This window comes from Vitis riparia, chromosome 4 (assembly GCF_004353265.1).
Source record: "Vitis riparia cultivar Riparia Gloire de Montpellier isolate 1030 chromosome 4, EGFV_Vit.rip_1.0, whole genome shotgun sequence".
NCBI classification, from domain to species: domain Eukaryota; kingdom Viridiplantae; phylum Streptophyta; class Magnoliopsida; order Vitales; family Vitaceae; genus Vitis; species Vitis riparia.
The window spans coordinates 7,249,099-7,393,277 of NC_048434.1; the positions used below are offsets into that span (position 1 = coordinate 7,249,099).

The window sequence follows — 144,179 nt, forward strand, 5'->3', positions numbered from 1 at the left end:
GACAAGTGTTTACAACAATTCATGAGTTTGGGCCACTCAATAGTAGTTGTAGTGTGTTGCTTCCCTAACTGGTGGGATGGCTTATCCTGGTCATTAAAGCTAGACTTTAAGGCATATGTACCAGTGTATATTGGTTTATACATTGAACAAAACCAATGGAGTGGTATGTCACAATTACATTCACATCGTTATGCCTTCTCTCCTAGTTACTATGTTGCATATGCTCTTAACCTTGAGAAGGTGTTGCACCGATATATGGGTTGATGGTTATTTTGAGTTTCATAAAAGTAAGATCCTAAAGCAATTATATATTCTTGGAACTTGGATAATCATTAATTCAACCGTTGGTAACAAACATCTTCAACAGAGGCACCATGATATTTCCTCAATGAGACCGTCATATCCCCTTGAATAACCATAAGGTGGATGATCATGTAAATCTATTGCCATAGTAATTCTATTTGATTAAATTTGATATTTATCCTAGTGGATATAGATATATCAATTGATCATCACAAAGGTGGATTTATAACTCAATGGAGTAAGAGGTAAACTAGTAAGTTGATGACACTTCCTTTATTGAGTTATGGATATCAGTTCATGGGAAACAACATGTAGTGGTATAGTAGGACCTGAACACATGCATCTTGCTTCTTTTTGTTATCATAGAATATAGAAGTGCAATTAATCTTCTTTAGTGGAATGAAGATTAATTATAAAACATTGAGATTCTATGGGAACCGATTATTCTATGGGTTCGGTGGTCCTCACCCAAGCAATCTTGGTATGTATGCACAATTTAAATGGTTTGATGGAAGACTAGGGTGTACCATAGTCTTGGGTGTACCTTGGAGCATGGGATTGGTTCGTTAAAGGCAAGGTGGTCCTTTTGCTTGCTAAGGGCATGGTGGACTTTTTGCTCTTAGGGTTAGACACCATATAAAGCAGTATAGGGCTGTATAATAAATAGAATTTGGAGAAGAAAAATCAAGGCCCCCTTGGTTGTGCCACCACTCCCTAGGATCTCACTATTGGTGTTTCCAAAAGCATAGAGATTGCCCACACATTTGTGCATACTTAGAGATTGTCATTGTGGTGAAAGATTGTTGATGATTTGGAAGCAAAAGGCCATCAAAGGGTTCTTCAAGGCTTGTGGACTGCCTATATAAGTATTTACCCTAGATTTCATTTTTAGAATTAAAAGTATCGGTTTCCACTGCATATTAGCATCTCCATGCAAACCAACACAATCGATGTTCATATTAGGGAACGAAGGAACAATACTCAAAACCTGAGCTAACACCACACTACCCCTCCCTTCCTGTGGGCAAAAACAAAAAAAACCTCTACTACGTGTATGCTAGGATTTTGCTTCTCTTGTAGGCTAATTTTGCACTTAAATATTACATGGTATTTTGATTAACAAGATAACATAGAGCTGCTTATCGGTATTGGTGTTCTACTCCTAACTGTCAAAACTGTTGTTAGAGGGGCTGTGTGACTGATGAAGCTAGAGCACCAAGTATAAATACACTCCATAGTTTGGGGCACTATTATTATGTACCTTGTATGTAACTATAGGCACATGTGTGAATTAGACAATCAATAAAAAGTCTAGGAAAACTTATATCGAGGTGGCAAACCACTAAGAGGAGATTGAAAGTATTGGTCAGACTGTATCTGCACAAGAATGTGGTATAATTCCCCACATCATTTGTTATACAAAAGGAAAAGAAAGGAATGTATTGTTGGAGTACATCTCTGTTTAACTTAAAAGACAAATTCAAACACGCCCAACTATAAGGTCTTCTTCATGTTTTCCTCAGACTTCAAGAAAGAATCTCTTTAAATATACACATCCAACCAATACAGTAAAAGCATTAATATAGTCCCATCTTATATGAAGAATTTTCAAAACACTTCATAAATTCAAGAAGAGTAATGCCTGTTTTCCTACAAGTATTCTCAAAAGTTGTCTAAGAGTAGCCTGTACTAATTCAGGTGACCACACTTAATTTAGGGCAATAAAATTCTTTAAGGAAGTCAGATGAACAATATTATGAGACCACCTCAACACCAAGCTCACTTAGTAAGGATTTCAGCCATGCATCAATGAAGGCGCAGTGGACCACTTCAGGCAACACCAACTAGTTGAACAAGCCAAAAAAATGCCATGTAGACTTTTTAGTTTGCATAAATTATTTGTTGGTACAACATAGTAGTCAGAAGAAAATATTTCTCCTTTTTTTCCCAATCATGCCCATTTCACCAATTCTCGGAAAAATTCCCAGTGAGAGTAGAAGTATGATAATATGAGATTGGATATTTTCTGACTTCTCTCAAATTCCATAGCAGTTGTCTCTATTTCAGCCTTCATGAAAACTCTAAAAAATATCACATATAAGCCAAGTAAGATACCTTATTCTATGATTCAGATGTATTATATGCATGAAAAATCTATTACAACTTTTGTCCTAATCAAAACTAAACTCTCTAAGTAGTGGAAAGGAGTCTTTCTTAACTCTGGGAGCACATGATGAAAACATCAGAACTATGTGCCCCAAATTACAGGAGCAAGGATCAGTGAAGAATGAGCTCACAAGAACTAAATATGTTTCATAGTAGGGGCATTGAGCTGGCAACTATTCTGTATCTCCCTGTGGCTGATCCTAACCATGCTAACCACAGCATGAAAAGGAAGTCCTAGAAATGTCCAGTGCTGGGGATGCTGATGCTCTGAAGATCATACAGCATGCCTTGTTATCTAGAAGCATGCAAGACTTGCAGTTTTCAAGAACAACTGCCTCTTTTTCTTGATATATCCTTGACTAGCTTAAGACAAGTTTGAGTTTTCAGAAAACTTAAACCTATTTCATTTATGAAAATCATATAGCTCAGTAAAGAAGTAAAATGGTAACCCTATGAATATTCGACAAAACTGTCAGCTATGTTATTAAATATTTGTTCAACTCCCATGGTTTATAACTATTACTACATGATATTTTAGGAAATTTATTTATGTTTTTAAAAGAAAATATGCTCCCATGGTGACTTAATCCTTAGAAGTCCCTTCCTTAGAGATTAGCAGAAGAAAATTCTAGAAAAATAAAGGAATGGCTACTTTAATGTTCAAAATTTTAGAATTTAAATTTAAAAGGAAGTTAGTTTCCATTGCTTTCTTGATACAAAAATTAGGAATTCTTTTTTACTTAAATTTTTTTTTCCCGATAGGCAAGCAAACAAAATGAATTAAGTGGTGCCTCACAAAAAGAGGGAGCACAATCCAAGTACATGATTCCTTTTTTACTTACAGTCTATGCTCAAGATATGTTTGTTTCTATATTTTCATCAACTTGCTATTTTTAGTCCAAATTTCATGTACACATGTTTACCTACCTCACTATATTCATGTGTACACATGTATATTTATGTGGGCTCAAAAGTTGGGAGCCGCTTAAAAGCATCAAGCAGACAAGCACTTCCCTGCCCCCACTTAGAACCTGGTTTTACTTTCTGCTTGAAAGGAAAAGATCAATGATCACTTACCAAGTGGCAAGCCTCTTAGTGAATTCTATGAGTTAACAAGCCAAGCTACATTGACACTTCAAACTTCTGTCAGACTCAACAATTTTTGTATGGCAATCCTAATTACCTTGTCTTTTTGGCAGATATATTAATTAGTGTACAACCCTCTTCAAGAAAATTTATAATAATAAGAATATGTCTTTTCTAGGCCAGGACGGATGATTTAGCCTATATGCAGCTGAATAGAACAATGTAGAGCAAGTTTTATAGTAGGTTAATGGATAGGGTTGTCATTGGATCCTTCACATTTGTGTCAAAAAATCAAGTCTACGAAGACCAAGAAAGAGGTTGAACATATCCAACTGATACACAGTCCAAATCCTAAACCTGCACCCACAACTGCATTCCTTAAATCAGTCCCTTCAAAAGAGAGGCTAGAGTTAAGCTACAAAAGAATTCGCCTAAGCACATAAACATTGCTCCCTCTTTTATATGTGCATACATGCAATGGATACTTCCACCTGGCATATACAGCTAAGTAACACAAGCAGCTCACCTCCAACAGATCAAGGATATGAAAACTGTAAAGTCTATAATGGCAACAACTAGTAGACTATCCAAAATTGGGCAAAGGCCAATTATTCTACAAGCTTAATCCACATCAACCAAAGCCCACATAAACTAAAAATTTATCTCAACAGATAAGAACAATTAAAACAGCAATAAATGAAGATACAACATCTATCTTTGTCACTCAGATATGCAATTTATGAAGTAAAATAAAAGCAGATGGATTTCATAGAAATATTGAAAGAAGGATTAGTGATATTTATAATCTATTCAAAAGATAAAAAAATCTATCAGTGAAATTAAACCTAGATAGTCAGATCATAAGGCGGCATGTATACATCCATTTGAAGATCCCCTTATAGTAACATTCAATGATTGAATAAAAAATCTGACAGAGAATTCAAAATGATAAAGTGTAATGTTACCGGCTAAAATGAAATAAGGCCTTCTGTGATACCCAACGATTGGGAGCACATCTGTGAGAAGACCCCAAAGAGGCTTGACAAGCCAAGGAATAGAAGTTATTCCTCCATAAATTTGTGCTTCAGAAGGTTGAACCTTCTGAACATCCTTCATATAATACTCTGTGCCCACACGAGCCAAAGCACCACCCAGTCCTTGGCTTATCCCATAAACTGCAACAACCCCAAATACAAAACTCCAATGCAGTTCCATGGCAAGCATTTTGAACCAATAGATTGGAGCACAGATGAAATCACAGAATCCTCCATTGGATTCATTTTCCTCCACAACCTCACTGGGTGTTGGAGGATTCTCCTCCTCCACTATCATTCACTTCTGCAGAAAGAAAAACCAGGTAACAAATCAGTGTTTCCTGAAACAGGTACCTTCAAATTCTTGCAAATACCCCAGAAAATTTTGAGCATCTAAACTACCTTGAAGACGACAACCACCCAGCTCAGAAATCACACTTTCTTGAACAGGGTACCTTGAAACTGATTGAAGTCTCTCAAAGAAATACTGACACTCCTGAACTTGGTTTCCTGAGAGACAAACAACAACCCAGTTCAATAATTGGTGTTTCCTGTACTGGGCAGCTTGAAACTGATTAAAATCCCTCAGGAAAAGAATGAATCTCTCACCTACTTTGTCTTTTTTCTGATTGATTTACATGAAACCCATACAGAAACTCCCAACAAAACTTGTATATTTTGACATGGTGTTGCTAATTTCCCTAAAATAAACTCCTAGAGACTCATTTGAGAGAAGAAAATAAAATGTTTTCAAAATTAAGACAAAAAGAGATCAAAAACCACCGCAGCTAAAGAGTCCCTCAGACACACCAGATTTGACTTGACCAGCCAACTGTTTTCAAATCTCATCAGCTTTCTTACAGAGAATTGTATATACAAACTTAGTAAACTTCCCCTCCTCTCCAATCAAATTCTGCCGGGTCAACATCCACTTTTCTTTCCGAATCACCACAATATACTAAACCCAATGAAATTCATACATAAATTAATAAATACAAAAATATATTCATACGAACACTTGAAATCCTACAAATATGATAATCAAAATCATTCAAAAATGGGACACTAAAAAGTTAAAATAATCTTTATTTCCAAAAAATAATTCTCATTTTTCCAAAAAAATTAAGAATAATAAATTTTTTGGACAAAAATATTTTCTTACAAAATTTGTTATACCCATTTCTTCCCACCAAAGTACTCTCTACATATTATTTAAGATTATATTTACTTAGAAAAAGAAAAGAAATGCAGAAACAGTACAGATTTAACTTACGTGGCAGGTTCTTATTGGTTCCATGCAAATTGGGGTATGTCCACATTAAGAGCGCTGATAAAGTCACAGGCTGTAACGCAAAGAAGGCTGTGGGAACGAATCAGAGGGAAGCGCGTGAGCAAGAAGTGAAGGTAGGGTAGGTAGGTAGGTGGATTAGGGACGAATGAGAATGGGGTGTTATTATTTATTTACTTCACAAAACCCCAAGACATTTAAATTCGCGTGAGGAGCACGTTCAATGTACTGAAATGGGATCTTTTAGTATAATTAATTAATACTCATCAGGTTAATTGTCTTTATTATGATTTTTTTAATGATTAATTATGAGAATTTTCTAAAAATTAATTAATACCCATGCAATTTTTATTTTTTATTTTTGTCCTTTTAGCTTTAGAATTTATAAAAATTAATTTATTGCAACCGGAAAAGAGTGGGTTTAGGAGTATGAGCAAAGGAAGAAGAATTTTAGGCCCATTTGGTAACAGTTTTTTTAATAAAATTTTAAAAAATTGTTTTATGATGTTTTGATAAACAAGATTTGAAATCTAAATTGTTTTTAATCTATTTTTAATATTTATAGATATGTTTTATAAATATTTTTTATGTCTAGCATTTTATTTTTAATCATTCTACATATATAATTATATTTTAAAACAGTCATCATAAAATAAATGAAAATAATTAAAAGACGTTTTCTAAAAATACTCTAAACTTATTTGGTAATTGTTTATGAAAATTATTTTAAAATACAATTTTTAAGAATAAATTTTTAAAACCATTTTATGATGTTTGATAAAACAAAAGTACATTTCAAAACCTAAAATATTTTTAATATTTTTAAATATAATTTAAAAATAATTTTTATATCTAACATTTTATTTTTAATAATTTTACATATTTATATAATCATTTTTTAAAACAATCATCATAAAATAAGTAAAAATAATAAAAAAATAACTAAAAGATGTTTTTCAAAACACATTGTTTTATGATATTAAGCATAAAAAATAAAAGACAATTTTTTATTTTCAAATGTTTGCATCTTTTTGCTACCGAGAACAAAAAACTATTTTAAAAAACAATTATCAAAATATCATTTTTCTCCTATTTTACCACTGTCCATTCAAAACCCTAATTAAAACCCTAAATTTTCTTTTTTCTACACGTTTTTTTTCCTTTGTTTTTTCCTTCCCTCCATCTTCTTCATGAAATTATTTAGACTGACTGACAATTATACTTGATGCAACACCCCCATCCAAAACCCTAACCCTAATAAAGGAAAAAGAAGGAAATAAATAAGAAAACGAAAGAAAAGGATAACTAGGGTTAGGCATTGATTGAAGGGAAAAACAAGTGGGGGTATTTTGTACATAAATTTTATTTAATAAAAAAAAAAAATTAACGCATTTAACGTTCGTGGTGTAAGAACTAAGAAGATGGAGCATTGAAAAGGGTGGAAGACAAATTACAGGAAGCTTCTTGGAAGATGCAGGCAACTTATATCAAATTTCTTTGGATGTCAAAATTACCATTTTACCACTGAGACACAGAAAGTGACAAAAATGTGAGATTATTTAATGGGTTCTCGGGATATGGAGAAGTTTGGAAATAATTCTTAATTTCTATTACTTTAAATTTTGGCATGGTGTTGGAAAAAGAATAAGGATCTTTTTATTTTTGAAAAAATAATAGGGATAATTGTGTTTTCGGTAAGGTGGCCCAAAAATTAACATTTGGTCCATATAACTTACATAATTAATAAAAAGGATATAAGATGTTAAGAGACCAATATATCCTTCAAATTTTCATATATTACCTTTTAAGGATATAAAATAGTGATAAACTAAAATGTCCAATAACATTTCACATAAGTTTTTTTAAAATTTGAATTTTAACAATTTTCACAATACTATTCACACAACCATAATAATTCTATTTTAACAATTTGGATTTTACATTGTTTTTAATTTTTTTTATAAGTAATTGAAAATCAACATTATTTTCTATTTTAAGTTATAAATAAATAAAAATTATGTTCAAAAACTATTTTAAAAAATACTTTCTAAAAAAATGGTAATATGATTTATATTTTGTATATTTTCTTTTTGAAAAAATATTTAATTAAAAAATGAAAACTATTTTTAAAAATAAAAATTGAAAACCTTAGTACTATTTTTTATATGAAAATAATAAAAAGAATTAAATTTTATTCATTGATCATCCATTTTTTTCCATTAGTTAATTTAATAATAAAAATATATATATAGTATGTTTACAATTAAACAAAAGAATTGGTCAATTATGTGTTTTTTGTGTGACTATCTTTTACATGAAAAATAATTAAATAACTAAATTATATATATTTATTACTCTTTTTAATTTTATTTTCTTTATTTATTTTTTGTCTAATATAAAATTTTAATATATCCATAATTAACAAAGTAATAGATTAATTGTGCACATTTTGATCTATTAAAATAAATTACTTTCTAATTTAAATAAATAAAATGAAATAAGTAAATAAATTTGGGGTTATTTCTATTTTTTAACATATCTTATATTAATATATTTTTATGGTTAAATAATTTTTTTATTATTTTTTTCTTTAATTCCAAAAATAAAATGAAATAAATAAATAGATTTTGTATTTTCTAACTGATCTTATATTCATATTTCTTATGGTTAAATAAATTTTTTATTCTTTTTTCTTTATTTCCAAAAATAAAAGGAAATAAATAAATAAATTTGGCTTAAATAATAAGTTTTAAGTAATTTCTTTGTCTTATTTTTAATTACTTTTTGCATTGAAAATAAAATAAAATAACGTTTTATTTGTTTTAATTATTTTAAATATCAAATTATCGGGAACATAGTTTACACACTTATCTGGATATAATTTATGCATAGATATGAAATTTATACCATTATACAAGGTTATTATACTAATTGTACAAGGGGTATACAAGACTACACATTTTGAACAATTTTTTTTTTTCTTGTCATCTAAGGATTATACACTCTTCTACCACAAATTCTTTTATTTCATATACTTTATTTAATTGGCATATAACAATTTAAATACTTACCTTAATAATCATGTTTAGGGAAAAAAAATTTGTTTTTACGTTTTATATCATTTTTTAAATCAAACCATTGGAAACATGGTTCACACATCATATGTGGCACATAATGTATGCATATGGATGAAATTTGCACTATTGTACAAGGGTGTTATACTAACCATACAAGGTAAATGTTCAATTAGACAAGGCAAATGTTCTAACTGTACAAGACAAATGTTCTATCTATACAAGGGGTATACAAGACTATCATTTGTGAAAGATTTCAATCAATTTTGGACAACTTTTTTTTTTTTGTCTTATCATCTAAGGATTGCACACTCTCAAGGTACACATTTATCTATCATACACTTATCTTATGCACTTTATTTAACTCGCATATAACAATTTAAATACTTATCCCACTAATGATGTTTGAGAGAAAATTTTGTCTTTCCATCTTCCACTATTTTTTGAACCAAACCAATGAAGACATGGTTAATCTACTTATGATTACACATTGAGTAGGGGGTATATGGAATTTGAGTCACTGTACAAGGTATTTACACTAAGTGTACATGATAAATATACTAACTGTACAAGGGTGTACAAGATTATTATTTGTGAATGATTTTAAGTGATTCTGAAAAACTTGTTTGTTTATTTTCCCTAACCAAGGATAGATGATATTCCTTACACACATTGGTTAAACATACATCCATCTCATGCACTTTATCTAACTTATATATGGTCATTTGAATAGGTATTTCATTTATGATGATTGTAAAACAAAATTGTACAACAATTTTTCTTCTTTTTTAAAACAAAACCAATGTAAAGATGGTTAACCGACTTATTGTTGGATATTCATGAGATAATGTATGAAATTTGAGTTATTGTACAAGGGTATTACATTAACTGTACAAGACAAATTTACTAATTGTACAAGAGTGTGCAAGACTACTTTTTGTTAATAATTTCAAGTGATTTTGAAAAACTTTATCATTTTTTTCCACTCAAGGATTTTTCCGCACTCAAATTCTCTCACTCAAGAATTGTTTCGAATTTTATTTTTAAATTTCATCATCAAAATTTTATAATTGCATATTTTGTTTTTGTAGTTTTAACAATGTTATTTCTTTCCACTATTTTTTTTTTTTTTTTTGTGAAATTTTATCCAAATGAATCTATACTTAAAATTATAATCATATTTATCAAATTTTTTACTAAAATTATCTTTAATTCTTTTAATATATTTATACTCATTTATTTAAAAAATGAAAAACTAATTTTTTTTGTAAACATGTTCTATTACCTTTCGAGTAAAAAATTAGATAAGTTTGAAAGTCAATAAAAAAAAAATTAAATACCACTTTCAATAATTTTTAGATGAAATTTTATATAATATGTTTTATTTGAAATTTAATTTTTAAAGTTTTACTAAAAAATTGTATTGACAATTTTCTTGTTGTGAGTCAAAATACTTTGCATTATTCTATCTAGATAAAAAAAATAATTAATATAATATTAGAATTTCATATCTTAGTTATTTTTTTAATAAATTTATCTTTTAAAAAATTTTAAAATAAAAACATTAAAAAGTAAAAAGCTAAAAGGATATATTTGTATAATAAGAGTGAAGTGATAGTCAAATTTTAAATTTTTTAAAATATGGTTAATGTAGAAAATATAAAAAAATAATTAAAAATAAGAGAAAAGTATAAATGAAAGGGTAATATAAATTTAAAATAAAAAATGAAAATTAAACTAAAAGATAAATACAAAAAGATAAAAAATATTTGAATGAAAAATTCCAATATTTTTATCCTTGCTTATAATAAGAGTAAAAAGATTCAATATCTTTAAAAATGAAAAAGAAAAAAAGAAAAATATTATTGCTTTTTATTTAACATAAAATAGAAATATAGATTGGAAGAAAAAGAAAAAAAAGTTAGAAATGAGTAATACTTAATAGGGAATAGAAAATGGAAAAAAAAAAAAAAAAACACAAGAAAATTGAAATTCACACTCACTATGTGCCTATGTAAGGGTTAATGGTATTTTAGGGATTGATGAAGGATAATATCATTCTTCTCGATTTTCAGACTTTCTTTGGGTGTTGAACTTAATTATGTAAGATATATGAACCATATCTTAATTTTTGGGCTCAGTTAGGCCCAAATCACAATTCTCCCAAAAGAATAAGGGTCTTTTTATTTTAGAAAAAAATAAATAAATTAAAATTATTTAATTTTATTCACATATTTTAAAAAATTACATTTAAAATATTTTCTCGAACAAAATATAATACTCATTCTTTAATTATCTCAACTCTATTCAATTGTGTTTTAATTTGTAAGTAAATGAAAATATGAAAAAAAAAAAATGACCATATTAAATTTAAATTATTTGGTAAGGATATAAATAATAAGATCAAGAGACAAAATAATGAGATTATCATTTAAAATAAGTTCAATTAATCGATTTTGACTATGTATTAAGTACATGTGACATGACCTAATTAATCGGGTTTTCACGATTTAACGAATTAATATTATAGTGGTTTATTAGAATGTACGTGCGGTTAGGGTTAGAGATGAAATGAGGGGCGAGTGGGAATCCTAGTTGTGGGTTGTTAGCTACTCACCTGCTCCCACCTTTGAAGTCAAATTATCTTATCCATAATGAGATAAAAAAAAAACCCAACTAATCTCCAATTAGTTTTTGCATTTGATCCCCTTAGAATTGATTATAAACAAAGTTGAATTAGTTTTGACCATTTCAATCTAATAAAAACAAATAGCTTCGATTGATTGAAATGAAATCTTACTACCCAATGTCTAATATGCATTTGCTTAAAGACACCCATGGTTTTAAAAACTCATCCAAACCAAATTTTAAAGTGATTGAAATTCTTCAAAAATTGGATGATAATAAAACCCTGGTTAATTTAATGTTTTTATTGTTCAAAAGGGTTTTCTAAAATCTATGGAGTGGTGCTTGTTGTTTTCCTTAACTTGATTTCAGTTTTAAAAAATCGAAAAATTTTCAAAATTCAAAAAGTGTAACGGTATAGGTTGATTATTTGATTGATGGATTCTATATTGGTATAAGAGCAACCTCGATTGATCAAGAATTAGTTGAGTTCTATCACAATTGGTTGAGTTAAATGTTTAGGTAGTAACTAATGATCAAGGGGTGGTTGAGGTTTCACCTCAATCAGTCAAAGATTTTATAACTTAATGGTCACCTACAATTATATTTTTCTAAAATAGCTGCATAGTCAACCAATTACACTAAAATTGTGTCTAATCGATAGATCGACCAATTATATTAGAATTGTGTCTAATGGTTAGTTTCACAAAAAATCTGTAATTTAAAGCTCACTTTAATCATTTATGGTTTCATCAACTCCTTAATCTAATGTAGCATTATTTATTGAGCATTACAAGAGTTAGTTAAGTACATCATTCTTTCTATTTGTTAATCCAAAATTAGAGCACCTTAATCATAGATTCCATTGTATTTGAGGGAAAACATGCAAACAAGGAAGCTTACTTTGTAAGGATTTGATCTTGTCAACTTTTGTGAGTTGTTTTCAAGTGTGAAGTGTAAAAGCCCATTGGAGCATTGATTCCAAGTGTAAAACTTTGATGGCTTAAGGAGGGTTATGGTGTTGGCTTTTGGAAGGCCAACAGAAAAAATGGGGAGATTTTTAAAAGCAAAGTTTGCTTCATTGTTGGGAATGAGAGGAGAATTTGACAAGTGGCTAAAAGAGTCTTTCCCACTTTATTTACCATTACCAACTCAAAAGAGTCATGGGCAGCAATATGTGGGAGCAAGATGGGGTTCTAGGCCATTAGAGTCTATTTCTCAAGAGAGTTCCATGGTTGAGAGTTATAGATGGTGGAGGCCTTCTTGCAGAAAATTCAAAAGCATTTTGTTTAGGCATGATGTAGAGTATAAAATGACTTGGTCAAATTCAAAGAATGGAAAGTTCTTTGTTAAAGATTTCTACTCTTTTCTAGCCTTAGGGGGTTCAAAAGCTTTCCCAACTAGAGTTGTTTAGAATCCAGGGTCCCAACAAGATAAACTTTTTTGCATGGGAAATAACTTAGACAGGATCCTAACATTAGATCATTTGAAAAGAAGGAGGATGTCTTTAGTAAATAAGCTCTATGTGTAAAAGGGAGGGGGAATCCATCATCCACATGCTTCTTCATTGTGTTAGAACTAGATTTTTGTGGCAATTGGTTTTTTTGTTACTTGGGGTGTAGTGGGTGATGTGTTCTTCAATTAGATTGATGTTGCTAGGCAAGAATGAAGTTCAATAGAAAAAGGCGGAAGAAAGCTTAGTTAGCTGCTCCATTGTGTCTTTCAAAACCATTTGTCGGTGAAAGAAATCAAAAGGCTTTTGAAGATGTGAAATCTTGGATCAATTGCTAAAATCCTCTTTCATATATTCCTTTTTGGATTAAGTTAGGCATCATATAGATTGTAATACTTTGTCTTTAATCGATCTTATTGATTGGTTAAAAGCCAAGTAATTGTAGGAACCAAATTCAAGTAATTGTAGGTAGGTGGTGTTTTTCCTTTGATTGCCCTCTCTTTTTTTGGTTCTTTTTTGGCTTGGTTCCCTTTGATGTTATTTGGCGAGTAAACTTTCCCATTTCTACCACCTATTTTCTCTATATATCATATTTTTGGTGTGCTTATAAAAAGAACATGTACAAAGGGACGACCCTTAAGCTTTTGAAAAACTCAACATCATATAATTTATGGTCAGAAAGCCAGAGTACAGGGCATGGAGGCCATGGATAATCCTAGTTTCGAAATGTATACAGCAGCCTTATCGGAAATATGAAAAGCCAAAGCTACAAATCTATATTAAGCATTATCAATAAGAATTATAACAATAACAGAATTTTGAGATATTGTTTAACAAAGTTTATTATCCACATCAATGACCTGCATACAAGGAGCCACCAACAGGAAAGCATTGAAGAGCTTGGGAACCCAAGCTGAACCCAATTCTGTAGTCCTTTCATTGATATTTGTGGCACCCCCATTTGTAAAGATTCCCTTTCATAATTATTCAATTGGGCATCTAAAGTTTCTCCAGTTTGAATCAGTAGATCTCAAGTTTGATGGCCTTGACAATGGCTGTGTCATGGCACCTTCTCTGCCAAAGCACCAAGATTCTGAAAGAACCATTTCAATGGTGATAACTCCCTCCTTCCACCACAGGATTCTTCAGTTGAAGAGTGCAGGAAAAGCCCAATTTGTGGTTGCTAACAGTGAGCCCATTCTGATTCAACAGGCTCCCAGAAGCAGCAAGAATGAGAGACTCAATCCTTTTAGCAACAACCGGCAATTGGAAGATAGGATTCTCCCCCAGGAGGGGACATGGGCAGGCAACTTAAATCTTCACTAGCTTTATAGTAAAACCCTTTCTGCACATAATACATCAAGTAGCATTGTGAAGCCCTCACCACCCCTTCATCAACTTCAGTAATCCAGGCATCGTCACATTTGTACCATCGATTTCTTACACGGACGTAAGTCACATAATGCCCAGATTCTAGCATCCCTGAATGAGTAACCACAGCAAAAACCTCAAATTCTGTACAAGTTTCCGATTCGTCTCCCTCAAAAGTAAAGATTCTGTTTCCAAACCTGTTCCTGACAATGGAGGAGGATAAGTATGGAGTCATGTCCAAGGAGAAGGGGAACTGCAGATATTGGTCAATTTTCCGTGACATTTTTCTGATTGTTGAGTGCTCAAATCGCTTTATATGTAGACATAGTACTATTGGGAGCCTTCTGATGGACATTTGCTTCAATGAGTTTCGCCTTTCTTTACAGTTTTGGCAGTACAATTTCTGGTCTGGACCCAACTTCTCTGGTCTTGTGAAGAGATCCAAGCAGCCCAAGAGAGTAGATATAATTGCATTCTCATTTGGCTTGGTGGTCTTGTTGGTCATGCCTGTTGAAGGGCAAAAGCTCATGTCCAAGTTAAGAGAAATGTCCACACATGGGTCATAGGTTGTTGAAGTAAATCCGCAGGTTGTACAAGTGACATCTGATCTCAACAGCCCAGAGAACGCTTTATGAGCAATACACTGGCAATCTCTGTTATCTGTGTAAAAAGAGAAAAAACATACTTTCTCATCAGTAAAACAGAACACTTGGCAATCTGACAAAATTCTCCAAAATTTTACGAAAATTCCTCAACAGATTTCTGCTTTTATCGATTTCCAATTTATTTGCCACAGCACACCACACCATTCATAAATCCCAAGTCAACCCGACATCAAATAATTACAAAGAATCGCAAATGTGTCACACTGCTACCAGGCATGAGGAACAGGATCTTGTACATCACATCTCAGCATGTGAGATGGAATACTTGTAATATTGAAATATCAATTGCCTAGGAAGCCAACAAAGCAGCAGACCTCACCATCCAATTACCTTTATCTTGGTTTCCTGATTTTCCTTCTTTCTCATGGATTTGATCAAGCATTGAAATGAAGAACTCATGAGCATCTTGCTGTTCATAACTAGCTAGATTTTCTGAATGCTGCCACCAACTGCAATCATAAAACAAATATTAACTTCCAATCAACTAATATAGTCGCAAAATAAGAAAAGATGGAAAAATAACACCATATTGGAATCATAAAAAAATGGGATCTTAAGAAAAGATAATAGTTCTTCCATCAGTAAAAGCCATTACTCACAAATTTCAATTAGAATTGTATTCATAATCCAGGATGTCAATGGTAGATTTTCGGATACCTTGCACAGAAAGATGAACAATTTGTACAAGGGCAATGCAATTAAAACACTATACAGACATTCAATGAGAATAATGGTATAACCAGAATCAATCTAATCCCCAATTATTTGATTGATATTAGGAGGCATAGAGTGAATTTTAACTAACAGTCTATAAATCAATCCTCAAAATTCATAAATTCAAAAATCAATAACGGCTAAATAAGGCTAAAAACCAAGTGCAAATAGGCCAAAAAGTGGGAAACCTGTAAAGAAACCGAGCAGGACTGTAAGGAGTCCGATCACCGGAAAACACGGCTGAGAAGATAACGTCAATGTCACAAGGCAAACAGAGGCGATCTGAGGACCTTCTCCGGCAAGATTGGCGGTTGTGGCGGTCACTTAGGAAGTAATTCCTAAGAGGTGGAGCATGAAACAATGCTTGCAACACAGAATTCATGAAGCAAGTATTTCCCAGATTGTTCAAACCCCTCAAACCCAATGGAAATATTGATTTCGCCCTCCGATCAGCCATCGAAATCAGCCTTTTCGACCTCTTCCACTCCAATTCTAACCCTAAACCCAATCTCCTCCTCTTATTCGACTCCTCCACAACACCCTCCACCCCATTTACATTGCTGGGCATATCCATGAAGTGTTTGCTCACCACAGCCCTATCAAAATCAGGATCATACACCTGATCACGGCACACACAGCAGTAAAGCTCGGCCCTTTCAACGTCCACAGCAATCTCATGGCCGTGGTGCGATTGGGAATGCTCATTTGCATGACTAGAACACGCGATTGAAGAACAAATCAAGCAGAAATAGAGTCTACCTTGATACCCAAAACACAAACTGCATCTGGGTGTCTCTGATTTGTGTTTGCTCACACTTGTTCTTCCATATGGGGTCGTTTTAAGGCAGTTTTGGAGGGTTTTGAAGCCATTCAAGCCATGTTTGAGCTTGTAATCTGCAAGGTGTTTGCAGGGTTTAGGGTTTGTGTATGCGGGGTTTTGTTTGGACATGTTGATGGGGATTGAAAGAAGCTCTGATTTTGTGATAAAACACAATGATTTATTAAATAAATGGGTGATAATCCCAATATATAATAATTAAATTATTGAAAAAGTAGATTAAAAGACAGGATTTTGAAATTGGAATCGAGGTTTTAAGGCACATAGAACAATGGGTTTGGATTAAATTTTTTGATGAACTTCTAGAGAGAGAGGGGGGGTGGGGGACTCAATGGTCTGGTTTAGGCCATGAGACTTAATGGAGAAGGGAGAAGAGGTGCCTTTGAGTTTTGATTAGCTGCACACAAGAGCATATTATTTACCTTTCCGGGGATCTCAACCGTTCATTTCTATTAATCAAGTGGGTTGTGAAAGGATAAGAAGGCATCATTTTTTCTTTTCCATCATACGGTCGGAATGATCTAACGGACGGCTAGGATTTGATGTTAGGTTGAGGAATGATGTGGAAGGGCCCAGAACAGTATGCAGTCAACGCTGGTTGTTGACCTGCCATGGTCGTGGGCCCTCCTTTTTTCTTTTGTGGTTTTCTTTTTGTCTTTTTATTTTTTATTATTTTCTTCAGTCAAAATGAATGGAAAAGATTTTTTTTTTTAAAAAAAGGAATGGAAAAAAGGGAATAAAAAATTATTTTGTAATAGGAAAAATGGAATGAGAATAAAATTCAATCATTTTCCAAATTTTACATGTTATAAAAAAAATATCTAATGCCTTTATTCATTTTATTTTAAAGTTTATTATTATAAACAAAAAAAAAATATTGAATAATTTTACATTTGATATATGATAAATGAGAAATAATGATGAAAATGCATGGATATTGTTTTAAACATGAAAATTATTTTGGATTTTCATTGATCCATTTTAAAGAGAAGTAAATTGTGTATGTATAATGAAAGTTTTAATCTATCTACAAAAAAATATATTTTATTTATTATAAAATTATTTTAAATAAAATATTATTAATTATTAATAGTTTTTTAGCAAAAAAAATCAATTATTAATATCGATAGGGAAAGTTGGGTTTTCATTCAATAATATGAAAATATATAGAAAAAAAAATCTTAAATTTTTTAAATCAATATTATCTTCATCTATTTAAAATGATTTGAAATATATATATTTTTAATGAGTAATCTAATTATTCCTTAAAATATTTTTTTTACTTATCATATTATCGATAATAATTAACAATTAGACTCTTCCACGTAAATGTTTTTCTTTCTTTTATATTTATTATTATTATTATTATTATTTGAGATTTTTTTTTTACTATTTCTAATATATCCACACTCTTCAAACTAACTCGTTAAAATTTTGCTATGAGATGTTTGTTCATAAAGAAAAAATAAGTCTCAATATATTTATTTTTAAAGGAAAAAATATTCAAATAATAATAATAATAAATTTAAAAATAAGAAAAAACATTTATTTGAAGGAGTCTGTTTGTCAATTGATGTTGATGATATAACAAGTAAAATAGGTATTTTAAGGAATAATTAGATGACTCGTTAAAAGTGTATATGTTTCAAATAATTTTTAAATAGTTGAAGATAATATTGGTTTAAAAAATTTAGGATATGTTTTTTCATATATTTTTATATTAGTGAGTCAAAACTCACTTTTCCCATTATCATATTCATTAATATAATTTTTTTAATAAAAATATGATATATGATTTTATTATAATATTAACATTCATATTTGAGTAAAATTTATTTATTTTTAAATTTATTTATAATTATTTTTTTTTTTACTTTTTTAAAAAACTTGAATTAAATTTAATTGATATTACATAAATTGCATTTACAACTTTAAAAAAAAATCAAAACATGATTTTTTTCATCAAGATATTTTTTTTAAGTTCTTTTTAAAAAAACAAAAACATCTTTCATCCATTAACTTAAAAATATTTTTTTTAAATAACAAAATTTTAAAAACAGGCAACCAGCAGTTAAAATTTAATTTTATGATTTTAATCATAAATAAAAACCATAATATAAGTATATTAGGAAGTATCTTTTCATATTTTCAAACAATTATATTTTTAAAAAATACATGGAGATTTATTTTTATTTTTATTTTTTAAAATATATGTAGGATCTGTTACCAAACAAAACTATGAAAAAAAATGATAAATTAAATTGAAATTACTAATCAATCTAATGGCAAATCAAAATTTTGATTTGGGTCATTAAATAAAAATTTTGATATGATAAAATTTAGAAAAATACAGTTGAATTCATAGAAGAAACAATAATTATTCTAGACCAATTTTGATCTATTATTTTCTAGCATTGATTCTATATCTTAATTTTACATTATTTTTAAACATTACATTAATAAATTCAACGCGCATTAAATCTCACTTGGTTTAACTTATAAAAGTGCAATTATGAGTAAAAGAGAAAAATACATCGTTTTCAAGTAGTTGTAATCCATGAATTTCTAATAATAATTCTGTTATTTTTCGAGTTTCAAAATATTTTGAAAAACTATTAAATTCATTCAATGAATGTCATAAATTAAAGTGATATTTGTTTCTTTTACTTAAGTTTAAATATAACTTAAAATTAAATAATGTTTAATAATATAAAATAATATAAAATATTATGTTATTTGTTTTTATAATATTTTATTTCTATTAAATATTAAAAAGTAAGAAAAAAATCAATATATTTTATTTTTTTCTATTCATAAAAAATTAAATATTTTGATTTTTTTTCATTCAATAAAAAATTTATAATAAATCATGAAAAAGTAAAAAAAAAAACAAATAACTTGAAGTCCAAAAATAAATTGTTTTCAACAAAAAACTAAAAAAAACAAACACCTTTTAAGTCTTTCTTAAATTTAAAGTTTTTTTTACTATTAATTTTTTTTTTAAATATAATAATATGTAAAGAATAAACTAATAAAATTATTCAAAATGAGTTTTGAATTATGACTTTTAATATTAATTAGATTAACTTTAAATTTTGTGACTTTTTATTATTAATTATGATGTATGAGTTTAAAATTATTTTAAAAAGAAAAGTAGGAAATCATATATATATATATATATATTGATTTGCAATCTATTGGATAATGAAAAAGTTAGAAAAGTCAAAAAAAAAAAAGAAAAAGAAAAAAAAAAGAGAAAGAGAGAGAGAGAGAGATCATCTTTAATGATTTTGAGCATTAGTTCATAAAAGAGAAGAAATTGTATTTTACTTTATTCTCTATTACATTTTATTTTTAAAAACTATTTTTCCAAAATAGTTATCTGTGATGAAATTTTAAAAACAGTTTTTTTAAAGAAAATTCTAAAAAATAAAAAACCGTATTTAAATCACACTGACAAAAGACCCAACAATTTTTTTAAAACATGTTTATTAGTTTTAAAAAAAAAAAGCATTTACACTTTGTACTCGTTCTAATTTGGATTAATTTCGTTTACCTCTCTCGAAGTTCTGACTAAATACATCTAACCTCCATAAGTCTAAAGTTTCATCAAATACCTCTTTTATCATTTTCTTTTCTTATTTTTACTCACCTCCCCTCTCGGTGAAAATAAGAGTGGTGCATAATGAAATTTCAAACTATGTATTTAGCCAAAACCTCGGGACCATTTTAGTTTTTATCCTCTTTGAGAATGTAGTGGACTCCAAGGTGGGTAACATTATAAGTCCCTGTTTTTTGGGTTCATCTTTTGCATTCTTTTTTACATAATTTTTACATTCTTGTGACACATGTGAGATTAATCATTTTTATAATTTTATCACCTATAAATATTTTTCTTAAACAACATCATTCCATAAGATGAAGACCAAAAAAAAAAACAAACAAACAAACAATCGGAGACCATACTCCATAATGAGCAAATAAGTAATCAAATTTCAATAAATTTCTTCATTGAGCTTCTGCAATATGATTAAACACCCTCTCTTAATAAATCAGATACAAAATCTTTTGATTGACACAATCACATACATGTATATTTAGGCATATATTAATTAATGACATTGTGGGCATTTGAGGCAAATGATGAAAAGAAAAAGAAAACATGTTTTCCACATTATGATTTAAAGAGAGAAAAGCATACCTTTTGTCTGAAGCAAGCAAGAAACGGTAGGGGCCATGGTGTTCATTTTCTACCTCCAGTACTGATTTGCCCTTTTTAGCTTTGTGGGCATTTTGCTTTGAAGGGCTTTATTGCACATGATTCATTCAACAAGCTTACTGGGACTATATGTACTCATTGCCATTCATCATCTCAGTTGCCACAAAAGAAAAGCTCTCAGGTCTCAACCACTCCCTTTTAACGAGAGACTCTGACCAGAGCTTTGTTTGATCACAAGATAAGGCTTGTTTTTATGGACGAATTGATGATAGCTAATGACAAGAAAGGGCATATAATGAAAGCTGAATAAATTCATGTGAAATAGAAGTAACAATAATAGGTTACAAGATGATTAAAGAGAAGAATGAGTTAAAATGGTAATGCACAAGCAACAACATTGAAGGGTAAAGATCTGGCTACCAAGGCTAAGTTCATTTATAACTTTGTTTCCACTTTACTGGAAAGTTTGCCACAAATATAAACCAGGCTAACCGGATTGCTACAGCAGAAGTGCAGAACAGTGAGTGAGGAGCAGTGTGGTCCCATACAAGAACAAAGGGTTAAAAAGGAAAAGGAAACAGAAAATAAAACAAGATAGTAAGAGAAGGGGAGAAGGGGAAGAGGGCAAAGAAAAGAGAAAAAAATGAACAAAAATCAGATTCCATGTGGGTTAAAAATATGCACTTACATCGAAATGAAAAAAATATCAACTCCAGACAGTTGCTACAAGGTTATGTGAAGAGGGATACATTATTCAGTGAGTAGTAAGCATTAAACCCTAGACCGAGGGGAACACCATAGATGCATTCACTAATTTGTTCGGTTATGACATGGCACATTTTTCCACACTCAACTAAGTTAGATTATCAAGTAGTAAGCCATGTGCTAGCATGTGGAGAATCCTGAAAATAGGCAAATGAATTAGCACATCCACATTTAGCCCTACATGATCTAAGAAACCACATAGTTGCAACATGCAACAACTAAGATTATGAGTAATGATGTATAAAGTTCCTTTTCTTTTTTAGTTTAAGTATATCAAATTGCATATCAACTAATGACTTTAGGCCATTTAACAAAGAAATTGTTGGAAATACATTAGAATAAAGTGATATAGCCATAAAATCTTATACTAGCATCATATAGTAGCTTTTCTAGGACATCATGAAGGGAAAATGATGCATCACCAATCTTGCATCATCAGTTAAAGAAGCATGTTTAAGTTGAAAGGAATGCATAACTTTCTGATATTAAGTAGAGATGTTCAACTGAAATCTATGGGAGAAAAAGCAATTAGTCATCATGCTGAATGCTAGCATATGGGCAAAATGAATTTCCCCAGTCTTTTTGACCAAACTTTTTGAGGGCCCAGTAAAAGACAGCAGAGATGACTACCATAAGTAGTATTATTCCTTTCCACCACTAAGAAAATTCATGCACGCACAGCTCATCCAATTAGCTAAATAAAACCAATATTAAGGGTAGCTCCATAAGAAATCTACTGGTTCCAAGCACAATAGTTCATGAGACTCCACATTCCTGCTAATCTTGATGGCAAAATGTTTCCAAATCAAATTAAAAGTAAGATATTATCAACAAAAATGTAGGGTTAGCTGTGGCCACAAATCTCGCGATAAGACACTGTGGATTCAAGCTTTAGGTTTGGTATTTCCCTTCTGTGATTATCACTGATGGCCATTTTTTTATTGACTATAGGGTGTACTTGGCCCCACTCCCCCTAGAGTTTGATTTACAGGGCTAGTCATTAAGTATCCAATTACACCCACAAACTGTGTGCCACATTATAAGTAAATCCAGACAGTGTCAAAACTAGGACCTCTGGTTCCAGAAAGACAATCCCTGCCAACTTAGCTATTCAGCTACTTGTTCAGGTTCTTTAGTAATTATGACCCCTAAGCAGGACTTGAACCAAGAATTTCCACTCTATGAAGATCACAAGTACCACAAATGCAATAAGCTTTCAGACCACAAGGTCCATAATAAAAAGTTTCATTGGAAAACCTATCTCTATTTTTTGCTTCCCCACATCCTCACTTATAAGACCCTATCAGGCACATATGCGAGGCTATCAGTGAGATTGGGTACATCAGCAGGCTATCATTGAGGTTTGGCATTTGACATGAGAAGATAAATATCCTTCCCTGCTTTGAGCCACTAAAGCATTCAGTCACTTGTTCACACTTTGATCATGCTGAAAGAAAAACTGGGAGATCAGAATGGTTATCTGTTTTCCTTTTTTGATAGGTAAAGATTGATTGCATTGAACAGCACCACAAATGGCACAAAAATATACATGTTGTATACAAGGATGCCAACCAGCCAAAAAACCAAAGCAAGGGGTACACAACAAACAACATTCACACATTATTTAGAGCCTAACCAGTTCACAAAGTCAAAACGAACAAAGAGCAGTCACCAATAGACACTCTCCCATCCCAACCAACTATACATGAAAGATTGTTTAATTGTTTAGTCAACTTTTTCAATCTTATAAAAAACTCACCTGTTTCTCTCCTTCCAAATAGTCCAAAGAAGGCACAATGGAGCAACTTTCTGAACTTTTTTTCTCTTCCTTCTGACAAAGGGCCCCTGCCAGCTCTGAAGTTCACTTTTTAATGAAGAATTAATCACCCAATGAACACCAACAAAGGCGTAAATCAACTGCCACAATAAGACTGCTTTCAGACTATGAAGAATGATATGATCAATTGTTTCTTCTTCTTCTTTGCACATGTAGCATCTATTAGGGATCTTTCAATCCTTCCTTTTAAGCTGATCCAAAGTTAGAATGCTACCCCATTTGGCTTCCCATGCAATGAAGAAAAGTCTTGATGGTACCCAAGAATTCCAAACTATACCAAAAGGCTTCACATCATTTCAAATAAAACATAATTTTTTTTTTACATTTTTATGTACCACATTACTCTTAAATCTAGGTCTAAATTCACAAGACCCAAGGTATCCACTAATGGTCCAAAGGCATCCAGGATAGAGTTGAAAACATCATAAATTCAGTGATACCAAATCCAACAAGTTAACCATATGCATAATTTGCTTTTGACCAAATGTATCCATTTCAGGAGTAAGGAGATATGTTTCTGAAAATTAAATTAAGAGAGCTGATGATTTTTCTAGGCTTTTTATGTGCCTAAACTGAGAATGTAGATTCGACTCAGGATCTTGAAAGCTCACACTAAAGTTAAAAATACAAGCACAAATAACTGCTTTGTTAATACAAATCATGTTAGAATCCTGTCATAAAATATATATATATATATATATATATATATATATATATATATATATATATCATGTTAGAATCCGGATCTTTAGAACTCACACCAAAATTAAAATAAGCACCTATAACATTTTATTAATGAAACTCATTAGAATCCAAATTTTAAGAATTCACAATTAACAATTAAAACATGAGCACTCGAGTTCTTTTACTGAAACCCAATGGCCTCAACAACCCAAAATTCTTCACTCAAAATGCCAATCCCAAACCTTACAATGAAGCATAAATTAAACAAAACTGACGAGATGCATCCAAAATCACCAGACTACGCCCGAACCCTTATGTCAATATTCGGAGTAGGATCTTAATTTACGCAGATGAATCTGCTTTTCCAGAAAAACAAACACCCACATAAAGAAACTATGACAAACAAAATTGCAGAAACTTGAGCCAAAACACACAAAAGAAAGCATAAAACCAAGATTAATAAAAGACCCATTTATTCACTTTGCACCACAAAGCCAAATACACAACCACCCTTCCGACCCAAGCCCCCAGAGCCTCAAAAGTGCTAACAGAACATTCGATATTCCATCAGAATTACAGGTACCCACAAGCAAACAACACCCAAAGAACCCAACTCAACAAAATATAACGCATGAGAAAGAGAGAGAGGAGAGAGATGAGACTAGATGACACGGCCGACAACAGGGTACTTAGCTTGGAACTTGTTTTCCCAGTCATTCAGGACGCCCATCTCCTTTTCAGAGAGGCCGTCGAGAGAAGGAGAGATGTCTTCCTCGTTCTTGCTCATCTTGGCGAGAGCTCGGCTGGCGTCTTTGCCGGCGAACATGCAGTAGGAGCCGCCGGGACCGTAGAAGGACTTGCCGGTGGTGACATCGAAGATGCGACCCTTGACCGCCACATATATGGGCTTGGATGGATCTGAGCCGTCGAATTGCTTCAGTTGTTCTGCTGTTACCTCCATTTCCTTCTCCTGCTTCCTCTCCCTTCAGCGCCTTCACTCGCTGTCGCTGTTCCCTTTATTCAGAGATAAGAATTTTTTTTCTATTTACTCCAATAATCCCATCACATGAGATTTAATGTAATTTCCATGCAACCATCCTCAAAATTTGACACTTTTACAAGATACACATTTTTTATATAACAAATATCTTCAAACAAAATATTTAATAATATTTTGGAAAAAATAATGGCAGTTCAACAGTGATTTAAAAAAGCTTTGATTGGATCAAATTGATTAGAAAAAAAAAAAATGTTCTCGTATGCTCATGAAAAAAAAAAAAAAAACTCATAAAATAAGAATTCAAATTTATAAAATATAAATTTTAAATCATTTTCTAAAAATAATTAACATTTCATACATTTTTTAGTCAATTGTATTACTTTGATAATTCAGGTAATACCTTTTAATAATACACGTACCATTTTTGATCATTCTCTACACTATATTTACTTGATAGGGTTGAATTATTTTTTAAAAATTCCTAAGAAAATTATTGAACCAATTAAGTTAATTTTCATAATTTTCAAATCATGTTAATAATAAATTAATAATTATTGAAAATTAAACCAATTTGATATTTGGATGAATTCTATCATTTTTTTTTATTTTCCCCTACGGATACCATAGTGTTGAAATGAGGATAATCTTTTAGTGGTGGTTGGAATGTTAGACTCTAATCATTATCATCCCATTTTTACTTGGGGCCCGTGTCTTTTGGGATGTCTCTATCATCATAATGATGTCCACCACAATATTTCTAAGAATCCAAAGAAATAAATATTAATTAATTCCAATTATATTTACTTTAACAAAATTATTTTAATGGATTTGAAAGACATTATGTTGATAAATAATCTTATGTCTATGTGTAATCATAGGAGATAAAAAAATAAAAAAAATAAAAATTAATAAATAAAAAATTGTTTTACTCTCCAATTTTGTTATTTTATAGAATGAAAATATAAAAAATAAAAATTGATGACAAATTTTCCTTACAAGTAAATATTATTTGACAATTATAAGGTGGATTTGCATTAAATTTGTTCCTTAGGACAGAAAAGATATAACCGACCAAAATTCCAAATTCTAATTTTAATCACATTAGAAATGAAAATCTTAAATGCATTAAATTTTATGAATCATTTTCAAAACTGTCATGGAATTGATAATTTATGGTTTACCCAATTTGGGGATTAGGCATTAAACCTACCCAAAATGAGTGTGCATTTAATGTAATATATGACAATATCAAGAAATTGACTCTATTCAATCTAATGTTGAGCAAATTTGACCTAGTTTTCTCAACTCACCTGGACCAGAAATTGAAATTCAAGCATTCCAATTTGACCTATACAACCGAGCAACTCGAATCTAACTCAGCAACCCTAGACCCAACCCAAACTCAATCTGAGCTTGAAAAAAATTGGGTTAGATTAAACTTAGAGCAAGAGCGTCAAGTTAAAAAGCCCAAGTTTGATTAGATTTTGAGTTGAGGTTTATTAATTCGGATTACACTGATCGACTATAACCCTAATCCGATTCACTCGAGCTGTAGCCATGATCATTCACATGTTCACTAAAACGATCAATCGGTGGGATCATTATAATTACTACAAATTTGGGTCATTCCTCGTGTCCACAAAATCACAAAATGAGATTACTATGTCCATGACAAGAAAATAATCAAACCACTGTTTTCTGGATTGCCCATGGTGGAGATACATGGAATAGCCATAGGGCAACATCCAAGTTCCCATTCCGCTACAGTCAAACTCCCTTCTACTTCACTGGTTCTTTGGGGATAGGGCTGACAAACAGGCATACTACCGCAGAGGAATTCCCCCACCTGAATACTCAACCTCCTGAAATTAAACAAAAAACTCGTTAGATTTTAGAAAGGATTTAGGATCAATGAACATGGTTTTTTTCTTTTCCTTTTTTGTCCCCGTTGGGGCTTAAACCCACGCCAACCCTTTATCACTTGAGCCAGGCGGGTCGTATAAAGTCAGAAATTTAAATAATGAGAAGACCACTGAAACAATGTATAGATGAACTTTCATTGGTGTGGTTTTAACATTTCAGGGATGGGCAGTAATTTCTAGACATGTTTATCAATACATTTTCTGCAGTGCCACCCGCTCCACTCATGTTTATTTGGATAAGCTCATGCTTTTACGTTTTTTCAGAAAATATGCAAAATGCATGTCTCCAAATCCATAAAAACAACTTTGAAGCAGAATCAGATAAGAGTTATATTTAGATAATCAGGGTGGTGGTTACTCTCTTCCCAGTACCATAACATAGAGGGGATACTGCCCTTGAGACGTGGCTCAAGTGGTGAAGGATTGGGAAGGGTTTATGGAAGGTTCCAAGTTCAAGACACAATGGAGACAAAAATTTACCAATAAATAAAATAGCATGGAAGGTATACTGCTGACATTTCCATGCCCATATTTAAAAGGCAAAATTGATAGGGCTAGATTCAGGGAAGAGTTATATATAGACAATCAATAGGCTAGATTCACTCCACTATTTCCAAGAGTAAGTAACTGCGACAACTCGCACTGCCCCAAAACACATATAAAGTCACATTTTTCATAATTGAGGCATACTTCCTGCATCCATTAATGTCCCTCACCAAATATTAGTCAACTAGCACATTTCACTTTAAAATTGTACAAAAAGCTATTCTCTTTATTTAAGAGGCAATATTTTTAGCTTCACCTGTCCATTAATGAAAACACAGAACAACCCTTTTTTTTTCTAATATAATTTTTTTTTATATGCAGATAAAGCTTATTAAAAACTCCCTAGAAGGTGGGCACTGGGCACAACAAATACACAGGATATATATAAGCCCAAACATGTGGAGAAAGTAAAAGCCCATAAAGCTCACAACTTTCCAAACAATCAATAAATCTAGAAAAGAAGAATTAGAAACTAGCCACACAATCCCAAGTATGCTAAAAAATGATTTGAGAGAAGACTCCTAACGATTGATTAGCCTCGCCAATTTTTCTAAGGCTCTACAACTGATATCTTTCCAAATGATCGAAAACAAACTTTAGCAGGGTTGTTCTCCACACCTTTTTACACTTCTTGTCCACAAAATTCCCATGGTATCCATGTAAGATCTCCTTCACCAGCCACATGGACACTCCAGAAAGACCAGAGGGACAAAAGAATGTTCCACAATATCCAGACCTTAATATAACTGATCAAAACGTGGTTACACTACTCATAAGTTGCACAAGCAACAATGTTAACCAAAGGCCAAACTCTCTTTATTAGTTGGTTTGTTTCAAAATTTTCTCCTCAACAACCTCCCAAGTGAAGAAATCCACTTCTCAATAAGCATATGAGCCCCACAACAGACTATCATCACAACTTCCTCTACACACAATCACTGGCTAAACATGCAGCAGGAACTATAGCCACCTCTCCAACTCCCAATTATCAAAAATCCTAACTGTAGTAGGATTGTAATGACCTCTCCAAACTTCCCATTCCCAACATTTTCCACCCCAGCTTCTTAACCAAATCACTCTAAACAAGGATGGAATGCATCTCTCAAGTCACTTCACCAGACATGTAATCAAAGCTTCATTTTGCTACCATCACCTGTAAACAATATAGTCCTAGAGAGAAATACCTCCCACTAATTCTACAACTGGGCAGGTTCGCAATAGTTAATCCAGGCTAACTCTAACTTAAAAAGTCCCAACCCCAAACTTGGTCAAATCTAACTTCTAAGTCAACGTGATCAACTCAAGCTCAATTTTTTGAACTTGAGTTGAGCTAGAGTTGTGTAGGTCAAAATAAGATTTACATTTGGTAGGGGTCCAGTTAGACCCACTTAAAATTAAACTCAAGTTGATATTAAATTAGACTCAACTTGATTGGAACAAAATGGGGATATATTTGAGTGGGGTCAAGTTGGACCCACTTACATCTCCCCCATTTTTATCAGCTTATAAACTTATAATTTTTTATAATATTAGTATATAAAACAATATAAAAATCAAAGAACATATTAAAACAGGATCATGTCACTCGTGGCAATGACTTGAATTCAACCCAAATTGAGTTTAGGTTGAACTTTTTCAACCCAAGCCCAACCTTATTAATAAAAATTGTTTGCCTAAACTTGCGTAAAGGTCAATTTAGGTTTAGCTTCAGTCAAGCCTATTCAACCAAGTTGCATGCCTACATTCCACCATTTTGGATGGTTTTACATAAACCAACCCTGTATCTCTCCTTCCTCTCCCTTGCACGCCATCCCTTGGGCTAACTCACCTCCATAAATTATCTTGCTCCCTAACAAATTTCCTTGATCATTCACCAAGAGAAACCTTATTTAAAATGGATAAGTTTCTAAACATCAGACTAACTTTGCTTTAATATAAACAAAAAACCAACCAATTTTATATGACTTCTTCTCACAAAGACCATAGATCTAGGGCTTCTAACACTATACCCCAAAAACACTACTCCCCAAATACCGGCTATTAATTCTCTTAATTCCAATAAGACAAATACTACCCATACTTATGATAGTTACAATGGAAGAGCAAATGTATCTCAGATCAACAGGAACAGAACAAAGAATCCAACACAAAATTTTATTTATTTAAGAGGGAGAGTTGAACCTGAGCAGGAGGTAAAGATGAAACCCAGTCTGATGCATGTGTTGGAAGAAGTCCCAACGTGTTAAGCTGCCAAAATTGAGAGCAGAAGGAAAATTTTATTAAGAACCAATATACTTGAGATGCTAAGATTTCTTATTCTTATTTTTTTTTTCAAAGGTTGTTATTGCATTTAGAATAGAAAAATTGCATCTTGCCTTTCACTCAAAAAATTCACAAAGGTTATGTTTGGTTCCCAAAAAATTTGAGGGAAAATGTGAGGGAAAGAAAATAAAGAGGAAAAGTAGAAGGAAAAAAATGGGTGAAGGATAACAAAAAATCGATTTGAAGTCAATAAATTATTTTTATATATTTTTTCAAACTCGTTTCATTTACTTTTTCTATTGTATAAAGATTAAATAATTTTAAATTACATAAATTTCTAACTAATTTTGATTATATTTATTTTTCTTTTGTATTTTCTATAATGAAATCAAATATGAGAAAACTATTTTTCTTAACATTTTTTTTCTTTCTTTAGTACTTTCTAGAAACCAAATATAGCTTAAAAGAAAAACAAAAAATCTCACCTTCCACACACCAAGAGCTAGACCTCCCAAATTAAGGGCAATGAAGAGTAGCTTAGGCCCAAGTAGATCTACTTTACTGTCCTTGTAAGGCTCAAAAACTGCAAAATCAAATCAAAATTTAGTGAAAATAAGTTTTAGGATTAAATGTCCTGCCCTCTGAGTAGAGCTTGCAAGGTAAATGCAGCTGCTGAAATTATTTGGAAATTGCAACCACAAAACGAGGCTGTTATGCCAGCTACCTAATTGTTTTCAAGCCAAACCACAGTGATTTGTGCAAAATAAGAATGCATATTAATCTGATAAATTGCTTTGTGCATACTAATGTACCAAGTTAGTTCTTCAAAAGGTGTTGTATTTGTTCCACGCAGAACAATTTTGTTCTTGGTTAACCTAGATGCCATAACATTCAGGAAGAAAATTAAACTGGCAACAGAATCTCACACCCCATTCCTTCACCGAGGAAAAATTTAGGAGAAAAAAATGAATGAAAGAAGGAAAGAAAGAGAGAAAAATAAAAAGCAGATGGATATGAAAAAGAATAGCCTTAAAAAAATAAATAAGTAGAAAAAAAAAAAAGAAAAGAAAAGAAAGAAGGGTGTCTGGTAAGGAAAAGGCATCCAAACCAGATACACCAAATTTTGGAGAGGAAAAAATTATCCCAGAGAGCTGATAAGGAAGTTTACTGGGGACCTAATAAGGGATCTAAAATAAACAAATACGTGGGAATAGCTGTGGAGCTTTCAAATGAATCAAATCAGAATCACTAGAAATGTGAATCACATAGTTTCTTTCAAGGATGTTCACCAATATGCACTGCTCAAGTATTATATGAGAAACAATACGATCATAGAAGCCAACAGAGGGGGCAATGACTAATAATAATTGCTATTACTGTAAGAGTGGGTATAACCTTAATAACCTAATACCATTACCAAAATTTCTCAAGATCCTCTATTAAATAAGATATATGGAGAGGATGGGGATATAATTAAAATACAAGACCACCAAGAATCGAGTTACCCTCAGGTAGGTAACAATTTTATAGAAACTGAACCAGTGTCCAAGCATAAAGCTGACCAGCCAGTCTTTCTCACCAGACTAGCAGCTTAAAGGTTGGACTAGAAGAAATAAAATTTCAAATTTTAGTCTATCATGTTTATTAACAAAGAGCTTGGATTATAAATATTCAATAAAAACTTGGCCAAACTCAAGCTTAGAATCTATTTGAAGTAAATTCAGTTTTAAAAAACAGTTTTTCTGGCCTTCTAATATGTTAGTAGTCATGCAACAAGCAAATAATAATAATAATAATAATAATAATAATAATAATAACAACAATATAAAATAAAAATATGCCATGTTACAAAAAGGTACCACTATAACACTTGGGGTGCGCCCCCCACTCTTTGATTGACATCTTTTATATATTCTTGTTTGCCTATCCAAAAGGTACCACTATGATGCCAATGGATGTTACATATTATTTGTTATTGGTTATTTAATACACAATTCATCTTAAAAACTAACTTAACTGGTTATTATGAGACCAGTAAAAATAGCTGATCCAATGGGTTGAATCAGTTTTCCTACCATTTTCACTGGTTTTAAAATAATTTGACTTATCAAGGGCAGGCCTGAGAGTGATCTGTTCATGTTAAACCACAGTTTTCATAGATTAAAGAAATCAACTTCGGTGTTCTGGCATACCTTTTCCAACCCCTTGAAGAGCACTTATGGGCTGCCAAAGAGCTGAAAATGTGATACCAATGCTAAACAGATGCACCGTACTTCCAGCCATCCACATCATGAAGCCCATCATTAGCAAATTCTTGAAAGGGGCTTGTGCCACTTCCCAAGCTTTCTACTCAAACATAGAGAGATTATGCATTAGAAGATTCTACTTTTAATCATTTAAGTAGAAACAACAGTTTTATAACTGGTCTACATCCCAAAAGAAAAACAGTGGGAGATGGGAACATGGGAGTATTAGTAATGTGATAATTGGTATCTATAAGAACAACTTTTAAAATTCACTTTCCCATCACAAACGATATAACCAGGCAGTGTATCTACAACATAAACTAAGACAGATGACAGTATTGCTAATTTTGTCTGCGTTAGATTCCAAAAGTATCTTACACAGAGCTGATTTAAATTCTTTATCACAAAATGTCGCCTTTTCTAAATCTTTATAACCCATTGAATTTGGGTGTTTATTCTGTTGACACAAACCTTGAATTCACCAACCCTTTCCACCATTAACCATTGAACCAATTTACTTAATTTCATGTATTGCACATATTGAGCTAACTTATTCTTAAAAGAATTAACTGTGCCATCTTTGATCACAAAAAATCTGACCCAACTTCAAACTCAACCTAATTCATATAGTTAACCCACTTTATATTTCATCAATCAACAAAACTTTGAATTAAAATTCATAATTTGCCTATTTAAAGCTCAAAATCTTCGGTTCCATTTTATTTTTCAGATGGTCAACGACCAAATTCGAATCAGATAGCCACCCAATTAAATCTGACATAAATCTGGAAAAGAACATGGAAAAATTATACAAACAATTAACACTTTTTAAAAACAACTTGACATTGATTTGAGGGAAAATTCGGACTATAATTGAGAAATATGGATCCAAACTGACTGAAATTTGGATCCAAACTGACTGAAATTGAGCAGATTAATTAAAAAAGAATACCACACGATTCAAAAAGGGTAAAGCACGATCACAGATACAGTAACATAGATCAAACAGGGTCAGCAGTTTGGTCAAAATAAAATTACCTGAGCTTTCCAATTAGCTTCAGCATCCTTCTTTTGTCGACTCAGTGTTGAATCATCCTGAACAAAATCAACCAGATGAATGAATATATAAAAATTATAATTAAAAAAAAAAGAAGAAGAAAAGCAGAAGAAGAAGAAGGAACCTGATCGAGAGAAGCACGAGAGAAACCAGGAGGATCGGGGATGTCGCGAGAAGAAGGAGTGGTCGAATAGTCAGTGAGATCAACAGCCCATCTTCTACCTCCCATCACACCTTTTCCCTTCTCCATTGCTTCACTCTTTTCCAATATCCGCCTCGCACGTTTTAGGTTTTGTTTCCGACTATTCGGACCTTGAATTTCTCCACTCCCGGGTTTGGGTTTGGGTTTCGGATTCGGATCTTTCACGAAATCGTGATCATCCTCGATTAGTTATTAATAGCTTGCCCCATGTCCCTAACTATCTAAGGCCCTTAGCATTAAAATTCAAGTAATGCTTTAATAAAACATCATTAAATGAAAAAAATTAAGCTAAAATACAATCAACCAAAATTAAAATAATGATAAAAAAAATTAATAATGGTCTCTTTTCTATTATTATTTTCAAAATAATTAAAATTCAAATTGAAAAATATTTTGACATGCCTTTTATTTTTAGAAATTAAATTAAAAAGAGGAAGAGAGTGAAAATAGGAATAACAACCGGATGAGTTGAAGATAGGGCACATTCCAATCTTATCCCCTTTATTCAAAATATTTTTTATCCATGTCCCATTAAAAAAAATTAAATGGGGTGGTACCCCTTTAACTTTTTTTTTTTTAATTTTTATTTGAAAAGTTATTTAAAATTTTTTTAATTACATTAAAATAAATATATTTTATAAATAATTAAAATATTATAATTTTTTATAACTTATTTTTAAATATTTTATATTATATATATATATATATATATATATATATATATATATATATAAATTAAATTTTATATATAATTGGGACAGATAGGAGATAGGACAAAACAATACTTAAACTTGTCTAACTCATCCCACGTTTTAAAAAAAATCCAAAATACATTTATTTAAATTTTAAATTCATCCCATTAGCAGCAGAATGAGATAGACACTTGAAAAAACCGTCTAATTACCATTATATATATATATATATTCATAAAACCCACAAGAAAATTACTATTTGGACAAAATTGAAATGTAGATATTCACATGAGGATGAAACTATTTGCGTCATCTTAATCTATTATATTTTATTTTTATAATCATTATTTCATTTTTATAATTTAAATAAAAGATTTTCAACATAAACAAAGCTTATATTTCATATTTTGTGAGTTGAACAACCGATAATCCTACCTTCTGGAACCAATGGAAGAATGGCCTCATTCGGATTACTGCACTACTTATATTCCATATTTTGTGAGTTAACATGGCGATACAACAAGAGTTAGGGGGTTCAACATTTTCCCATCACTGAGAATTTACACAATACAAAACATCGCTTCTATTTCATATCTGTTTCTGTTAACTTTTTGATACATGGGTTCAGTTAGAATACGAGCTTTCTGCCTTTGGTGAAAACTTATCTGAAAGGTTGGCTATAACAAATCCTGCAAAAACCTGAAATCAAATCGGAACTGGTTAACAAAGTTTCTAAAGGACGAAAAATATTTCATCTAAAATAATAAGAAAATACGAGCATACCTCGATGCATCCAAAGATGTAGACAGCAGAGTACCGACGTCCATGGATCATCATGTCAGCTATCATTGCCAGGGGTATTGTCAACGACATCCCCAGCGTTGCAACTAATGGAGTAGTCCAGACAACGGAAAGGGCCCTGTTTCATCAAGGTGTTTATGTTATTGAAGATACCGACTTGCAGTAACAGGGTGTTTGAGCACCACACAAGGACTAAAAAGATTCTCATCTCTCTCCTTTTTTCCTTTGTCTTTTTTGTTCTTTCCGGGGATGGAGGAAGGCATGAAAATTAAAGTAGATGAAATCAAGGCCACTGTATATACCAAAAATAATCTGAAAGAACACTGCCCACGAAGCCATTTAACAGCACGACTTCTCCAATGGATGTTGAATGCGGCAACTTGAACTGGGGTTCAATCCCCACAGCATTAAGTGGCCAAGCTGCATGGAACAACATGATGTTACTGTAAAAGATGCTACTCTAGAAAAGGAAAGGGATAGGAGGGCTATTTCATAAGCCTTTGAGTGCAGAGCCAGGCAAGTGCATTCATGTAAAGAACAAAGTGCAGAGACAGAGAGATATAATGTATAGATAGATGAGAGAGAATATCTCCGCCAACAAATGAAAGCAAAAGGCACAAGCAGCCAAAAGATGATAAGTACCAACCATGGAGACCTGCGGCTGAGCCAGCAAGTGGAGGTGGGGAGGGGTGGGGGTGATGGTGTGTGGGTGGCATGGGTGCAAAATACAAGAGATTTAGCCCAGGGGGAAGAAATCACCTAAGAACACAAAACTAGCCTCGTGGTTAGTGTATTACAAGAGTGAATGGGCTCAAACCCAGCTCTCATCATACTTGTCTTAAAATTTTCAAGGGGAACATTTGTCCCCCCTCGTCCTATGCTAGATCCGCCATTGATGGAGACAAAACATCCTGACTAAAGTCCTCCAAGGTCCTCATCTGTCCCTTTTGAAACATCCAATAAGATCCTGAGAAAGGAAATCAATGGAAGAATTGCCCCACCTTTGAGAATGGTGAAAAATCATTAGGACTGGGGGAAGAGAAGATTTCTTGCCTGAAAATCCATGACAATCAACTGAATTCCTACTATTCTAGTTCAAAATATTTCTCCCCTGAGCCATACAGATTAGCAACAATCCAAGGAAAAATATCATAAAGTTTGTCAGTCATCTTACCAAGCCACCAAAAGCCAAGAAGAGTGAAGAGACCAATATAACCAAAGAATTTTTGCACATCAGCCTTGTCTCCTTCTGATCCAGCAGATCTCTTGAGCAACACTACACCAAGAAGATCAATGGTTCAAAATGAAGCAGGTGTGACATTGGAAGAAAAATATATGAAATTGAACTTGATCCATTCATATATTTAATTCAAATTTAATATCATCAGACCTCCAGTTAAGATGTCCTAACTCATACCTGTAAATAAGCCATAAGATACAGCTGACAGAAGACCAAAAATGTCTCCTATGATGGAGTGCTTTCTACTCCTGTGAAGAACATGACAGGATATAAAATGAGGAAAAAACCAACAAAATACATTCTAATCAAGTTGCTGATGAAAGTAAATTTATATATCAGTATTAACAACAAATAAAATGCAAGTATTTCAGTATACTCAAGTATTTACATAACAAATAATGGCTAAAAGAAGAAAAGAGTAAAATCTACAATAGCCAAAAGATGAATTGTTATGCATACCATCCAAGAAGTATGTGAACCTACCAGATTTAACACCTTTTACATTGAAGTTTTAAGGAGAGAACAAGTCTAAAAAGGTGCATAAACTTAAAAGAAACTTGATACTGATAATCAAGAAATGCTATTTAACTTACTCAGAGGCGCTCAGCATTTCATCAGGTGCCCAAGTTTTTCCAACCGTGGTCATGGCAACACCAGCCATGCTAATAAAAACAGCAACAACCTTTGTGATATTTACGGTGTCCTGACCAAGAAGAGCTCCAAAGAAAAGTGTAAAGAGCCCTGATGTAGATGTCAAGACAGTGGTGCTTGCAACACTAGTATTTGCCAGGGCAGAGTTTGACGAGTACTGCATTACATCGAAGGAATAGCAGTAGTCATGTACATATATAACTCAAAGAAAAGGACATGGAAAACTCCTCAAACCAAGATAAAAAAGAAGGAAAATCCATTATAAAACCCATAACATGTCACTAGTTTTCTTGCTACACATCTTGCAACTTAGTTCTATCCTTGTGGAAATTACACATCATGGAAGGATTTTCTTTAAGAAAAATGAAAATGATGGAAAAAAAAGAAGAAGAAATGTGCGAAAATACTAGATTTCTCTGACAATGATAACAGAACTGTGATCCATAAAAGGAATGTAGGAACAAGGAATATTTAATCCTCTAAACATACCAGGCTATGTTGATTCCATAGCAATGTCGCAATTACTAGACAGCAGAATTTTAGTAGAATTGTCAAAGGATCTTTCAAATCATTATGGAACCAAGACTTGGATCCTAGGAACCTATATTGCAAATTATAATTAAATAATACTTTTTCCTAAACTACATGCCACTTCCCTAATATGTTCTCTCTGACTTCTACATAAATAGTTGTCCTGGTTTTTTCGGGTTGAAATAGTTGCCTTGGTTTTTTCAATAAAACATCCATGAGATTATATGGTTTCAAGCAAAAGCAGTTAAAAAAATTTCTTAGCTAAAATCACCATTTGACTTGTTATTGATACCAGTCTAATATCTCATAGGCCACCACACTCACAATTCCCCATTCATTATCAAATATGAAACCAATGATATATTTTTATTTTATAAAAACTACTCTTCTGTTACTTACGGACAAATGAGGTAATCCACACAAATGAACTATATATGCATGCAAATGTCACAATGCTTTCCACATGCAGCCAGTGAATGTCATCAAGATTGGGATATGGTAGATTTTCAGAATTGGACTAGTGAAACAGATTATAATTACAAGATTTCTTAAAACAGATGAAGTAATGAATAACATTATATTCATGTCCTAAAAGAGATGACAAAAAATGGAAAAATCTACAAATTAACAGACATAGATACAAAAAAAAAAAAAAAGGAAAGAAAAAAAAGGAGAATTTGTGGCATTTTGTTGCCCACAGGTTTTTTTTTTTGGGATGGAGTATTTTTTTAGCCTTCATGGATCAACCTTCCTTTTTTATTTTATTTTATTTTAAAACACTTTAGGGGCTCATTGGCACATCCTCCTCTTTTTGATACCGGGTAGACTCCATTACTCAACCCTGCCATTAAGGAAGGTTTCCATGGATAGAAATAGAAATTGAATCCAAAAGGGATCAAGGACTTCTTGCCTGGTCCCCTGAGAGAACAGGAAAAATTATCCAAACATTCCACCCACTGCTCATATAAGTGTGTGTTGTATGCACTGCTATTACCCTAGATTTCTCATCAAACTTCTCCACAGGTGCCAAAGAATCCACTAGAACAAAAGATTTCAGATTCTTACCTCTGTAATAAACCATATAGGAGCAAGATAAAAACCACACTTGGCAATTTCCCATGAGCTGAGTTCATGGTTCTTTTCAAGTAAGCCAACCTCATCCTCCATGTTTGTGATGATCAACCAACCATCTTCATTTTCACTAAGGTCCATGTCTGTATTTAAACTGCTTTCCGTATCTGTTTCTGAACTAGGGCATATTTCATTTATTCTAAGAGGAATAGCTAAACCAGCTGAAGACTTGGCAATGGTGCTGCCATTGCAAAGGTTCTTAAATGAATTTATGTCCAGTCTGCGGCAGATCCAGTCTTTAAGAACTGCTATAGGTAGATATACCACCATAAGTGACACCCCAAGATAAGTAAGTGCAAATGGCTGTTTATACTCTGAGAAGATTCTCTGCAAAACATCAGTAGAGCAAGTTTAAACATTGAGATCTTAATGATCATAAAATAAATTATTCTATTACATTGAAGTTTAAAACAAAGAGACCAAAAGCTTCAATAACAAAAAAGTAGAAAAGAACAGGGAGGAAGGCTTATAATAAGAAAAAGATGATTTGGTGCCATTGTACGAAAATACTTGAGAAGAAGCATAAAATGCCAATGGATGGTTATAGCAGAGACGATGATGTTACCAACACCATCCATCGTTTAAGGAGGCATATAAATACGCTTAGTTCTCATTTCTGGGAATAATATCCCCTAGAAAGCTTGATTAACGTCTTTGCCCTATCCTTCTCCCAGCTCTCCAATGCCTTCAGTTTAAGTATGCTCAGACTTTCCAGCCACAATATGCAAAATTCATAAACTAAAAAGACTAGCAACCATACAAAACCTAATAATAGGACCAATAAAAATGATAATTAGATTAAACTAGAGAATTCAAATACTTCTAAACCTGAAGGAAGCCAAAATGCTACTTTGTAGGAGTAAATTATGAGATACAGCTCATTTGGCATTTTGTAAGCATGTTACCAAAGTGGATTGAAGACAAAACACAATCAATAAAGGAAAGGTATAGGACACACCCCCCATCCCCGTTTTTAACTGCTCCAATACACACAAACAGAATACAGACAAATCCAAGCACCAACCCTAACTTTATAACACATAGACATGCAAACTCCTTATTATTGCAAAGAGCCCTAGCATACCATCATAAGAGAGTGCCTGATTCACGGAAAGAGATCAAAAGGGGCATATCTATCATTGATACCAAAGAAAAAAAAGAAAAAAAAAAAAACAGCAAGAAATTTCAATTTCCTGAACAGGGCTTCATTATACTTCCAATTCCCACCCAAACCCACAATTTTCTGGAGCTCTAAAAGCTCTTCTCCAATCAAATTCATCATTTGCAGGTTCATCAATCCCAGAAAACCAAAAGCAAACATAATCAATCGGGTAAAAATAGAAAGAAACCCTAAACCTGAGTAATCTCTGCAGAAGCGACCCATATGAAAACAACAGTTCCAATCAAGCCCAACCCAGCTTTGTACTTCCAACCCATCGTCGACAGCAGCACACAAACCCTAGAAACAGAAACGAAAGCTCAAAATATGAAATGGGTATCAAAAAATTCCTGCAAAACCTCCATGTTGGCAGACAGCTCTCCTCCCCTTGGCTGCAGCTAAAATATCCATATCGTTGGGACCTGAATAGCTAAGCTTAGCCCCTGTGCTGGGAGTCCTGGGAGAGTGACAGGTACCCTCGTTCAACAAAGTTGAACAGACGCTGGGTTTGTGACCATTCTAGATTTCATAGTACATCCACATGGATTTTGTCTCCTCCATGTCAGCTATATGATATAATAATAATAAGAAGTTTTTTTTGGGTTTTTTCACAAAGTGCTTTGGTAGATTATACGCGGTTACAACACGCGGAAGTAGTGGTGAAGACCGTCAAATGGAGAATGACTTTGAAAGGGAATATTCAAAGGAGAAAATAGTGGGAAGAAGAAAAACTTAAAGATATAAGACAAATGAAGGGAAAATAAATGGATTTTTTTTTCCTGGCATCATCACATCAGCCTGATCTATCAAAGAAGTGGTTAAAATGGGTTGATGAAAACAACTAAGGGTTATGAGTGACTTTGGCGGCAAGATGATTCGGTTTGGAGCCATTGAGATTGGCTTTTTGTGTTGGCTTGGCTAAAACCCTTTTACATTCAAATGGGCTATGCTTTTGAAGTCAAGAAATCCATCAAAAACTCTTTATATGTTTATCATTTATATATATACACGCATGAAATAACCAAAAGACCCTCTTAAACTCACCCATCCCTCTAAAATCTTAAGCTTTTTCTCTCCATTTTCTCATTATTTTTTCCATTTCCTTCTTTTCTCTACTGTTGGGGTAGGGGTTGCCTCCACGATTGATTTAGCTTCTTTTTATATAATTTTTATTTTAGGTAAAAAAAAAAAAAAAAATGAAACGAAGCCGAAAGGAAAGAGAAAAAGGAAAAAAAAAAAAAAGGAAAAGAGAAAAATGAATTTAGGGTTTGGGATGGATATTTGAAGGTTAAAGAAGAAGGTAATTTGATCCTTTTATATGTAAATTTTATTTAAAAATAAAAAAGACTAATGAATGTATAGAAATAAGAGGTTCATATGTTCGATAATGCTCTAATTTAAATTTAAGCTTGATGTGTTAATGTTGTCTCGGTTAATGTAAATATGTTAGTTCAAAAATATAAACATAAAATAATTACACACTATACATAAATTTTTAATATGGTTTGATTAACCATACTTACATTTATAAATGAGAGAGAATCATTCCATTATATTGTAAAACATATTACAGGTAAATACTAAATACAATTATTGGGTTTCAAAACATCTCATGTTTCCCCTTCCTTATATCTATACATTGAACCATGACTCTTCTTATATAAAGATATTTTCAATGTGATATATAAAAGGTTTTATTTTTATTTCAAAACACAAGACTTCAGTTATTTATGCATCCTTCAATCCTATGGCTTTGTTTGGATGATAAGATGCGTAAAGGAAAAAAAAAAAAAAATCAAAATCTATTTTTTAATTTATTATGACAAATAATAAATAAATTAAATATAATAAAAATTATTAGTAAATAAAATGGTGATCAAGGGCCAATGCCAATTTTGAGGTCCATAGGTATAGTCTCTACTCTATCTTTTTTTTTTTTTAATTATTTTTTTTATTTGTATTGGCAAAATGTGATCTTTATTATTTAGATTCAAGATATAGATATGTGGTAAATCTTGTACCATAGATGTGATTAATTTTGTATATTTGATATTCTGTTCAATTCACACAACCTTACATAATTCACACAATATATACATTATATTATATTAATGTTAATATAATCATTTTATAAATTAATTTTGTAAGGTTGAGTGAATTAAATTAGAATTTTAAATTTTATTTTTTTTGCATATTAATGTTAATAAAATCATAAAATTGGTTGTATAAGTTAAATCAAAATTTATTTTTATTTATTTTTTATTTTATTTTGTCTATTATTTCTTTGTATAAGAAGTTAGAAATTTATTTCATCAATCAATTTTGCAAAGTTTTGTAACTTAAATCAATTTTTGTTTTGTATGTTGATGGTGTTAATAAAATCAAAATTTAAATTTAAATTGAATTCTATAATATTAAACTCCAAATCAAAATTTTACTCTATATATTGACTTGAATAAAACTGACATTAAAAAAAAATCTGAATTTTGTCCTAAAATGGTAGTGAATCATCATACAAAGAAGAAATCTTTGTAAACCAATTGAAATTTTCAATGGAAATAAAAAATTCTATTTTTCTTATTTTAAATTTTATTTTAGAAAAAAATATGACTAAATTTCACATAAATACAAAAAGTATAATTAAAAAAAAATGAAATTAAAGAGAGACATAATATTTTACAATCCCACATGGGAAAATGACTAAACAATTTATGACTATATTAGAATCCATAACATTGAAATGGTTCGCTGAGCTTTGCAACGGGAGCTTGTAATCAAGTGGGGCATTAAGGTGATTGAACATAACCCCGTCCTACATGGTTGGGTAGCAACACCTGTACATTTGAACAACCAACCTTTTGCTTTATTATTATTCGATATTTTTTTTAATTTTTTTTTGTATTTTATAAATTAAAGAAATTATATATGAATTTCAAAAAATAGAAATTTGATCAAACTTAAATTTCATAAATGAAAAAAAGAAAAATCTAAAACCAAATATAAAAATGGAATTAGAGATAAAGATATCATTTTTTTGGTTGAGCTTAAGAAGAGAGTTCATCCAAATAACGCCTATCAAGCTTTAAAAGCCTCAACTCTTTTATTTTATTTTAATTTATTTTCCTTTTTACAAAAATAATAAGAAATAAGAAAATATGTTATGAAAAAAAAAAAAATACAAAAGATAATTTTGATGTTTGTTGCCAATAATGGTTGAATTTCAACTCAATGGCGGTTTAAATTAGCATACATCTTGGAATAGAAGGTATTCGATTCTTTGAAAATGTCTCTTCTAAAGATTAATCATATGTTATATAATTCCTTTGGCGAATTTTAGAACATTTATTATGTATTAATGCTTTTTTATTCTTAGAAAAAAAAAAGAAATAAAGAAAAACAAAACTTATTTGCAATTAGGGTTACAACTTGAGCGGGTTGGTTAGACTGATGATTAACTCAAACCCAATCCAAATTAAGAAATAATCAACTTAAAGTTAAGTCAATTTGGATTCTAACCCAAAGTATTTAATCCAAGCTCAACCTAACCTTATTTTTCAAAGTTCGGGTTAAGTTCGAGTTATTCAAGTTAGACTTAGGTTGATCGAGTTAGACTCGTGTTGGTCGTGTTACATAATTCAAAATCTATTTATGATATTATTTTAATTTATTTATATGAAAATTTAAATAATAAGTAGGACAAAATTTCAAGATAACAATAAAAGCATAAATATAAATTTATATATTTTTTCAAAATAATGAAAAACATATGATATAATATAATTTGATATTTTTCTTAAAATAAGAAAAAGGAAATAAATATTATTATATAGAATAAGATGTATTATAAATATTAAAAAAAATATTAAATCAAGTTTGGGTTAGGCTCAAGTTATCAAAACTTTAACTTGAACCCGATCCAAATTGAGTTCGGGTTGAAAAAACCTAACTTAAACTCAACCAGGGCATTGAAATTGATTACCCAAACCCACCCAACTTTAAGATGTAATATTAAGTTATTTTAGCAAACATGTTTAATCTACTTCATGAATTAAATTAAGTTATTAAGTCATGTTAAGTCTATAAGTTAATTTACTAAACATCCTCTTAATTGGGAAAATAAACATTTGAATAAACAATAATTTTTCCAAAAATTTAAATTTTTAGGATTGGGCCCACTATGAAATATAATTATATTAAAAAAAATTAATATAAAAATGTCAATTGGGATAATTAGAATTCTTATCAAACACAAATTGCATATTATACAAAGGAGCAATAATAATAATAATCAATTAACAATGTTTTTTTTTTCTTTCATATTTTCTTTATATCTTATTAGAAATAAGCTTTACAGATAAATTGATGAATAAAAAAATTACACTAAAATAAAAAGTTTTATTTTTTTTCAAAAAATTAATTCCAAATATTAATTGTATTTTTCTTGAATTTTTTATTTTATTTTTATTTTATTTTTTATGGTAAGGAAGTTAACAACTTATTCTTTTATGCATATTTTTATATTTTTATTGAAAATACAAGGAAAAAAAATCAACCGAAAATCATTTAGATTTGACAGAGTGTTTGCTCCTTTTTTGGTTTTTAAATATTTTTGAAGAAAAGTTTGTTTCCAATTGGTATATGGATGCTTATCCTCCTTGCAAATCAATGATATGAACAAAATCTTAAGTCTAAAATCAAGGTGTTAATTATGTTTTAAATAAATTTTTTATCTTTTTTTAAAATTCAATATTCTATTTTAAAAATTGATTTAAAGCCTCAGTTTTTAAATGTTTTATTTCAATCTTTAAATTATAAAGATTTTTTTTAATAATTAAGAAATCCATAGACGTGAGTTTTGACTCACTAATACGAAAATATATAAAAAAAAGTACTCACAAATTTTTAAATCAATATTATCTTCTTCTATTTAAAAATAATTTGAAATATATGCATTTTTTAATAAGTCATATAATTATTTCATAAAATACCCTTACAATTTGAGTTTTTGAAATTAACCTTAACTTGTCCTAATAAAAAAAATTTCTAAAGAGATCAAGGGAAAAACCATAAATTTATTCCCAACAAATTCAAACTCACCTACAATCCTTAAGATTTTACCTATTTCTAATGTCCACACTCTTGAAACTACCTTACTTTTTCTATAGAATGTTTATTTATGTTAAAAAAAAAAAAAGTCTCAACTCTTCCTACAAGGTGTTTGTTTTTGGAGCAAAAAATAATCTCAAATAATAAAATAATAATAATAATAAATATCTAAAAGGAAGGAAATAATTATGTGAGTGTAGTTGTCAACTGATATTGATGACATGACAAGTAAAAAAGACATTTAAATAAATAATTAGATGATTTATTAAGAAATGCATGTATTTCAATTTTTTTTGAAATAAATGAATATAATATCGATTTAAAAAATTTAGGTATTTTTTTTATATATTTTCATATTAGTGGATCAAAACCCACTTTTCCTTTTATAAAAATATTGCATGATTTTTATTTATTTTTATTTTCATTAAGATGAATCTTAACAAAATAAAAGCATATATATATATAGTGAAAATGTTTGCATTTGTTAATTTAATTGTAAATAATAAATTTAATATAATTCTCTATAAAATAATTTGGGAAATTGCAATCTCACTATGAAATAAAGTAGATTTGAAAAGAATGCTTCTAATTTTTAAGTCAATTAAAGGTTGATTTTGGTTTTTAATTCAAATTATATGGAATTTCGAACCAATTTTTGATTTCATATTGTTATATATATATTTTTAAAAGATCTTAAATTGAAAAGCATTTCATTGTTATAATTTGGTCCCATTATGATGCTATTTGTAGCTAGTTATAAAAGTTTTATTTTAGCTTATACAAAAAATTATTTATCGTATTTAATGAAAACTTTTATGATAATAATATTATTTTAAAAAATAACTACTTTTATTTTATTTTAAGCTTAAGCTTTTAAAAAACCTATTGGAAATCGGGTGATATCCTCCCTACCAAGTGATCAAAGGTGACAAATTTTAAGTTCAAAATTAGGAAGATGTCATATCACTTATTTCTTAAATAAAGTTTTCTATTATTCTTAATTTTAAATTAGAAAACTTGGGTCATGTTGTAATAGTATTAAAATTGTTGAAAAAATATAACTGAATTTTCACCTTTTTTAATATTAAAAGATTAAAAAATATTTTTATTTGGTGCATGCATACTAATTACTATGGGTTTAATATAATGACTAAGTCGCTCTTACCTTTAAGACTTTTTGAAATTTTACAATGTTAATAAAGAATTTTATTTAAAAAATAATTCAAGATATATTATTTTTATTTTTATTGGTTTTTTTTAAATTAAATATATTAACAATTTATTTATTTATTATATTATATGTTTTTTAAAAAAATAAAAGTTTAATATTCAAATGAAATTATATATATATATATATATATATATATATATATATATATATATATATATTAGTTTGGATAAATGAATTGTTGTCCTTACCATAAATGATGCATATTGCAATTTGGAAGATTAAACTCTTAACAAACACAAATAGCATAAATAAAAAATATATAATTTTAAAAATACCAAAAAGAAAATATTAAATAAAGAAGAAGATAAATAGATTATTTTGTAATACCACATCGAAAAATGACTAAACAATTTATGTCAGTATTAGAATCTATAACATTGAAATTGATTGTCGAGCTTTGTGACAGAAGTTTGTAACCAAATGGGGCATTAAGGTACTTGAACATAATTTGTAGAAAAACCCTTGTGTGCTTAGGTGAAAGGGCACCCGTCATGGGTAACAAATTTGATTTATAAAAAAAATAAAAAATAAAAATATGTATTAAGAAAATAATTAATAAAATTAAGCTAAAATTAAGTATCATAATTTGGTATTTGTATCAAAATTTAAATCGTAAACGGATAGAATTTCAATAATATTTTCCTTAAAAATATAAATAAAATAAATATTATTATATAGGATGATATATAAATATTATAAAAATATTCATGGGCTCGGGCTCATCTGAATTTAGGTGTAAGCCCAACTTAAATTGAGCTTGGGTTTAAAAATCTTAATCTAAGCCCTACCCATACCTCAAGTCCACCCAAAGATCCAATCAGACCATCTCGTCCAAGTTGCGCTCCTATCATAAGCAAGCATCAATTTCATTTTAAATGCACATAGAGAGATTGAAAGTCAATTTTGTTTCACGAACAACTTTTATTATGATGATTATTTATTTATTTTTAGAATTTTTTTTTTTAAAATTATTAATATAGTGATGGAATAAACTCGTAAAATGTTTTATGATATTATTAAAGTTATTCCGAATTCAACTCCACATAATCATCTACAAAGACTTTATTAATATCAAAGGTGTTGAAGGTTGGCGTTACCAGAACCACTGCAGTTGCCTGATGTACTCGCATCCTCAACTGAAGATGATACTTCCTTCATTTGACCTGCAAAAGATATCCGGATAGGGGGTCCAAACACACCTTCCGATGCTTTTGTTAGTTTTGTTCTCTAACATCTTGATATTTTTATGGAGCCCTTTCTCCTTAGGAATGCTTACCTTCTCTGATTGTGCGGGGACCTTTTATAGTGTCAGGAGCATTGTCCCTTGGAATAGTGGGAAGACTTTTTGGCTGTCATGATGGTGCTTGGAGGGTGGTAAAGTCATCATTACCCTGCAGACGGCTGTCAGAGATTGTTGGAGGGATGGTTTGCCGTCATCCTTGTCTTTTCACTCTGTAGGCGACGCATGGTAGGTTGTGGTAGGTCGCCTGAAGTGACCCAAGAAGGTCCTATCGAGCACGCTTTTGGCAAGATGAGTAATGATTGACCGCGAAACGCGATCAAGAATCTTGTTTGAGATGCTAGCCACTGGGTCTGGACTGGGTATCTGGATAGGCGACAAGTACCACATGTCAGTCCAAGTGATCGCTCGGATAAAGGGTTGGACGTGCCACGTGTCAGTCCAAGTGGACATCCGGATAGAGGGCTGGGTGTGCCACGTGTCTAATGGAGAAGTGTCTTGTGAGGCCGTCACGTGTACGCTTAGGGGTGGTCCCTACAAAAGGTAGAAAATAATTTTGATCTAATAAGTTCGAAAAATTCTTCAAAAAAAAAAAAATTAAAAAAAAAATTTACTATAAAAATAAAAAGTTCTTATTTTCTCAATTTGATTTTTTTTTTTCAAAAAATTGATTCCAAATATTAATTTTATTTTTCTTGGATTTTATTTTATTTTTAAAAGGTAAAGAAGTTAGCAACTTATCATTATTTTTATTAATATTTTTATGTTTTTATTCGAAATGCAAGATTTAAAAAATAAACTGAAAATTAAATAGATTTGAGGGAGAGTTTACTATTTTTTGTTTTTAAAATATTTTATTTCCAATTCCTACAAGGTTACTTATCAACAAAAATTTTTAAATGGTTAAAAAATATTAAACAAATTTTATTTGATATAAGTATATTAATTGCCATTGTCTTAATACAATGACTAAAAGACTTTTATGTTAGGACTTTTTAAAATTTTACAATGTTGATAAGAAATTTATTTTTCTCACTTTAAATTTTATTTCAAAAAAATTAATTCAAGATACATTATTTTTATTGGTTTTTTCAAATGAAATATATTAATAATTTATTTTTATATATTTTGTGTTTTTATTAAAAATAAAAGTTTTATTTTTTATATATTTTATTGGTTTTATTAATAATTTATTTTGTATTTTATATCATTATATATATATATTCTGCATCTTAATTTAAGATTAACATATCCTATGGAAAAGATATATAAAAAAGAAAATGGATAATATATTCCACCACTAATTTTATCCTGTGTTTGGTTAAACATACAATAGGATAAACGATGGAATAACTTATCATATCTCATTATTAACCAAACATAGGATAAGATATAATATTTTTACTCTTATTTTATCTCATATTATGTCCAAACAATCAAACACAGTCTAAGGTTGCATTTGATTGACAAGGTAGGATAAGATAAAATATATATACATATATATATATATATATATATATATATTCTAAGATATCATATAATAATAGGAAATGCATATACTAAGATATGATTTTCAATGAAATATGAAATTTTTGGATATTATATTTATTGGACATGATATCTTAAAAGTAATGTATCTAATTAGATATGTTATGTTTATATTTAGTTTGTGAAATGAATAAATTTTTTTACATGAAATATATATTATTTTTCAATGTTTAAAATAAAAATTATATTATATTATAATATTTTCCATTTAAAAAAATTAAAATTTCTCTTACTAACAATATTCATGATTAAAATATTTAAACTTTATAAATATTATTTTTATATTATGTTATTTAATATAATATAATATATATATATATATATTATTTTATAATGTATTTTTTAAATATTTTTAATTCTTTTTTAACCACAAATTTAATTATATAGTAAAAACTTTTTATTTTGCATTAAGTAATATAAAAAATAAAAAATAAATTTATGATTCATGATATATGCATTTCCTATTGAACATATTTTATATAAAAGGGATATAAAAGTTCAATATAGGATAAGTGATGGGAAAAATTATCATATCCTATCATCATCCAAACATTGGATTGGGCATAATATTCCCTCTTATCATATCTCATGCTATATCTTATTAACCCTAAAGAGTTTATCATGAGATTTTATATCTTGCCAACCCTCAAGAGTTTTATTGAGGCAGACAGAAGCTAGAAATACAAAATTTCTTTTATTCAGACATTGATAAAAGGCAGACAAACTACATGAATGTTGCCCAGTTATTCATTACAAGAGGGGAGTTGAGAAACAAAATTTGAATGGAAGGAGGGCTACACACAAAAGTCAAGTTGTACAAGAGTACTGGGCTACAAAACTTCTCTGCCTAACCAGCTCATGCAGATCATGAACTATCTTAAACACAGCATCTGGTCTTGCCAGCTTCAGTGCATTCTGTGACATGACTGCAAGCTCCTCTGCTTTTGGACCAAACCACTCCCCCACGATCTTTGCTATCTCCTTTGGCGACTTTGAAAATTTCCCACACCCATTTTCCACCACGTATGGCACATTTCCAACTTCCTGTAGTACAAAGAGAAAGAACTAGTGAACGATAGTGATGTAGATGTGCAGGCTTCGGTGTAGAGAACTACATCTTAAGGAAATGACATGCAGGCCTGTTGTATTAGGAAGTTGGCACAGGAGTTGTTGAAATGTGTGGGAACCACCTCTTTAGTGAACCCTTTAAGAGTTTATTGGACCTACTTGAGAAAGGGAATGATGGGTGTGTAGCATAAACCTAAACTGCTCATTCCAAATTACTTTTGAAACTAGATAAATCCTCATAACCTTGATCTATTCCCCCATTCATGGTACCCAACATCATTCATATCGTTAATTCATGTGTTTTTCAGTCTTTATTATTAAAAGGAAAAATCTTCACAAAAAGACTCGTGGAGCTTGGCTTCAAAGCACTGTTTCAGTTGTCACTATCATTCATTGGTAAATACATTTTTTTTATGTTCTTTTAAAGAGTTTTTGGACATTCCCAACCATCAAAAGCCTTGCTGGTAAGGAGTTTTCCTGGGAGGTCAGGACACAGTTGCAGATCTTGATCTCAGAGTTGGTCTGTTACAAGGTTTACTATGGTCAAGTTAGAGAAGAGTTGGTTAGCAGTTCACTATGTAAGGGAATTTTTCATAGTAGACCCAGACGAGGAACAGAAAAAGGATATTTTTAGAGAAATTAAACAAAGAATTTAACAGAGAAACCATGAGAAGTTTAAACCAAAAGTTACCTGTCCAGCAATATAATCATTGAGAATTATAGGAAGTCCTCGTATCATGGCTTCTGCAATAGTTCCTGGGCCCGCCTACAAAAGCCAGCTAATTACAAGACAGATCATAGTGGAATACAAAATGGTAATATCTCTGAAATAAGAGAATTACCTTTGTAATAATGCAATCACAGGCCCCCATGCATTCCTCCATCTTAGTGACAAACCCCTTCACCTATAAATTGAAAAGCAACATCCTCTGTAAGTGATGGCAACTGATGAGTATTTATGTATCTATTTGATCCAAAACAAAAATTCATCAAAATAATAAATTGAAGACACCAGAAGGATAAATAATCCTTGAAGGATAGACAACATAACCAGTAGAGATCAAGGAAGACAAAACCATAGTAACAAGGAAAAGCCCAACAACAGATCTAGACATTATATCACAAGGAGGCATGAAGTCCCCTAAAAACCCCTTTATGTGTCAAGAGCCTTGCTTAGCCAACTGATCCTCTGTCTGCTTATTCAGGTGAATAATCTAAGTGCAACAGCCCTCTGAACAGGGTAAAAGATTTGGCACAACCAAAGCTTCCAAGGCCCTTACATCTTGTGTGAGATAGATGATATAACTATGGCCAAGTCTCCTTCCAGCATGAGAAAATTGAGCCCTGTAGACCCTGCCTGAAGCAAGTCTTCCAACAAGACTAGAATCTTTGCCTCTTAAGTCTAGCTCACCCGGGCAGGCTTGGAGAGGGCTCTAACTAATCTTCTGCATAACGGAAGCTTTAATGTGGCTCATCATTTTAAAAGACCACAACTAAAAGTATACATGTATGTGGTCCTTTATTGATTTTAACCCAAAGGCACCATTAGGCCACAAAATGAAATCTTGATCATGGAAACAAATATGAGATTTAGGGATTGTCTTGCACCAAGAATAATTTGACTGAAACATTCAGAATAATTAGGAACTACATCCAAAAATTAACTTCCAAATTATATCAAATGATACAGGAATAATTTTAAATGTCCATTATATATGTGAACAATTTGCAAAATACTGAATAATACACATTAAATATTGTTTGTGCATTGAGAATGCTTAATGCAAAAGGTGAATACAGTAATAGAATATGCCAAAATCTAAGAATATCTAATCCAATGACTATCCGGCCAAAGAAGAATATCTAGTCTACATAATTCTCTCCATGGTATTACAAAACAGCTTGTAGATTAAATAAATCACATAAATAAAAGGAGAACCAGTAGAAGAGAACTGGTTCCTAATAAACACTGCCCAATTAAACTTTCTGACAGACATAATATGACAGTCACCTAATAGGGCCAATTGTGACCAAAGCTTGGTTAGATATTGGAAGTTGAGTTAATACCTGGACAGGAATTTTCCAAGGAATTGAGCGTAATTTGTCAGCTAGCTTTTTATTGCGGCCACATATCACAAGGACCTGACCTATTGGCTCCCCAAGATCTTCATTGTATAATGCATTTCCAAGGGCACGAGCAGTAGCCTCAATGGGGCCCATCCCTTCTCCTCCTCCCATAAGTAATACTGCAGGAAGATCCTCATCCATTCCAAGTTCCTTTCTCAATTCATCCTAGTAATTGAAAATAATAGGTTAAAGGTAATTGATATCATCTGCTGCAATGAAGATAAGTACCACAGGAAATAAGCAATTCATCGATCCAAACAAAGATCGACTCTGGTCGCTTATAAGATGAGAACATCTGTCATCACATAAACATGAAATTTCCAACTCCCAAAAAATTTGCAATAATCCAACATAAATTTCACCCTTTTTTTGGTTAATTGATTTTTCCCAAAGGATAACTTATGATTTTGAAATAATTAGCAAGATATAAAATCCAATATAGCATATGCGCCTGACATGCTTACTGTTATAAATGTCACCAACTTCTGTGTCAAAATGAAGGAGGAGAACCTGTTTCTAATTCACCGTAAGGTTTTGTTAGATAGTACCATGATCTTTCTTGTTGCATGAATGCATCACTATTACTTGAGTTCTTTTCCTACCCAAGAGCATGTGCTGCTTTTCTATTAAAGTGGAATAACAATTACCAAACAAGCACCACCTTATGAAAGCATAATGCAGCCAAAAACCAAAAAAAAAAAAAAAAAAAAAAAAAAAGAAAGAAAGAAAAGCAGCATGCAAATCAGGGGCAGTGAAGTCCAAAGCCATTTTAGTTAGAAAGATAGCCAACCTTAGGTCGGACAGGCTTAACAAAGGATGGTCGGACGGGAAGGCCATAAACCTTAATCTGTGAAGACTGGAGCCCAGCTTTCAATGCCCTTTTTGCAACATCAGTTGTTGGGCAATAGCATCTTGTTACAAGCTTGTGAAACCTAAACATGAGTAGAGAAATGTAAGATTATAACAACACTGAAAATATAGTATCAAAGGAAAGATTATGGGTAGAACCTACCATGTAGGATGGCAAGTGCTTAAATCTGTAACTACTGTTGTGAAGACAATCTTTTTCAAAAGGCCCTTTGCCCTCAAAATACGGAGTGGAACATGTTGCATCAGAGGATGTACGCTAATAATAATGTCGGGTTGGTATTTCATAAGTCCTTTGGCAACCTCTCTGTAGAAATTGGAAATAAGAGAATCAGATAACAACAAAAAAGAATGATGAAATGGAAGTTATTTGGGAAAAATACTACTCTCACATGAATGCAGTTAACTTAAAAAAGAAAGAATAATTTCAAGGAATTAGATCTATTTCACAGAATCCGAAAAATGGAGAAAATTCGTATTTGATACAGATTTGGTTGCGGTTTTAATGCAACCCAAGATCAAATCAGCAGACTGAGAGCAAAAAAATAAAAGTAACCTGCTCTTAACTCAAATTAATTCAAAGTCCAAAACTACTTCAGTATGTAAATTATTTCCTTTTATGGAGAAATTAAAAACCTAAACGTAAAAGACTCCTAAAATCCAATGTACTAAAATTAAAATGTCCAGCCATAATGTTCATGTTGCCGCCTAGTCACATCATACTTCCATTTAAACAAAACAAGAAAAAAAAAGGGGGCAAAAAAAAAAAGGCACCTCTTTGGGCATTTCCATTACAGGTTCCATATGTGACTTCATCTCTTACACATGTTGCATGTGCAAGAGCAGCAGCATCTTGTGTTCATTTTGATTGTCACCTGCTTCAGCTTGATCTTGATTTTTTTTTTTTTCACTATGGTGAAAGCAGAGTTGGAAATAACATAAGTAGGTGACAGAAACTGAACAACATTAAACAACCAAAATCTTGCTCTCTCCCTTGATTCATGGATTTTTTGTTACATTTAATTCTAACCCAAGTTTGTACACCATCTTAAATGAGACAAAATTTCCACAACTCCATGTAGCAACAACTGTATTGCAAATTTTACTAATCAATGCACAGGAGTTTGAAAAATATTTGTATGATAACTGACCAGAATATCTTTTATTAATTATCTTCTTTCTCATCAATTTTCATCTACTGTAACATCCAAAAGTAGCATGTCAGAATTTGATTTTGGACATTCATAATGCTTATTATCTCCAACAATCTTAAAGCAAGTGACCTTCATATTTCCATGTTTTGGCTTTGGATCAACCTTCAAAGCTAGCCAATTATGCTTTTCCTCACTCTTTAATGCCATCGAATTTACATCCTCCACTAACCCAATGCATATAAGAAAAATCTCATCTTGAATTGCTTCCTTAAAACCCTTGATGTATAAGGCAATAGTGTGATCTGTTTCTTTTAGAGAAATCTCTAAAAGGTAATAGAATAATCTGTGTTGAACAACAAATTTATTCTCCAAATGATGCATGTGGAAATATTGGGACAAGGTTTTCGTATAAACAGATGGTAGAAAAGCTCCCTAATTGTTCTTTTATTTTTTTTCCCACCAATAACTTCAGCTTCCCTTATCTAATGGCTTTGGTCACATCAACTAAGGAACATGAATCAACAATCCATAATCACCATCAAAACCTTGACCTTGAGTGCTTCTACTAGAGGGATAACTTCACCTAAAGGATCCCTCATACCCTGCTATCAATTAATGCAATACAGAATCACTCCAGAAAAATTGCAGGGAAAATAAAGAAAATGAAAACTACTTTCCTAATCAAATTAATTCCAATTTGAAAACCATGTCACTATATAAACCATCACTTTCATTATGAAAACACAAAAACAACAGTAAAAGGCTTCTAAGATTACTGCTAAAATCAAATATTCTAAATATTCTTTAAACCAAAATAAGCCTAATATCAAAAACACTTTCATCCAATATCAAAAGTTCCACATATTCTCAAATAACTTGGGCGGAAAACTTGCATGTAGGATTAGTTGATGACATCCTTGTGATTTGAGTGCATAAACATTTCCAAAACAAATATTTTACATCTTCCTAAATTTATGAAAACCACACATAGGATTTAATCTATGATTTGAAGAATTATTCAGTTCATGTTCGTCAGTCAAGGGTGATCTCATGAATTTTGCATTATTTATGAATAGTTTGTTGAGTATATGCAACGAATAGGCTTAATTGTGTGTGTTATAGTTAACAGTATGCTTTTGATTAAAAAACCAATTAGATTTGTTAGTTTCTAGGGTTTTGCGCAGAAACGGAGGAAAAGAAGAAAGAAGAACAGAGGAGAGAAAGAGAAGAGAAAGATCATATAGAATATATGGAGTGGAAAATGCCCAAAGGAGTGTTTTTTACTTGTCAAGAACCTGGCGGTCAGCACCCTGAGGTTTGGGTCCCCATGGAGAGTCCTAAGGGCTTGGCCATGGAAGGTTCCTCGGTTATCCAAAAAAAAAAAAAAAAAAAGAACCTACCAACTGAAAGGGGAATTGGTATTACCAGCAAGAATGTACTGACTGAAAAAAGAAACAAGATTTAAGGTGAACAGTGTTGGGCACTAAGAAATATCCAATATACATACATACATTCATACATACATGCTTACATATATATATAGGGATGTAGTGAAACAATGAAAACACAAGAAAAAGGTAAATAAGAAATGAAAAACATTTACAACACTCCAAGCTAGAGATAAGAACAATGGAGGATTGAGAATATTGTCTGGTTTGTTCAGATATAATGAAGACCTACAAGTCAATTCATAAGGAGCAGTTCTTTGACTAAATAGAATCAGTACAAAAGCATGAGGAAGACTAAAAATAACAAAGGTTGAGGCAACAAAAAAATACATGATGGACTATGACTAACAAAAAAGACGGCTGAAGTAATTAAGACAAACAAAAAGATCTGTTGAGTTGTGTTAGTTTCCACTCATGCAATGGATATACCATTGGAACTATCCCTTGACAACTAATAGTAGATTCCTTTCCGGACAGACTTTAAAGAGAGAGAAATTGAGTAAAAGGAAGATAGAACATAAATCTTTGCAGTTGCAATGTTCTCACAACAAGAGTCGACTTTTAAGTTTACCTCTCTTTCTCTTTCATTCTTTTAGTCCTATGGTTGACATTACTACCAATATTCCAGATGAGGCACTATAATATCTTTTCTTTGCTGTCCACATGGTGTTGATGAGAAGATTCAAGCCTGGTTTAAAATAGTGCATCTTGCATTCTTCAAAATAGTCAATTGATATCTATAAGTGTAAGTAGAATGGGCCTATGATATGTGGAACTGATAACTGATATTTATATGATATGATACATGGAACACAAGTTTCACATTTCAACACCATGTAGCATTCTTTAAACAGTCAATTGATAGCTATGAGGGTAAGTGGAGTCAGCCAATGATACATGTAACACAAGTTTCATACATCAAAACAATGGAGCATTCTTTAAATGGTCAATTCATATCTGTCTATTGATGAATTGGCCAGTGATATGTGGAACACATGATTCTCTTGTCAACACCATGCAGCATTCTTGAAACAGTCAATTCATGTCTACTAGTGTTGTTGAATTGGCCTAAGATAAATGGAGCATAGCTTTCACATGTCAAGATCATGCATTTCTTAAACTGTCAATTGATATAAACAAGTGTTAGCAGAATTGGGTTCAGTGGAATCAGCGAATGATTTGTGGAACACAGGCTTTTTGTTTTGACATTAATAAAGGGTGTTAGATACGACGTCTCCTAAAAATCTAGACAAGGGGAGAGGGTATATATGAGAATTCATGGTCATACTGTAACGAACACGTGTATTCATATATGCATTTGAGTATTAGTGTGGCACATGCCTCCATGTGCAACATATGCTCTAAGTGCTAGTGCAAAATGAGCATAGGCGTTACATGTGTATGTTGACTCAAAATTGAAAGAAAGTATAATGTTGTCCTTACCGCTCAATTGACCAGAGACAGAGAGAGAGAAGAAAACCATAACTTAACAGGAAATCAATCATGGGTACGCAACTAAAATCGAAAAAAGTTCCACCAATCTATAAATGTAGAAGTAAAGTTTCCGCAACATGCGCATCACACACGTCTGATTGCAACAAGTGCCTTTACCTGCAACAAGCGTGTCTATGTGCAATACATAAGTGTTTTGATTCAAAACTGCCAAAAGTATAATTTTGTTCTAGCTGCCCACAATTGACTATAGAGAGAAAACAAAAACAGAAGTACCATAACTAATTTAAAAGGAAATTAATCATGGGAATGTAAATAAAAGGGAAAAAAGTCTCACCGAGCTATAAATGTAGTAGTTGCAGCAAAATTTGATTGATGCACCAAACGTGGAGCAGTTCCATAATAGGTCATTTTCCACAGGGGGCCATGTTTCACCAAGAAGTTATAGCTCCTGGGCAATTGATTAAATGGCCAAGGGGTGTGATCTGACCATAAGTCAGTAACAAACACCTGCAACACATACTCTTAATACACACAACATGATCCAACAAATAGATAAGCGCATATCGCTATTATTGTTCCCCTAATGTTTCATTTGCTGCTGAAGAATTTGGAGGTAGAAGAAAAGATAGTAGAATTTTGAGTCTTATATCATATGTTTGGGGTTCCTTTATAGTTCAATTATAGTCAACTCAATTCGACTGAGGTTCTGTATTCCATGGGTTTCAATATTTACTAATCATACAAATTCTTTTAATTTATTTTATTTTCATAGATTTTCTCGGCAACCAAACAGAGGCTAAGTGATTTGAAATCTAGCCGTGCTTCAATCCATCAAAACTGACCTGATACTCCTCCCCGAATTCTTCATTGAATGCCGCCTTAATAGCTTCCGCAGAAGCTCGGTGACCACCACCAGTATCACTCATCAAAATAAGAACTTTTTTGGGTTTCTCAGCCTCCACAACATTCAAGACCAATCCCTCGTCCTCCAAAACACCATTCCCATCTCCTCTCAACCCATTATTATCCCCAGAATTAACATGAACCGAAGCGAACCCAATTGGGATTTTCTCACAATGAAACCTAACAGCCCTATTGAACTCACCGAAAATCCTCCTCACCCTCGACACACCTCGACTACTCCAACTCAAAGACGCTACCAACTTGGGCCCCTTCTCACCAACCAAACCCCCAGACCTATCGAAGTACAAGTAATTAGACTGAAACGAAGCGTACCCATCAGAATTCAAGAGGTGAAACCTTGAATCAAGAGCAACAGCTCCCAACTTGGACTCAAAATCCAACACACTACTGGCTTCTTGGGTCACACTAGAAGGTTGCATGGTGGGCATTTTATATGTGAAAGAGTTCAATCCATCAATCCATAAAAACACCCAAAATGCAAGAGAATATGGTTTTTTTTCTAATGCGACACACAAAAAAAAAAAAGCAGATAAGAGAACGAGTAAGAGGGAGAGAGACAGAAAGGGAGAGAAGAATTGTGAATGAAGAAGTGAAGGAAAAGTGTTTGAGAATGTGGCTGAGAGAGATTGAAATCCAGAAGAGGGGTTAGGAGCCACAGAACAGTGAGAAAGGATTTGATGGAAAGGGGAAGATTCCAATATTTAAACCAAAATGCCCTTTGGAATGCACTACCATTTCGCTGTTGAGTGGTCGGCTGTATGTACTGGATGCCTTTCAACACAACTCATCGCCCCTCTCACCCATTAATCCACATTTTGTATGGTCGCACCCCCACCTCCACCTGGCAAAATCGTTTGCCACGTCATCAATCGTCACGCCACCCATCGCGTGAATATCATGCTTTTTGGCTTCAGAAGCCGAACCGGCCGTCTCCATTATGGGCACTGACGCACGGACTCTTGGCTTCACGAGGTGGAACTGAAGCTAATGGTGTCGAAGGAGTCATGACGCGCTAACACCGTCCAATGTTTGGCTAGCCTTTATGGACCAATGTGTGAGGTCTGCGCAACCTAATTGAAAATCGTGTCATATAATACCGGCCTATGCAAGTCAAGATGATTTGTCCTGGTGGGCCATCCTAATGGGTCACCCTACTTTGTTAATATTTAATTTATTTTTTAATCCATTCTATTGTATAAGAATTTTTTTCATCGTTAAGTGAATTTATTTATTTTTTGTTACTTCAAACATCTTAAATAATTAAACTTTTCTATTTTTTGTACATGTTTATTAAGATTGTAATTGTAAAATTTGTAAAATTTTAAACTTTTGTTTTTAAAAATAGGAAAAAAAACCATATTTGAATTTATTTTTTTTATCATAATAACAATAAATTTAAAATATTGGAATATAAAGAAAATGATTTTGAAAATACAATTCTTTTATTGAATGTTTCAACAAATTATATTTAAAAAAAAAATTATATTTATTGAGTACATCCTAACTAGGCTAAGATACACTCAACTATCAATTATAAGTATTATTCAACCTTTAAAAATGAGTTATATTTAATAAATTTAGAAGAAATGAACAACAAATAATTCTTCAATTTTCATATTTATTTTTGTCGTCTTATTCAATCTTCATTCTTTATTTTTCATCTTCATCAATCTCTTGAACACTTTTGTATTTATTGATATCCAAATTGTCTAACAATAATTTGAATTCATCTTCTCAAGTTTGAAGTCTCATCGTCCATCTTCTCAATCCTTCAAACACGCCAAAGACTCAATCATATCTAGTGTGAGTACTATCCTCCTATTTTTAATTATATTTGCAGCTATAGAAAAGTCAAATTATGATGATATAGTAAACATCGATGGAGTTACTAGACCACATGTCATTTTAGACAGCATATGAAAGTATCAAAATTTTGAATTCCATTAAAGGCTAGATATGAAGAGTATTTGGTATTTAAATATTTTGAAAGATCATAACTACTTGAAATAGCAACTTGTCTCTTTCATTATCTAATTGCATAAAAAAAAAATGGATCATTTTTAAATGTATATGAAGTTAAAGCACTTGAACAAACACTACCATATTTAGTTTCATAATATTTATATAATGTGTTTAATTGTTCATATACCTTACCCTCTAATTGGGATGGTTGGTTCATATAAGAAGATATAAAATTTAAAATGTTTTCTCCACCTTCAACTTTAACCCTTAGATCCATACAAATAGCTAAACAAAAAAGTGTTCAAATATTGTCCCAATATTTCCAAAAAAAAAATCTATTTGTAGACATATTTCACCAAAGGTGGCTTACTCTCATATTATTAAAGCAAAACGTTAATGTTGCAAAGGCATCTAAATATTATTTATAATGTTTTTAGAAATGAATTGATCATTAAATCGGTAAAGTTATCAGTTTATAGTTTAGTGGTCTAACTGGTGGTTGAATCGTAATCAAACAGGTGACACTATAAATATATAATTTATATGTTATTGAAATTAAAATTAAAATTTAAAAATTTAAATATATATAAAGGAATTAAAAATAATAATAATTCTTTTTGTCTTTAATATTATCTAACTTAAATCCTGAATAAATATAAATGAATTAATATTTTAAAATTTATAAATAAAATATTTAAATGTGAAGAAATATAGTAAAATAGAAGAAAATTCTTTTTATTTATAATTCATTTTACTTAAATTTTTTGACATATTAGTTATTATTTAAAAATTTTAAAATAATTATGTTTTTTCTTTTTTTCTTTTTTTCTTTTTGTTTGCTACTTTAAAATATCAACCATGAGTAACAAAGTGGTCACAACCCTAGATCAAAGGGTCTGTTGTTCAAACACCTCTACATGCATTTTAGTGTGTGGATTTTTAAACTCCCAAGTAAATAAGGATGAGAATACCTTTAAATTTTGCATTTTAATATTTAGCAAGTGTGGGGCTAGGCCCAAGGTACAACCTTGTAGGGCCTAATGAGATGGGGTTGGCTTCTCCTCATTGGGCTTCTACTTACCCTTTTGTTGAGAGGGAAAAAAAATGGCCAACATTGAATCGGGAGACCGACTTAACAATTTAATCATCGGTCTATCAAATTCAAGGTTGGTTTAATGAGTACTTTGGTGTAAAAGCTGGATCAAACTAAACTAGGCTTTGATCGATAAGTCAACTAGTCGGATCAACTAGTCTATTCCAAAATTTAAAACATTGGCTATACGGGATATAAGGGTATATACAACAAAACACATGGTAGTAGTATCATAAAAAACCTCCAAGAAGTTTAAAAAAGCAAAAACTCTCTCCCAATCATCCGAAGTTATCTTAATTTCATCTTGCTTACCATTGATATAATTTGACAATATCTTATCATACTATACACAAGATGTTAACATTAAGTAAAATTCCAACAATGACCAATATCACAATATAATCTTTTCTTCTTCAAACCAACCATTTTACATAAAGCATCAAATTCTTGTAGTTTGTTAGGATAAGAAATAAAATGTACAACAAATTAGATAGTCTTTAATGATGGAGTTATTAATTTTTAACCATCTTGTACTATTAAACTAATTATATGACAAACGAATCCCACTTAGTGGATTTCCTCTAATTGTTCTTACAAATAAATCTATAGAACTTGTATTATTTGAAGCATTATAAAAGGAATTAGGATTTTAGTTACATCAACCTATGGTAATCAACCTAGAAATGAGGATGATGAATAAGGTGATGATCACTTTTTGTAAATTTAAGCTATATGAATGCATGTGACAATTATATGGAAATATATAATAAATACTGTGAAAAGTAATTACATATAAAACAAAGAGAGTAAGTAAGAGAAAATACAAAGTCGAGATTTTTATAGTGGTTTGACGCAACCCGTCTTACATCTACTTTCTTTAAGCTCCTAACCGAGTGAGGGTTTTACTATCACCAAGACTTTAATATTAAAGTCCTCAGCCTTCTTACACTTCGATTATGAGGTCCAATGAACCTTCACAACTAAAGAGATACCCCACTCTTGAATAATCCCTCAAGTGATATCCTACACTTGAGAATCTTAAAATGATATATTACACTTAGAATCTTAAAGTAATTCTATAACAAATAAATGTTTCAATCTTGTGCATTGTGATGTTTGAGGTACTTTCAATCCGTACATAGTTGATAGGCATCGTTATTTCCTTACTATTGTTGATGATCATACGCATTTCACTTAGGTGTGTTTGTTGGAACAAAAACCAAATGTCTTGACTTATTTTCTTAATTTCTATACCCTCATTTAAACACAATTTGTTGTCCAAATAAAGTCAGTTAAATCTTATAATGTGCCTGAGCTTGCATTCATAGATTTCTTTCATTCCAAATGAATTGTTTTTTATCATTCATGTGTGGATACACCTCGGAAAAATGTTGTAGTTGAATGAAAACACCAACACTTACTTAATGTAGCTTGTGCATTGTATTTTCAATCTCATGTATCACTAGAATATTGACTACTACTTATCTAATTAATCGTACTCCTCCACCATACTTGTCCAATAAAACGTCATTTGAGTTGTTATGGAATAAATCTCCATCTTATAACCACCTCAAAGTTTTTAGTTGTCTATGTTATGCTTTTACACTAAAACTCCACTACACTAAATTTTCACCTCGAGACTTACCTACTATTTTTCTTGAATATCTAGTTTGTTACAAATAATAAATATTGCTTGATCTCAGCATTAACACAATTTTCATATCCCATGATGTCATTTTTGTATTTTCTTTTCAATCTATTTCTTCATCCTCTACCTATGAAAACTTATTTTCTTATTGTGTCATACCTCACTGTATTCCTTATCTTTCTCCACCACTGCCTCCATCACCACCTCTTAACAATCACAATCCAACTTCCACATTGTCTCCTTCTTATAGTTCCACTTTTCCTCAATATCTCATAAAACAACCTTCCTACCTTCAAGAATATCATTGTTATTCTTCTTCTCATGCTTTTCCTTCTACTACTCATCATCTTTCTTATGTTTTAAGGTATAATCGTCTTTTCCAATCTCATAAAGCATTTGTCCATGTTATCTCTTCGCATTTTGAACCTTCATTTTTTTCCTAGGTTGCTAGCACACCTGAATGGTAAGAAGCTATATCAGCTAAACTTTAAGCTCTTGAGAGCAATGGCATTTAGAGTTTGACTACTTTGTTTGTAGAAAAGCATTTGATTAGTTGTAAATGGGTGTATCGCATCAAATATTGTTTAGATGGATCATTGGAATGCTATAAAGCCCGGTTGATGGCCAAGGGATACACATAGTAAGAGACAGTGAATTACTTGGATGCTTTCTCTCTATAGCCAAGTTATTAACCATTAAAGTGTTGTTATCCTTATTTGCTATATTTGGTTGGACTCTAACCCAATTGGATGTTAATAATGCTTTTTTGTATGGTGATTTGGCTGAAAAGGTTTACATGGAGTTACCATCTAAATATCACCATGAAAGGGTGTTTCTACCTAAAGATACTGTTTGCAAACTACACAAATCAATTTATGGGTTAAACCTGGCTTCCCATCAATGGTTTGCCAAGTTTTCAGTTGTTGTTCTTGATTTTGGTTTTGCTCAATCACATGATAACCATTCATTATTTACCAAAGTTGATGGATTTATTGCCTTGTTAGTATACATAAATGATATTATTATAGCGAGCAATAATATGAGTCATGTTGATCTTTTGAAGTCTTTCATGCACAAAATAGAATATATTGGGCTAGTCAACCATGCTTAGTAATAAAAATGTCAAGTCACCAATAACAAATAAAGAGTAAAATTCACAAATTTGCGACTTTCTAACTTTATTTATTTACAAAATATCTCTCTCAATTTAATACTTCCCCTAAGATGGAGTGTGTATTATGAACACTCATCTTGCCAAGTAAGAACATAAATTGAGTAGGAGACAGAGGCTTTGTCAACATATCAACCACTTGGTGTTGAGAAAATACATGCATCGTCTTCAAAGTTCCATTTTGAACCTTCTCTCTAACAAGGTGACAGACGATTGTGTCTTCATTGATGATTCTTTAGTCTCTTAGAAATCGAAGAAACAACAAACAGTGTCCAGGTCTTTTACTGAGGCAAAATACAGGTTAATGGAAAATGCTACTTATGAGATGGTGTGGTTGATGTCTCTTTTCAAGGATCTTGGTGAGTCATGAAGGTCTTGCTATGTTGTTTTGTGACAACCAAGCAACTTTACACATAGCTACAAACTCGGTTTTTCACAAGAAAATAAAGCACATTGAGATTGGTTGTCACCTTGTTCAAGAGAAGATTCAAAATAGAACTTTCTCAACACCAAGTAGTTGATTTATTGACAAAACCTCTATTTCTTACTTAGTTTATGTTCTTACTTGGCAAAATGGGTGTCCTGTGTTCATAATATACACACTCCATTTTGAGGGGGAGTATTAAATTGATAAAGATATTTTGTAAATAAATAAAGCTAGGAAATTGCATATTTGTGAATTTTGCTCTTTGTTTGTTATTGGTGAGTTGACATTGCCGTTACTGAGCATTGTTGCCTAGCCCCCAATATATTTCATTTTGCTTAGCTTTTCTTCTTTAGTGAGAATAGAACATTTATTTTCAACTTTTCTCTGTCTCTGGCTATTTTACAAAAATATATCTTTTCAAATTGTATCAAGGTGTATGTTGCACATTCTTTCATAGACCAATATTACTAATTTTTATCATACATTTTTTTCTTAGAAAAATAATAATAATTTAACGTATGTATTATTAATTGTTTTATTAATTTTCAAACTTTTTTTTTTCAAAATTTTCAATATTTTATCAATTTTTTTTACTAAAAATTTCATTAGATATAACATGAGATAAAATAAGAGATATATTATATTTTATCTCATGTTTGGTTGGTAATGAGATATGATAAATTATCTCATTAGTTATCAAATCCTATATTCCATCAAACATAGAATAAAATAAGTGATTCGATATATTGTCCACATTTTTTTTTATACCTTTTACATAGGATATGTGTAGACGACCCCTCTTGAACCGGGGGATTTTTCTCACACCCGGGAAGAGCTGTTTTTTATTTTTATTTTTTGGAGGAGTGGGAGACGGTTTCCAGCTTCATGCATGAGACATGTGGGGAGGGATGTGACCATTGCCATGGTGGTGGTTGAAGGTGGTAACATCTTCCCTGAACAAGGAGTAGTAGAGTTATTAGAAGCTTGCAAGGGAAGCTAAGAGAGGGATAAAAAAAGAAAGAAAAACAAAGCAAGTAGGATGTAAATAAGAGGTCTGAAAAATTGATGGGAGAGAGACGTGTGAGAGAGTTTTTTAGTATGTGAGGTTTTGAGGAGAAAAGAAAAGCGGATAGGCGAGAAAAGAGAGCTGTGAGGGGGTGAATTGGGATTTCTTGGGGAGGCAGACCCAATCGTTTTTCTAGAAAAAAGGTAGAGAGTTGGGATAAAGGGAGTCTGAGAGGGATATTTTGGAGAAAGCGAAAAACAAAGCTTGAAGACGAGTGAATCTAGTTTGATGAGACACTCTAGGTATGTTCACTGTGAACTATGTATCTTCTCATTTTGGATACTATTCTGCTTAATGTTTTTATGGATTTTTGCGCCGTTCATATACCTGTGCTGTTGATTTTTTCCTTTGTTTCCTTGATTTAGCTTGAAAAATGGGTAAGGCTCTTTATCATTTTTACTATGGGTCATCTAGATATTGGTTGCACTGTTGCTTTGAATATGTTCGCGATTTTATTTTCTAGCAGCATGAGCACATGGCCATTTTTTTTTTTTCCAATTTACCAGTTTGCCGCTAAGCTCTCTCTACATTCGAGTTGTCGTCCCCTTCCTATTTGCCTCATCATAGGCCTTCAAACAACACCTAGTTTCGGTTAACATGCTACCCATTTTCACCACCTTCCCACCTTTCTAATCTACCATACCCATCATCATTGCTCGAGATGACCTTGATATACCCACAACCACAGTCCAACTGGTAAATGCGTCCATGCATGGCGCTACTTCCATTTAGCATGAAAATGAAGCCCATGGTTTGGTGCATCAAGTCACCACACATCTTGATAAAAGAAAATCGGATATTACTCACCTTGTTATAAAAGTTGAGGATTTAATATTGAAAGATGAATTTTGAGGAAGAGAGCGTGAGCCTTGGCCCTCTCAAGAAGAAAATGGCGGAGTTTGCCAAGGAGAAGGATTAGGATCAGTTTCATAGCCTAAGGAACCTCCTCTTGGCTCTGGTAGGGGAAGTTGGGGAGTTGTCAGAGATATTTCAGTGGAGAGAAAAGGTGTTGAATGAGCTGTTGGACTGGAAAGAAGAGGAGAAACAATACTTGGGGGAAGAGCTCTCGAATGTTCTTCTATACTTTGTGCCTTGTGAGGCTCTCTGATATTTGCGATATTGATATTGGAAAAGTTGCACTTCGCAAGGTTGATCTCAATGCCATCAAACACCCAGTTTCCAAAACCAATCTCTATAATGAAGGGTCTCAGAGCCATTAATGGATTTTCTTGTATGAGAATCATTATATGGCAGTAAAATCAATGGAGGACTTTTGGTGGGCCATCCTTGGAGCATATATGTCCATATTCATTTTCAATCTTTTATGCTCACACGTTTTCACAATTTTTTTTTTTAAAAAAAATAACTTCCAAACTTCCGGATTTTCAAATAATCTTATTTTCATTTCAATCTTCAAGTAAATTTTCCAAAAATTCTAATTTCCAAATTTAATTTTTAAAAAATGCCATCTTCAAATAAATTCCTCAAAATTCAATTTCTTTTTTTAAATTTAATTCTCAAAACTTCCATTTTCAAATAATTTTCTAAAATTCCAGTTTCCAAATTTAAATTTTTAAAGATTCCATTTTCAAATAAATTTCCAAAACTCTATTTTTTAATTTAATTTTTCAAAACTCCAATTTTTAAGTTTAATTTTCAAAACTTTAACTTTCCAGACTTTAATTATTCTTAAATTTAATTTTCAAAACTCCAATTCTCAAATAATTTTCTAAATTCCAATTTCTTTCAAATTTAATTTCCAAAACTCTAATTCTTAAATTTAATTTTCATAGTTCCAATTCTCAAATAATTTTCTAAATTTCAATTTCTTTCAAATTTAATTTCCAAAACTCTAATTCTTAAATTTAATTTTCATAGTTCCAATTTTCAAATAATTTTTTAAATTCCAATTTCTTTCAAATTTAATTTCTAATACTCCATTCCTAAATTTAATTTCCAAAATTCCAATTCTTAAATTTAATTTTCAAAACTCCAATTCTGAAATAATTTTCAAAATTCCAATTTCTTTCAAATTTAATTTCCAAAACTTCAATTCTTAAATTTAATTTTCATAGTTCTAATTCTCAAATAATTTTCAAAATTCCAATTTCTTTCAAATTTAATTTCCAATACTCCAATTTCTAAATTTAATTTCCAAAATTTCAATTCTTAAATTTAATTTTCAAAACTCCAATTCTCAAATAATTTTCAAAATTCCAATTTCTTTCAAATTTAATTTCTAAAATTCCTATTCTTAAATTTAATTTTCATAGTTTCAATTCTCAAATAATTTTCAAATTTCCAATTTCTTTCAAATTTAATTTCCAAAACTCCAATTCTTAAATTTAATTTTCATAGTTCCAATTCTCAAATAATTTTCAAAATTCCAATTTCTTTCAAATTTAAATTTAATTTTCAAAACTCTAGTTTTCTTTCGAATAGTTTTAATTCCACTCGAGTTTTCAAATATTTTTTTATTCTACAATTTTTCATCCTTTATTAGGGTTTTAGGTCACCAAAAATCATGATTTTAATAAGTATATTGCCATTCTCATTTTGGCATGCACATGTATAAATTTTCTTCGATTTTCAAATAATTTTTTGTTTTTCTTGATTTCAAATAAGTAAGAATGAATTTTTCATAATTCCAATTAATGGAATTTGTGAGACTAATTCATGCAAGATAAATTGGGCTTTGGTGGGGGCCCTACATATGAGTTTTCTCTTTTGATTATCAACTGTTATGCTTAATGACTATTGTCTGATCTTTGTCTTGTTCTTTGACATGCATGTGATATATTTTGTATTCATTATTACGCACAAACTTTGTTTCATGATAGTGTTTTATTACCTGCTGCCAAGGTATGCTCTCACTCTTACTCTGTTTATTTATTTATTATCGTGTCTTGCTTTTAATCCATGATCATTTTGGTATCCATTAATATCCTAGTCAATTGTCATGCTTACTTCACCTTATTTAGTAGAGACTCATTTTTAAGGGCTTAGAGGGGTGCTACGGTCTTTACTGTACCTTCCCAATAAGTAACATGACCCTCGAACCCAGACTCGATTTTTCACAAACTTGTTTTTTTTATTCAGGAGTCACACTTAGGGTTTTTATTTTTTATTTTGTTTTTCCCTTAAAAAATAAAACAAAAATAAGTGGCGACTCCAAGTCTTTTTCTAAAAATCAAATTTTCACCAAACAAATAAAAAAAATGAGTTTCACTATCAAGTGAGAATGCATCATGCGAAATGTGGGGTTCACAATATGTTAATCTCCTATTAAGATACATGATATACATATCCTATGTATCATAATTTTTTATCAATTTTTTTATTTTTTTATATACTCATTTTGAAAAATAATTTTTTTTATTATAAATTAAATTTATGGTTAAAAAAGAAAAACTAAAAAAATATAAACTAATATTAATATATAATAAATTATTTTATATATTGAATAATAATATAAAAAAAATTATTATAAAAATTATTTATAAAGTTTAAATATTTTAATCATAAATATTATTAAATATAAGAACATTTTAATTTTTTAAATAAAAAATATTATAATGTGATATAATTTTTATTTAAACATTAAAAATAATATATATTTCATATTTTTTATTTAATAAATTATATATATATATATATAATATCATATTTCATTGAAAATCATATAATATGATATGTATTTTTTATCTAATAAGATATTATATATCTTAAGATATATATATCCTATCATATCCCGTTAACTAAACGTAGCCTAAAGAGATTTCTAAGTGATTTATCACTACTATTCAAACATTAAGCGATTCTTTCTAACAATGTTTTTAACAAAAGGGTTACTAATAAAAATACTTTAATTAGAATCACTCTCAAGATGAGCTATTAACATAAGAATGTGTGGACGGTGTGAATCTATAATTGCATGTGAAAAAAATGTATGCAAATTACGTGTGGAAAAAAATGGACAGCCAAAAAGTCTTTATCTAGATATATATAATTTAATTTTAGACTCTTTTGAGGTCTACATGGCATTGGCTGTAAGGTTGAAGAAAAGAAAGGGAAGTGCCGCCCATGTGACAAAGATGGTGTAGAAAGATGGCCCCATGGTCTCATAGGGATTTTTTATAATTGTATGGTGAATTTAAAATTAATTTTTTAAAATATAGTCCATTGAATTTTTTTTTCCAAATCTACAATACTTTTTGTGACTTTGAAACGTATGTCTTGAAAAAACATTTTCCATCGTTTTTATATTAATAATACACGTTCTAAACAATTAAATTTACATTGAAAGTTCCATAATTTTTATATCAATGACACATGTTAAAATTTTTGAATTTACATTAAAAGTGTCTCTTCAAGAGACACTTTTTACAATTCTACAAAATCAAATTTATATTAAAAATGTCTCTTAAAAAGATACTTTTAACAATTTTCATATCAATTGCATAGTAAAAAAAAAAAATTGAATTTACATTAAATATGTCTTCTTAATAGATACTTTATATAATTTCATAAAATTAAATTTTTATTGAAAGTGTCTCTTCAAGAGATACCTTCAACAATTCTCATATTAGTCATTTATTGAAATAATTGAATTTATACTAAATATGTCTATTCAAAAGACACATTCCATAATTCCACAAAATTAAATTTACATTGAAAAGTTTTTCTTCAAGAGACATTTTTAATTTTTTCGATAGGTGACTAATATAAAAATTATGGAATGTGTTTCTTTAAAAGGCAAGTTTAGTATAAATTCAATTTTGTGGAATTGTAAAGACGCTTTCAAGTTAAATTCAATTCTTTTCACTATGTGACTAACATGAAAATTGTGAAAGATGTCACTTCGAGAAACACCTTTAATATAAATTTGATTTTATGGTATCGTGGAAATGATATTTTTTTAGTATAAATTCAATTTCTTTTAACATGTATGCCTAATAAAAAAAATTATGAATAAAGTATCTTTTGAAGAGACATCTTTAGTATAAATTTAATTTTATAAAATTATAAAATGTATTTCTTGAAGAGACATCTTTAGTATAAATTTAATTTTTTTTAATATATATAGTTAATATAAAAATACAAAAGGCGTCTCTTGGGAAAACACTTTTCAAAGTGATAAAAGTTGTCGTAGATTTATCAATAATTTTATAACTACCATATTTTAAGATTTTTTTTTTCCAAAGAATTATTTTTTAAACTTGCTATAGAAGTTAAAAAAATCCCTCTTGTTTAGTGGTCGGTACCTCAAATTCTTGTAGTTGAATATTTTATTTCGTAGTCTCTTGTTGAGTGGTCGGAACCTCAAATTTTGGTAGCTGAATAGGCTTTCTAGATAAAGAAGACGTCTCTGAATTTGACATCATCACGCGCTCTGCCTTTGATGTTATGACTTCAATACAATATCGGGTTTGAAACAACGTTTCTACAAGCTTAAATGATAATCAAAATTACATCACAACCAAATTATAAAAGCCACTCCATTTTTATAATAGATTTGCTCCATTTTATATACATATGGTCCAATAAATCACTTTTTTATCTTTATAATAATTCATGTTCTTCCATATAAATATTATTAATTTTGAACTCATTCAACTTAGACTCGAATGTAATATTTATAAATAAAATCATAATTAATCTCGACCTCGATGTAAAACTTTATTTGTTTAATTCTATAATTTTGTGAGACACGATATCATCAGAGATAAACATGATATCTTACATTGGTTAGAAGATATACGAGAAGAACTTTGTAAAAGTATATATGTAGTAAATTTATTTTAAACATATAAATATATTTGCATTTTAAAATAAGAATGATATGAAATGGAGTAATTACTAATTTCAACTTAATTATATTTTTGATATTCAAACACAATTTAGAATTTGTATTATTTTTTTTTAAAAAAAAAACAACGAACCAATCGAAGGGTTAAATTGAGAAAAAGGTAAAATAATAAAGGTGAATTTTGTAATTTACCTTGTTATTAAATATAAAACATATTTTTTATAAATTAAAAAAGAAAAATATATAATTCTTCCACCACTTTACCTTATGTTGGGTGACCTTGGGTCAAACAAAAGGTTTAGCCGGCCACCAAAATGAGGTTTGATATTTAAATGATAATTACTTCTTACTCAAATAAAATCTTTTAAGAAAAAATATTTATAAAATAAAAAGGGTAATTCTATGCTAAAACAATTTCATTGTTTGGTCCTTTTTGCAATAAATTAATTTAGAGCTGCACAATTGGGTTTGCCCACTTAAGAGGTAGGGCCTGCTATCTCAGTTCCTAGCTCTAGCCCATCGAACCCAAGGCTTTAGTGGGTCGGGTTGGGGTTGCCTAGTTTTGGGCCGGTTAGGTTGGGGTTGGATAATGCAATGGTTAAAATTTAGTCCAACATTTTAAACTATTAAATTTAAATGTATGCCACCGTGATATTTTATGTTAAAGATTTGTTGCAATTAATTACTTAAATAAGTTTTAAGCTAATTAAATTTAATACAAGCATTTAATCAAACTAAATTGGGTAAGTCTGCTCTTATGAATTGAGATTTGGCAACTAAATTTTATATTGGCTTAAGTATATGCGTTTTAATTTTATTTATTTATTTCCATTTACAATTTTATTTTATTTTTTAATGTTTTAGGCTTTTGAGTCTTGAGAGTAGTTCAAAGGTTAAGGGGGTTTGAAGCTTTGAAAATTTCAATTTTCAAGTTTAGGATTTTGGTAAAAGAAAATAAGAGAGGAGACATTCAAATTCTCTTGTTTTAATATACTCTGTAAAATGCAAAAGAAAATCAAATATAATAAAAATATTTAAAATTTTATATATTTTTAAATTTTAATTATTTTTATAAAAGAAAGAAAAAGTAAAAAAATAAATTTACAAAAAATATGTTTAAATTTATTGAGTTTATCATTGTTTCTATATTTTTTTTTAAAAATATTTTCTTTCCTTCCATTTCCCTCCACTATCTCATAGCAAATTATTTATAGGTTAAAGTTGGTAAAACAAAGCAAACAAATGTCTCACATTGTCGAAGTTGATTGATTAATTAACTATTCAACTCATTGCCCAATATGATCTATTATGTTGTGATAGTGGAAACTTCAATACAAACATGCTAATATAATATATTCACAAAACTGATATATAACTAGTGGGTCCCAAAATACTTTATGTTTTTTCAATCCATTGGATATAGCACTCACAAGTCCATCTTTATCTTATCACAATTATCTCTTATAATCTAAAATACTCATATTTCCTTATTCTATAAGAAAATTTAACATTACAATAACGTGTCGATCTAAAAAGTATTTTTATATAATATTCTTTACAAAAAGAAATATATACCAGTTAGGAATTCAAGATACTTTTCAACAATGTCTATCTTGGATTAGATTCCACTAAGTCAATTTTTCATATCTCTGTCATATACGTTTGTAGGAAACTTGTCTTTGCTAAATCCTTACTCCACGCTACAACTTCCTTGTATGTCATGATCCCTTCACTTGCTATAGATTTAAACCATTAGGATACTTCATGGTTACACCTTTCAACATGTAATAAATGTTAACATTTTTTGTTACTATAATATGTAGTCTAATGAATATAAATTCATATATATATATTTAAAAAAATGGTATATCAATTGATAGGTGGATCAACTAATTGATAAGACATCCAAAAGTTTTGTATATAGAAAACTAAAATCATAAATGGGGGAGAGTTGAAGAATTTTTTTTTTCATTCATCTAAATATAACTTTACAACTTTTGTAATCCTATCATTATGATATTTATGTTATACATAAAGTCTACGAGTAATGGAATGAGTACTTTAGTTAGGTTTGCAATTCTAGGTCAAAAACTCCTAAATGTACTCCAACTTAGGTATTCCAAATCCTCCATTGGACAACTTTCGTAATGAAGAATTTTAAGTTGTTGAAAGTGCTTAGGCTAATGTATGTAGTTGAGGTAGTGGATAGAAGAACTCGAATCAATCGAGTTTTTCAAATTAATGAAAATCCTTTTAAAAGGCTTTAGGAGACTTGGGCAGTTTTTTTTTTTTTTTTATACCAAGTACTTTTGTGCCCTATTTTCGAATCAATCCAAACTTATGTTGGATTGATCCATTTTCAATTAGAAGAATTTTTAGCATTTGGATTAAGAGTTTTTCTTCCTATTTGAACCCACATATTTCATTTTAGGGTTGTAGAGAACACTAGAAACTATCCTTATCACCCCCTAATCCATCATAAGTGTGTTTGGTTGTTAAGAAAATCCTTTTTATTTTATTTTTTATCTTCAAATTGATTTTTCTATTGGATTTTTTTTTTTTTTAAAAAAAGGCTAATCCATTTGGGTTCTTTCATCCTTTTCCTTTGTTCTCATTTGGTTTAGGTTTAGGTTTGAGTTAAATCCTTTTTCATCTTATGCGAATTCAACAAGAAACTAAGATCGAATTTGGTGTGAATTTCCAGTATGCTATGAAAGAAAAAGGGCAAGTTTGCTGAAGTGGAAATATGCTATCAAGTGGTGTAAGAAAGATAAGTGGACTTGAACTGAGTAAAATTTTGTACTCAATTGTTATTCTTCATAGTAAATATTTTCTATTGCTTGCACACTTGTCATTTTTTGTCTCTTCAAAAATCCTCCATGTTAAATCTTGATGTCATTGCTTTATTCTCCATATCTCTTATTTATTTAAATTCTTTATATCTATCTTTGATTAAGAAAGTTACATTATTTTAATCAGTATATCAAAGGAGAATTTGAGTTGAAATTTGTTTAATTAATCCTTGAAATGACTTGAAATAATTTTTGAAATTGGTTTAAGAAGCAAAGGATATTTAAGTTTGTGAATTGTATGGTTGGAAGTTAATATAGTTCTTGATTGGGGAGTGTTGCTACATTTGTATGTGAATTGCATTGATTTACTTGTTGGCAGAGTGTTGATGTAATCATTATTACATGTATTTAGCTTGGTTATGAAAAAAATTGATAGAGTGAAATAAAAACAAAACAAAAAAAATTGAGAGAAAATCATTATTAGGGAACCATTTTGAATTCTTGAAAAGGCCCATTCACATCCCCCAAGTATGATCCATAGTTGAAATTCATCCACGAAATCTTTGATGGGAAGGCAAGGAGTTATAAATTTCAGTCATAAGGTTAAAGCCTTTAAGTTTCACACTTATTTTTATGTTTTACAATTGTTTTACTTGAAACGACATATACTAGATAAGTGAGTAGTGAATTAAAAATCTTGACTAAAATTCACAAAATAATTCAAGCTCACTTTAGAAATGCATTATCAACATCATGGATCAAGCCAAGAATAAAATTATAATTTTATCATTTCTTCATTAATGAATCTATTATATTTTATGCATCCAAATTGATTTTCAAAATAATTAATTATTTTGCATAAAGTTTTATTTATCAATAAGTATATAGGAGAAACCACATTTATTCTAAATAATAAAAACATACTTCTTGTATCATATTTTGAAGAGAGAATAATTGACTTCACCTTTAATTAAATTCTTTTTAAGATCCATTTCTATACTCAATTTTCTTTGGTTCTTCTAGAAATTTTTAATTAAGACTCTAATGCTACCTATTATGCATGCAAAATCTTTAATACTAACATTAATATATTAGTGCAATAATACAAAGATGAAATAATCGACATATAGGAGTACATGATTTAGTTAACCATACCTATATCCATAAATAAAAGAAAATCGATTCATTACATAGATAATATTACAAATGACAAAAACTAGTTTTAATTGAGGATTAAAATATAAAAAAATTATCAAAATATCAAGGGTTTGATTTTACAAAAATTTTAGAAAATATGGAATGAAAATTTGAAAAAAAAAAAAATATTGGCATGACATGAACCAATTAAGATTCATAGAATTGATAAAACAATCAATAACATACATTGAAGTTATATGATAAAATTTGTAATTTTAGGTAATAATATAGTTTAGGCTAATAAGAAATATGAATTTTGAAAGCATATATTCAATATTAAACTAATTTTTTAATAAAATAATATATGTAAAGTCAAATATAGATTAATACGTGGATAAAAACTTTATTTCATTGAAAACATATTCTATTTCAATAGCTAAAATTAAAACACATTACATTTATAAAAATAGTTGAAATTGGTTTTACCAACTTTAAATAGGTTTCATATAAAATATTTTATTTGAAAGTTTCATTCATAAATTTGTTTGATAATTTTTTTTGTGTTTATTTTAATATTTAAAAATAAAAATTATTTTAATAAATATGAAAGAAAAATGAAATATAAAATAAAATTATAATATAAAATAAAATAAATTAAATTAAAAGATAATTATTGGATTCAATTCAACCATAAATCCAGGATGAATCAAGAAGGTATGGACTATGGTGACTATATGCCAAATTTTCTTCTTTTATATATATAGATTATGAATCTTATTACAGATAAGTTTCCTGATGAGATTAAGGATAAAAACAATAACTATAAAAAAATTAACCGTATTTATAACTGAGTAATTAGCCTTGAAAATAAGAATCTTAATAATCCAATGGGACTATTTTCTAACTCTAGAGTTGGATTAAGATATGTCGACATCTTAGATATATATAATCGGTAAAGGGTATGGGAAAAGGGTGCTCTGCATTGTGAGACTTGGACATGATTGAATTGAAAGAGAGGCAAAGGGGAACATGCTTCCACTGTCCACACACCAAGTTGAACTTATTTATTATAGCTACAAATTTGAAGTGGGGACTAGGGAGAGAAGAATGGAGCATGGGTATTGAATCCGAATGGTGGTCCTATTCTTCTCGATGTTGGCAATCATTGTAGAATTTTTTCTTTCATAAAAGTGAAGTAGAAGTGGGTGTAGCTTTTGGAGAAAAATCCCCCCCTCCCCCTATATATACATATATATATATATATATATGCTCAAATCCACTACCTTTATCAAAATTCAAAGGCTTATAATAGCAAGAGGAATGTCTTTTCCTAGTCACCATTTCAAAGAATAAATGCAAACTCAATGTATACTTTGATTATGACTTCACAATCATGGATGTTTCTCCTTGTGTGGCACGTTTTGAGTACCACTTGACCTCATATGCATTGAGGTTAAAAAAAGACAAAATAAATAAATAAATAAATAATACCCCTTGCCCACAAAAATAAGTTTGGGGACAACCCATTTGCTTCTACCATCCCTCTTGTCCTAGGAAATTATAGAGTAATCAGAAAAGGGTTCTCACCCATTTTGGATGAAAAACCAAGAAAATTTTGAAATTAATAAATAAGAAAACTTATGGTTTTTCATGCATTCCCACTTGAACCACTTTTTTATTTGTGAAAAAAAATTGATTTTTTTTCAGACAAATTTTGGGTCTACAGGGTTTTTTTTTTTTTTTTTTTTTTAATGTAAAAATTTTCTAAAGACAATTTTTCTATTTTTAAATTATTGTTTATAAAACTTTAAAAAATAACTAAAAACATTGTAAAACTATTGTTAAAAACAACTTATTTTCTAAAAAATTAACTATAACAAATTCTCAAAACAAAATGTTTTAAGTTCAGAATTTTCAAAGTTGGAAATATATTTTTAAAAATAATTGTCAAGAGGACCCTTATTAACAGGTAGATATACTACTATTTTGACTAGTTTTAAAACTAGAAAATCTAAACGATATTTATAATTATGTTTTAATTTTTTAAAATACAAAACAAAAAAGTGTTCACCAACTATATAATACAACAAGTTAAAAAGCCTTTTTGACAATTCTTTTAGTAATTTTTCAATGAGTTTGGGTGATTTTTTGAATCTTAATATGTGACACATCAATATTGTTAGCTTAATTAAAAATAAAAGAATAGCATGCAGGTGAATTATAGTGTAATTTCTCTTTTTAAAGAACGTGATCTTATCAATGTGGTCTTACTTACAGTCAAGTGATGACATAAGGAGGTATTGAGTTGTGTCATTCCAGAAATCCTAGGTGTCACATACCTAATTTTGGTATCACCCAATAGCTTTCTGCTTCTAATTTTTTTTAATGCAAAAATAATTCTCATTATCTGCCTTTTTTTTTTCTTGGCAAAATATGAGTCGACTTCTTTACTAATACTAAACATATGAATGACAACGAACTAGGTTTTTTGGATACCCGTCCCGCTCAACCCACCCTAACTCACCCCACTCCTATAATTTTAAAAAAAATGTAAAATGCCATCATCTTGTCTATAAAAAAGACAAGTCTAGAAACTTATTATAACATCCCTTGCAATTATTAATAACTTTACAAATCATAAAATATCAAATAATATTTTAATAAAAAAAATAGAAGAAATAGAATGATAAATATGCAATAATCAACCCCTAATATTTCCTTTAATATTACACCTTGTGGTCTTCACATACTATTTCTTAAACTTCTTTCATCTCTTCTACTTTTGTATTATAATTATTTTTAATAATAAAAAATAAAATAAAGAAAAATATTAAAATCAAGATGATTAGGAGAGAGTAACTTAGATTTGTGCATTAATATTAGAAGTTTAAATTTTTAAATTTGGGAATTTATGGAGAAACGCATGCTAATTCCCAAGTTTTTCTCTAACTCAATAACTTCAACAAAGATCAAATTAATTAGAAAAAGATATGATTTTTTTTTCACCTCTAGGCACATTTAATATTGGATGGAATCAAATCATCACATCCTCTTGCAATATTATATTTCTTAGAATAATTGAAAAGAGAATAATATATACTATGGTGCAAAAACATAATTATGTATAAGCCAAATAGCCAAAAATAAAAAAAGGAAAGTGAAGATAAGGTAGTAGCTTTGTTTATTTGGCACTTTGTTTATGTCACACTTTGTTTATAATCCCATGTTATTATATTGGATAATAATTCATATTAAATGAGATTAGTACTTTTCATTCATGTCATTAACATCATTAATAAACAATTCTCACAAGACTATTCCATAATCCACATCTACGTTGGATATGCTTTCCTTTCCATTGACCCGATCTTTGACATGTATGAGTTAGGTTCGATAAATATTGTGCTATGTTTAGTTTTAGAAAAGTACTTTAAAAAAATAAAATATATATATATATATATATATATATATATATATAAATATATATATATATATATATATATATATATATATATATTTAATAGAATAATTTTCAATATAGGTATACTTTAGAAAATATATATATAAAAAATCAAATATAATTAAGTTTGTGTAAAATTTATGTATTTTTGAATTATTAAATCTTCTTTTAAAATAAAAAATAAGTTTAAAGATGTATGTAAAAATAATTTATTAATTTATTATTTATTATTTATTTATTTCTCTATTTTCCCCTTATATTTTCAAGAATCAGACTTAGTGTGTATTTGACAAACCAACTTAATAACTTAATTTAAGTCATTAAATAAATTAAATGTATTTGATAAAATAACTTAATAATATAAATTAAAGTCAAAAATAATTTTAAGTAATAAGTTAAAACAATTAACTTATTTTTAAGTTTATATCTTCATTTTATCTTTTTATTTATATTTGTTTTAATTACTTTCATGATTTCTTTTATTATTTTATAATTATCAGTGTTACTCGATCTCTTTTACCCTAATTATAATTTATGAGGATAAATATGTTAATTTGATGATTTAGAATAAATTTTAAATTAATTTGATCATACAACTTCAATAGTTAAAGTAACAATTAAATAATAAGTTTTAAGTTAACAACTTAAAGTTGTTAAGTAATATATATTAAGTTTTACGAAATACCCTCATAATATCAGGAAATAACTCTAATTTTATATTAATTGAAGTGTGATCTAGTGTTTATTTGGATATACTTCCCATTTTTTATTTTAAAATTAATTTTTTATATAAAAATAAAACATCTTACACAAAAAGTATAGATTTACCTTACATCTTTAAAAATTACTTTTAGACAATTTAATAATTTTTTAAAGAATTCTTGCATCTCATTTAACAATAATTATTATTATTTATTTTAAAATTAGAAAATAAAAAGTATTTTCAAACCGACATTCAACTCAATTATTTTATAATCTAGGATAGGAAGGAAACCTCCGTGTGTGCCTCCATCGAGTAATGACCATAATGCCCTTCTTGAAGTATACAAGACAATGGGCAGCAATAGTTGACAAGTCGATCATGAATCCATTGACTATAGAGAAAAAAAGATGCTTGAATAAGAGAAAAAATTAATGATTCATTGACTATTGAGAAGGAGACCTTTTTTTTGCTCTTAATATGAAGGGAAAACAAATCCAAAATAAGGGACAAAGAATCCGTAGAGTCAAGAAAAGAATAATAATAGAGATGGGTCAAGATAAATAGCCAAATCTTTGGACCGACTATAAGTTTAATTTTGGACGTAAATGATTCAATGGATCGGAAAAAAGAAATATTTTCTTGGGTGCTTTCTCTTTGAAAACTAAATGGGAAAATATGGATTGGAGGAAAATTGGGAAGGAAAATGTGAAAGGAAACACCATAGTCCAAAAGAAGGGAAAAGGGACTTGGACTGGGTGGCTACTAAGTCAAATACAAAGCTAAGATAGACATGAGAAAGTACCGAGTCTTGGGACCGTGTAAACCTCACTTTTGTAACCGTAAAAAAGACTTGAAAATGAATCATGTATGTGGAAGTGCTATAGAATCGTGATTGGATCCCTAGAAAAAATAAACCCATTTTGTGATTTTTTTTTTCTTCATACAAGGAGTAAACATATCTTTGCAAACATGTTTTCACAATAAAATCAAAAGAGAAAAAAAAAAAAAAACTTTTAAGGTCTTAATCAGAGTAAACAAAACTTAAAGTATGTTTGACTTTATTTTTACATAAAGTGTTTTCTCTAAAAGTATTTTAAGGTGAATCATCTATTAAATATTTTTTTCAGAAAATATTACAAGTGATTTTTTCATACGATTTAATTTTTTTTTTAAAAGTATTTCCTAAATTTTGTTAAACATTTAATTTTTTTTTTAAAAACATTTTTTAAGTTAAAAACGTTTTCTAAAATCACTATAAATTTTTGGAAGTATTTTTTTTTAAGTGTTTTCTTACAAAGTGGTTTTAGAAAAATCACCTATGTTTCTCCATAAAATACTATAAAATGATTTTTCAGTATTATAAATGATTTTTTAAAATTTTAAGAGTGTTTTTTAAATTTTGCCAAATAGCTAATGGTTTTTCAAAAACACTATATAGATTAAAACCGTTTCTAATTATCAAGTGGAGTCTTAATTGACTATTAAATTTGGACTATTACTTTCGACTAGTGAACGTGTATAATGAAATTTAGATGACCAATATATAAGATAAGGATACGAAAGAATGAAACATATTATACACGACATCATCTGATTAGTGTGGTCTTTTCGAAACTTAACATTTTTTTTTTTTGTAGTTATCCAAAAAAAAAAAAAGGAAAAAAAAGATAAATATATTAGTCTTTTCCTAGCTTTAGAGAAGAAGACTTTCTTGGTAATTGATTCCAAGTCTTATATTTTTCAAGGACTTGTAAATCTCCTAGTCTTTCCTCATGAAATGTGTGAGAGAAAGAGAGGTAAACAACTGAAAGCGCAACGCCTTGTATGGAGAAAAATGGAAAGCTAAGTGGAAAAGGAGTTCAAACGGAGTAGAAAAGTCCATCAGAAATCCGTTACCTAACCGTGTGGATCCCATCTTTTTTATGAACTTCACATCTGGTTTAAAACTGAACTCAGCTTGAAGACGGATTTCAGTGAGAAAGTTGGAAGGAAATTTAACGTTGACCACGTATTAGTCTTGTAAACGCGTGGGCCCAACTTAGACTTTGTTTTTCCTTTCTTTGAAAATGAGTGGAATTTGCATATTTAAAATATGTGGAAAATTCATGCATCGGATGATTGTGTTCGTTTGTTTCCCATCATACACGTAAAGCAATAAATAAATTAATTAATTAAAATTTAAAAGGTATGAGAAAGGAATTATTAATTTCGGTTTCGAAATTAAAGTCAAAATATATCAAATCTAGATTTTGAAATAACGGACGTATAGATACGATATAAGATTCAAATTCAAATTGAATAGATTTTTATTACTATTAATAAACTAACACCTTTTTAAAGTAATTTATTGATCGATAATTCAAACTCATAAATTTTAATATAAAATTATAAGTGAAGGAGATTCACAATTTATATGAGTTTTATTTATCTAATTATAAAAGTGTGATATCTCATGTCATATCAACGAGATCTCGAAAGCTCCTTAACGATGTATTTTAAAACAGTGAAATCTTATCAGATAAGAGAAAAAGTGAGAGTAAGTTTAAAATGATTACTTAAAGTTAGAGTAAGTTTTACGTAAGTCTTTATTTTTTATAAAAATATTTATCTCTTATCTTTACTAATTCAATGTATATAGGCAAAGCTTTTATAATATCTTAAACTCTTTTAGGCAATTCATTAAGTTGCAAAAGGTAATTAAAGAGGTGTTTTTGTTAATTTATAGAATAAATAAACAAGAGGAAAGATACAAAATGATAGCAAGAGAGAGGGGGACCAGGGAGACACTTTCCATGTGAATTTCCTCAGAGTAACAAGCAACATCAGCAGTTCTGTTGCCGTATCTGACAAACCCTCTCTCCACGCCACATCTCCACCCTCCGTTCCCCTATCTACGGCCAACGTTCAGGACTCCCCCCCAATGTCATTTTTCTGGTCCTCACAACCGTAGACGCTTTCAACAGATCAGTGCGTGTGGGGCCAGTGGCCCCCCTTTCACCCCACTCTCACAGGACCGACGATGCTATTGTGCGCCGTAAGTTGTTTTTTTTGTACTTGACCCATGTCTGGAGCCTGAAATGACCTTGTTGCCCTTCTGCTCCCTCCTCCGCCCTGGATACGGCCATGTCCTGGCCTTTTGTTTTATTTTGTTGTTTGGTTGCCCAGAAATTCAGGAGTTTTTTTTTTTGATATTTTCAATTTCTGTTTGTCATATTTTTTTTAACTTTAATTTTAAGATGAAAATAAAAGAAAAATCAAAAAGTTTTTTGTTAAAAAAATTTATTAATTATTTATTTATTGTTATATTTATGATTTTAATGTTACCTTTCAGCGAGTCTCCACATGGAATCTAAATATAATGTGTCCTCTAGATGAAACTGCTCTCATTCATAAAGAAAATTATTATTATTAATATAAAAAAGTGAAAAAAAAACTAAAAACTAAAAATAAAAATTAAGATCAACCAAGCGAAGTGCAATTTTTCTCTCAAACTCCATGAAGTCGACGGTGAGACTTCGTATTTCTGGTTTTTCTTTTCTTCCTTTTCTTTTCTACAGTTTTCTCGGGAAACAAAGGGAAGAAATATGATTGGAGAAGGGGAAAATTGGACACCATCACAGAACCCAAGTAAGATTCTGAACTTTTTTAAGCTCTAAATTCCATGAATGTACTATTTTTTCGAACTCGGAACAATCAACTCACGAATCTCGAGTGCGTTGACTCGGGGAACTCAGAGGAAATAGAGTCAAAAGCTCCGGCGGCTCCGACCCCCTCGGTGTACTCATCGGTGACGGGAGGAAGTAAAAACCCTTCTCTGCAATCGCCCTCTCCTCCTCCTCCGCCGGCGAATCTCCGCCGGAGCTCCCCGTTCTCCCGGAGAACATCGACTCCGACGAAAGCGGAGTCACCGGGCTAGGAGTCGGCGACACGACGCGCGGGGAGTGGGGAAACGGCGAGTTCCGGAGCGTGGTGAGGCCCAGCTTGATCTCGAGCTTCCTCATGGTGTGTCGCCGCTCCTGGAGCTTGAACGGCGAGCGGCGAGGCCCGGTGGAGGAGTCGACGGAGTTGGGTCGCGCAGATGCCCGGACGGGGAGGGTGACGGGAAGTTTCTCTGGAGAGTCGACGGCGGCGCCGGTGAGCTTTTGGACAAGGTCTCGGAAGGTGGTGGCGTCGGCTTGGACGAAGGTGGTGGAGGTGGGTGGTGGAGTGGGTGGCGAAGAGACTGTGTAGTGAAGGCGCCTTGTATCCATGTTCAGAGAGAGGGTTTGAGTCTTTGAGAGAGAAAGGAGCGACTGTGAATGAGAGGAGGTGCTTGTCATGGTGGAGTGAGAGGTATATATTATATTTTTCTTTTGGTGTTTGGGTACTCAGAAATTTTCGAGAAATTTAAAGTAAGTTTTATTAGGTTGGCCTGTGTTGCCGCTATTTTTCGCACAGCTTACCTGGCAAATGCCGAAATAAAATAATGAACCCACTCTAATAAAATTTAATTTTTCCATTATTAAATTTAAATCTATTTTTAATAATTTAAAATTAATAAATCATCTTAAAATTTTATTTATTTATTTTACTGTTTTATGCAAAGATTAAATAATTTAATAATAAATAATTTTTTTAATAATTTTAATTATATTTTATTTTTCATATCTATTTTTCACTATGAAGGAAAAGTACACTACACTATTCTCCTCAGAAACCTCTTTAAGTCTGAACTGGGTTATTGACTACCCAAAACTTGCTTTTTTTTAATAATACTTTGAGTACGACAATTTTTTCTTTCTTAAAAGAAAATATATAAAGCCTTTTGTTTTCTCTCTCCATTGACTAATTCAAATAATCTTATCTTAAAAGGCCTTGTAATTTCATCTTCCTAGATGATAACTTGATTTATCGTTGTTGGTGCATGATTAATAATGTCCTTTTCCGTTAGCTTCCTTTAAGTGAACGGTGAGGTACATGTAATAATTATTATTTTTTTTCTTTTGATAAATTTTAATAATATTATATTGAGATTTTTTTTTTCCTTAAAAACGAAGGTTTGAGGGTTTTTTTTTTTTTTTTTTTTCTCTTGATAAATTTTAATGATATCAAATCCACGGAGTTTATATATTCTCATAATTTTATTTTATAAAATATTTTTAAAAAGTAAAAATAATCAAAACAATCTAAAACTTATAATAATAAAGACTACTTTCAAGTTCTTCATCCCAAACGAGAAATTGTTGGAAAAAATGATTTTAATGCTTTTATGAAAGATAAAAAGGATAAAACATATTTGAAAGATTTTTTATAAGTAAATATATATATATTTATAATATATATATTATATATATATTACAACAAATTTTAAATATTTTAAATAATAATTTTGTTTTGTAAGATAATTAAAAACCGTTTTAAGATTTTTTTTTAAAAAAAGATTTTGTGCTATTTAAATTGAGATTCTTCTCGCGTTCTACTTCCTCTCTTCTTCGAAGAAAACGAGAAGTGATAAACAAGAAAAAAACAAAAGAAAAGTCACCCAAAATGTTAAGATATTATTCTAAGGCAATGGTGTGGCCATGCCTTAATGGCTCCCCTATTGACCATACTTCCCATTTGTCAACAACCAATGCCTATGAAATCTTGATTTGATTACATCTACACTATTATATAGTAAATAAAATCATATTAAGAAGTTAGCTAATAATTCACTACATGATGAAGAGTTTATTATGCTAAACCACTTGCCCATCACTCTCAAATTAACTTAATGCTATTTTAATATATACTTTAATATATTTTTCCATATCAATTTGTAGATTTTCTTATAATTACTATTTGGTCATTTTAAATTCTTTAATGTGATGTATCCAATCATGGATTCTTAGCCTAAGTGAGAGATTAGGAGTGGGATTAGGCAAAAATGCAACCTTGGACAAGTGTCCTAACCCAAACAATTGTATTGGAAAAAAGTTGATTTGGGTTATAATTACTATTTAAGGTCTTATATTACTATTTAATTATTCTAAGTAAGTTGATAAGTGCTACCCACCTTTAGATTCTTTCTTTATTATAAAGTGAGCCAATAGATGTGGGTTAGGCAAAAGTATAACTTTGGACAAGTGTCCTAGCGTAAGCCATATGTTGAAGAAGCTTGTTATGGGCTATACACAATTTGGGTTCAAAATTGCCCATTTACCCTTATGGTAGGTTTGGCTTTGGAAAGTTCCAAAGAAATCATCACAAAAAGAAAATAAAACAGTTGAAAGGGAAATAAAAAAAAAAAAATTATTTTATATTTTATTTTATTTATTTTTTACATATTTAAAATATATAAAATTTTTAATAATTTTAATTATTTTTTATTTTCTTTGACATTTTTCATAATAAAATCAAATATAAAAAAATTATTTTTTTAATATTTTTTTCTTCCCTGATATTTTATCAAACCAAGCATAGCTTTAAAAAAATTAATTTCAATTGTATTTGGATACTTATGTTGAAAATGGTTGCTTTCTTTCTCATGGTTTATTTATTTAATTTTATTTTTTAAATTGCATTTTGACACTATGATTTTAATATAAATTTAAAAATAGTATTTTGAAATTAAGGTTTCAATACATATTTCAAACCATATTTTCAAATTATAGTTTTAGTGTAAATTTAGAAATCCTATTTTAAAAATGTATTTTTATATAATTAAAAAAAATATTTTGAATAATAATTTTAAATCATGTCAAAAACCTATATTTTATTTAGATAAAGGTCCCATTTCATCCAATATTCTTCTTTATATATAAGGGTTGTGGACTTACAAATTTCTTAATTTTGTAAATGTATTATTTTTTTTTATTAATTGATTTTTATTTTTAATAAAAATAGAAAAATAAAAATTATTGTGGGATTCAATTTGGGCTTTGGACTTGCAAATAGAAATTTGAGATAAGAGTGTAGGTAAATGGAGTTGAAGAAGAGTGAATTTAATTTTTTGAAGTTGATAAGGTTAAGTAAGACATTCAAGAGAAATGATTGATTTTAGGAAAAGAATTTACAAGTGCTTTGTATGGATGAGGACACCTTTGTTTGTATAAGGTATGAACCAATTTAATAATCAAATCAAGCGTATAGAGTTTTATTAAATTCAAACCCTTTGAAATGATCTAGTTTTTGAACTAAATCAACCCACGTATTATTATTGTTGACTAAGAAAATGAGAAAGAACAAAAGTAGAAATAAATTAAGATTATTTTATTGGAAAATAATCGGAAATTCCTATGTGTAAAATAGTCAAAGTCTTCCTTAATAATGACAATTGCTTAATGAGATAGACAAGATTTTTATCTAAATGGATAACCTAGAATCCAATATTGCTTTTTCTCACGATACTTTAGGCTATGTTTGTTCCTGGAAAAAGAAAATTGGGAAGAAAAATGGAAGGAAAGAAAAAGTTAAAAAAGTTAATATAAATTTTTTTCACTTGTTTGGTTAACCACGAAAAAAAGTAAAGGAAAACAAAATCAACAATTTGTCTTAAATGATTATCAACTTGTTGAATAATAAAATAAATTTTGTACTCTTATTTTCTAAAAATCAGTTTTGCAAAACTATTACAAAAACATATAACCAACCCACATCCTAACTCAAAACATTGCTCCTTACTCACAGGAATTTATATGAAAATCAATGCTTAGATAAACCAAATTCAATAATTCTAGATATCACATGCAAGCAACCAAATTTTCAGCAAATTAACATTGTCTTTATGCTCTTGTACTGCAAATTAACACTGCATTTATACACTTTCTGTAGGAGCTCTATACACCTTGCTAAAGGAATATACATCTATTATGCCCTCACTGTTGCATTAATCTACAAGATGCCATTAATCCAATCACAAACTAAACTAATCCAATGGAAAAATGGGTGAGCAAAATCTACATCACTCACCCTGGAAAGATAAATGAATAACATGCTGAAAAGATAGATGAATAAAAAAAAGTTTCCATAACGAAGGAATAAAAAGAAGTCTCCATAACAAACAAATAAAAAGAAGCCCTTATAGCAAATGAATAAAATAAGTCTTCATAAGTCTAAAAATATAATAGATCAATTTCTAATAGTCAACTATCATCCATGAGTTTTGATATCAAAACTTCACGTATAGCCCGAAAATAAAAATAATCTCCATCTCAAATTAGACATAAAAAAAAAGTAGGTCCAAATTTAACTGACAACCAAAGCTTACACCTATCAATTGGACAAGCAAGGAAGGCTCGAGTTGCACTTACATCACCGATAAGAGCTTGATATGCTTTCATATGAGATTCATCACTCATGCCTCCAATCTTAGCAATCTCTTCAAACAATTGCTCTTTTGTATAATTTTGAAGGTTGCTTCTATTAAGAGCCGCAATAACTGCATCCATTCCAACTCTAATTGACCTTAATTCTTCACTTACAATGTCAACATATTTTGATTTTCATTTTTTTGTTTCTTTGTTTGACTTTGGTGCAAAAACATATGCATCTACAAATGAGAAAGATGTCTCAGTTGTTGCTTCATTTTCAACATAAGCAAATGTTTCATCTCTGATCCCATGTTGTGATGATCCTAATGGAATTGTGCCATCAAAATTTTGTTCCTGGGCCCAATGGAGTTGTCTTTCTCTTGCACCTGCAACAAGACTTCCTGTTGCTCGATCTTTTCTAAGAAGAATGGACAACTTATCATAATTTCTAATAGGTTTGTATCTGAGTTGAGATGTTCCTGGATGTGCCTTTTAACATCATAAAAAACAAATATTAACAAAACTCAAGTTCAATTGTGATAATGTCTATTAGAAATTTATAACTCTACATTACATGCAAAATTTTTATTTCTAATAACTCAAAAATAATAATTAACTCACCTTAGTGTAAATAGTCCATACTTCTGTGGTAGCTTTGATAATTTGAGTTGATTCATTAAAACCAAATCAACTACTACTTTGTAAAACTTCTTGAGCAACATAAAAGTTTTTTTTAAAAAAAAGTTTTCATTCTATTTTTTATGTGCTCAGAGTTACAACTCCGTTCAAAATTTTCCCTAATTTCTCGAGTAACTATTGCATAAGTTGTCTTGGTGAAGACTCATCCTATCTTTTGCCCTTTATGCATTTGCTCCATTAATCGATCAACCAAAAAGTTGTCCATTTCATCAATTCAAGTCAAGTTTCTTTTTTCACTTACACTTTTGTGTACTTCAAAGCCTTCACTATGTTCCATCTGAAATAATAATACATATATATATATGTTTAAAATGAAAAGTCAAGAGGATGAGATATAATAATAACTTCATTGTAACTCATTCAAAGTGTGATTTTAACTAGAGGAGTTATAGTTCTAAATACAATCATCGTACTTAATATGAAACACAAAAAGCTATACAAGAAAAGAACCATAAAATAAAAAGACTCATCAACAGTTTCTATTGTAATCTTTCCACATATCCATGACTATTTTCTCCCTTGAGATTTCTCATTCCTTGCAGTTTTTAGCTAAACTCAAGACCATTGATTCAAACTCCGCTTCTTCATTAAAAAGCTCTCTATCGACCTCTGCTATTAATCTTTCATCTGGATCAACACCCATGAGATAGTTATGGATGATACAACATGCTAGTATAATATCAGATTGTGTGTCAACAGGGTAATGTGGTTCTGTCCCACTAGCTATTATTGGAAACCTTTTCTTCAAAACACCAAATGCTCTTTCAATTGCATTTCTCAAGGACAAGTGTCGAATGTTGAAAACCTCTCGAGCATTTTCTGGTTGATGAACAATGTGAAGGAATTTGGTAACTTGTTTTTCTACATTACTATGTGCACTATTTTTAAGACGACCTGTTCCCCGAAGAATGTTTACTAGTCTTGTGAATGCATCATTTCCCATATGTAGTTGATTATAACAATCTTCATTATCCATTAGTGTAAGTCTTTCCATCACAGCATGTCGTTCATAATCTCCTTCATTAAAGATTGATCTCTCCAAATAGTTTGAGCGATGATAAACTAAAACCAGAATTGTCGCATATGTAGCATACATAGCTACACAAGTTGCAACCCATCTTCTAAGTCTTTGCCACTCTTCATTATAAGTCTACATGATAGCAAAGTAAGAGGAACTGAAGTATTATGATTAGGAAGAAAGCTTATGGGAACCAAAACATTTTTCTATGAAGGTTTAGGAGAGCAAATTTGTGAAATAGGTGCTAGAACTTGAAAAGGGTGTGATTGTGACAATGGTTGTGCTAGAACTTCATGTGTATGTAGACTGAAATTCCTATATACAATGCCATGAGATTATAGTATTATTGCAACCAAAATAATTTGGATCCAGTCTTTCTTACAGTAGCTTGGTCTCAGCAGTTGCAAAGAATATATTGACCTAAAATGCAGTCCTCCGAAAGACTCAAGGTGATCGAACCATTTAACATTCAAATTTCTATAAAGTAATAGTGTGTTCTCAACAGTTGGAATATATTCTTCCTTGTGGCAGCTTAAAGGGCAGGTGGGAATCAAGCCTATTTTTAAGAGTTTGATTAGAGTTGACAAAGAAAATTGACATGAAAAGTTTTTGATATTTTAATATCGTTTTTGTTGAGTTTTGGTAGTCATGACCATGACCTTGACATTTAGAAATTAGCATGATTTCCAACTATGAAAATTTCGAGGAAAATATTGCATGAAAATTAAGGATAAGGAAAATTTCTTTTTATCTTTATTTCCTCCTCTCCCCCCCCCCCCCCCCCCCTTTTATAGCTTTTAAATTTGGAAATTTTCAAGGATTGAAGTGTATGGATCCTCTACTAGAGATGTGGCTAAGTAGCTCAAGGTATGTATTGTATATATATTTGGAATAATCTAGAATCAAGTGGTCCTCAAAATAATATAAAGAGGATCTGAAATATTATCAACTACATAATATTAATTATTTCTTGAGATGTTTTTAAATATTAATATATTTTATAGGGAAATCAATGCATAATTAGCTTGTGGGTCATGAATTAATATCACAGTTACCAAAAATTGTGGGCAGTGAAGAATCGAAACCCATGTGAAAAAGGTTATATTCAGACCTTGAAATAAGGAAACAAAGAACTCTTCTCTTTCAATTCAGTTTCTAAACTTTGTGGTGGATGTATACCTCACTTACAGGTTATATGTATTAGTAGTAGTGCTTCAATAAGTAATACAATCCTAACCATCTGGCACATTTGGTCCTGCCATTTAGGCTGTGTCTTTGCATCTCTTTCCTTAGTTTTTTCTTTCCTTCTTTCTCTTCTATTTTTTTCCTCCAAAGCTAAGTTAATGCATATGTGGACCACTTTACTTGAGATCTATTTGGTTTGGGTTGGTCTTGGTTTGGGATGCTAAAATAAAGGAAGACAGATTTGAGAATCAATATTCCTAGAATGAGAAACTTTTCATGCTAGGATTTGAGAATCATTAGCTATTGGACTTGTTACTATAAAGTCATGGCATGGGCCATCCATTGGTTTTTCATTGGCACAAGGCCCTAAACCTTTGTGGCAATTTTTGGAGTAGTAGTAAACTTATACATCTTATTGGCCTTCATATTGTCTATTTTTCCTTCATTTTTTTTCTTTTATATATATTAAATTATCATTTCTCTCACTCTTATATTTTCTGATTAATTTGAACCCATAAGGCTCTTGTGGCAAGCTTAATATTTATGAATCCTTTAGAGGAATGAGAATTTTTGGAAAAACTAAGACCTAGTCTCCGATTATGTGTGTTTAACATGTTATGTGATTCTTAATGTGTTGCTTCTGAGCAATTATGTGTATGTGGGTGGGAAGGGGGAGTTGAGTTGGAGCAACAGAGGAAATAGAAGTAGTGGCAGCAGTGACATGCTCAAGCCAAAGTTATTCTTAGCATAGAGCAGACAGATTGTAAAAGGTCAAAAATCACCTCAAACTAATGAATGTGCCAAAACAGTGATATCCAGGCCTCAAAGGTTCTTTCAAAAGTTTCAAGGAATTTTAATGACACAAAACTTCATTAGGTGTTTGTTGTTTTTTCTTTTTTCTTCATAGAATACCATTTCACAAACCCCATCCCAAATAGATAAAGAATGGGGAAACGTCCAGCCTAAAAGATCATGGGCAAGAAGCAGAATGACCCCACATGGAAAGCCACAAGCCCAAATAATATTCCTGAGCTAGCTATGTCTAATTTGGCTTCAAAAAACAGATCACCCAGTCATTTGATATTAAAAAAAATGGATTAAAACAAAATAAAACAAAGCAATGGGTTCTAGAATTAAAATGGAAGCACTATAACATCAGGTTTTAGAATTAAAATTCCTCAAACATACGTAGTAGCAAATGAAAATTTTAAATTATAGTTTTCAAAATCAAATGGAAGCATAGAGAATTAAAAAATGCAAACACAAGAGAAAAATCGAAATCGAATTACAAAGAGTAACATCAAATTTTCTATACTTGCAAGATCCGAGTGTCTAGATTTCCAAAAATGAGAAAAAAAAAAAAAGAGTTCAAAGACCTAGATATACAAAACATAAGGTGTGAGGTTAAGAGAAAGGAGTTCAATTCATACCTTATCTGAAGACATGGATCCGAATAAATTCACTGGATTTGAAGAATTCATTTCATCCATGGGAACTTGATTTGAAGAACGCACTTCATCCATGGAAACTCGAGTGCCTAAAAGGGGTAGGTTTTTAGAGGCACTAGAAGGTGCTCAAAGTGATAGTGGTGGTCGTTGAAATGGTCGACGATGGTGAGAAGCCATAGCGACTAGTGAAGAGGAAATTAAAGGTGAACAAGAGACTCGGTGAAGACAATACCACGAGCCTGATAAAATTTCCTCCAACTTTTCCCTTATCTTTTTCTCTTATTTTCCTCTTTATTTTTTAAGGAAAATATTAGGGAAAATATTATGATATTTTCTTTGATATTTTCCTTTATATTTTTTTTTCCATCATATTTTTCATGTCACCCAAACTAAAGAAAATAATTTCCCACATGATTTTTTTTCCTTTTCTTAGCATTTTCCAAGAACCAAACATAGCCTTCATGTTTTACTTGTTGAATTTTTGTATGATTTCTTATTATATAATTTGGGAAGGATAGTATTATTGTATTTTTCTAATAAATATGGATAAATAATTGAGATATATACATATGTTAAACTTATGATTATTTCTCTTATAAACAAAGAAAAACATTTTTCTTTTTAAATTTAACTATGGATAAATAAGTAAGATATATAGATGTTCTAAACTTCTATGAAATTTTATCATACTAGTTATTTCTCTTATAAATGGATGAAACTTACTTTTTTGTTTTATTTTAAAGTTGAAAATTGTTGTTTATAGTTTAACAGAGAAAAGTCTTGCAATATGGAGTGCAATTGGAGTGTATGAAGTTTCTACCAACCCATGAAGAACTTGTTGGGAAGTTAAAGGGAAAATCTAGAGTATTCACTTGCACAAGTTAAAAGATTCATTCACAATAATAACAACCTAACAAGAATGAACAATAATAATCCAAGAACATTCAACTAAAAATGGACATAATATATAATGTGGAGTTAAGTCCTCACTAGTTTCTTCACCTTGAAAATATATATATATATACTTGAGGTGGGAATCTATCATCCCAGAAAACAATGAACAGATCGGGAAGAAATTATACCACCTGGACTTCCCAAATGGTTGATGAAAGAACATGTAATTTCACCATTGAGCCCTAAAACAATGCCCAAGAAGACACCTTAATTTTCTTCCATTTTTTTCAATCACTTTTTTCCAACATACCAAACTCTGATGCTATTTATATTTGAGCTTAGAAAATACTTAAAAATAAAATAACCTAATACATGGGCTTAGGAAAATTTCATGGGTTGGACAAACTTTGCCCATAACAGAGCTCATAAATGAATATTTATGGGTGCAATTGAATAATGACATTATTTATGACAGTATTGTCAAAGAACTAAACATTTACGACTACGAGCCTTGACAACTCCAAAGTATGAAAAGTATTATTCTTTTCTTTTTTTCAAAGTTATTGATTTATTGATTTTAGGTTTTTAATGATGGAAATTCTTTTTCAAAGTTGTTGGTTTGATTGATGGAAATTCTTTAGAGAAAATTTTGATATGAATTTTTGAGATAGTTCCTTATCAAGAATTTAAATGTTTACTAAGTTCACATGGGATACTTAGACAACTCATAGCTAAGTGTTGCATGTAAGTTTAGGAAAGATCCAAGCCTCTAACATGAAGTACCACATGTAAGCTTAGGAAACATGTAAGTTTATGACATCATGCCAAATATTCTTGATTTGATTTAGGAGTTTGTTTTAGGGTTTTAATCATGGAAGTTTTTAGAAGAAAATAATTTTATGTATTTTAATATAATTGGTCCTTTTAAATAGTTTTAATACGATCTTATACTCTTTAGGGTTTTAGTCATGGATTATCTAAGCGCACCAAGCTCACTCCTAAATCCATGACAAGAAGTGTTGCATATGAGTTTGGAAATACCTAAGTCCATGACATCATGCTAAATATTCTTGATTTGATTTTGGGGTTTGTTTTAGAGTTTTAATCATGGAAGTTTGAAAAGAAAAGAATTTTATATATTTCAATATAATTGGTCCCTTTAAATAGTTTTACTTTTAAAAAATGGAACATATGATGAACTTCATATAATCTTTGTAAAATTATTGATGCTAAATATTTTTTATATGATTTTTTTCATGATGGTTCTTTAAAAGAAAGAGTTTTATATGATATTAATAAGATTGGTACGCTAAATATTTTTAAATCATTGTTTTTCTTTTGATTAGTTTACAAAAATTTAATTCTAACTTTTTTTTTTTTTGAAAAATTGTAGGCCTCACTTTTAACCATGGGGATGTATATCTTTACCCCTATAAGTAAGAAACATGACAATGGTTATTTAAATAAATCAACTCACTAAACAGAACTATTGGAGGGGCTTCTCAAAGTTGGCTCATGAATGAATACATGTTGATCTACCAACCACATAATTTAATACTTTGTTTAGGGCTATCGAAGGGCTTCTCAAAGTTGGCTCATGAATGAGTACATGTTGATCAACCAATCACATAATTTACTACTTTATGAGATCCATCAAAACAAAGTCGAACAAAAGTAATATAGGCAATTATCATAGTCGTAGCATATATGGTACCAAAAACCCTAATTCCTATTAGGTTAATCATACCTCAAATCCTAATTTCTACTTGGTTAACCTTACTTCAACCTCTTGTTTGAACCTTAATGCCTTTAATCAAGTTGATCCCATCGCATCATATAACCTGGTCTCTTTAATTTTATTTCAAATCATTAGGCAAGGAGTTGCAACTAATCCCTTAACCAATAATTCTTGTGACTCTAGTCATGATTATCATACTTGTACCATGGAATATCTCTTTGATGCAGAAATGCTAGATATTATCAATAACCCCCAACTATCAGCCTGATTTGAGGAAAGCTTAAATAAACTTGTTGAGGATTAGAAATAACTATGGGTTATTGTTATTTATAGTCATAACTTATAGTTAAGGTTAGTTTTGAGGAGAAGAGTCATGCGATAGGTTGATTTGGTATTTCTATATAGTACTTTCCATGTATGTATCATGAATAAGAGTAAATGATTTATGATGAGAATAAATAATTTTGTAAAAAATAATTTTCTTGCTATGTAAAGTTTTGTTTGTTTTAGTTTAATTTTAGTAATAAAACTTTATATGAGTATGTACTTAATTTATTTATGTAGAAAATGCTTCCCACAATCCAAAATGATAAATAGATTTTTTTTTTTTAAACCTCTTATGGTAATTTGTAGGATAAATGTACATATTTTGCAAACAATTAAATGCCCTGTTCATTATAATTCAATAAATTAAGTAATTTAAGGTCTTAGTAATAAAAAGAAAAAAAATACTAGTAAAAAACAGTCTTAAATTTTATAGCATTTAAAAAAAATTGAAAAAAAATTATTATAAAATTTTCAATCATTTTAGTTATCATATAGAATTTTTTTTTTAAAATATTTTATAAATTCAATCATTTCTCTAATAAATTTTAGCATTTTTTTTAAACAACTCACATAAATTAGTTGAATGATTTCTCCATACATTTTCATCTTTGTATAGAATATGTGGTAGAGAACTAGAAAGACAGGTTGAAAACCTTAAAAACCATATAGGAATTCCAACTCATCTAAATAGACCCAAAATCCCTTTCCTCATGTTTGCAGATGACTTTATCATCTTTGATAAAGCCTCTCTGCAAGCTTATTCTAGTATTAATAAGATTTTGAATAAATTTTGGTCCATGTTACGTAACTTGTGAGTTTTCATAAGTTGGGTTCAGAAATATTCAATGGGCTACAAAGAGGAGGTTAGGGGAAACTTTAAGTATTTCTATTTCTAATGGAATTAGCAAATATCTTGGTTGTCCAATTATCCAAGATAGAATAAATACATAAATAAAATTTTTTGAAGTAATTCTTAAATCTAAAAAGAAAAACTAACATCTTAGAAAGTTTTTTCCTTTTAAGAACTCGTAAAATAGTTTTAATAAAAGCTAATTTGGCTAGCTCCCCACTTCATGTTACAAATTGTTTTAAACTTACAATAAAATAAAATAATAAGGATCTAAATAAAATCAATGGAAATTTCTTATAGTTACAAAATGTAGGGTCTAATGAATCTAAAGAGTCTCATTTAGTAGCTCGAGAATGTTGGGAACCTCAAATTACTCTGTTCTCGTGTCTTAGATCTCGTAGAGTACATGCATCTATCTTTATGAATCTCTAAATCGCAACAAAAACATATGGTTATAAAAATCATTGTTAACTATAAATTTAGAGATACAATATTCATACCCGTGATTTAGATGTTCTCATATCAAAATCCATTTAATAAAGAAGAAACTTAAAGAGTCTAGAGGTCTCGTACACCCAAGATCTTCCATTTGATGACTCAAACCATGATCTTGACACTTCAAAGTGTTGGTAATGGAAGGGAAGAAGCTTTGACTCTCTTTCTCTTTCACTCTAGAGGTGGAAGATGACCAATCGAAAGTCATTAGAAAACCCTAACCCATAAAGGGGTATTTATAGGGTTGCCAACTGGGCTTAAGTGACTTGAACCCATCAAGGCTTGGGTCACTTAATCTTGCTCAAAACATGTCTTAATTGATTAATTAACTACATAATGTTATCTAATTAATCAATTAGCCCAATCCAGATACCCTATTTATTATCCCTTATGCAATCTTTCGTAATTATTAAAATGTCCTTATGCACAAGAACGAACCTAAAGTCAATCCAACCTTCATAAACCATGTCATCATGGTATATGAGTTCAGAGTGAGGATCATTGAAACCCATAGGAGTATTGGTTCCCTTAGAATTCAATTTTGAAATTAACTGAACATTTTACTAAAGTAAATCAATTGCACTCTAATACCCTATGTAAATAACAACAAAACGAAACTCGGGTTTGTGACTTACTATCCACTACATGTACACTACCCATGAACTAGTGTCCATAATCTAACAAGATCGTACTATCACTTATCAAGATTACCTCTCAAATTCTTGAGTTACAAATCTCACTTATTATGTAATTTGTTGACATACTCTATCTCCAAGGAGCATATGTCAAATTCAACTAAAGGAATTACTATGGTCACTGATTTCATTATTACATGTCTTTTGGATTACCCAAGGGGACACACTATCTCAATCCCATGAGATATCATGACGCCTCTATTGAGAATAGTTGTTGCCACCATCCTCCATCAATAGTAATCCAACCCATAGGAATATATGATCCACTTTAGGGTCTCACCCATAGGTCAAATCCTCCTATTGATTTTGACACATGTTGAATATCCTCTCAAGGTTGAGAGTCCATGTGTATTGTAGCTTAGTGAATCATGACAATTGATAGCCTTATGTCATGATTTACAGTAAGTCCTATCCAATGTGCATTAAATACATTAGTGTAATCACCATGGAAAACCTATCCCAACGACTAAGACAAGTCATTCCTCCAATTAAGAGATGGGGCACTACAGCCTCTATTAGATTTCCCAAATCCATGAACCAACTGTGGACAACTTATCTACTTACAAGGAACCTATGATTTGTATCTTCTATACAACTCCTAATGCACATAAGTCATGTACAATATAAGAGACATGGGTTAAATGCTCAAATCAATGCCATCACACCGAAAGGATAGCAAGGGGATAGTTAAATCTAACTTTGTTACATGATGTCTTGCTTTTAAGGGCTTAATCCCAACAAACTCCTACTAGCTCCAAAAACAAACTAAGCATTCCACAAATATTATGCTTAATAGTCATATCACTTCTATGTACTATCTCACAATAAGATAACACTTCATTTTTATGTATTTCTTCTTCTAGTGGTAATTTTGTTATTTAGACCATGTCACCATCCCATTGTTATCACATAACAAGATCTTAGATGATATAGCCAAGGGAACTACTCATAAGCCAAAAGGCTTCATTTGTTGCTATAGAAACAACAAAAACCACTTAGAGTGTACACATACCTAGAAGTAAACCTGCGAAAGTCCTCATTGGACTAAAAGTTTTATTTCCCAATATGAAAAGAGTACCCACTCATCACAAAGACTCACAAACATATAATCCCTCATTCTCTAAGGATACTTGAGTATATGTTTGACATCCGCCTAAAGCTTTAATAAGGAAATGAACTAATATGTACTCATTATTCCTACAACAAAGCAAATATATGGTCTAGCATATAACATCACATACTTAAGGTTATCCATTGTAGAGGCATCAGATACCATCTTAATGCGATCTCTCTCCACAGATGTCCAAGAACAATGATCCTAAAAAAGACAACTCCAAATCTAAGGAGCAACAAACTCTTCTTGAAGTTTTGCATCATGTACTTGACCAAATGCTCATCAATGTAAGTGACATGATGTAATTTTCCTATTCTTACAGTCCTAAAGGACCTTAACCCTAAGAATATATTGTCTTCCTCTAGATTTTCATCTAGAACTGAGTAGACTACTAGATCTTGACTAATAACAATATCCTTACATCATATCTAATGAATATATTGTCATCTAGCCACAAGATCTTAGAGCATCACCATGCTTCACTATGTCTTCTTATACACAAAAGACCCTTTGCTATGAAAATGTCTGGTTGTTTTATCTCACAAATAAGACACACTGCAATATATAGGAGTAATTTGATGGATTTGAGTATGACCATTGTTGAAAATGTTTTCTATAATTGAAACAAAGTTTCAAACTATAACCTTTAGCTATAGTCTTAGCCGCATAAAACTCGAACTTTTCATATACTCATGTGTTCCTCTTGTAAACCAACTTATACCTAGTTTTATTCCTTTAGGTGCTTTTACGAAAACCCAAACTATGTTAGAATGCAAAAATTCTAACTACCTCTTCATAGCTCCTTACCTTAAATAAACACAAACACTACCCACCGCTTCATTATAATCTATGGGATATAAACCTTCTATTATGATGAGGTATTGGCGTACTAGAAATCATAGAATGGTATGCCTTTAACCCTTCGGATCCATATTATCCTATGCAATGTGAGACCATCTTCTAATATATCCTCCAATATACATCAAACATGTGAAAGTTGTGTATGCGATTAAACTCTATTTAATAAAATCACAAATTAAGAATTCCATTAAAATCAATTACGCTATAATATCATGTGAAACTCAAATAATAATAAAGAGAAAGAGAAAAGGAAATCTACGATTTCTTATTCTAACCACTTGAAAATTAGGTGAAATAATAATTTTTTTATAAAAAAACTAACTTATACTTACTCGTCAAAACAAAAATAATAACCATAATATAGAAAATAAATAACTCTAATAGGAAACAAATAACTCTAATAAATGTTTTTAACAAATATCATTTTAAAAAATGGTTTTATAATTTTAAATTTAATAAGTAATTTTGTATTTATTTGTTAACAATATTCATAATTAAAATATTTAAAATTTGTAAATAAAAAATGTCCATGTTATTCTATATGTAAAAAGAATTTTTATATATTAAATACTTATCAAACAATACATATATACTAGTATTATTGTACAATATATTTTATACATATTTTTTAGTTTTTTAACTATAAATTTAATTTTTCTATTCAAAATTTTTTGTTTCCTAAAATAAGAAACATAAAAATTTAAAATTTAAAAAATAATAATAAATTAAATAAATTTATGACAAATGATAAAATAATTTATGAGATAAGATATGCAATTCCATCTTTTATTCAATTTCATGATATATTCCATTACCAAGCATAAAATCAATTATAATATTAATATATCTTCTAGCTCATATGATATATATTTTCATTGAATTCAGGATTTCATTTTCATTTTGGTTATGTTTGTTTTCCTTTTCATGCAATAGAAGTGTTTAAAATTTTCACGAAAAATTCCAACAAAAAATGGTAAATTTTTGTTTTGGAACCGTGGCCTGCCAATGATGACCCAAACCCTGTTTAACGATTTTCTCTTTGACCAAACACAGCTTTTTCTCTCAATCTAGCGGTCCTGATTTTTGCCATGTGCGTTTCAAAGGAAGAAGTGCGGCCCAAAGGACCTAACAGTTATCTTCACTGCAAAGCGACGACGTTTCGTGTGGTTTTCACTTTTCGCCACAAGAAAACTCAGAAACGAACTCCCACAGACATCGATCATTCCGCATACCCGCCAATTCACACCTTCGCTCTCTGCATTCTCTCTCTAAATATCTCTCTCTCTCTCTGGCTGCTTTCTTTCTCTAGAAATGTCGACCTGCGTCTGCTGCTCTACACCTGCAATTTTGGGCAAATCCAAAGAAGGAGTTTCAAACGGCGTCGTATTGAAGCCTCCTGGTTCTATTTCGTCTTCGAGATCCATGAATTCTAGGGTTTTTGGTGTTCGAGCTTCAATGGTGGATTCCTACGAGAGCTCATCCAATTTCGCTAAACGCATGGAACAAGCTTGGTTGATCTCTCAGGTACTAGGTTTATTGTTTTTCTTATGGTTTTCTCCTTGTGTTTGGTTTTGTGATTCTTAGGGTTTTGGTGCATGGGAAAGTTTGGCCAGAATTTCTTTTCCTGGAATTTGTTTGCTCTTTGATTTGTATTAAATTTGATTGATTCATCGGTTGATTGGTCTGAATTTGTGAGAATGATTGGTTTTTCCCCAAATATTCCCTGGAGCTTTGTTTATTTTTTTAGCTTATCAAAAGCATTAATATTGCTTGAAGAACAAAGAAGGGGCGGAAGAAAAAGACACTTGTATTTGCTAATGTTCTCCAGCACTATATTTTGGATCAAATTTTTTACATTTCTTATATCCGAAAATTGTATGTTAATTCCAATGTGGCTAAAAAAGAATAAGTGAATTCAACCACCTTGATGTCTAGGAAGCACTTCTGTACCTCCAAAATGCTGTCCTAGATTATGTTGGTAGCTGTCATACATTAATAATGGTTATGGTAATAATAAAAGGAGGAAAATTTTACTTCCAAGGTAGAAAAATTGATGTCTTGCTTCCAGAATTAGAAAGCCACGTGTAGAGTGATTATCACATCCAACTTTATGGTCCCTTTTTATTCCTTTTTGCTTTTACAATCAGAATAAGTATTTTTGAAATGTTAACTAAACTTTGCTTTAGTTATTTGTTAATTTTTTTTTTCAATCACATGTTAGTTTTCCTTTTGTATAATTAGGATTAACCTTGATCTAAATTTCTATTTTGAAATGGAATTAATGAGGGTATTATGGTGTTCTACTATTCTTCTGTTTTCAAGATGTAATTGTCTCAATTTCTATATGGTTGGGGTATATGTGGAAGATAGTAGACTGTAGTAGTGAACTTTGGTCATTATTTTTTTTTATAACCGAGTAACCTTGCATGGCCAAACCCTTAGGTCTCTCCATGGGACCCAAACCTTGGGGTGTATGTGGGAGATAGTAGTGAACTTTGGTCATTATTTTTTTTTTTATAACCGAGAAACCTTTCATGGCCAAGCCCTTAAGACTCTCCATAGGGATCCAAACCTCAGAGTGCTAATGGTGTCTGCAAAAACCAACACTGGGTAAATTAGGATATCATTAGTGGCAAGATTTGAACCTAGGACTATGTGCCTCTTATTAAGACCTCACCTCCCAACATTCACCCTGACCAACTGGGCTACCTTAACAAACAGTGAATTTTGGTCATTATAGAATATTTTTGGTGAATAGACTGAACTGTAAGCTCTCAATCCTCTTTTTTCTCGTCTCTCATTTTCTTCTCTCCTCTTTGTTGTCAACCCTGCCTCCCCAAGAAAGGCAGTACACTTATGCATGGGGACCCCACCCTTAGCTATTTTTGGCGGTCATGAAAGCCCTCAGCTGCTTGTTTTAAGGGCAGCTCAAAGGGTTTTAGCAATGGTTTCAATGTGGGGGTAGAGGGAGAGTGGTTATAGAGGTCTCTCATCTCCTCTTTGCAGATAACATTCTTATCTTTTCTGGTGCAAATGTGGACCAGCTAGTCCAGTTAAGGTGGGTGCTTCTATGTTTTGAATTGGTTTCTGGTTTGAAAGTTGATCTGTAGCAGAGCAAGCTTGTTCCACCCGGCGATGCTTTGGGTTGATGCTTTGGGCTGTAGGGTGGGAGATTCCCCATGTCCCATATAGGCCTTCCCTTGGGAGCCCTGTTCAAATCTCGAGCTGTTTGGAATGTGGTGGATGATCATTTCAATAGGAGATTGGCCTCTTGGAAAAAGCAATATCTCTCTCCATCTTGCTAATCTATTATATGTCATGGTTTGTCATTCCAAAGACAGTGAAGTATCAATTGGAGAAACTCCAAGGAAACTTCTTTTGAGTGGAAAAGTCCTCAAAATGCATCTTGTGAAGTGGGACATAGTCTATAAGGTTAAGAATCTGGGTGGGCTTGGTTTAAGAAGGCTTGAAAAGTTTCAACAAGGCCCTTCTTAACAAATGGGTGTGGAGTTTTTCTGTGGAGGACACTTGTCTAAGAAAGAATGTTGTAGTTGGCGAGTTTGGGTGAGTGATGATATGGATGGTGTTCAAAAGGAGTTGGAGAGCCTTGTTGAGTAGGATTTTGGTGTGGTCTTGTTCAGAGTTGTTTGCTAGCCTAGGGTTGAATTAGAAGCCCAGTGATGAAGCCTCAGTTGCAACTGTAAAGGGCATTTTGTCAGATCATTAGTTCAAATTTGAAGAAATTCAGCCAGATTGATGAGTGAATGATATGGAACCTTGTATTTATTCCTGCTGCAGGACCAGGACTGCAGCTAAGGATATCAAGCTTTTGGGTGTCAGAGATCAATGATGGGCACATCCTATTCATGTCTCCATCCTTGATAGTGATCGTGTTTTGTGGAAACACTAGACTAGTGTGAGCCAGAGAGAGGAAGTTTACCTCTCTTGTTTTGAAGTGCTAGGGGCAGAAAACTTTTGATTTTATGGTCTTTCAATGAAGAGATTTTTTTGAGGGTTTTCTCACTATTGAAGAAAGTTTGAAGGGCTTTATACCCTGACATGGTTTATTTAGTTGATGAATTATATATCCAATTGTCTGCTAGTTCTCCTCTTGTGCTGTCCATTATTGGACTAGTTATGTGCTGTCCATTATTGGAAACACATTATTAATTTAGTGTATATTTTTCACATTCAATGAGATCCCAAGCCACACATAACTTTTTTCTATGATTGAGCTACTTAGTAAGCTGAAATGGGTTATGAAAATAGTCATTCATATTGTTAGGTTACAATATTATGATTTGAAATGAGTTGCAATAATGTGATATGAAAAAACAGACCATTGGACAACTTCTTATAATAATATTATCTAAGCCTTTTGGTCTACAATATTCAATTATATGCTTTTTGGTTTTAACCCAAATTGACAAAAAAAGTTGATTTTTGTCATAAAACTGAATCAAAGCAAACCTAAACAAAAAAACCTACTTAGATCAGTTATCATTATTTAATCAAACTGAACCAAACCAATGAGTTTCCTCTTTAAGTTCAATTAGTTCAGTTCTTAATGCATAAAAACTGATTAGATCAGTTTGGTTTGATTTTAATATTCAAAACCAAATTGAATGAACTATGCACTCATAGATACAAACATTTACAGTACCCCAAAAATTGGTGCTTGGATACTGTTTTACTAGAATTGGCTGCATTTGAGCTGGTGAATGCTATTTGTCACTGGTTTTTCTTCACGCCTTTGCTTTTGTTCTCCCTTTTTCTATGCCAGATGAATGAAGTGTTGCTAGGTCATCTAGGTGATAAAGTTGGCTATTGAAGAAAAATGAAGTATATCACTATTCTACAAGCCTCATAGCAAATTTTTAAAGACTCCATATTTATGATACAATTACTTACCATTTTTATCTTTTTTTTTTTTTTTTTTTTGGTCTTTTCATAGTTTAATCACCCAAATGTTTGTGATGCATGCAGCAACCGAGGCCAGTTTCTTGTACTTCCTGTGAAACAAAGGGTCATGTTGAATGCAAATGGTGTGGAGGCACAGGCTTCTTTATTCTTGGTAATAACATGCTCTGCCAAGTCCCTTCCCGGAACACTAGTTGTGTTATTTGTGCTGGAAAGGTAGATTTAAACTCAACTTATCCCAGTATATACACTTTTAATCTTGTATTATGTAATTTTCTATGCTCATTATGAATTTCCCAGGGGTCAACCTGCTGTTCTGATTGCAAAGGAACTGGCTTTCGTGCTATGTGGCTGGGAGAGCCTCCTGTATCCAAGTAGTGACCATTGCCATAAGGATACTAAGGCCATAAGAAAACTTACAAAGCTACAGCCATTGATGTTCTTTTTCCTGATTTCAGTCGTGAAGTTCACATCACACGACTTGACAACTTGTATTGTTTCTGTATTTAAACAAATCATACCTTGAGACCATCAAAGGTTAGAATATAGAAGAATATACCATTGTTTCAACAATTTTTTTTACTCTACGTTTCGCGGTGTTGCCATTTAAGCCCTTGAGAATTGGCTCATCTTTAGTGCCCAAGCACACCAAGGCAATCATCTCCTATTCCTGATATGAATTGGTCAGACTCCCAGCACCCATTTGGAAGTAAATGTCTCCCTTATTTTTCCCGAAGAGGGGAGGCGGGTGATTTTGGGGTGTGTTCATTTTTTCTTTCCTATTTTTACATCATTTCAACATAGCTTATATTTTTTATTTTATTTTAGTTTTTTGCCACTATATCCATACATTAAGCAGTACTAAGTGCAATGATACATTTCCATTCCGGTTGGCTTGCTTTTTTTCTTTTTTTCTTTTTTGGGTTGTGTGTGATATTTTAGTATTTATGAGATATACTGGTGGAGAATTTGAATAGCACAAAATAAACAAAGGCAACTCGTTCTTTATACAACGATTAGGCTTTCATGTGTGTGGCTGCCAAATGCCAAGGCCTTTCTACTTGCAAGGCTTAAGAGATACAGACAACACGCAAGATGTATATTGAACATTGAACATCTTAGTAGTAGAAGCATATCCTAGGCAAGTTTTTAACCAAATATTGGGTGTCTCCAAGCTCGCTTGTTAATGCTTTCACTTGCCAACTGGAAGATGGTAATCACGCACAGTAATCATATAGGATGGGAAGGCCGACCTGTATGACCATGTTAGCCCTCAAAGTTGTCGGTTCAGTTGCTTTGAACTATCGCTGAGAAGAGCATCTTGTTAATATCCTCAGACTCTGATTCGTGGGTCACATCCCCTGCATCATTCACACAAGATTTGCTCTTTCAACCTTTTCATTTCTAGAAGATTATTTATTTATTTTTTATAGGAAACGACAAAGGTATATATTGATAAAAAGGAAGTACAAGAGAAGGATGAGAAATTCTCCCACCAAAGAAAAACAAAACTACAAGGAATCAAATACAAAAAAATGCAAAGTAAAAACATGCAAACTCTCTAGGTTAGACCAACCCATTGGAATTACACACCTTGCATTTCTAGAAGATTATAACAAAAGCAAAAGATAAAACCCCATGCTTTGGCTGTGTATCTCATCTGGTAAATTAGTAGTATCTTCTATTTGCCATTATGAAAGTATTCCAAAACAATGTGTATGTATATTTAAATTTATTGTCAAGCTAAAAGCATGAAATATTCAATTTCTAAGTACATTAACAATATCTGGCAGTTCTTAGGTTTCTGAATTCAACAACAAATAAAATTTCCTTCATTTTTTATTACTCCAGAACCCATTTATGTAAATAAATTCATACATTACACACTGCTAAATTAAACTACACACCAGCAAGGTCCTGAAAGCCTTACCTGTTCTTGATCTGACTTGATTGGTCCACTCATCAATGATCTGCAAGACAAGCATCAAAAGGGTGAACACTTTTTTTTTTTTTTTGATAAGTATCAAAAGGGTGAACACTTTCTACTATGCCATGTGCGTATGTGTGTGCGTGTAAGGATGGACAAAGACCAAGTGAAAGAAAATGTGTTAAAGAGTCCTTATAATGGAGATTATGAAGAAAATAAGAAAATATAACCAGGCTAGGTTCTGTAGGCTTTACAAGCAAAGGAAAAGCTACCCAGGAAGACACTTATGACTGGGTGCTTAGTTATAGGCAAAGCCTTCAATTTTGGTTGCTTGCTGGCAAGTGGTGCAAATTCTTTAGACACCACCTGGAAAATACACAACCTTCTGATAATGCTAATTGAGTGAAAAGATATTGATAATGAAAATATTAAATTTGATAACTTAATGTCTGCTTAGATACACTTCCTATTTTTTGTTTTTAAAATAAAAAAAGTAATAAATTACATTTAAAAAGTATAACCTCTTGCATAAAGAGTATTTTCCTTATGTCTTTTAAAATTACCTTCAAAAATTTAAAATTTGAGGTTGTAAAAATGTTTTGATAGCTCAATTTTTTTTAAAACAGTTTTTAAAACCATGACTCTTTGGTGTAAGTTTTTAAGAGTTTTTTTATATCTTATATAAAAGTTACAACTATTTTCTAATTTTAAAAACAGAAAACAAGAAATGTAGTCAAACAAACATTGGTATTTGATAAGATGCTTCATCATTTAGACAACTTAATAAAGCACAAAGGTTGAAAATGAATAAATATAAACTTACCTAGATAATTAGAGGAGAGAATAATGAATCAATATACATAACAGGGGTTCCAACCATTGTATATGCAAAACAGGTATTGCTTGAATGCCTTTATTTGCATTATTGAGTGTTCTGTTTTCCTCCTAATTAGAGTTTAGCTAATTTTTATACATGACCTCCCAAGTATGTTGGGAATGGAATCCACCCATTGATATTGAGGCATAATAAAATTACCTGGTTAAAGTTGGCATATGCAGGATCATCAGAATCACTGGCAAGGGGAATGCCCATAGGTGCTTGCATCCGTTGCAGTAAACTTCTGTTTCCAACCAAAGTAGTCCTGGCCTTATCAATCAAATCCTACGAGGGAAATCAATAGATAATATTATCTTCCAACTGTAGGATTTCTCAATTATCTCTCCTTTACTATTTTGGTCATGGGTGGAGGAGCATTGTCAGTTGAGTAAGTTCTAAGCCAAATAAAAAACACCAACATCAATACAAATCAACTGTGGCTGTCATATCTCAGTTCTCCGACACATTTCTAAGCACAGCATTATCAGAACTGACCAGGCTTTATGGCTTGCAACTGCTACCAGTTCTATAGTCTGACCTCAAACAAATCAAACTGCCAATGCCTGATAAGGTCACAGGGAATGAATAAACTAGCCTCCATATAAAAAATAGTTAATTGCATCAATAACCACTATAAAGGGCTCTCTCAAAAAGTAAAGATGTCTAAACAAGTGGTTTTTCAAAGTTCATAAATCTCTTTCATGCAATTTTAATGAAGATTATAATCGACAGGCTAAATACTGCAATTTCTAGACAGCTCTAATCAACCATACTATTGCCACCAGCTTAGTCTTGGGTATCATTGGATGCTGTTACATAACAAGCAAAAAGTACGAGTCCAGGAAGGGTCTGGTTTGTGATATAAACCCCATATTCCAATTTAAGAAAATTTGGCACTTGTTTCAGCCACTTTGTTTATATCATCAGGTCTTAGTCACTATTGTACATATGGCCAACAGTTTTTGTGGATCCTTTAGCACTTGCTGTATATGCCCTATGTACCTTAGTGGCTGTTTTTTGGAGCTTGTTAATATAATATTATTATTGCCTTCGAAAGGAAAAAACATTCCCTATAAAATCCTGGCGAGTAAAGCCAGAAGCTCCATTTTTTTAATTATATTTTATATTTTTTATTTTTTATATTTTACTTTATTGATCCAACATTATCTATCATTGTGCATGGCAGGTTGACTGGGTTTCAAGAGATAAATTTCACATCCTAATTCCTATTTGCCTGTTCAGAGTCAGCTAAAACTTTAACTCAATAGTCAACGAATATTAGTAATCTTGGTTCCTTTTTCAGAATAAATTGCAAATACTTATGAGATTTTGGCCCTTGGAACATAATCCAGTTAATAATACTGAAAAAATAATTTGATATATAATTCAAATCATCTTTATATTACTTTTCATGATGTTTCCCTTGGATTAAAAAGTACTTTCTAGGTAACCTGTTCTTATCAACACCATTTAGAAAGCACATCCAGCTCAATATTCTTTCGGGGATATCAATTGTAAGCCTACCAGTAATTTATTTGACTGTATTTACTAGCATATATTTGTGAAGACAAATAGCTATTTCAAAAGAAAAGCCTAAATGAATGCTTCGTAGAAATGGAAATGGCTTGATCTTAGCAATGATGCTTTCACTGACTAACCTCTGAGCGTGGTAGTGCTCCATTCTATTTCCATCTACTATTTCTTTCATTTTTTCTCAAGCAACAAAATAAGAAATTTCAGAATTTGGTACCTTTTCCCTGCCAAATTTACTCTCCAGTGAAAGAGAGAGCATAATAGTGCATACCTGTTTTGCAGCAAGTAGCTCCTGGCATTGTTCCTTCAAGGAGCAGAGATCCTCCTGTAGTTTCTTTATGCGAGAAACTAGGATCATAGGATTTGCCTACAAACCAAAAGACCATTAAAAAAACACATCTCCTAAATTATACTAATCCTCTGTTTGGTTTCTGAGAAAAAATGCAGGTAAAGAAAACAAAGTATCTTCACAACTTTCTTCCCTTGATGCTCCCTTTGGTTGGTGAGAAAATGTGGTAAAACAGAAACAACTTAAATCGGATAAAAATAAATAAATAAACTCAAGACGACAAAAGAAACATCATCAGAGTAGAAGATTTTAAAGATTCAATTCTGTTTTCATTTGCTTTCCTCTATTTTCTCAAAAACGAGGGAAAAAAACATTAAATTCGGTGAGTCTTTTCGCATTTCGGAAGCCAAAAAGAGGATGAAAACCACAAAAGGGAGAAAAAATGCGAGAAATTGGAGAGCTAACATTGTGAGGATAAATCTGTTGGAACTCTTTCTCGAGGCGGTGTTGAACCAGCGTGAGATCGTGGTTCGCCTTGGTGAAGAGGTTTAGCAGACCGTCCATAGCTTCATGATGCTGTTGATTCTTCATTCTCTGCAACTCCACTTTCTCGCTCTAGACTGTCCACTTTCTAGGGTTATTTTGGAGGGAGAATCTCAATCAAAAGGAGATGACAATCATAAGTCATAGCATCGACTTCGAAACGGTGCGTTTTATGGCCAGGACACCGCAGATCTAAAACGGTGTCGTATTATGGGCTTCGAGGATGTGATTTAGAAGTTTTGGACCAAAATATGAAAATACTATTATTTAAAATAAAAAATAATTTAAAAAAATGTAAATATAAATCATACAAGTGCTAAATATACCAACTCTAATAATTATTTTTAAATATTTTAATTTCATAAATTAAAAATTTTAGTTATAAAATTTTAATTTAAGCCCGACCCGGCCCATTTACATTGCCATTCCCTTCCGGCTTCCCCTTTGGTGAAGTGCCCAAGCTCTGAGATCAACGGAGGGAGAAGAAGAAACCAGACACCACCATGAACGCCCCTGATCGTTACGAGCGATTCGTCGTCCCTGAAGGCACAAAGAAGTATATTGTATTCTCTCTCCTCTCTCAAAAACTCTCTCTGTATGTGTATTCATCCTTGAATGATTGGCAGGGTTTCATACGAACGAGACACGAAAATCATAAATGCAGCTTCCTTCACAGTAGAGAGGGAAGACCACACTATCGGAAACATTCTTCGCATGTACTGGTTTAAAATCTATTTCATCTACAATTTATTTTTTCTTTCTTGAAAATGTTTCACCCGATTTTTATAAATACTCGTATTTGCAGGCAGCTTCACAGAGACGAGAATGTCCTCTTCGCTGGTTACAAGCTTCCGCACCCTCTTCAGTACAAAATCATTATTAGGGTTTGTACTTCCCCTCCACTTTTTGTTTCCCCCTCGGGAAAATGGACCATTTTCCGTTGAAATGAAACGAGGGGAGCTTAGAAAAAGATCAGTTTTCGTTGCGAATAGATTCTTTTGATCGAGTTGATTGGAAATACACTGCGAATTTTTCTGTAGATTTTGCAGGTCATTAAACCATAGTGGTTATCTAATTCATCATAGGTCTAGGGTTTATCAAAACCCTAAACAATTATCTTGTAATTAGGAGTTCTTCTAGCTGGGAATTAGATCAAATACCCTTTGCATTGATTGAATGCTCAACTGCTCATGTGGTCCATAACCCAATTTGGTCTTTGAGAAAGAATAAAAAATAGAATTATTTACACCTCATATAGTTTGATACCAGCCCTATTAATTTGGTTGTTTCTGTTGATTTATTGTTTTGATTGTTCTTACAGATCTAATTTACATTCATGCTGTTGGGTGCTCTATTGAATTGCATCATTTCATTAGAAATAAAAGAGGATTCGAATATATTGTCAGGTTGATCCCGTTTATCTGATTAAGTGCTGAAGGAAATCAGCTCTGTTTCATGACTTTAGTGTTTACTTTTAATCAAGTATAATTTCTGATTCGGATGTTAGAACTTCTCAGGAGTTGATCTTTGGGGCAGTTGAGATATTAAGTAGGGCCAATGGGGCAGTGGGCTTAAATCCTTTTTATTGATGTTAACATGACATGCTAATGACATATGTTACGGGGATGAACTTCATTTTAGTGAAACCTATTGTTTTTATTTTCTTAATTCAGAATATTTACATTTGCATGTTTTTTCTTTTAAGTCTCTGGTTTCTGTAGTTGGTGAACTAAATCAGAGTGAGGCATATTCAGAATCCTTTTAAAGTTCTGGTGCTCCTGGTTTTGAACAATTTGGTGGTGTTTTTCAGATTCACACTACCAGTCAGTCTTCACCAATGCAGGCTTATAATCAAGCTATCAATGATCTAGACAAGGAACTTGACTATCTGAAGAATGCATTTGAGGTGTGACATCTTCTCCCAATTTACTTTTTGCCTTTTTTCCTTTAGCAACTTTCTTGGCTGGACTTTTATTCCTTGAGAATTTAGGTTGCTATCTGAAGAAAATACAACAGTTGCTCTCTGGATATTGTATTCTCCTCGAGTTGTCTTCCTGGTTTGTGCATGTGTGTGCTTATCAGGGCTTTTTATCTGGGTTTGCTTTGGATGAATAGTTCTTTTTCCTAGATTTTGCTTAAAGATAGATCATCCTTCAAGTTTGTTTTTTGGTACATTTCAAACTCTCCAACACATCGCTCTTTGGTTTCTTGCTGTCAAAACAATTATTCAGTGAAAAGACCCCTCCTTCATTAGCCGGGTTGCCTTTTATTAATTTTTTTTTTCTTTAAGCACGTCTTCCTTTTATAATATCTAAAGAGAATGCAGTTCTACCTATGATGTAATTTTGAAAATGTATTTTTTAAAATTACGTCACCTTCACTGTCATGGTTAAGTCAGTGATATTTCTGAAAGCTTGAAAAATGTCTTATGATGTTTCTTCTTTGGTGAAGAAACATATCTATAAAATGTGGCTCCAAGCGGCCTTATAATTAGCATTTGAGGTTGGATATATTGTTGAGCAAACGAATGATGTGTAGAAGTAAAAATATTTTAATGGTTTACTAGGAGAGTAATATTGGAATTAAAGGTGGAAATAGAGTTTTAAATCCCTTTGAAGAAAAGGCTTCAGCTTTAGTTAATGTTAAAGTTGGCATCTATTGTATTTCACATTCTCACTTTATCATTTGAACTTTGGCTGAGAAGGAAAAGGGTTGTCATGAATAATGACCTTGGTCTTAAATTTGTTCTGTTTGTTCACTAGCCTCACTTGATTGCAGAACTTCAATTGTACTTCTTATTGAAGTCTTCATCCTAAACTTCAACAATAATTCTATTCAACGTTACCTTTTTTCATACCAAGAGAGGTTCCCTACATTCAAAATAATGTTGAAGAAGGCTCAGGTATAAGGTGAAACATTAAGATCCCTGACATAGTGACCTGCTTGTCATCCCAGTGGAGAAGGATCTTCTTGTGGCTTCATTTCATTGACCTATAGGGCATAATTTGTGTCTTTGGCTAGGTCTTCTGAGGGAATGCATGGATAGTAGTGTGTTATTTATGCCTTTTCTTGCTCTCTGAGGTCCTCCATTTAATGTCTGGAAATTGAGTTTTGACTAATTAGGAAGTTGTAAGTTTGTAAAGGAAATGCCATCCTTTCTGATTTTATCTACTGTTAGGCAGTTTCTTCTAAAAGAATTCTGTTGCCTTTCAGGTTGGTTAATGGGAACCTACCTTAATCGTCATTATATTTATGGATCACTTTAACATCTATAAACCCAAGTGAGAATGAAAGTAGGGGGACTGGACACTATTTGCATGTTTCTCCTGCTTTTGAGGTTGATGTGTTTTTCCATCCAATTGAGTGGGTTGGCTTGTTTGTTTTAGTAGTTCTGCTGTTAGTCTGCAATCATGATTTAAATGGGAAATAGAAAGCAAATGCTGCAGTCAAGTGAGTGGTTTGAATCATCGAGTCAATTTTGTAAATTGTAATCTTTCTATCATAGAACCTAAAAGTTGGGTGACAGAGCTTAGAAGATGGTGATTTGAACCTTTGATTCCAAAGCTGGACCAACTCATTCGTCAATAAACAAACTCTGTATACATACTGAGGAGAAACGACTCGGTCACTCTGGCTTCTTTTTATCCTCAAAAACATAAAAGGTCTTCATGCTTATATATCTTTTTTTTCTTTAATCGTCTTTGGTAGGTTGAGCTGGCGAAGCATTCTAGGGAATACTAATTTGCTTTCAAGGAAGCTGTCCTAGTTTCTACAAGTGCTCAGATGGTGAGTCCTCATGGAAACCTAAAGGGATTGCTTTAATTCTGTTGCTTGTATTTAGGCAACTTCTTTGTAAGATGTTTTGTCAGAGCGTTAATGAAGTTCCCATTCTGGATTTGTTTCCTAAGAACCCATGCAACTCTATTTGTCAGTGAAAATGAAATTTATGCTTAACAATACTATTAGGTTTATATTGACAAATTGATACCCGCTATGGAATGTATATGATAGTGTGCTGCTTGTTCATGTCTTCCTGGCAGGATTTGTTGCCATGTATCATATCATTATAGCTCTTAAATTCACTTTTCCAATATTTTTTTAAGGTTAATATATTTAATAAAATAAATAAAAGATCATTGTCAGAAATTATGGCTTACTCCACTTGGTGAAGAAAAGGTGACAGACCGTTTGTCCCGTGATTTAGAAAAGGTTTTTTTTTTTTTTTTCTAAAAATCTATAATGTTGTTTGGCTATTTTTCTTTAGAAACAATTTTTAAAAAATTGAACTGAAATAACGAAAAAATTTAGAGAAAAAGAAGTTTTAACCAATTTTTAAAAATAAGAAGGATAACATGGAAAAATAAATATAAAAACTATAAAAAGTAAATGAAATATAATACAATATCTTCTTCTTTCATTCACTCTTCGTCATTCAATGTCAATATAGAGAAAATTTTTAAATATAATTTTATTTTGAAATATACTTATTTTTCTAAATTTTCTTCAACTTCTTTAAATCTTTTTATTACGCAAATAGATTTCAAATCAAACGAATCTAAATTCATTTTGAATGATTTAACTAGTTTTTTCTTTATATATAAACATATTTTAGTATTATATATCACTCTCATATATTAAAAAAATAAATATTGAAATTAATTTCTATTGTTATTTCACATAGGAAGTTTCTTGTGTGGTAAACAACTAGAGTATAAAGTGTTCTAAAATCTCACCCCTAGAACAAGATATTAAATATAAAAACCATGTCTTTATACAACCCAAAATTCCATTTCAATGATAAGAGTTCAAAAAATTATTAATTATTTACCTATTTTTGTATGGTTTGATATATAAAATATTAATTTTTCAATAATATGTAAATACTAAAATATTATCTATATGTTTATTTCTATAGCTTCAAACAATAAAATATTTTTATATAATTACAAAAAAATGTAAAAATAATTGTTGCATAGTTTTAGACTATAAAATATTTTTTCTTACAACTTCTAGTTATATAAAATTTATAAAGATGTAACTTTGATATCTTATGGTTATTATAATAATTTTGTTCTATATTATAATTAACAATTTTTATATATCCTCTTAATAGTATAAAAAATATTAATTTTCTCATTTTCATGACTTCTGATTATGAGTAATAATAATTATATAGCTTCTAACTGCATATAATATGAGTTCATAATATAATATTTTAAAATATATTTTGGCTATTTGAATTTTTAGCATGCTTTTAGGCAATAAAATGTTTTTCTTATAACTTGTAGTTACATAAATTTTATAAAGATATGACTTTTATATCTTCTAGCCGTTATAATAATTTTGTTATTTATTATAATTAACAGTTTTTATATATCCTCTTGATAGTACAAAGAATTGTGTTTTAGCCTCTGATGAGCTGAAAATTGGCCCTTAGTGCTCATAATCCAACCATTTAAGGATAATATCTTTCACTTAAATTTCCATGCTTCTATCTAGGTCTTATGCTTAAATGGTCATATTATAAGGACTAAGGGTCGATTTTCAGTCCATCTGGATCTAAAGCACGATTCTCCCTAATAAATAGCTTTTAGCTACATATAATATAAATTTATAATAAAATATTTTCAAATAGCTTTTGGATATATGAGTTTTAGCATTTATTAAATTATTAACCTTTCTACATAATTTTAGATTATAAATTAATCAAAATTGGAGTGATATTACAATGACATAAATCAATTAATAATTATTTTGTAATATAACTTTCAATTATACAACAAAATTAGAAAATTGTTCGTGTAGCTTTTAGTTATATAGTCGTTAATTGACAATTTTGTTTTATATAGGTTCCTGTTCTACAAAAGAATTAAAAATTGTGTATATAGCTTTGGGTTATTACAAAATTAAAATATCAATAATTACAAGTCTCTAACTTGATTATATAAAACATGACATATATAACTTTTGATTTTTCATAACTTATGGTTTTGAATGCTAATAATAATTACATAACCTCGGGCTATACATAAACATAACCTCGGACTATACATAAACATGATATTTTTCATATAATTTATGATCATATGACGTTTAAAATTTAGTTTCTAACAATGAATAAGTGCAATATTTTTCGTATAACTTTTAACGGTATGACTTTTAACTTTTACTTTACATAACTTTAGGCTATAGATAATTAAAATTTAAGTAATCAATAACATGAGGAAATACAAATTATAAGGATTACATATAAAAAAAAAATCATATTATTACACACCATCTTGTATTATTCAATGTAGAAGTCTTGAAAAAAAATTGAATGATATTTCAAGCTTCTGGGTAAAGCATCGTGCTGAATGTAATGACAAAAAATTATGTTGCATGTTTATTTAATCTCGAACAAATGCAAATCAAATGAAAAAATATTTAAGATTTTTTGATTAAAAAAATGAAATAATTCATGAGTGGAAAATATATCACTTAATCTTTAATAACATAAAATATGACAATTTCTTTGAAAAAAATATTTTTAATAATTTGTTTATACTCATCTTAAATGGAAACATTTAAAAAAAAAAAAAGAACATAAGAAGCATTCATGTCATATTTACTAGCATTTTAAAAATTGGACCGGTTTAACCACCACCCGGCCACCATTCCAGTCCGGTCCTAGAGTCGACCAGCTTTTGAGTCGGGCTCGAACCGCCAGAGTCAACGATCGGACTGATGAACCGATTGACCCAAACAGTTTTTGATAAACTAAACGATTCAATACCCAACCCCTTTCCTTTCTTCTTTCCTTCCCTCCCAGATCTCGCCACTGCGCACTTCATCCTTCTCAACAGTTGTCGTCGCCGCTCCTTCCCATCTCTTCTACAAGCCCATATGAAATTTTGTATACATTATTTACAATATAAATTTTGTTTTTGGTTTTTTTTATAAAAAAGGATTATTTTTTCCCTAGGCCAAATATTTAAAATAGTGTTTATTTCCCTTAAAAAAAAAAAAAAAGCTAGAAAAGAAAAAAAAAAGAAAAAAAAGGGCATACAATTGTCTGCACGTGTGTATTGATATACGACTTCAAACTTTTATTTCTATGTTTGTATTATTTCTCCCAGCCTCTTTGATGCGCGTGTGTTTCAGAACAGGCTTCAACCGCATTTCTCCCCTTGAAGGCTTGAAGGAATGGCGGAGGAAGACGAGAAAGCTCTAGAGGAACAGCTGGAGAATCAATTAGAAGAACAGAGAGACTCACTCGCTGTTCTCAAAGAAGCCCTTGTTTCCGACCCTACAAACTCGGAGCTCCTCTCGGTACAACTCTTCTCTTTCTTCATCTTCCATCTTTCCCGTTTGCTTTCTCAAAAAATATTGCAAACCCTAAACAGAGGGATTGGAAAATTTTCTACTTATTCTTTCTGTTTCATTTAGACCCATTAAAATCAATAGGACTCCGTACAACTGAGCTGTGTGGTACAGCTTATGATCCGAAGTTCCCTTTTATTATTATTATTGTTATTATTTAGAAATTAGACGTTGGATTTTCTCCCCTTGGTTGCTGAGAAAATGTAGGAACAGAAAAGAAAAGAAAAGAAAAGAACGGAAAATTAAAAATTTAAAGTTTAGGTTTAAGCTTGTCTTGAAGCTATTAACAGTATAGTGAAATGTAGATGAAGCTTGTGAAATGATCATACAAAAAAAATGAAAAATAATGTGGTTGATTGATGATGCTGTTCTATTTCTTATTTCCATTCTAAATTATCCTAAAACTATTGTTTATCAAGCTGATTCTACTCCTTCAAAGGAACCTCAAATTGAATGCTTAGAATGAAAAATGGTGTGTAATTAGTATTAATTTTATTGATAATGTCAATTTAAGGGCTTAAACTGAACCAAACTCTGTATTTTCTGGGCTAATGCTTACCTTTGATAGAAAATTCAGATCAAACTTTGAAGTGAAAAATTTAATTATTGCTTGGCTCATTTAGGCTTTTATTGACATAGTTTTTGTCTCAAGATTTTATAGCCAGGGTATTGATCCTTTGGCCATGGTTGGGTATGGAGGTATCCATATTATTTTGAATTGGTAGGGATTGCCATCCTCTCACAAAGGTTGGCTGAAAGGAAGCAATTAAGAACTGTGCTGATGTAGGGGTCGGTCCTGTTAACTGGTGTAGTTTGAATGCTAGTGGGTGCTACTTCCACTAACATAAGAACTTTTAGAAATTGGGGATTCTCACTAGTTGGAATGGGAAGGATGATGCTAATATCCATTAATGAGTCTGTTTAAAGTCATTATCTTTTACAGTGATCATATTCTAGTATATTGTCCTAGTTCGTGGAATCACTTGATTTATCTTCTAATTTTTTAATAGGTCACTTGATTTATCTTATAATGCAGATAGGCTCTGACCAGTCAGGTCTGATTACCTTGCTCCCTTGGTCTTTTTTTTAATAAGTCTTGCTCCTTTGGTCAAGTTCATTCTGATATATAGTTTAAATTATTGTCTAGAACTATTTTGTTTTAGTCTGGTTGTTATCTTTTTTGTAATATAAGTAAGAGTATCGTGCATTGAATTTGTATCATTGGAGAAATGGCATTGATCTACTTGACTATGTGCATGCCTGTTGGAAGCAACTTTAAACAATATCACTCTTGACACAGTGCTCTGGATTTAAGTTACAGCATTGGAAGCTAGCATGGATATCAATATTGTGTATAAAAAACTTCTGTGAAATAATCAGGGAATTTCAATGAGTAATGTCCATTGGACTTTAGTCACTTAATGAGAGTTTCAATTTCTTAGAGCTGCAATCTGTTGAGAGTTCAAATGTTTGAGATTTACTTAGCCCTTGAGGATTGGCTCAAGTGGTAAAGGGTTGGGGAGGGTTTGTGGGAGGTTCTAGGTTCAAGTCCCAATGGAGACAAAAAAATTTCCTGTCAAAAAAAAAAAAATGTTTGAGAGTTACTGCTTCTGGATTACAATAGCTAATGCTGTCTCTTATAATAAAACCTACTTGTTATCACATTCTAATAGTTATGTAGCAATTGCATTTATTTATAAAATATCAATGTTCTCTGATGGGATTTCTGGGTATATGATTTATAGTATTGATTACTAAGTTAACTGGATCAGGTTCATGAGGAGCTTGTTTGGGCAATCAAAGATGCAGAAGAAGGGCTTTTTCACCTGAAACGGGCACGTTTATTGCGAGAAGCTGATTCAGCGCTACATGATCACAAATATACTGCTGAGGATGTCAAGGTGGAGCCCCTTGATCCATCAGATGCTGAAGCAGAACCACTAGAGGAGCAAAGTTACCATCTTGGATCAAAATGTAGATTCCGTTACACTGATGGTCGCTGGTATAATGGTGTCATTTTAGGGTTGGAAGGTTTGGACTCTGCAAAGATTTCTTTCCTTTCACCCACATCTGAAAATATGTTGGTACGTGCAATGCTCGGATATACTTGTTTGTCCTGTGTCACAGTTATTTTCCCTCTTAAACTGATCTTTTATTTTATTTTATCAAGTTATTTGAATTTATATATTTCCACAGATGGTAAGCTTGTTTAGGTAAAACAAAGTATCTTCAATAGAAGTTTCCATCGACATCTTGAGTCATCCTCCTTGAAATTTTTTATTTATTTATTATTTTTTTTATGTATATTTTTCTTTTTACCTGTTTCATTTGGGTTGATGGTTGGGGCTGGGTGAGAGAGAAGAAAGAGAGAATAAGATAACTCTTGTTGGCATTCCAACATGAGGATGCTACTTAGGACCAATAATCAGGCTGGGTTGAGCTATGCAAGGTTAGTCCAGCCTGAAGTATATGTAGTCTGTGCATGTCTCAAGTTCAGCCCATAGATGTCAACCATTCTATTGCACAGGCTTCAGGCCAAGTTCAAGCCATCTTGAATAGATAGATAATAGTAGAATAGAGAAATGAGTATCTTAATGCCTCATTTTTCATGCCAACCTTTGCCTAGCCCAAGCCCAAATATGGCAAAGCTATGCTCAGCTCAAGCTCACTTAAAGCAAGTCAAACCCAATTATCAATACTATTACTACTATGAGGCTCTTGTGTGGTCATTTTGCAACCATTCGTGGCCATCCTGGCGACGGCTTGGACTACGCTGCCTTCACATGCCCTCAAGGCATGCATTGGACATTGTGGTGGATGCAGTCAGGTATTACTTTGCAGAGTGATCTCTGGGCCATTTGACCACACATGGCTCTCCTACAGGCTTCTTTCAAAGCTCAAGGGGATTGAGACAAGGGGACCCTATTTTCCCTTACTTGTTTGTGATTGCTATGGAGACCCTTAGTAGATTGCTCTTGAAAGCTTGGGATGATAGTTTTATTTCAGGATTCAAGGTTGGGGGGAAGAGGGGGTGGGGGTAAAGGGATCTCTCATCTCCTTTTTGTGGATGACACCATTGTTTTTTGTGAGGCGTCTTAGGAGCAAGTCACTTTCTTGTGTTGGCTTCTCATGTGGTTCAAGGCTATGTCGGGGTTGAAGATTAACTTGGAAAAAAGCGAGATGATTCCAATAGGGGAGATGGACAATGTGGAAGATTTGACTTGCGAAATTGGGTGCAAGGTGGGAAAGTTGTCTTCTTCTTACCTAGGGCTTCCCTTGGGGGCTTCTTTCAAATTGGTCACAGTTTGGGATGGGGTAGAAGAACGATTTCGTAAGATGTTTTTGTTATGGAAGAGATAATACCTCTCAAAAAGGGAAAGACTTACTTTACTTCATAGAGCTCTTGTCGGTTTACCGATCTATTTTATTTTTTGTTCACCATCCCAAGAATTGTTAGGTTGAGATTAGAGAAGATTCAAAGGGATTTTCTTTGGGGAGGAGGGGCCTTAGAGAACAAAATACACTAAGTCAAGTGGTTTTTTGTTTGTAAAGCAAAATTGAAAGGAGGACTAGGTGTTCGTTCTCTTTCTTTGCGTAATAAGGCCTTTCTTTGCAAATGGTGTTGGTGTTTCTCTAGTGAAAGAGATTCGTTGTGGAAGAAAATCATAAAAGGAAAGTTTGGGGAGGAAGAGGAGGGTTGGAGGTTAGGAGTGGTCAGAAAGCCCTATGAGGCTGGGGTTTGGAAAGAAATTGGAAAGTAGTGAGAGTTTTTTAATAGAAAGATTTCCTTCAAAGTGAGTAATGGGAGTAGAGTGAATGTCTGGAAAGATAGATGGTGCAGTGAGCAACCTTTATATGAGATTTTCTCTTCCTTGTTTGCCCTTTTCTGATTCAAAGGAGGCATGAGTAGCTAATTTTTGGGAGCAAAGTGGGGAAGGAGGAAATTAAAACTTTTATTTTGTTAGGAATCTGAACGATTGGAGGTTAGTCATTATGGATAGGTTTCTTTCTAAGCTTCAATGATAGACAGTGAATAGAGAGGAGGAGGATAGAGTAGTATGGAAGGAAGATAACAAAGGTAAGAGAGCTTTACACTTTGTTGGAGACAGATTATACCACCCTTTTCCTTTTAAAAATAATTTGGAACTCATGGATTCTTGTGTAGGTGGGTTTTTTTACTTGGGAGGCTTGCTGAGGAATAGTTTTGACGTTGAATTAGCTTCAAAGAAGAGGATGAAAGTTGGCTAACACGTGTGCTTTGTGCAAAGAGGAGCTGGATTCCATTGATCATATCCTCCTTCATTGTGACAAGGCAAGAATTTTATGGTAGCTAGTGTTCTCCATTTTTGGTGTTCAATGGGTTTTATCTGAATCGGTTAGGGAGACTCTCTTAGGGCGGCGTGACTCTTTTGTAGATAGAAGACGTATTAAGGTTTGGAGAGCCGCTCCTTACATTTTCTGGACGATCTGGAAGGAAAGAAATAGGAGATTCTTTGATGTGGGTTATTGTGTGTATGGGCTGTGGGTATACGAATATGGTTGACTTCTTAAATTGGTTGGGGCCTGGATGAGGGAGGGAATAGTTTTTCTGTGTTCCCGATTTCCCATTTTTTGCGAAGTTTACTTTGTATATGTCTTGTGTACTCTTGTGCGCTTTTAGCACTTTTGAATACATTCTATTACTTATAAAAATAAAAGGAAAGAGTTTTGTTGCTAGAATCAAAGAATGGTAATAAAATTGAGATGCCCATTGATTTGTAGATGAAAGCCATCTTTTATCGATTTCATTGATGATTTGGATAGTATTTAAGGAGTGAAGAGTCTTTTCTTTTTTCACTTTTTTCACTTTTTGTCTTCTTGATCTTTGTGTACATTCCATGTATGTTTGTTGCAGCCCTCTTGGCACTTATTGCATTAAATTTTACTTACTAAAAAACAAAACAGTCATCTACAGTAGACAATTTATACATGCTGAAACTTTCCTTCATTAAATGCTATTGTTTTTAATTAATTAATTACATTACAAAGTTTAAATTTACAAAAAAATTAGAAATTCTGAACTTGTATGCTATATAATTCTATCACTAGTGATGGAATTTTCTACCAAAAATAATTTTATACCTTGTTATTGGACTTATGTGGCATGACATTGAGTCTTAAAATAGGGAAGGAACCTAACATTTAAGCTATAATATTAATGCCCTGGAACTTGGGAAAGCCTCTCCTAGTAACAGTAATCACTATGATATATGCTAGTTGAATGACATTGGAGTAATAGTAACATGAGAAGTTTACATGTTTGCTTTAAAAAATTTAAGTAGCAAAATAAGGGCTCCCAGCTTGCAAGGTTCCTGCTTACAATTCTGTTAGTTGATATGTTTCAGAGGTGAGAACACATTTGCCCCTCATCATTACTTCCAAATCCTATGTATGCTCTGGGTCGCCTTTCAAGCACCCTTTTTCTAATATATCCTTGTGCGTTTATCTATCAACAAAAAATTACTTCCAAATCCTATGCCTCTCTTGGGTAACATGTTGGTTTGGTGCATGTCTGAGGACTGAGAATGCATCCTGTTTAAGTGTTTTGTTTGAATCTTTTTCTTCCCATGGTTTAAGATCTAAGATCTAGTGACAAGCATATCTTTACTGATCTTAGAAGCTCAATTGCACAACCAGAGGGATTTTTGTTAATTGTAATTCCATCTTTGCTATAGTAATAGAAAAGAAAAAATTATGATAATATCAGTATCATTGATAAGAAAAATCTTTACGTTTGTTGTCCTGGAACTTGTTTCGAGATACCATTATGAAAAGAACATGGGAGTTTGATGCTAGGTATTGAACTTCTTGGTTGTTAATATTAATGAATTTGTTATCACATTCGGGAAAATATTTTTTTATGAAATAGAATTTAATAACACCTAACAGATGATTTTGTTTTAAATGTTTATCCCAGCCCTTGAGAACTAGGTGGTCAAAAACCTTAGAATGTTATTGTTCTGCTTAAATTATTAAACTGTATTTTCTTTACATTCCTCTGACAGACCCTGTGACAAAATGTTAAAAAAGTTTTATATGGAAAAATTGAGCACTGGATTCTTTCTGCTGACATTTATTTATAGTTAAAACTAGCTGCGAGGATTTTTGAGGATAAAGCAAGGAATTCAGAGTATCTTTGGGACTCTATTGTTTTCCTTGCTTCTCTTTGGGCTTATTGTTCCAAGGTTTTTCAGGGGACTCCCCTTAATGTGATACAACTTGATTGGATAGCAGTGTGTACTCCATAAGGAGTGGTCTTTTTAGAGTGTTTGCTTGTTTTTCAGTGTATTTTTCTATAGTTTAGCTTTCTTTGGCAGGAGGATTCCTCATCTTTCTTTTGTACTTATTTTTATCTATCAATAAATCTTTGTGTCGTTTCCAATAAAAAAAAAAAATTGTTCTTTAGCTGCTAGCCACTACTGGGATCAGCAGGACAAAGTAGTGATCTAATTAGAATGATTGCATTTTCTCTATTATGCTGAATTGAGCAGGAAATTCTTTTTACAAATAATGGTTTATAGTTGAAACTAGTTACAGTGTCAGGGTTCTTGAGTTCCACTCATGGGATTAGTAGATGAAGTGATTATTAACCTTGTTTAGGATGACCACGTTTGATTTTCTTTACTAATTTTAAAGATGAGCTGATAAAGAAAACATAGAGGGTAAGAGATCCTCGTCTTGGAGGATTAGCTGATTTTTGTCAGTTCAACTATGATTATCACTTCTACAAGAATTAGGTCATTGTTCTTCAATGTGAAGTTTTTAATGTTGAGCTGATTAGACAGATTTACTGGATCCCTATTACTGAAATTAGCATATCTCTATGTTAATATTTGAATAAAGCTGAGTATCAATATTTGACAGACTATTTTCCAAAGTACTCATTTATTTTACTGGTTTTCTACTACATGCACTCTTTCTCACTCTTCAGCCTCATGTTGCTTTTCATTGGAGTGATTTGGATTTTTTTTCCTTTAAAAAAGGTGCGGAAAAAGACTAACATGTTGCATAGCATGCAGGTCAAGTAGTACATGAGTCTTTACTGTCATTGGAAATTTTCTTGTTCTAGAGCATAGAAACATAAGAGTCCTCTGGTTTTGGTCACACCAACTTACTAATGCTAGGCCACCCTAGTGCAGATATGCAAGTTCTTTCTACAGCAACGATGCCGATTTGGCACCAACTGCCGCTTATCACATGGTATGTTGCTGTTGTTTTTATTATTTGGACAGGTAGATCCTTGAATTGGTTCAAAAATCCCACCATTTTCATGTGTTTTTGTCTATTCCCTTGAAAGTAATGCATAGTAAGAGATGAATTGGAGAACTTAGCCAGCCTATATTGTTTAAAGCCACTTCCACTGAAAAATAACAGGAGCTGTCATTGTTCAATTTGTACTGAAGAATTTTATTTAATGTTAATTCTCTTCTGTTTTCAACACTAGAAAATGGGAAATTCTGGAACCATTTCCCAGGTCTACTTTATAGTTCATCCACTGCTGTTCTAGGCTTCCTGTAATTAGATTTGGCCCTTGTCACCAATTGGTTTTATGTGATGTATGTAGCACTTTTTAATTCCTGAATTATCGTTCCTTTATTGACAAACAGCTGACACTCAACATTAAGTTCACTGATTGTCCTCACCACCTCTGAGCTGATATGCGTTTCTTTGTCCCAGGAGTTGATGTCCATTTATCTTCCCTGAAGCAATATAACCCAACAATTTGGGAGCAATCACTCGTGGGGTCCAGCATTTGGGCAGTCTCAGACGCCAAACATGGCATTTGGAGGGAGGCTGAACTTGAATCGTGGGACAATGAACTCAGAGTAGGAAAGGTTGTTTTCCGAGATGACGGGAGCTCGGAAAAGCTTGGGACTGAATCTATTTCCTTATCTGAGTATGCTGAAATGAGTGATGGGGAAACTGATTCAAGTTCAGAACAATCTGACTCTTGTGATGATGAAGAAGAAGAGGGGTCACAAGGTTTAGGATTTCTAGAAAGCACTGCCCTGCAGAGGGGCATCCAGACAGAGACTGCCATTTTTGCCAAGTGGGAGAATCACACCCGTGGAATAGCTTCCAAGATGATGGCCAACATGGGTTACCGAGAAGGAATGGGTTTAGGGGCATCTGGACAGGGAATCGTGGACCCTCTCTCTGTGAAAGTCCTCCCACCAAAGCAATCTCTTGATCATGCCCTTGAGTCCCATGAAAACGAGGAGAACAAAGAAAGTAGGGGGAAGAAGCGGAGTAGAGGCGGTAAGAGAAAACGTGATAAGAAGTTTGCTGCTGCAGCTCGGGCTAAAAAAGATAAAGAAGAATCAAGACCAGATGTCTTCAGCCTCATCAATACCCAACTTGCAATGCATGGAGAAGCTTTGAATGGTGGATCAGCAAAGAAGCAGCAGAATAAAAGTTTAGGGGAGGGGAAGAAAGAAGACAGACGGGCTCTGGTTGCCTATGATGATGAAGTGAGGGAATTGAGAATTCGAGTTGAGAAGCTGGAAGAAATGGTGAACCGAAACAAGAAGGAGAAAGTAGTTTACGAGGCTGCCATGAGAAAATTGAATGAGACTCGCAAAGCTTTGGCAGAGGCCGAGGCAGCTCATGCATCTGCTTCAAAAGCAGTTGTGGGCAGAGAAAAAGAGAAGAGATGGCTCAAGTTTTGAAAATCAGGTATGGTTGTATACTCCTACTGATACATTCATAGGTTCATTCCAAACTCTAAATTGAAGTTCCTTCTTGGTGTTATTTATAGAGGACTTGTATATTTTCCATCTGTTTCAAACTGTGTCAAGCTTTAGCTATTGCTGGAATTAAGGCAACATGGATGTGGAATTTGTTGTGTGAAAAGCAAATTGGTTATTTGAATTTTGATGAACTGTCAACAATTAAAGATTTGTTTCTTTTGAAGCAACATGGCATGTGCCATTATAGGGATTGAGAAGAACCTTCACATGTTTAGGTAATCCAATCGTTTTGGTGCATTACCCCACAAAATCCTCCGATCTCTCTCCACGTGTTTTGTACCTTTTGTGCCACCTCCCATTTAATAGCAGCTGACATGGCACTTCCCAAGTTTCTCCTCTCTCGCAATCAAGGACGAAAATGCCCGATAAGATGCTGGATTTATAAAATCTCATACAATAAGTGGGGCCGATACCTGCCATTTCTTCAAGAAAGAAAAGAGCACCTAAGCACACATTGGACTCAATATGCTTGGATGTTATAAATGCACCTAGAATTACATACCCCATTGGACTAAATATGCTTTGATGTTCTAATCAAGTTTACTCGATATAGAATAACATCAAATGTTATATGTTGCACACAAATATCTTAGAATAAAAAAACTTACATACTATATGTACGCAACCGATGAATATGGCATCTTTTTTTTTTCTTTTTTTAATAATGAAGAATGTACAATTTCAAAAATTTCAACCTCCATAGCTTAAAAATAATAGCGAGGATACGATCAAATCAAATTTGAACCGAAACAAATTAAGAATTTCAATAATTTAATTTAAAAAAATGAAAAATTTACATATTTCTAACTTATGACTATGAAAATATATAAAATTTATATAGCTTCAAGTTATGAATTATACAATAATTTTTATAAGAATATATATCATAATAGTTTCAAACTATAAAATTTTATCATATTTTTATAGTTCTTTGTAACAATAGGTTAAGAGAATTTCTATCTTTATATAATTTCACATGTATGATATATGATTCAATTCGAGTTGTATAAAAAAAAAGACTAAAAATATAAATTATACTAAAATTTCATAATATTAACTAATAATATATAAACAATAAAAATAATCAAATAATTGGTTAGAGTATTTATTTTATTGTTTTCATAACTTCCGATTATGAATAATAATAAGTACACAACTTTTAGTCATTCATAATACATAATATTTCTACATTTTCTAACTTTTAATAATTCTAAGTATATAGCTTTTAGTTATACATAATAACACAACATTTTTGTATCAGTTCGAAATTTCTGGTTATGGATAATAATAATCACATAACTTTTGGTTATATGAATTTGACAAAGTTGTACAAAAATTCTTAATTAATAAATATGTTCTCAATCACTTCTAACTATAGCAAAATGCATATTAACAAATTTCATATAACTTTTGGCTAGTACAAATAATATTAATTTTTCCATATTCATAACTTCAAGCTATGGAATGATAACAATTACATAGTTTCTAATCATACATAATATTTTTTTTATAATAAAATATTTTTCAAATAGCTTTTAGCTATATGCATTTTAATATTTATTAATTTATTAGCCTTTTTTCTTCATAGTTTCATACTATAAATAATTAAAATTGAATAATATTATAAAATAAAAAAAAACGATAAGAAGAAAAGATGATAGGATAAACAAGAATAATAGAAAATAGACTACTAAAAAAAATTTGAATGTGTTGTAAAATTATAAAGTGAAAGGAGAAGAAAACAAGAAAAAGAAATTAGAATGTAGGAAGTCACAAAGAGATATACATCAATATGGATGATCATCCACAAGTTCTCATAATCCGATAAATTCTCATTATTTTATAACATTTCCCCTTGGATGATCATAAGAATATACCTCATTAAAACCTTACTAGGAAAAACCCCATGGGAAAAAACCTTAGTGAAGGAAAAAGAGTACAATATTCTTTTGGATTACTATAATCGCCTCGTTAAAAACCTTGTCAGTAAAACCCATTGGGACAAAACCTGGACGAAAGAAAAAAGAGTGCAGTATATCCATATTATCATTCTCCCCCTCATGTAAACATGATTATGAATTTTTCAATATTTCAAATGGTAGATCTCTCAATTTTCGTATTCCAAAGTCATACCTTAACTTTTTCAATGTGGTCAAAGGTAACGCCTTTGTGAATAGATATGCTAGATTATTGCATGACAGAATTTGTTGAACATTAATCTCACATTTCTTTTGGAGCTCATGAGTATAGAAGAATTTAGGGGAGATATGCTTAGTTCTGTCACCTTTTATGAATCCTCCTTTAATTTGTGCAATAGAAATAGTATTATCTTCATGTAACATGATTACATTGCCTCTGATTGAAGGTAGTCCACATGTTTCTTGTATATGTTGGATCATTGACCTTAGTCATACACATTCACGATTTGCTTCATGAGTTGCTAGTATTTCTGAATGATTTGATGATGTGACCACCATTGTTTGTTTAATAGATCTCCATGAGATAGCAGTACCATTGTAATTAAACACATACCATGTTTGTGACTTACCTTTATATGGATCTGAAAGATATTCTGCATCTGCATATCCAAGCAATTGTTGCTTTGATTCTCTTGAGTAAAATAGACTCATACTAGTAATTCTGCAAAGATAACGCAATATATGTTTGATACAATTCTAATGTCTTTGAGTTGGAGCGAAACTATATCTTGCTAATAAATTGATATAAAAAGCAATGTTTGGATGTATACAATTGACAAGATATATAAGTGCACCAATAACACTAAGATATGGTACTTCAAGACCAAGTAATTCATCATCATTTTTCGCAAGGACGAAATGGGTCCCTTTTCATATCAAGTGATTTGACAACTATTGGAGAACTTAAAAGATGCGCTTTATCCATATAAAAACGCTTCAAAACTTTCTTAATATATGTTGATTGATATACTAAAACTCCATTTGGAAAATGTTCGATCTGCAGGCCGAGACAAAATTTTGTTTTTCCAAGATCTTTCATCTCAAATTTCCCTTTTCAAGTAATTTGTTGTTCTTGTGAGCTCTTCAGGAGTTCCAACAAGATTTAAGTCATTAACATACACTGTAATAATTGCAAATTCGGTTTCTAATTTCTTAATGAAGATGCATGGACATATAGGGTTATTCATATACCCTTCTTTTAGCAAGTATTCGCTAAGGCGATTGTACCACATGCTTCCAGATTGCTTTAATCCATACAAAGATCGTTGTAACTTGATTGAGTACATGCTACGAGGCTTTGTACAATTTGCTTTAGGTAATTTAAATCCTTCAGGGATTTTCATGTATATATCATTATCCATGGATCCATATAAATATGATGTAATAACATTCATGAAACGCATATCTAGTCCTTCTGGGACTACCAAATTAATTAAGAAACGAAATGTGATTGCGTCCATGACGGGAGAGAATGTTTCCTCGTAGTCAATACTAGGTTTCTGTGAGAAACCTTATACTACTAATCGCACTTTATATCTTATGATCTCATTATTCTCATTGCGTTTTTCGTACAAATACCCATTTGTACCCAACAGGCTTTACATCTTTAGGTGTTTGGACTACAGGTCCAAAAACTTCTCATTTTGTTAATGAGTTTAACTTTGCCTGTATAGCTTCTTTCCATTTTGGCCAATCATTTCTATGTCGGCATTCTTCCACATTTCATGGTTCAAGATTTTCATCATTTCTTATGATATCGGAGGCCACTTGGAAAGTGAAAATATTGTTAATAATAATTTATTTTGATCTCATTTTTCTCCCGTGTGTACATAACTTACTGAGATCTCACAATTTTCAGGTACCAGTGCCTCTTTAGGGGCTTCATGTTCAATATGTGCTTATTCACGGGCTTCTTCTTTAATATTTGCCTCTTCAGGGGCTTTCTACATTATTTGTGCCTCTTTTAGAGCTATAGATTTATTAATTTTAAACTGATCAGTTATTTTTTATGGTCTCTTTTAGAGTGCCAAGTTTTTCTTGGATACTTCTCTTCCAGGAAGTTATATCCTTTGAGTCGACAGGTCTACCACGCTTCAAGTGTATCTTAGATTAATTTGTTAACTGTCCTACAGGGACATCAATCCGTGTTGGAGTATTTGCAGCCGAGATATATGACTTTGTCACTTTCTTTGTATCAATGAATGCATCTTGTAATTGATTTGTAAGATTTTGAAAATGAGTGATCCTTTGAACTTCTAGTTCACATTGATTTGTATGAGGATCAAAATGAGTCAAAGTCAATGCATTCCAAATAATTTCACGCCGTTCTTCTGGAACTGGCTCTTTTTCCCCTAACAGCAAGAAAATTGTCTCATTAAAATGATAATATGCACAACATGTCATTCTACCTTTTAATTGTATAGGTAAACTAGTTACTAATTAAAAACTTCTGGTTTTGTAATGTATACCCATATGACATTTTACCATGAGGGACCAAGTTGGTCTTAAAATATTCTTCTGGATCTATCATCATATAAAGTGTCATTCACATAGAATCAAATACTACTAGTGACATAGTATAAGTTCTTCTGGAGCCTTTAATCAGGTTTCTATCACCTGATATAGTATTAACATTGTTTGTTATCAATGTTGTGCAATTAATGAGACAAGAGTTTCATCAAAATAACAAGTCATAAAACATCGTCATCAAGACCTCGCCTTTATAGAGTTGAAGAAATGTTATCATAGAGAAAAAGTTAAAATCAATGAAAAATATTAGTTATCGATGATAACTTAACTTAATAAGTTGTGTAAAAATAATGAGAGCATATATAACACAATAAAACAAATATGAAAATATAATTTAAAGTTATATATTTCTTAAATATCTCATACATTTGATTTTGTAAGTGTGGAGCAATTTATACATGAAATAACTAGGAAGTATTTCGATAATCAAACTAATTGTAGTGATGGATCAAAATATGAGAGAGATCCATGTATCTTCAAGTATAAATAAAGAAAATAATTTAAATGATAAATAATAAAATGTGAAATAAACTATAAAAGATGAACAATAAACAATGTGTTCAAATATGATAACAAAATTAACCTATTTGCAAAGAACTAAATAAAAACATAACGTTTAATTATAACAAACATTTTCATCACCAATTAGATGGTCAATTTTCCCATTAGAATTCTCAAAGAAATCTGAAACATCTAAATGGGTTAAATCTACTTGGTTATCACTATCAATGAAGTTCATTTCAACTTCATTTCCTTTTATTGATGCTTGGTAAAGGTCGACCACATGTTTGGGCGTACGATAAGTGCGCGACCAATGCTCCTTCATACACATCTATAACACTTATTCTCATAGTTCTTAGGAGGTTTATCTTGTAAACACTTCCCATTTTCTTGTTTTACCTCAATATTATTCCATTTCTGGTGGTGTAATGAGGCTTTCCTTTTCTGAGAATTTGGTGAATTATTACTATAAGAACCATGATATCGGGGATTTCTTCCACGACCACGACCACGACCACAACCACGTCCTCGTCATCGTCCACAAGTTTGGGACAATATTGCATTCACTTCAGGGAATGATTCAGATCTAGTTGGACGAGACTGATGATTTCTCATTAAAAGCTCATTTTTGTTAAACCTTCATGGAGATGATGACGAAGGAAAATCAGTGTTTTTGCGCGATCCTGCAGGGATGCTTGATTTCCTTTTTTGATCATAGCTCCAAGATTCATTAACAATTTTGTTTTGAATAACTTTTGGTTATACAAGATAATTAGAAATTGTATGCATAGCTTATGACTATGAAACTATTGTTAATAAAAATTGTTTTCCATAATTCCTATTGTGAAAAATAAGTGAGTACGAAATAAAAATTAAAAGCCAATATTTTTCATAACTTTGAATTATGATTATTTTGTCAAAATAAGAAAATATTCAAATTTGTACATAGTTTCAGGCTATGAACTATTTATGTATAACTTCTAGTTACACAATATAATTAAAATAAATTAAAGAAATTCAAAGTTAATATCTTTCATAATTTCAAGCCATGATTATTTTGTCAAAACAAGAAAATATTTAAATTTGTACATAACTTCAGGCTATGAACTATTTTTTATATAAATTTGTGTATAGTTCCAAGCTATGAACTATTCATTGAGTAGATTTGTGCATAGCTTTGGGTTATGAACTTTCATTATGTAGATTTGTACATAACTTCAAATTATGAACATTTATTTATTTTATAGCTTCTGGCTATAATATTGTTTGGTATAACTTCTAGTTATACTGTATAATTAAAAATAAATAATTAGGGATCATATACATAACTTCTAGTCATGTATTTGTAATTTTATAATTTTCCTCATAATTTTTTGTTATAGAGATTGCACATATTTTTTCATAACTTCTAGTTATGAATTTACCCCATAATTTATAATTTATCCCATAACTTCTGGTTATAAGGATTGCACATATTTTTTCATAACTTCTGGTTATGAATTTACTCCATAATTTATAATTTATCCCATAACTTCTGGTTATAGGGATTGTACATATTTATGCACTCAAATAAAAATAAGTGAAAATAGAGAGTCAAAGGGTAATAAAATAGAAAATCATGATATAAGTTTATCACATATTTTTTTATGAGAAAGAAAAGAGAAAAGTCTTTCTATTTCTCTGAGGGGAAGAACATCTTTCTATATCTTTAAAGAGAAGAATGTCTTTCTTATTTCTCTAAATAGAGAAAAATCTTTATATTTCTTTGTAAAATTATAAAGTGAAAGGAGTAGAAAACAAGAAAGAAAAATTAGAATGTAGGAAGAGAATATAATTGATTTTCATTATAGGTATCTCTCTTTTATAGGGAGTCACAAACAGATATACATCAATATGGATGATCATCCACAAGTTCCCATAATTCGATAAATTCTCATTATTTTATAACAGAATGAATATTTTATTTAGGAGAAATTTATATCAATACAAAGAATGATTTATAAATTTCCATAATGTCATAGAAGAATGATTTATAAATTTCCATAATGTCATAGATTATTATATTTTATAATATTTAACAAAATTTTAAATTTTAAATTAGTAAAAATTTTTGACGACTTAATTTTTAAAAATTATTATTTTTTAATATAAACTTCTAATTTTTTTTTTATATCTTATATAAAAATTATACTATTTTTTATTTTAAAAATAACAAAATAAAAAATAAAAATATATATTCGAAATCTTATATTAATAAGTCAAGGGAATGTAACCATCTTATATTGATTGCTATTTACGATCTTTTTAATGTTTTTGGCCGACATATTCCTTCATTTATTTACATTTTCTTCTATTTTAGTGAAAAATCTATGAGCCCAAACGAAAGATGCAGCAACTTGCGGCATACGGGTCATCGGTCAAGCGGTCAAGCTGCTTTTTGTCTATATGTTGGAGTGGTTCAATCTCAGAGGGTCCCCAACCTGGGGCCACTCCGTTCGGTATCTCCTTGGCCGTTTTGTTTCCTACTCTCTCCCATACAAACTACTCGAACTTCATTTGCTTGCAACCCACGAAACTTCCTACGGCAAATATACAGAGAATCATCAATGGCAGAAGAAGTGAATGCAATGGCTTCTTCAATGGGCTCTTCACTTATCCCAATCATCAACAAACTCCAAGACATCTTCACCGCATCCGGCGGCGACCTCTCTAAAATCTCCCTCCCTCACGTTGCCGTCGTTGGCTGCCAGAGCAGCGGCAAATCCAGCGTCCTTGAAGCCCTCGTTGGCCGCGATTTCCTCCCCCGTGGCACTGACATATGCACTCGACGACCGCTGATGTTGTTGCTCCAGAATCGGCCACCTCGGGGCGACTCCGATGATGCGCGGGAGTGGGGCGAGTTTCGCCATTTACCTGGAAAGCGGTTCTACGACTTCTCAAAGATTCGTCAGGAGATTCAGGTAGGTTTTTTTTTTTTAAAGTTTTTTAATTTTACATTTGGTTGTTCTGGTGCTTGGGTTTGTTAAGCTTTGATTTTGATTATTTATTTATTTATTGTTGATGGGGCTACAGTAATGGTAGTGCATGATGCAGTGTTTGTTAGAGACTCTGAAATGACAATGGCTTTTACAGAATGAATAATGTAGCTAAAACATGTTAGAGACAGAGAGAGAAAATAAAAAACCTTATTTATTGATTTATTATTTTAATAGTCGGCAGTTTAGGCTTGTTTGGTTCCTGTTTTCAAGAATTCTGCTCTTGAAAACAAAAAAACACAAAACACTTGTTTGGGGAAGGGGTGTGTTTTTGTTTTTTGTGTTTTCTGTGTTCTCCAAAACCATTTTTTTTTATAATAATAAAAACATCTTTTTATTGTTTTTTCACTGTTCAAAGAATAGATTATTTTTCATGTTTTTTTTTTTTTTTTGTGTTTTCTTAGATACTTTTTGTGTTTCCACAAAAGGTGAGTTATACTCAACCACCCCACCCCCACCCCCACTAGCAAACCATTTCTTCTTCCTTAAATTATTGAAATTAATATACTTACATATGGTTACAAAATCATCATTTGTTTAAGAAAATTATAACTAGTGTAAAAATTTCAAAATGAAATATATATATTTTTTAATTTAAATGAATTATGCATATAAAAATTATTTATATATTTCAAATATCAAATTAATGGAAGAAAACACTTTATTAATTAAAAAAATAACTTTCAAACGTGTTTTTTTATTTATTCTAAAAAAAAATTTATTAACTCAACTAAATATGTTTTTTTTTTTGTTTTTGAGAACAAAAACTGTTTTCCAGAATTCAGTTCCCAAACACAATTTTTTTTTTTTTTTTTTTGAAAACACAAAAAACTGTTCTCAAAAGTTGTTTTCTAGAACAGTTTTCAAAAACAGCAACCAAACAGACCCTTAGGGCCTGTTTGGTTACTGTTTTTGAAAACTGTTCTGAAAAACAGTTTTTGAGAATAGTTTTTAAGAACAGTTTTTGATGTTTTTAAAAAAAAAATTGTGTTTGGGAACTGAATTTTGAAAAACAGTTTTTGTTCTCAAAACAAAAAAAACATGTTTGGTTGAGTTAATAAAAAAAGAATTAGAACAAATAAAACAAAAAACACATTTGAAAGATGTTTTTTTTTTCTTTTCTAATTAATAAAATATTTTCTTCAAGTAATTTATATTATAAATTTATAAATAATTTTTAGATATATAGTTCATTTAAATTAAAAAATTATTTATTTTATTAATTTTAAAATAAAAAATATATATATTTAAAATAAATCAAACATAATAAAATCATTTTTATTAATTGGTTTTTATTTAATCTTTAATTTTATTAAAAATTATAGCATATTGGAGATAAAATTGTTCTCGTGGTTTGTTAATTTTTTTTTTTATCTCTACTAAAACTAAAATTCAAAATGCCACCCTCTTCTCTCACTCGGGCATCAAGAAGCCCTTTTCTGAAGTTGCCCTCTCCCTAAAAAAGCCCTCTCACTCTGCCATCAAGAAGCCCTTTTCTGAAGTTGCCCTCCAGCCGAGAAAATCCCTAAAAAACCCTCTCACTCTGCCATCAAGAAGCCCTTTTCTGAAGTTGCCCTCCAGCCGGAAAAATCCCTAAAAAAAGCCCTTCTCTCACTCTGCCACTCTCAATCCTCGCAGGTACTAATCTAATCGTGTTATTATTATTTTTTTTCAACCTCCGTTTGATTCCCAAGAAAATCCATGCCCCATTCAATTTCCGGGAAAATTCATCCTCGTTTGATTTCCGAGAAAATTCATGCAAACCCCCAAAGAAAACCAAAAAAATTGATTTTCTTTTGCTCCCTGTGTTTTCTGGATCCGTTTTAGGGGTCTCTTTGCTATTGTGCCATTGGATTTAAATTTCACGAACTTGAATCAAACCGAGAAACGGGAAAAATCAAGAAGAGGCCGCGCGACTGTGCTGGAGAGGAGAAGAGACGAGAACGGGAAGAAAAAAAAAACACGGAGAACAGATGAGTTTTTTGTTGTTTAATTTTGTTATGTAAACAGTAGAAAAACAGGGAAAACAACATTTTGTTGTTCTCTAAACAGTGCCATTTTGAGAACACGGGGAACAACAAAAACAAAAACGACTCTCTCAACCAAACGAGTTTTTGGTGTTTTTTGTTTTCAAGAACAGAAAACAGTTCTTGAAAACACTAAACAAACAGGCCCTTAGTTTCTGGGTGCTTTTAAAACTCCTAAAAACTGCTCCCCTTATTTCTCCCCTTTATTGGATCGGATCGGGTCAGCCCACTTGGGCACCCAAATCCAACTCCAGCAGTATCAACCATCATTCAATTATGCGTTTCTCTAAATGGTCATATTTTTATTTTTGTCATAGCAAATCTTTTTAATTATTTTTTATAGCCGCAATTTTATTATTTGACAGGAATTTTTGTATGCATTTTTATAAATGGTCACAGTTATATTATGTGAAGTCTTTTAATGCATTCCTTTTTGATGGCCATATTTCTTTTATTATTTTATAGTTTTATTTTATTTATTTATTTTTTTAAGTTAACTTGTTTTGTTTTGAGTTTCATCATAGCTTAAATGTATCAGACCTTATTTTGGGTAAGGATGAAAATATCGGTAATCACGGATATATCGGTATTTCGATTTTACGGATATATCGAAGATATATTGGTGGATATTTTGACATAAAATATCGGTAAACCTAAAATTGATTAAAACTTATAAAAATATAAAATAAAACTCTTAGAAATGAAATTAAAAGTATAATAGACATTTTAAAGTTGTTTTGTTGAATAAATTAATATATATATATATATATATATATATATATATATATATATAATATTGTACGTGTCAATAAAAAATATAAATCTGATAAATGTACATTGATTATTAAATTATATCAAATATTATTTAATGATAATATTGTAATATTTGATTATAATATATTTCGATGGATATTTTTATATAAAATATCAGTAGACCTAAAATTGATTAAAACTTATAAAAATATAAAATAAAACTCTTAAATGAAATTAAAAATATAATAGACATTTTAAAGTTATTTATTTTTGAATAAATTGATATATATATATATATATTTATATAATATTGTACGTGTCAATAAAAAATATAAATTTGATAAGTGTACATTGATTATTAAATTATATCAAATATTATTTGATGATAATATTATGATATGTGATTATAATATGTTTAATTTTAAAATATATTTAATATTAAAATTACGATACATTATAAAATAAATGATGATAAATGAATAAATTTTTAATATTTAATTAATATATTAATAATATTAAAAACATTGAAGAAAATTATTATATATTTTTACTAATCAATTAAATGAAAAGATTTCATTTAATTATAAAATAGTTATAATTAATTTGTTCTTTAAAGTGTTTTTTTTTTTTAATATTTTGTTTATATCCTAACTTTTGATATATATTTGTTTAGTACATATTATTTACCAAAGGGCAAGCTTGCCCAAATGGTGCCTGAGATGCAAGTTGAACCTTTTGTTGGGGGTTCGAATCCCCCCAACAATAGTAGGAAAATGGCTCAATTTTAAGCTTTGACCGCCCGCGTTGACCGGCTGTTGATCACCGATCCATGGGATATATCGTTTCGAGACCCACTGACACACGATATTTCGGCGATATATCGCCGAAATATTCCGACATTTACTTCACTGGTTCCGGGTGCATTCAGAATGTGTCGAAATTTTGGATAGATTTTGAACTATTTATACCATATTAGGCGTGGTTAACATGTGTCCAAAATTGCCCTATGCAAAATCACGTTTGATATATATCAATTGCGGGTGAAGTATCCTTGCTTGATGGAACTACCTAAAGGGCGTGAATTGGTAGTCCAAACAAAATATCCTCAAAATTTTAACTTTTATTTAGATTTTAATTATCTCAACTGTTATTTGATCATTCCCATGCATAAGTAAATTCAATCATACAAATGAACACTGGATTTAACATGGAAAACCACCTATCAAGTTTCATAGAAACTTTGTAGATGCAAAACAACCATGAGAAGTTGAATGAACGCAAACAAATCTACTAACTATGGAAGGAATGCACACAATTTTACTTGATCTAGATGTGCCTACTCCTCAAGGTCTTATACCAGTCAACACCTACACTATTCTTTCATGTCCTCGATGTAGTACCTTTTACTCCTTAGCGGAGACCTCAAATGTAGTGCCTCTTATTCCTTGCTGGACGCCTCAACCTCATGTTGATGTTAGAGGATTGAACACCTTTTTCGTTGAAGAATTCTTTTAAGATTGCTCTTATGCTTATCTTTTAACACAATGAAATCATATGTTTGTGCAAATTTACAAAAAACCTAGGATATAATTTTGGAAAGCAATTCTAAATTTAATTTTACAAAAATACCCTTGCAAATACAAAGAACATGTTTAAACCATACAAAACAAACTTAAAATCATGAATAGGAGGACCCCACATTTGAATGCCTAAGGGATATTTGAAATCTAAAGAGGACATTTGACTGTCCTCTAGGGCAGCGTTTGAACACCTCTTAGGATGTTTAAATGTTCTTTTAGGGCATTCTAACAATCTCCCGCTTTGACAATTTTGTGACTAAGCAAAATTGTGCAATGAGGCTCCCCAAACTCATGAAACCCTCATTGAACCTAAATCTAAAGTCTTCTCAACCATTTTGCACTCTATAGTTTTTACTGCTTAAAATTTGTTCACACTCGAACAACAAACATGTGAAAAGCAATGTGTGGCAAAAATAGATAATAATGTGATGTAGTTTGATATGCTCAAGTTACTATTCCCCTTTTTTGTCACAAAAATGATAAATAAGAAAAGAATTAGCTGTGTAAGAAAATCAGAACAACATGGAATCTATAAACTGGATAAGCTGAAAAAGATGAAGAATACTGTAAGATTAATATTCAAAATACATCCCACAAGTCATAGAGAGATAGTAAATGAACAAACAACTAAAATACATCCAATATACTCTCTCCTCTATATCTAATACATCAAAATGTAAAACCATATGTCCATATTAGGCAAGGAAAGGGATGAGAGCTGGCTCCCGATTGAAATGCCACCCATGACTCTAAGATGAGGAGTCACTCATCGATGCTTTAGATCTTGGTCTTCCTTGAACCTAAACTTGAGTCAATGGAGGAAATGCTAATAGCAATCACATCTACTAATTAAATAATAAACGGGAGAAAATCACAGAGGGAAGGATCATCAGCAGAGGTGCTAGATCAGCCAAGTGATTAGTAGTTGGATTGACTCTAGCTGGTGGAGGAGCTACTCTTGTTTTCGACCTCTATCTCAATTATGTGATGCATGACTATGACTCCTAGATGGTCTAACCATATTTAGGTCCTACTTGGTAGCTTTAATCACATTCTTCTCTTCCTCTTTTACCTTAGAGGGGCAATATAGCTCACATGTCTGAACCACTAGGTTCAGTTGATAGGTGCAAACCGATGAAGAATAAGGAGTTCATGTTGGAAATCCAGCCCACTGCTGTAGAAGGATCTAGGAAAGATAGTAGGGAATGACAAATTGTTGACACAAGTGTGAGAAGTGTGGGATCACATAATATAAAAAATAGATCTGCCAATGTCAATCCGTCTCATTATGAGGACCCAATGGATGAATTAATCAGCTGCACAACCAACTTGGGTGTGGTGGGAAGTAGGATAGAATATAATGCATCTCAAATGTACCAATCAACCATGGTAGCTTGATGACATCTATTAGGGGAATGTAAATGGGTAAGAGGAGAGCCTCCTATAAAGTGTACAAACAATGATCTCGCACTTAGCTAATGAGAGGGTTGGGACATCAAGTACCGTGGGCGGGGTAATTCTCTGGAATTTTCGGATGTATGGCATTTGAAAAATCAAATGTGTGGTCACTACAAAAGCTAATTCATACATTGAAACACTGAATTCCCTAGGAATGTACTCATTGATGTTCACATAGAACATCCGTGTGTGGTGAGAGTATGCAATCCCTCAAATTGACGCAAGAGACTCCCACCATCGGTAGCTAAAAATGTCGGGAAGAGGAGTATCCTTGAAATTAGAAAGGACAATTTGGCATTCAAGCTCAAACGTGCCTCTCAAAGAATCGTTCATAGAAAGTAAACCTATGCTTTGTAGTTCAAAAATAATGGACTAAGAGGTCATCTATGCTACAGGGACAATGAACTGGTATTTGAGGACTTGGAGACCTGGAACGAGAAAGATGCCTGCCATGAGTACCACCTCTACAATAGGCCATGGAAGAAAATGAAGGAAAAAAAAGAATTAGGAGCCAACCTGGTATGGTCAAAAGTATCCTGGACTCTATACTGAAAGGCCTTACAGAGTTAACTTTGAAGTAGAACGAGCCAACATTGTGATAGAACACACCTAAGAAGAAGAAGAAGGAATGTGGAGGAGAAAATGAAAAAAATAAGGTGTGAATGGTATTTAAAGTGGGGTATGCTGTTTTTTTATAAGCACATAGAAAATATTATAAATATGGAAAAGAAGGTGATACAAAAGGGAAAGACAAGACATGCCAATGTACACTAGAAGTATACAAAGGGTGTGAAGCAAAAAGAACAAAGAAAGGAGGGAAATCAAAAGAAAAAACAACACCTGTCCACATTTACTTGGCTCCTAGCCAATCGACAAAATCAATCAAAGACATAGTATTCCCTTCTATATGATGCCTAACATAATCTATAAAGATACGCATAAAAGAGGATTTAAGTGATGAGATGTCCACATCTTTAAAAGCCCTTCTATTTCTTTCACTCCAAATGGTCCATAAAAGACACAATGAGGCAGGTAACCAAGCTCTCTTCTGCCTGTTTCCTATTTGAACCACATTTCAACTTAGTAACATCAATCTAGTTGAAAAATGCATCACCCACTGCAACCTAAATAACAACAAGACCAATTGCCACAAAATTCCAGCTATAACATGATGAAGAAGCATGTGTTTGATAGATTAAAGACACCCTACTTCTTTTCAAACGGTCCAATGTTAGGATCTTTCCCTAAGTTGCTTCCCATTCAAAAAAACCAACTCTCATCGGGACCCATGGATTCCAAATAACTTTAGATGAGAAAACCTCTGAATCCCCTAGCATTGGAAAATAATAGAAAACTTTCATAGAGAACTTTCCATTCGTTCAAACGTCCAAAGCACAATTTGCATATTTTTGCTCTTTTCCATCGTTTTAGGCATCCAAAGCATGTATCTTATGTCAAAAAAGTCAAAATTGACGTATATAACAACACATCATGTGATAATCTACGATTTTTCAAGTCATAAAAAATATAGTACATGTAATAATTGAAAGATCAATTCCATAGTTTAAAACAACTATACCTTGTCTAGGATTACCAATTTGTTCACCTAATCATTTCATCAAATTAATTTGGGGTCCGTAGTGTGACCACATGCGATTTGACTCATTCTAGACAGATTTCTATTTAACATGACTATATTTTTAAGGTCTTTTAATGTCTTCTATTCCCCATGTTTAACCTTTATTTTTTTGTTTTATCAATCATTACAACTTGTGGAATAACTTGGATATAGTATGAAAATTACCTTTCATCTATAATTGTTCATTCCACAATTGAGATATTTCCTTACTTGCAAATGATGGCTTTTAACACTTGGCTTAAAGATATGAATTTTAGATATAGCCAAGGTAGCTTTTTCACTGATGGAAACTTCAATGAATTTCTCTTTTTGAGAACCTTGGGATAGAATAAACATGTAATCATTGAAAGGTCATTAGAATTATATATGAGAAATAACTCGGTCAAATGTTTATTAGAAAAAAATAGAGGCAATTTTTCAACTAAGGAATGTCACAAAACAACTAACACATCATGCAATATTAAAAATAATTTTTACTTGATAATACTATTTTATCAACCAATTAAGGTGTTTCAAATTATAATAATAGAACTAAAACTCAACCAATTAAGTTGTTTCAAAGTGATGATGAATTGAAAAATTATGAGTTAACAATAATTAATAAAGAATTAGTCCATCCTAAAGGAATAGACCTAGACTTAAGCATTTCTAAAGAATTCTCCCTCTAAGTTCAGATCTTGAAATCAAGAATATCCAATCTTATTCTAGGGTATAGATACCTAAAGATTTCCTAAGATTCTCGAACCTAAGAGCATCTAAAAACTTTGTGCATAGGTCAACCAATTGACCTTCAATAGGGGTGTACTCTAGTGAAATAACCCTTCCCTTAACGAGATCCCTAATGAACTAAACAAATAATGTTACAATTAGGTATGAGATCTTAAACATAACCCCTAAAAGCAAGACCTAGACTTATTGAAAATAAACAAAGCACACTAAAAATGAAGTCTTAAAATAAAAACAAAAACTAAAATGACCAAAGGACTCCTAAAATGACATGGCACTAGGGATAAAGAGAGAAGCACTAAGACTAGAGCCTAGGCTATGGAATGTGATGTGCTATTTGGAGGAGGAATCTTACAAAGATTTGCTAGGAGATATAATTGTAAGAGAATCTAAAGGAGTAGACTTAGAAATTACTAGGCTTGAACCTTGAAAAGCAATTAGGTCATCTTTCCTAGTCCAAATTTGCCTAGCTTTAGGAGGTATGTCAATAGGATTTTTTTTTTTATTCTTTTCTAGACTTAGCGTGTAATCTACTCCCCATTCCTTTGATTCAAGATCTGATTTCTAGATGGTTAGACTCACTCACTAAACTATTCACATGAGCTCCAAAAAAAGGGAGTTGTTTGTGATCATCATAGTGTGGTGTTTAGATTCAAGAAATTTAATTTATTTATTTTTTTCATGTTTTCATTTTCACTTTTTAATTCCTTGATCCTACTATTCAATTCACTTTCATGAGTTTTATATGAAATTATTTTATCATTTAGTTCAAACTTCTTGGATTTCAAAGTCTCAATGTGGGGATTTCATTTAGTTGACATTTTTTTTTAAGATTTACATTCGCGCTTTTAATTTCATTGCTTCCATGATATAGAGCATTATAAGCATCTTCAAGGCCTTCAGGTTCCCCTTTTTCATCATCACTAGTTTAACGATTCTTTTTTATTCAGTTTTAGGGATGTGGGTAATGAGCTTGTGAAAGCAAAAAGACTCATTCTTCTCTTTTGAGGAGGCCTTTAAGACTGCTCCTTTAGTCTCCTAAATCTCTCAATATTTTTCTAACTACCTTGGACTCATGAATCTTTTTTCCCAAGTTAAAGCAAGAATTTACCATATCATCAAGTTCAATATAGCCTCAAAGAAGGTTTCATCTTCATTCATTTTTATGCTTTTAAATTTAGTAGTTAACATTTGCAATTTTGAGAATTTCATTGTGGAAGTTCCCTCATGAGTTAATGCTAAAATATCCCATATCTCCTTAGTTACACGTTGCAATTTTGCGGAACTCATTAGAATTCACACCATTGAAAATATAATAGAGGGATTTTGCATTTGCTTCACTCCCCTCATCATCTAGTTTATGCTAGTTTTTTTTGGGCTTCAATTCTCCGGTTGATGTACCATTCTTATCAATGGAGATTAGGGGTAACTACCCATATTCCATCGTGTTCCATACTCTTTCACCATGTATTTTCAAGAAAAATTCCATTTGAACTTTCTTGTGGAGGTAATTATTCCCATCAAAGAATGATGGACAGTTAATGGAAGTTCCAACACTTTGTGGTTCCATTGATTAAGATTTAATAGCAGGAATCGACAAAAATTTAATTTTTACAATTTAACCTACTTTGACACCACTTGAAAGTTCTTGTCTTGATTGATGGAACCACCAAGGGGGTAGTGATTAAATGTTGATAAATCAATTGCTCAAATGAACATCAAATTTAGCATGGAAAAACCACCTATTGAGTTTCCCGGAAACTTCGTAGATATAAAAAACCACTTAAAGTCTAATGATTGTAAACAAATTAACTATGGAAAGAATGCACATGATTTTGCTTGATTCAGATGCACCTACTCCCTAGGATCTTATACAGATTAACATGTATACTATTCCTTCACGTCCTCAATGGAGCACCTTGTGCTCCTTAGTGGACATCTCACCCCTATGTTAATGCTAGCACGTCAAACACTTTTTTTTTTCATCAACAAATTCTTTCAAGATTGCTCTTGAAAGCTTAATACATGGAAAACTAGGGCTATAGGGATAATTGTGTTGTTGTACTTAAAGCTATTCTAAATTTAATTTTACAAAAAAACCCTTGAAAATATGAAGAACAAAATTTAAATGCACAAAACGACCTTAAACTTGTGAACAAGAGGACCCGACTTTGAATGTCTGAGGGGGACGTACGAATGCTGGGAAGGACATTTGAATGTCCCCTAGGGCAGTGTTTGAATGTTCATTCAGGAAATTCAAATGTCCTGCCTCCTTTTTAAGTTCCCAACTTCATTTTTTATGTTTTCTCAAAAATGTTCACTTGGGAACCATTTCATAGCCATTTTTAAAGCATTAATTACTTCAAAATACACACATACCTCGTAGAATAATCAACCTTGAAGCAGTTTGAAGTTGAATGATGCTGGTAAGACCCTTGGAGGTGAGATGCATCAAGATTCAATGTAGAAATAGAACAAAGTTGCCAACTTAAACTAAAACATCAATAGTATGAATTGTTCAATTAAAGTATGAAATATGGAAATGTTGTTTGATACGTGAATTTGTATTGCAAGATTCACTATCTGAAGAATAATAATGTCTAGTTCTTTTCATTAAAAAAGTGAAAAGAAAAGGAAAATAATGCATCTTGTGGTTAATATGGGATTTGGTAAAGATATTTTCATCCACTGAATTGTGTTTTGTAATTTTGTGTTCACATAGAAAAGCCAAAGGATCCCCAATTTTAGGTGGAATGGGATATAGAAATCATACATCATACTTGGCTTGAAATGAAAAAAAGAAAAAGAAAATTGTAGCCCAAGAAACAGAAAAACAATTGATTAAAATCATGGATATTGCTAGTATACTCTTAACACATGATGGGACTGAAAAAGGAAATTTATTGAATATACATCCATGGGAAAGAAATAGTGGAACTAATAAACTACAAAAATGGATTGAATTATTGATAGGCTTGGCCACTTGAGAATGAATTTTAAAAGGAGTGAAATTATTTCTGTTGGGTAATAGGTGATGATCAAGTAGTTGGCTGCAAAAGTAGGACGCAGAGAAGAATCACCTCCATCCTACTTGGAATTACATTGGATGCATCCTTTAAA

At 31.4% G+C, this 144,179-nt stretch overlaps 12 protein-coding genes and 1 long non-coding RNA gene across 18 annotated transcripts in view; 4 read left to right on the plus strand and 9 right to left on the minus strand.

Moving 5' to 3' along the window:
- Positions 1–5,609, minus strand: part of LOC117913182 (probable folate-biopterin transporter 2) — a 9,527-nt gene extending 3,918 nt beyond the window's left edge. The window contains exons 1-3 of one of the 4 annotated variants that reach the window (XM_034828140.1): positions 5,203–5,609; positions 4,992–5,099; positions 4,521–4,893 (exon numbers count right to left, since the gene is read on the minus strand). In XM_034828140.1, the coding sequence (XP_034684031.1) occupies positions 4,521–4,887 (367 nt within the window). In that variant the 5' untranslated portion in view covers positions 4,888–4,893; positions 4,992–5,099; positions 5,203–5,609. Of the gene's footprint in view, positions 1–4,520; positions 4,894–4,991 lie in introns of all 4 variants that reach the window. The other 3 variants (XM_034828138.1, XM_034828141.1, XM_034828139.1) reach the window with 3 other exon arrangements.
- An 8,169-nt stretch (positions 5,610–13,778) lies between these two features.
- Positions 13,779–16,981, minus strand: LOC117913365 (ubiquitin C-terminal hydrolase 22). The gene is made up of 3 exons (XM_034828311.1): positions 15,968–16,981; positions 15,396–15,514; positions 13,779–15,060 (listed from the first exon to the last, which is right to left on the minus strand). The coding sequence occupies exons 1-3, from the start codon at positions 16,726–16,728 to the stop codon at positions 14,279–14,281; spliced, it is 1,662 nt and encodes a 553-aa protein (XP_034684202.1). The 5' UTR covers positions 16,729–16,981; the 3' UTR covers positions 13,779–14,278.
- Positions 16,982–20,610: 3,629 nt separating this feature from the next.
- LOC117912362 lies at positions 20,611–24,114 on the minus strand. Its single transcript, XR_004651008.1, has 2 exons — positions 23,361–24,114; positions 20,611–21,108 (listed from the first exon to the last, which is right to left on the minus strand). It is a non-coding gene; the product is annotated as an uncharacterized LOC117912362 (long non-coding RNA).
- Positions 24,115–24,561: 447 nt separating this feature from the next.
- Positions 24,562–25,139, minus strand: LOC117912163 (probable steroid-binding protein 3). Its single transcript, XM_034826654.1, has one exon. It carries the CDS (start codon positions 25,081–25,083, stop codon positions 24,784–24,786), a length of 300 nt encoding a protein of 99 aa, XP_034682545.1. The 5' UTR covers positions 25,084–25,139; the 3' UTR covers positions 24,562–24,783.
- A 1,439-nt stretch (positions 25,140–26,578) lies between these two features.
- LOC117913625 (ER membrane protein complex subunit 4) lies at positions 26,579–33,428 on the minus strand. Its single transcript, XM_034828646.1, has 6 exons — positions 33,280–33,428; positions 33,137–33,193; positions 32,045–32,198; positions 30,338–30,435; positions 29,772–29,837; positions 26,579–26,984 (listed from the first exon to the last, which is right to left on the minus strand). Exons 1-6 carry the CDS (start codon positions 33,403–33,405, stop codon positions 26,946–26,948), a joined length of 540 nt encoding a protein of 179 aa, XP_034684537.1. The 5' UTR covers positions 33,406–33,428; the 3' UTR covers positions 26,579–26,945.
- A 1,062-nt stretch (positions 33,429–34,490) lies between these two features.
- LOC117913195 (thiamine-repressible mitochondrial transport protein THI74-like) lies at positions 34,491–40,123 on the minus strand. Of its 2 annotated transcripts, XM_034828156.1 has the most exons (8): positions 39,760–40,109; positions 38,338–38,730; positions 36,684–36,898; positions 36,268–36,338; positions 36,025–36,126; positions 35,153–35,270; positions 34,833–34,968; positions 34,491–34,748 (listed from the first exon to the last, which is right to left on the minus strand). In XM_034828156.1, the coding sequence occupies exons 1-8, from the start codon at positions 39,838–39,840 to the stop codon at positions 34,674–34,676; spliced, it is 1,191 nt and encodes a 396-aa protein (XP_034684047.1). In that variant the 5' UTR covers positions 39,841–40,109; the 3' UTR covers positions 34,491–34,673. The 2 variants fall into 2 exon arrangements, with proteins under 2 accessions (XP_034684047.1, XP_034684048.1); XM_034828157.1 differs by lacking the exons at positions 34,491–34,748; positions 34,833–34,968; positions 35,153–35,270 and adding an exon at positions 35,655–35,817 and having other exon boundaries at positions 39,760–40,123.
- A 9,236-nt stretch (positions 40,124–49,359) lies between these two features.
- On the minus strand, positions 49,360–58,524 carry LOC117912821 (monogalactosyldiacylglycerol synthase, chloroplastic). Its single transcript, XM_034827554.1, has 8 exons — positions 57,649–58,524; positions 57,141–57,313; positions 52,895–53,056; positions 52,673–52,814; positions 51,823–52,047; positions 50,598–50,660; positions 50,447–50,521; positions 49,360–49,731 (listed from the first exon to the last, which is right to left on the minus strand). Exons 1-8 carry the CDS (start codon positions 58,156–58,158, stop codon positions 49,495–49,497), a joined length of 1,587 nt encoding a protein of 528 aa, XP_034683445.1. The 5' UTR covers positions 58,159–58,524; the 3' UTR covers positions 49,360–49,494.
- A 23,860-nt stretch (positions 58,525–82,384) lies between these two features.
- Positions 82,385–83,314, minus strand: LOC117912289 (VQ motif-containing protein 11-like). The gene has a single exon (XM_034826823.1). It carries the CDS (start codon positions 83,246–83,248, stop codon positions 82,697–82,699), a length of 552 nt encoding a protein of 183 aa, XP_034682714.1. The 5' UTR covers positions 83,249–83,314; the 3' UTR covers positions 82,385–82,696.
- A 16,448-nt stretch (positions 83,315–99,762) lies between these two features.
- On the plus strand, positions 99,763–104,274 carry LOC117913163 (protein PHOTOSYSTEM I ASSEMBLY 2, chloroplastic). Its single transcript, XM_034828107.1, has 3 exons — positions 99,763–100,116; positions 103,579–103,728; positions 103,813–104,274. The coding sequence occupies exons 1-3, from the start codon at positions 99,904–99,906 to the stop codon at positions 103,888–103,890; spliced, it is 441 nt and encodes a 146-aa protein (XP_034683998.1). The 5' UTR covers positions 99,763–99,903; the 3' UTR covers positions 103,891–104,274.
- Positions 104,275–104,470: 196 nt separating this feature from the next.
- On the minus strand, positions 104,471–108,818 carry LOC117913162. The gene is made up of 5 exons (XM_034828106.1): positions 108,604–108,818; positions 108,121–108,216; positions 106,476–106,601; positions 105,443–105,482; positions 104,471–104,873 (listed from the first exon to the last, which is right to left on the minus strand). Exons 1-5 carry the CDS (start codon positions 108,727–108,729, stop codon positions 104,800–104,802), a joined length of 462 nt encoding a protein of 153 aa, XP_034683997.1. The 5' UTR covers positions 108,730–108,818; the 3' UTR covers positions 104,471–104,799.
- A 282-nt stretch (positions 108,819–109,100) lies between these two features.
- Positions 109,101–112,662, plus strand: LOC117912139 (DNA-directed RNA polymerases II, IV and V subunit 11). Its single transcript, XM_034826625.1, has 5 exons — positions 109,101–109,237; positions 109,308–109,397; positions 109,487–109,565; positions 110,492–110,587; positions 112,390–112,662. The coding sequence occupies exons 1-5, from the start codon at positions 109,185–109,187 to the stop codon at positions 112,420–112,422; spliced, it is 351 nt and encodes a 116-aa protein (XP_034682516.1). The 5' UTR covers positions 109,101–109,184; the 3' UTR covers positions 112,423–112,662.
- A 2,893-nt stretch (positions 112,663–115,555) lies between these two features.
- LOC117912939 (zinc finger CCCH domain-containing protein 18) lies at positions 115,556–124,999 on the plus strand. 2 transcript variants are annotated; one of them, XM_034827754.1, is made up of 5 exons: positions 115,556–115,576; positions 115,830–115,992; positions 117,816–118,127; positions 123,222–123,282; positions 123,760–124,999. In XM_034827754.1, exons 2-5 carry the CDS (start codon positions 115,867–115,869, stop codon positions 124,749–124,751), a joined length of 1,491 nt encoding a protein of 496 aa, XP_034683645.1. In that variant the 5' UTR covers positions 115,556–115,576; positions 115,830–115,866; the 3' UTR covers positions 124,752–124,999. The 2 variants fall into 2 exon arrangements, with proteins under 2 accessions (XP_034683645.1, XP_034683644.1); XM_034827753.1 differs by lacking the exon at positions 115,556–115,576 and having other exon boundaries at positions 115,720–115,992.
- A 7,350-nt stretch (positions 125,000–132,349) lies between these two features.
- The window catches only part of LOC117912753 (dynamin-related protein 3A-like), an 88,007-nt gene continuing 76,177 nt past the window's right edge, over positions 132,350–144,179 (plus strand). The window contains exon 1 of the mRNA XM_034827447.1: positions 132,350–132,801. Within this exon, the coding sequence (XP_034683338.1) occupies positions 132,448–132,801 (354 nt within the window). The 5' untranslated portion in view covers positions 132,350–132,447. The remainder of the gene's footprint in view (positions 132,802–144,179) is intronic.

Bases quoted from the DNA above. Each gene is read 5' to 3' on its own strand.
- LOC117913163 (XM_034828107.1), top strand. From the start codon at position 99,904: ATGTCGACCTGCGTCTGCTGCTCTACACCTGCAATTTTGGGCAAATCC. The intron at 100,117-103,578 runs GTACTAGGTTTA...TGATGCATGCAG, and splicing joins AAGCTTGGTTGATCTCTCAG to CAACCGAGGCCAGTTTCTTG. The intron at 103,729-103,812 runs GTAGATTTAAAC...TGAATTTCCCAG, and splicing joins GTGTTATTTGTGCTGGAAAG to GGGTCAACCTGCTGTTCTGA.
- LOC117913162 (XM_034828106.1), bottom strand. From the start codon at position 108,729: ATGAAGAATCAACAGCATCATGAAGCTATGGACGGTCTGCTAAACCTC. The intron at 105,483-106,475 runs GTAATTTTATTA...CTTGTCTTGCAG, and splicing joins CATATGCCAACTTTAACCAG to ATCATTGATGAGTGGACCAA. The intron at 104,874-105,442 runs GTAAGGCTTTCA...TGAATGATGCAG, and splicing joins TCAAGTCAGATCAAGAACAG to GGGATGTGACCCACGAATCA.
- LOC117913625 (XM_034828646.1), bottom strand. From the start codon at position 33,405: ATGGAGAAGGGAAAAGGTGTGATGGGAGGTAGAAGATGGGCTGTTGAT. The intron at 30,436-32,044 runs GTATGCCAGAAC...TTGATTTTGCAG, and splicing joins TCTTCAAGGGGTTGGAAAAG to TTTTTGAGCCTTACAAGGAC. The intron at 29,838-30,337 runs GTGAGATTTTTT...CAATTTTGGCAG, and splicing joins TAGCTCTTGGTGTGTGGAAG to CTTAACACGTTGGGACTTCT.
- LOC117912163 (XM_034826654.1), bottom strand. From the start codon at position 25,083: ATGGAGGTAACAGCAGAACAACTGAAGCAATTCGACGGCTCAGATCCA.
- LOC117912139 (XM_034826625.1), top strand. From the start codon at position 109,185: ATGAACGCCCCTGATCGTTACGAGCGATTCGTCGTCCCTGAAGGCACA. The intron at 109,238-109,307 runs GTATATTGTATT...AATGATTGGCAG, and splicing joins GTCCCTGAAGGCACAAAGAA to GGTTTCATACGAACGAGACA. The intron at 110,588-112,389 runs GTGTGACATCTT...CGTCTTTGGTAG, and splicing joins ATCTGAAGAATGCATTTGAG to GTTGAGCTGGCGAAGCATTC.
- LOC117912289 (XM_034826823.1), bottom strand. From the start codon at position 83,248: ATGGATACAAGGCGCCTTCACTACACAGTCTCTTCGCCACCCACTCCA.
- LOC117912821 (XM_034827554.1), bottom strand. From the start codon at position 58,158: ATGCCCACCATGCAACCTTCTAGTGTGACCCAAGAAGCCAGTAGTGTG. The intron at 57,314-57,648 runs GTCAGTTTTGAT...TATGTGTTGCAG, and splicing joins AATTCGGGGAGGAGTATCAG to GTGTTTGTTACTGACTTATG. The intron at 52,815-52,894 runs GTAGGTTCTACC...ACTCATGTTTAG, and splicing joins AGCACTTGCCATCCTACATG to GTTTCACAAGCTTGTAACAA.
- LOC117913365 (XM_034828311.1), bottom strand. From the start codon at position 16,728: ATGTCCAAACAAAACCCCGCATACACAAACCCTAAACCCTGCAAACAC. The intron at 15,515-15,967 runs GTTTCCCACTTT...TTATGATTGCAG, and splicing joins CCTGCTCGGTTTCTTTACAG to TTGGTGGCAGCATTCAGAAA. The intron at 15,061-15,395 runs GTAATTGGATGG...CTTTTTACACAG, and splicing joins ATCAGGAAACCAAGATAAAG to ATAACAGAGATTGCCAGTGT.
- LOC117912939 (XM_034827754.1), top strand. From the start codon at position 115,867: ATGGCGGAGGAAGACGAGAAAGCTCTAGAGGAACAGCTGGAGAATCAA. The intron at 118,128-123,221 runs GTACGTGCAATG...ACCCTAGTGCAG, and splicing joins CCACATCTGAAAATATGTTG to ATATGCAAGTTCTTTCTACA. The intron at 123,283-123,759 runs GTATGTTGCTGT...TCTTTGTCCCAG, and splicing joins CAACTGCCGCTTATCACATG to GAGTTGATGTCCATTTATCT.
- LOC117913195 (XM_034828156.1), bottom strand. From the start codon at position 39,840: ATGGGTTGGAAGTACAAAGCTGGGTTGGGCTTGATTGGAACTGTTGTT. The intron at 38,731-39,759 runs GTTTAGGGTTTC...GATGTTTTGCAG, and splicing joins CTTCTGCAGAGATTACTCAG to AGAATCTTCTCAGAGTATAA. The intron at 36,339-36,683 runs GTAAGTTAAATA...TGTTCTTCACAG, and splicing joins GAAATGCTGAGCGCCTCTGA to GAGTAGAAAGCACTCCATCA.